The following is a 144179-nucleotide window of genomic DNA, read 5'->3' as shown; positions in this document are numbered from 1 at the left end:
TGTCTGGAGTGTGTTTGGAGAGGGGAGGATATTGATGTAGTGTTGTTTCAGATTTCATATATTGTTCTCATTGTATTAAAATTGCAAATTATTGTAATCCTGAAATCAATTAATCAGCTTCATACATAAGACACCAGGCTAAAAACCAGGAGACTGAGAGTTCTAGCCTCTTGGGTGACTTTGGGCCAATAACCAGGAGTCAGTGAGTTCTAGCCCCACCTTAGGCATGAAAGCCAGTTGGGTGACTTTGGGTCAATCACCAGCCCCACCTTAAGCATGAAAGCCAGTTGGGTGACTTTGGGCCAATCACCAGGAGACAGTGAATTCTAGCCCCACCTTAGGCATGAAAGCCAGTTGGGTGACTTTGGGCCAATCACCAGGAGAGATTGAGTTCTAACCCCACCTTAGGCATGGAAGCCAGTTGGGTGACTTTGGGCCAATCACCAGGAGACAGTGAGTTCTAGCCCCACCTTAGGCATGGAAGCCAGTTGGGTGACTTTGGGCCAATCACCAGGAGACAGTGAGTTCTAGTCCCACTTTAGGCATGGAAGCCAGTTGGGTGACTTTGGGTGAATCTCTCCCTTTTATTCCAATCCATCCCAGTGGTTACTATGGGTAAAACAGATGAAAGAAGAAGTATGAGGTACTTTCTCCACCTTGAGTTATCTAAATAACTAATCTAGTTTTTTAAAAAAATATTTGGTTCCAGTTACTCTTGAGGCTTAGTTTTTGATCAAAAGGGCTTTAGCTCAGGAAAATTCCTGCAACAATAAGTATACACGTTGATCAAGAGCCTCTAACTTTTTGCTGTGTTTGCTGCACCACAAATTTTCTGCCGTTCTGAAGATCCGACTTGGCATTTAATTGCTTAACAGCTGTCTCTCCCCAGGTTAAGTTGGCCAACAGAGACATTGTAAACAAAGCTTTCATGGACAACAAAACAGATCGGGTCAGCAAATTGGTGTTGGTTAGCTTTGTATTTTGGGGGTGGGGTGAGAGTAGGTAAGCATCCTATTGAACTTTGTAATTGTTTTGCAACAGCAAATGATGATTATAGTTTAATTCCATAGATGTTACACAGCAGGAAGTTTCTTAAGCTCTAATTAAAGGCAAATTAGCTTCCAGGAGCTTTAAATCCAGATTATTATCTCTCACTTCTTACAGGATGCGATCCTGCGGTAAGATTTGAATCTGGATGATTCTGTATTTGGTTTTGCTGCCAATGAATGTAGGGCAAAGAGCTTTTTAAACCTTCTGAACAAAGCAACATTGGAATAGCATTGTACGTTTGCTGGGACTTTGCAAAAAAAGATTCAGAACAATGAGTTCCATGCAGGGGTGGGTTCCTGCCAGTTTTAACCCCTTCTATAGTTCCACAAATCTACAGTGCTGTTTAGAACCGGTTCCAGCTCCCTCCCCCGCCCGTCCGCACATCATCAAGATGAAGAGCGAGATGAGGAATTCTGGGAGTTGAAGTCCACAAGTCTTAAAGCTGTCAAGTTTGAACACCCCTGGGTTTTTTTTCTAAAGGGTTAGGGGTGCAAGGGTCTTGTAACTTGACAGCTTTAAGACTTGCATGCTTCAAATGCCAGCGTTTCTGAGCCAACATTTTGGTTGCTAAGCAAGAGCGTTGTTAAGTGAGTTTCACCACATTTTACAAGTTGGCCACACCCACCCAGTCACATGGCTGGCAAGCCACTCCCACCCAGTCACATGGCTGGCAAGCCACTCCCACAAAGCAGGCCACACCTACAAAAGAGGTTCTAAAATTTTTTGAAACCCACCACTGGTTCCATGCCAGTAAATGCTTTTTGAGCTGTTGTAAAAAATGTCCATCTGGGTTGAAGTCCAAATGGGAAGAAAGACACTGGAAACAATGGTGGCTGTTTGGAAAGATGGTTTTAATGGTGGACAGGGTCACATGGTTTCAGGTCCTGGGCAAAAGGGAAGAGATGCTAAGAGTTCCTGAGTTTTGTGCCCTCTCTGGGCTTTTGAATTGTATTGTCAGACTCCCATGGGGCCATGCAGGGGCAACTCAGTAGGCTGTCCTGAGTCCCAGGCTTGGTTGAGCCTTGCTGGGTGATGTAATCTTCCCAGGTGCCATGTGGTGAGATGGGTAGAGGGCTAATCCTACCTTTGTTGGATCTTGGGTGAAGGCATTTGCCTACAAATAGACCTAGCTGTCTCTTTATCTCTTAAGTGCAGACATCTGCTGTGAGCTATTGAGGAGGGTGGGGACTATTAAGAGTGAGTCTTTTTCCTTCCTAAAAACACGTTTCTCTATTTCTCATCCAGGGAAATATAATATTCTGCCTTTTCAATATTTCACTGGATATTTCATTTTTCTAGGAGAGAGATGGGTGCTAATTTGAGAAGGAAGGAAGGAAGGAAGGAAGGAAGGAAGGAAGGAAGGAAGGAAGGAAGGAAGGAAGGAAGGAAGGAAGGAAGGAAGGAAGGAAGGAAGGAAGGAAGGGTTGGAAGAAATGTCCTTCTGGGTTCAGTTCCACATGGGGGGAAAAGACACTGGAAACATGGTGGCTGCTTGGAAAGATGGTTTTAATGGTGGACAGGATCACATGGCTTGAAGATGTTGGGGGAAGAAGAAAAGGGGAAGAGATGCTGGGAGTTCCTGAGTTTTATGCCCTCTCTGGGCTTTTGAATTTGAGCTTGTATTCTGATTGGTTGTCAGACTCCCATGGGGCCATGCAGGGGCAACTCAGTAGGCTGTCCTGACTCCCAGGCTTGGTTGACTCTTACTGGGTGATGATGTAATGAAAGGGCTTTGGGCAATTCCTCCTATGGCTCTGCCTGTAAGAGGTAGCTCTTTGTTATGTAGAATAGACTGGCTCAGGCCTTAATGGCCCATTAACAAAGGTGGGGGAGGGTTGAGTTTCTGCTTCCCTTTTAGGAGAAATATTCTGCCCTTTTAATATTTCCTAAAATATCTTATTTTCCTAGGAGAAATATGGGTGCTAATTTCCCACAGGGCAATATAAAGAGATGATAACATAATCTAGGTTTCAGTCTAGAAGAATTTCTGTTTTTATCTGGCATGGAGCAATAAATACGAAATAATGCATCCTCGATATGTTTAAATCATTTCAAGAATTCTCTGAGAGGCAATCCAATAATGCTTTTTTTGTATTTTAACTGATACAACTTTAGCATGCTGTAGAGTTAATTCTGGTGTTGGGTGTTTTTTTTTTTTCCACAATTAGTTTAGCTGAGCAAACTATTGATGACCAATGAAATGAAAAGATGACCAAATCCCTCAAATAAACTTTCTGCCTTTCTAGGACATCTCAACTCTTTAAAAAGTCGTTTTTGTCAACGAGGATGCTTTCATAGTTGTAAGTGTAACATGAGTCTCCCCTCAAGGCTCTGCTCCTCAGCAAACCGAAAGAGATAACAGAAAAAATAGAGTTGGAAGGGACCTTGGAGGTCTTCTAGTCCAACCCCTGCTTAGGCAGAAAACCCTATACCATTTAAGACAAATGCTTGTCCCATCTCTTCTTAAAAACTTCCAGTGTTGGGGCATTCACAACTTCTGGAAGCAAGTCGTTCCACTGATTAATTGTTGTCACTGTCAGGAAATTTCTCCTCAGTTCTAAGTTGCTTCTCTCCTTGATTAGTTTCCACCCATTGCTTCTTGTCCTGCCTTCAGGTGCCTTGGAGAATAGCTTGACTCCCTCTTCTTTGGGGCAACCCCCGAGATATTGGAACACTGCTATCATGTCTCCCCTAATCCTTCTTTTCATTAAACTAAAGATATCCAATTCCTGTAACAATTCTTACGTTTTAGCTTCCAGCCTCCTAATCACCTTTGTTACTCTTGTCTCCACTCTTTTTAAGATCTCACCACATGTTTTATATACCTACCTCCCTGCTCCTTACTGTCTTCCAAGTTCTCACTTTTTTTAAAAAAAATAATTTTTATTAATAATAATAATAAATTTGAATTTATTAGCCGCTCCCTTTCCAGGCAGGACTCGGGGCGGCGTACACTAGGACATATATAAACATACATATATACAAAGACATACATGCACGGAGGAGGTAATAGATTACAACATTTAGACAATTAAAACCATTAACATACCCCAATAATAAAAACCCAATATACAATAAAAATTTAAAATTTAAAAAAGACAGTCAGGAGGAATATGAAAAATTACGGTTGAGCCAGGCCAGATAATTTAAAGAGGTGGGTCTTCAACTGTACACGGAAGGAGCGGAGATCGGAAATAATCCTGATGTCACGGGGGAGGTCATTCCACAGGGCTGGGCCCATCACAGAGAAGGCTCTGCTCCTGGATGTCGCCCCCCGACACTGTTTGGCCTCAGGTGCCTTGGAGAATAGCTTGATTCCCTCTTCTTTGTGGCAACCCCTGAGATATTGGAACACTGCTATCATGTCTCCCCTAGTCCTTCTTTCTCTTAAGCTAGACATACCCAGTTCCTGCAACCGTTCTTCATATGTTTTAGACTCCAGTCCCCTAATCATCTTTGTTGCTCTTCTCTGCACTCTTTCAAGAGTCTTTTTATTATTATATTTTTACTTTACTGTGAGGAATGAATAAATAAAGTGCTTGGAGTTGGAGGTTCACTTTTTATTTTTTTTGCAATTGTTTCGGAGGGCCAAAAACAGCTATGCCGCAGTGGATCCATGCTTGAAAATTCACGATTAGCGCTTTTTTGCTTGCAGGGAACCTTTGCCACATTGCAAGAAGCTCGTTTTGGTGCACCAATGTGCTTTCTGCCTGAATAAATATTTCTCCGTCCCACCGTTCTGTCTTAATATTTCCTTATTAATGCTCTCCCCTCGAGTGGTTTTGCTGCACCAAGCAGGTCTGGGGTGTGCTGCATCGGCAGGCGGACGCCAGCAGAATAATCACACCAAGGCATTTCTTGTGGTTCGGATGTGAGAATCGCAGTTGTGCAGACACCCACATCCATTCAGTAAACAACTGAATTGCAACGGGAATTGCAGCATGGAAAGTGTTCTATAAATAAGTACCCAGGCAAGTAGATGCAAAATTAAGGGAGTGGTGGAAAATGGGTACAGATGAATATTAGCAGCAGGGAGCCCACAGGCTGCAATATATTTCGATCCCTGCCAAATTCGTTGCTTTTACTTGGCCTGTGGAAAGTAAAAAAAAAAAACTTAGCCTCCTAAGTAGTGGTGGGTTCCAGATCCTGTTGCAACTGGTATGCTGCAACAGAGCCGGACATCCATGAGGTGCATATGCTCTGTGGGCGCATGCTCACCCACTGCCCACGACGCTCCAGCTGCTCGGAGGAGCATCGCACAGGCGCTGTACGCTCTGTGCGTGTGCGCAAATGCCCCTGTTGGCTCAAATAGAGGAAGAAGAGTGGGCTGGCAGGTGGGCTCTCCAGAGAACTGTACCGGAACTTTACCTGGTGCTCCCAGCAGCACCGGTATGCCCGTACCAGGGTGTACTGCCTGCAACCCACCACTGCTCCTAAGCCATTCGTTTACAGCAATGCCCTCGGATCCTATTTGATAGGAGCAATTATCCAGAGAAGGCACAAGTTTCCCTCCTTTATATGTGTTCAAGTGTACAGGGGTGGGATCCAGCCGGTTCAGACCGGTTTGGGCAAATCAGATGTTCATTTCAATCTGGTTTGCCGAACCGGTAGTTGCAAGGACCGGCTGACCCTGCCCATCTCACGCCGCCCCTCCCAGGAGTCTCCACACAGCCCATTTTGGATGCCAGGTAACTGCAGGGCCTGCATGGAGGCTCTGGGAGGGCGAAAAATGGGCCTACCGGAAGTACTGGAAGTCCAGAAACAGGTCCATTTCCGGTCTCCAGAGGGCCTCCGGAGCCCAGGAGAGACCATTTTTGCCCTCCCGGAGGCTCGATAGAAGCCTCCAGAGCCTGAGGAGGGTGAAAACTCCCCCTCCCCCACCGCCGTGGTGTAGGAAGCTGACTAGGCCATGCCCTATGGCCACGCCCATTTAGCAACCGGGAAGAGGATTGGTTGCTCAAATGTTTCAATCCCACCCCTGTCAAGTATAGGCTAGATAACCCTCTGCCTAGGAAGTCTAAAATTGGATTCCTTATGTCTATGAAGATTCTCAGTCATCCAGGTCATGATTGTCCCCAAAGTGCTTTTTTCAAGAGGTTTTTCTTTAAAGGCATTTTGCTTCTCATCCAAGAAGCTTCTTCAAAGGACATAGATAAACCTCCGGGTGGCCTCAAGGACTCTCCAAAAGAAGGCAAATGACCAGCTGTCTGCCAGGAATACAAATCTTTCCATTCCCCACCAACCAGTCAGAGCTGAAGAAGCTTCTTGGATGAGAAGCCTGCACTCTTTCTAGAGTCTCAACCAGAGGTGGGATTCAGCAGGTTCTGACTAGTTCTGGAGAAGCGGAAATTTTGAGTAGCTCAGAGAACTGGTAAATACTACCTCTGGCTGGCCCTGCCCCCATCTATTTTCTGCCTCCTGAGTCCTAGCTGATTGGGTGGAAATGGAGATTTTACAGTATTCTTCTCCTGTCACACCCACAAAACCGGTAGTAAAAAAAATTTGAATCCCACCACTGGTCTCAACATCTTTTTTTTACAGCATAGTGACCAAAACTGGATGCCGTATTCCAAGTGTGGCCTTACCAAGGCATTATAAAGTGGTATTAACACTTCACGTGATCTTGATTCTATCCCTCTGTTAATGCAGCCTAGAACTGTGTTGGCTTTTTTGGCAGTTGGCTTCTCACAGTTACTACTATTGAGCCAGGTACCACCTATACTGTAAGATAAAGGTAAAGGTTTCCCTCGCACATATGTGCTAGTCTTTCCCGACTCTAGGGGGCAGTGCTCATCTTCGTTTCAAAGCCGAAGAGCCAGCGCTGTCCAAAGACGTCTCCGTGGTCATGTGACCAGCATGACTAAATGTCGAAGGCGCATGGAACACTGTTACCTTCCCACCAAAGGTGGTTCCTATTTTTCTACTTGCATTTTTTACCTGCTTTTGAACTGCTAGGTGGCAGAAGCTGGGACAAGTAACGGGAGCTCACTCCATTACGCGGCACTAGGGATTTGAACCCCTGAACTGCCGACCTTCTGATCAACAAGCTCAGCATCTTAGCCACTGAGCCATCCCGTCCCTTTTTGCATTTTTCTCACGTCTTTGGTTTCATTCCACAGTCCCTCTGGTTCTCCATCAATAAAGTTCAGGACTGATTGATTGATGTTCTCCTTGAAAACAGAATTGAGGGGACTTGGATTTGAATTCCAGGTGTTGGATTATTGTGAGCCCTCTTTATTCTTGCCTAGTTCTTGTTCTTCCTCTTCCCAGATGAACATCTTCTTCCATCGCAGACAGTGGTGTAGTGAGATTCACTGCAATAAATGGGAATTAGCCAAGCAACTTGAAACTGCCCATGACTCCTCGTTCAGGATGACAGTTATATCATTATATGCATGTCTCTGAATATAGATACATAATGTCTCGCTTGAGTGCTTCCCATAATTACTTGGTTGGTCATTATGGGAGATGGATTGCTGGGTCCAGTGGGTAGCTGGAGGAGCCGGAGCCCAAATATACTGGAAAATTTACAAGTGTGGGAAGACTGCAAGAGTATTTTGTGGCTCACACATTATCACACACAAAAAAGGAACAATGCAACAACCGAAAGACAGTGGCTGGTTCATGCATGTTAATCAACCATCTGTTTAACCACACTCATTTGAAGGAGCCACAGTTTGGCTGACTTTTGGACAGATAATCCTTGATTTACAACCATTTCATCAGTGATCGTTCGAAGCTACGACGGCATTGGAAAAGTGACTTATGACCGGTTTTCACATTTACGACTGTTGCAGCATCCCCATAGTCACATGATCAAAATTGGGAGGCTTGGCAACTGGCATCTATTCCTGACAACTGTCTTGCTTAGCAGTGGAAATTTTGGACTCAATCGTTGTAAGTTAAGGACTATCTTGTCAAGACAATGATGATTTAATAGCTGACCAGTTGGATGTACTGCTGTAATACTGAACTACCGTAATGATGTAATGATAATGCAATGGTAGTAATGAGTCAGTAGGGTTATTTGACTGTTACCACTTTAAGAGACTGTAATAAGAGAGGCCCTGTTGGGGCTTATTTCTCTCTCCATGTGCGCTTCTGTGCTATAGTTGATGATTGATTGCCTGATTTTGCTGAGTACATGTATGTATATATTCCTTGTAGATAAACCACTATTTGAAAGACAAACCTCTGATAACTGTATTTTGCTCCTGGGTTGTCTCACATAGTCACACTGTGTGCACTGACATACCTGTACAACAAGATTTGCAAATTACAGGAGTTGAGTCCACCTATGATGCTGTCACATGAATCACTTTCTGACTCGACTTAAACCACTGTTAACCACAGTTAACCACTGTTTCCAGGATTTGATGATATCACGTGGAATAGATTCTCTTTGAAAAGTAGGAACTGAATGAATGTATGGAGTCCTTGATGCTCTCCGGGCTTGTTTTCTTGCAGACATTTCATTACCTGACTAGATAACATTATCTGTTTGGAACAAACCACAAACGCCTGAGCTCTGATCATGTTACCTAGTTGGGTAATGAAACGTCTGCAAGAAAAGAACCAAGCTCAGAGAGCACCAAGGATCCCACAGTTGTCGTCATCGTTCTCCTCCTCCTCCTCCTCCTCCTCCTCCTCCTCCTCCTCCTCCTCCTCCTCCTCCTCCTCCTCCTCCTCCTCTCCCTTCTAGCACTGATGATGTTACCTAGTTGGGTAATGAAACATCTGCAAGAAAAATACCAAGCTCAGAGAGCACCAAGGACCCCACAGTCTTCCTCCTCCTCCTCCTCCCTGCCTCCTCCTTCTCTTTCATTCCATTCTACCACTGATGATATTCTCTAGTTTGGCAATAAAACTAGATCTGCAACAAAACCACCAAGCTCAGAAAGCTACAGATATTCTCTTCTCTTAGACATTTTCTTCTTTGCTCCCATTTGGGGATGAAACAAAGATGACTATTATCCAGTAAGCCATCTGCAAAACTACCAAAATAACGAACAAGTCTCGCATGTTCAGGCTTTGCAAACATCTGGCCTACTCAGAAGACCAATGCAAGAAACGTAAAATAAATGGAATTTAATGCCAAGCCAATGCTGGAAGAACACCAACTTGTGCATACATTGCTATGAGGGTTAGGCAGACACATAATTGCAATAGCCCTCTGGAGAACTCTTGCTGGTTGGAGGCAGCTGCACTCCTAAGCTGCTTTACCCAAATGGGGAATTAGCCAAGTGAATGGAGAAATATTGATGGCAAATAGTTTGGCAGCAACTCTTCTTGGGAGCGCAGTTGGCTCCAAAAACCAAGAAAAACATGTTGCGATTCTTCTAAGCAGGTTAAGTTATAGAATATGAATAGAATAACAGAGTTGGAAGGGACCTTGGAGGTCTTCTAGTCCAACCCGCTGCTTAGGAAGGAAACCCTATACCATTTCAGACAAGTGGTTATCCAACATCTCCTTAAAAACATCCAGTGTTGGAGCATTCACAATTTCTGGAGGCCGGTTGTCCAACGATTAATTGTTCTGTCAGGAAATTTCTCCTTAGTTCTAAGTTGCTTCTCTCCTTGATGAGTGTCCCCCCCCCCCCATTGCTTTGTTGAAAGAAATGTCCTTCTGGGTTCAGTTCCAAGTGGGGAAAAAGACACTGGAGACATGGAGGCTGCTTGGAAAGATGGTTTAATGGTGGACAGGACCACATGGCTTGAGTCCTGAACAGAAAAGGTGATCACATGCTTCAATGTTGGTGGAGAAGAAGAGAAGGAAAGATTGAGATGCTGAGTCCCTGGTTTTATGCTCTCTCTGGCCTTTGATCTTGAGCTTGTCTTCTAATTGGTGCATGACTCCCATGGAGCCATGCAGGGGCAACTCTCTAGGCTGCGTTTTGAATCCAGGTTTGGTTCTCAGATGCCATGTGGGGAGTTGGGTAAAGGGCCAATATTATCATGCCTTAATCCCATCCCCCTGGAGCTGAAGGGGAGAACTCTTTATTATGTAAAGGGACTGGCTTGGCCACCTTAATGGCCCATTGACAAAGTGGGTGGAGGAAGGAAGCTACAGGGAACTCTTCTCAATTCTTTCTTTTCACATCCAGAGAAATATAATATTCTGCCTTTTCAATATTCCCTAGGATATTTTATTTTTCTGGGAGAGGGCTGGGTGATAACTTTCCACAGTTTCTTATCCTACCCTCAGCAGCTTTGGAGAATAGCTCCAAATTATTAATTATTGTTCTTCACATAGAGTCATAGGGCTGAAAGGGACCTCAGAGGTCTTCTAGTCCAACCCTTAAGGCAGGAATCCATATATCACCCCAGACAAATGGTTATCCAATCTTTTCTTGAAAATCTTGATCCTGTACCTCACCGTTCTCCCCAGATGCGTTGGACTACAATGCCCCTTATCCTTGACCTTTAGCCACACTGGCCAAGGAGGATGGTAATTGGATTCCAGCAGCATCAAGCGGCATCCTATAATAACACTGGGGACCTAAACTTTCATACAAAGGGAAGTTTTCGTGCCATCAGAAACTGGAGTCTCCAATTAATTGAAAAGGTTTTCCTTGTGCTTTTGTGTGCCAGAAGGGAATTACAAAGGGAAAATGAGAGAAGGGGGCGGGGAGGAAATTACAATTTTGGGCAGTGATTAACAAAGAGTAATCAGTGGATGATCTATGAGATGTGACAAAGTCATGATGGAACATGGTGGCGGCCCGATCCCTCCCTCATTTATTAATTTGCAATAAATTATGCCCCGAAGATCTGACACCAATTGTCCCATTGCAGGCTATTTAGTCATTATTCACAAGGCGAAAAATGAATGTTTCAGTCGAGATGCTTTAATGCAATGCTTCACACTCCCTGGTAATACTTTTTTCTTCTACCCTTACGATCCGATTGTCATAATTAAAAGGTTTCCATAAATGATGAGGCATTAAAGAAACTGAAGTGCGCTGTTCTCTCCCGATCCCCTTCAAACCGGTTATTCAGAAAAGTTGGGCCGAATATAAAAACGTTGCAAGGTGCAAGCGTTTCGAGGTGGATTTGGATGACCAAACTGGGAATTGTACTATCAAGCAGTGGGATTAGCTTGGATGAAAGAATGGATCTTATTGAGAAATATAAGATTGTTGACATTGGACGGTCATGATTCGCAATTAGGTTGGCATGCTTTTTTGTGGTGTTGGAAGAAATGTCCTTCTGCGTTCGGCTCCAAGTGGGGAAAAAGACACTGGAGACATGGAGGCTGCTTGGAAAGATGGTTTTAATGGTGGACAGGACCGCATGGCTTGAGTCCTGAACAACAAAGGTGATCACATGCTTCAATGTTGGTGGAGAAGAAGAGAAGGGCAGAGAAGGGGCTTGCTAGGCTTTTTATAACCTGTTCAGTCCCACCTCTCTGTTTCCTGTTCCTGTGTAAGAAATGTATTCTGATTGGTTGTCAGACTCACATGGGCCCATGCAGGGGCAACCCTCAAACCTGAATTTGAATCCAGGTTTGATTGAGTTCAGATGCCATGTGGTCAGTTGAATAAAGGCTTATATTATCCTGCCTTATCCCATCACTCTGGAGTTGAAGAGGAGAACTCTTTATTATGTAAAGTGGACTAGCTTGGTCTTCTTAATGGCCCATTGACAAAGTGGGGATGGGCTGGAAGCTGTAGGAATTTACTTTGTGTTTAAAATGTGTTTCTCCCTTTTTTTCACATCCAGGAAAATATAATATTCTGCCTTTTCAATATTTCCTAGGATATTTCATTTTTCTGGGAGAGGGCTAGGTGATAACTTCCTACAGTGGTATGGTCAAAGTAAGGCGTATGGCTATTTTCAAAGACATTATATAAGGAATGGATTATTAACAAAATGGAAAATAATGAAAGGGAAACACGATTTAGAAATAACAATGTGGCTTTCAACAATGGAAGCGTTGACACATCCAAATATTAGTAGCACGAACAATATTATTAGATACAAAGATATCTTAACAGAAAGGGGGGAACTAAAACAAAAACAAGAATTAGAAAAACAAAGGATTGATACAGGAAGGTTTCCACAATTGCAAATACAATCAAGATATGAAAAAGATAAAAGGGAATACGGTTTTAACTTAGGAAGTTCGGAGTTGGATAAGATACTTAGGGGAATGGAAGAAAGAATAATTAAGCGACTAAATAGCTGGGATGGCGAACCTATGGCAAGCATGCCACAGGTGGCACGGGGACCCATTTGTCAGGGCACGTGAGGCGTTGCTCTGTCAGCTGGCCAGTGTGCATGTCTAAAACCCGATTTTACTGACTCATATTTATGACGGTGGCAGCATCCCAGGGCGGGGGGGCATACGATCCCCTTCTGGCAAGCAAAGTCAACTGGGGAAACCAGGTTTACTTAACAACCTATCTTAACAACTGCAGAGATTCACTTAGCAACGGTAGCAAGAAAGATCATAAAATGGGGCAAATCTCACTTAATGACTATCTCAATTTAGCCACAGAAAATTGGGGCTCAATTGTGATCGTAAGTGTTATGAAAATTTCCCTATATAAAAAACAAAGGAAATCCACAAGCAACCACAGGCAATAAATCTTACTTTAAGATCAGAAGTTTATTTCATGAACAATTTTTGAACATGAATAGCAAACATAGCATTATTTAAATTAGCGTCTTATTGTAATAAGGTCCACTTTCATAGCTGAATCCAGCAAGGATTAGCTACGGCCACTGGCCCTGAACTTTTCCCAAGACAATCTTTTTATACTTTTCTGCACGCATTTCACAACTTACTTCCTTGTTCTGTCTTACTGACCGTCACTCTCTGCAAACACCCGTGTACATTTGAAGTTCTCAGACACTTGTTACTTTCAGTTCCTCATTTCCCACCATCTCACTCTTCCTGCTCTAAATATATCCATATCAAGTTCAAACTTTGCAGAAAATGCAGCCCAAGTCAGCCCATTTGGAAATATTAGTCTGGTACATTTGGCAATTATGCTAGTTTAAAACTTTGGTACAGTGAGGTCTGCAAGCTCACTCCTAGGCCTATTACCTGCAACTTTCCAATAAAAAATTTCTCCCCTCACATAAGTCAAGGACTATCTGTTTTATTTTTCCTCCATACAACCATTGCAGGGGGGAGGAGGTGCTATCCAGAATATCACAAAATGGGGGGGGGGGATTGTGACAAGCGATATAGGCTACAAAGTGAACGAAAGAAAGATGGGATGCTCAAACGAACACAATTGTTGAGTCCTTTTGCCATCAGAAATCTTAGCAGAGGGCATGTATTACTCAAAGCAGGCGTGGCAGGAAAGATGTAAAGGAAAAATAAATCATCATAAGCTCTGGAGGGAAAAACAGACGGGCTCTGACTTCTTGAAAACCTTTATTGAATTCTTCCCACGGTCTACCAGGCTCTCTAAGAAGAAGTAAATAGAATTTACCCAGTGAAGTCCTGAGTAAATATAATACAGGTCCGTGTTACATCCTTGACTGAGCACAGATTCCTACAAGCCTGGCTGACTCTTTTTACCAAGCAAACCTCCCAAGGAATTTCCCACCCTGCAATCTTTGCTGTTCCTCACTAAATGTAGTGGTCAGCCGGAAAGCCGCTTCTGCAAACAACATGCCGAGGGAATGAGGTTTTGCTAAAAATTTGATAGGGAACGAACTGACAGGCTCTTTGGAGAATGTGTTCTGCGACTACCACCTTTCCCTCTGCCGCCCCTGAAGTGTTTCAAAATGCATGCAGCTTTTTGCAAAACAAGGTCCCAAAGTCTCTTCAAAAAAAGAGATAAGAGAAAAAAAAAGTTGCTTCTGAAATTCACTTTATCCCCTTTTGCCAGCGGTGGCCCTGAGAGACATCTGGCTTGGCTCAGAATCAGGCCCGGATTTAGAGGAAAAGAGGCCCTAGGCTATTCCACTTATGGGGCCCTTTCACCTCCCATTTTTAAGTTTGTAAATTACATGAGAGATAATAAAATACATCATCACTGTGATATATATCAATATATTAAATGAAACATGTTGTAATTGGTACTAACTCACCTTTATAAAAAAAATGTGGCACGGATAATAAATTTTTTAAAAAGCCGAGAACACTTATTTGGACATCTATTCTCAGCACCATATATAGTACTTGTAACAATAACTAATCAAACATAACGCACAACATTTACAAAGAAACAAAATTCAATTCTCCTTATTTTGGTTCAGTGTTTTAGTGTTCGCTGTTTTTAGAATAGTGTAATTTTAATTTTGCTAACAATTTGAATGTAGGCCCCTCTTGATCTTGAGGCCCTAGGCTGAAGCCTAGTTAGCCTGTAGGAAAATCCGGCCCTGCTCAGAATACTGTATGTAGTTTTGGTCGCCATGTTATGAAAAAGATGTGGGATTGAAAAGTTTTAGCAACCGATTCTCTGCCCGGTTGCTGGATGGGTGTGACCATGGTGGGCGTGGCCTAGTCAGCCTCCCGTACCACGGGGGGCTTAGACGCATTTTCACCAGAGGTTGGTTGCTGCCAGTTTGGCTTGGATCAGCCAAACCTGTAGTAGTGGCAGTGGGAGGCTCCATCTACCTGCCCGGATGCTTCAGCACATACGCAGAAACGTTACACATACAAGCGAGCGCACATGGAAGCACTCACAAACCGGTACTAAAGAAATTGGCAACCCACCTCTGGTTTTCACCCTCCCAGGCTCCGGAGGCTTTCTTTGAGCCTCCAGGAGGGCAAAAATGGCCTTCACCATGCTCTGGAGGCCAGAAATTGTTGTGGTCCAGCAGCGGCCGGCTGAGTTGTTGGTGGACTTGGACAGCTCAGATCATTATGGGACTGCTCTGGAGGATGAGGAAGACTCTGAAGGGTGTTTGGAGTCAGAGCAGGAACTAGAGAACCCTGTTGGCCACCAGGTGGCATCTGAGTCAGGGAGCAGTGAGGAGGAACAGAGGGAGGTTGTCCATGATGTGCGTTGGCGTTGAATTGATAGGAGACAGGAACAGCTGTGGAGAAGACATCATAGAAGGAAGTAAGGACAGTTGGCTAAGGGTGTGGCCCCTCCCAAAGAGTTTATAAGTGGAATGAAGGGAAGGGAATCTTTGCAGGAGACAACAGTCCATATTCAAGCCGTTGTGAAAGCCTTCTGTAAGTGTTATCTTGTGTTTGTGAAGAGAATTTTCTAGGCTCCCAGTCAAGGGGTGGCTTTATCTATGTAATTAGTCGTGGCAGACAGCCAAGCCTGGGTCTGCATATTCCTTGTAATCATGGGACAGAACAGAAATGGGCCCATTTCCGGACTTCTGGAACTTCCAGGAGGCCCATTTTTCGCCCTCCCAGAGTCTCCACACGGGCCCTGCACTTATCTGGCATCCAAAACAGGCCGTGTGGAGACTCCTGGAAGGGGCGGAGTGGGGTGGGCAGGGCCAGTCAGTCAGTGGTGAAATTCATTTTTTTTACTACCAGTTCTGTGGGCGTGGCTTGGTGGGCATGGTGTGAATTGGTGGGTGTGGCTTGGTGGGCGTGGCAGGGGAAGGATACTGCAAAATCTCCATTTCCACCCCACTCCTGGGGCCAGCCAGAGGTGGCATTTGCCGGTTCTCCGAACTACTTAAAATTTCCGCTACGGTTCTCCAGAACCTGTTGGATTTCACCCCTGCAGTCAGTCCTTGCAATGACCGGTTCGGCGAACCAGACGTAAAATTAGCATCCAGTTTGCCTGAACTGGTTCGAACCAGTTGAATCCCACCCCTGGTTGAGACTCTAGAAGGAGTGCAGAGAAGAGCAACAAAGAGGATTAGGGGACTGGAGGCTAAAACAAATGAAGAACGGTTGCAGGAACTGGGTATGTCTAGTTTAATGAAAAGAAGGACCAGGGGAGACACGATAGCAGTCTTCCAATATCTCAGGGGCTGCCACAAAGAAGAGGGAGACAAACTATTCTCCAAAGCACCTGAAGGCAAAACAAGGAGCAATGGGTGGAAACTAATCAAGGAGAGAAGCAACCTGGAATTAAGAAGAAATTTCCTCACAGAATAATTAATAAGTGGAACGGCTTGCCTTCCAAAGTTGTGGGTGCTGCAAAAGAGTGTTGTAAAATCTGATCTGTCATGTGGGTGGCCTGATTTATGACCATCATGACTTATGGCCATGATTGTCATAAATTGAGGACCACCTGTGCTCCAAATAGGTACCGATAGTAGTCAAGGACTACTTGCAGCATTACCTGTAGGCAGTGACGTGCGGTGAGGTTTATGGCTGGTGAGGCTGGTGACGTCATCAGGAAGGCGGGGAATGGGACCACGTGTGCTGGAGGCTCAGGCTGCCTCAGCCTCCAGCACACGTGATCCCATTCCCCGCCTTCCTGAGCGTGTTCCGCCGGCTCGCGCTCCGCAGTCCTTGAAAGCGACTAGGGAATGACGAGAACCTTCCTGCCTGTGCTGGACTTTGCGCGCTCACGAGGAGCATGCGAAATCCAGCAGAGGCAGGAAGGTTCTCGTCGTTCCCCAGTCGCTTTCGTGGCTTCATAATCTGGGAGCGCCGACAACATTTCTGCCTCCGCAGCTCCCAGGCGCGGACAGACGGAGGTAGCCAGAGTGGCGCCGAGACAGTCCGGCGGGCGAGCGACCGAGGATCAGGCTGCCTCGCTCACTCTTTCGTCCGCCCGGACCACCTCGGCGTCGCTCTGGCTACATCCGTCCGTCCGCGCCCGGGAGCTGCAGAGGCAGAAATGTTGTCAGCGCTCCCAGATGACGAAGCCACGAAAGCGACTGGGGAATGACGAGAACCTTTCCCCAGTCACTTTCGTGGCTTCGTCATCCGGGAGCGCCGACAAAATTTCTGCCTCCACAGCTCCCAGGCATGGACGGACGGAGGTAGCCAGAGTGGCGCCGAGGCAGTCTGGTGGGCGAGCGACCGAGGATCAGGCTGCCTCGCTCGCTCTTTCGTCCGCCCGGACCACCTCGGCGTCGCTCTGGCTACATCCGTCCATCCGCACCTGGGAGCTGCGGAGGCAGAAATGTTGTCAGCGCTCCTGGATGACGAAGCCACGAAAGTGACTGGGGAAAGGTTCTCGTCATTCCCCAGTCGCTTTCGTGGCTTCGTCATCCGGGAGCGCCGACAACATTTCTGCCTCCGCAGCTCCCGGGCGCAGCCGGACGGATGTATATAATATTATTATATATGTACGTCTTTGGTTGTTCGGGTTTTCTCCCGCGTAGAATTGGAAGTATCTTCACGACGTTTTGATGAAGTCTCATTCATCATCTTCAGGCTGGTGCTTCCGGCTTGGTGCTTCCAGGAGCAATGTGAGATCTCAGCCGGTTCCTCTTTTTAACTGCCAGTGGGGGTTTGAGCTGATTGGGTGGGAGCTTGGCTGCATTCTGATTGGGTGGAGGTGTATTCTGATTGGTAGGGGGCTTGGCTGTGCTCTGATTGGATGGGAGTTTGGCTGTGCTCTGATTGGATGGGGGCGTGTTCTGTTTGGGTGGGGGCCTGGTTGTGCTTGTGTTAGTCTGAGTTGCAGAGGGATTTGAGCTGGTGAGCTGCGTTACTGTTGTTTGGCTTCGCGTTTGTGGTCTTGCCACATCTCCGTGGTGGGCATCAGTTTGCTTCATGTATGGATTGGAGGGGTTTAAAGTGGCTAATAATGCAGCTGTGGTCTGGCTTCTGGTTTGTGGTCGGGCTTCTGGTTTGTGGTCATCATCGGTGTGGGTTTGGGCTTGCTTTTTGCGTCGATGTGTGATAGTGACATCCTGTGTGGTTTTCGTGAGTGTGGGTCTGGTATCATTCTTTGTGTTAGGGACTCGTTTGTCAGTGAGGGCGGGTTTCCAAATGGCTGGTAGGCGGTAGGTATCATCTCGTTTATTCATGCTGTGTGGTCGTTTTTCTATCTCAATAGCTTCTCTGATTATTCTGTTGTTAAAGTGTTCAATTTTGGCAATAGTTCTGGTCTTTTTAAAGTCTATATCATGTCCTGTGGCTTTGAGGTGTTGGACCAGGGAAGAAGTTGGTTCCTCCTTTCTGACTGAGTTTTTGTGTTCTTCAATGCGTGCCTTTATTCTTCTGTTGGTTTGTCCGATGTATGTGGTGGGGCAGGTGGTGCATGGGATTTCATATACTCCTTGATTTTCTAACTCTATTTTGTCTTTGGGGTTTCTTAGGATGGTGGATATTTTTCGGTTTGTGTAGAATGCTGTCTTGATGTTGTGTTTGTGGAGGATCTTGCTGATTCTGTCTGTGGTGCCTTTTATGTATGGGAGGAGGGCTTTGCCGTTTTCTTGTTCACTGTCTTGGATTTTTGTGGGGTTTTCTTTTCAGATTAGGTTAGTGATATTGTTTCTTTGGAATCCGTTGGATGTTAGTACGTTGGTGAGAGTGTGTAATTCGGTTTTGAGGTGTTGTTCGTCAGCTAAGCGTTTTGTTCTGGAGATGAGTGTCTTGGCTACAGAGTTGATCTGTGCTGGGTGTGGTGTGAGAGTGTGTGCAAATAGCGGTTTGTGTGTGTTTTCTTCTGGTAGATGGTGTGTCCTAGGGATCCATTGGATTTCTTATAGACTAAGACATCCAGGAAGGGGAGTTGGTTATTGGCTTCTGTTTCCATGGTGAACTGTATTTTGGGTTGTAGGCTGTTAAGGTGTGTGAGGAAGTTGTCCAGTTTATCTTTCCCATGTGGCCAAATTATGAAGGTGTCGTCTATGTATCTGAGCCAGAGTTTGGGTTTGTGATCGGATTTTTCTAGAGCTTGGGTTTCAAAGTGTTCCATGTAGAGGTTAGCAATGACAGGTGAGAGGGGTGATCCCATGGGTGCTCCTTCAATTTTTTGTATTTTTGTCCGTTATAGATGAAGTATGTGTTGGATAGGCAGTGGTTTGTCAGATCTAGGATAGGTTTGGGGGGGTTGTATTTGTTTTGGATAGCTGTCAAGGCTTCTTTGATAGGTACTTGGGTGAAGAGGGATATGACATCGAAGCTCACGAGTAGGTCCCTGGGCTGTAAGTTTTGTTTCTTTATGATCTCTATGAACTGGAATGAGTTTTTTACGTGTGAGGTGATGGATTCTGCATAGGGCTGTAGTTGTTTGGCGAGGAATTTGGCAAGGTTCTGTAGAGGTGAGCCTATGGAGCTGACTATGGGTCTGAGTGGTGTTCCTTCTTTGTGTATCTTGGGGAGACCATAGAGCTTAGGGCATCTGGATGATTTTTCTCTGGGAATGATTCTTTGCTGGATCTCTTCGCTGATGGGGGAGGCTTTTATTTTGGATCTGGTGTTTTTTTCTAAGTAGGTGGTGGGGTCCGTGCTTAGGGGTTTGTAAGTGGAGTCTTGGAGTAGGTTGGTTAATTTGGTTTGGTAGTCAGATGTGTTCATATTATTATATATATATATATATATATATATATATATATATATATATATATATATATATATATATATATATATATATATATATATATATATATATATATATATATATATATATATATATATATATATATATATATATATATATATATATATATATATATAATATTATATTATATTATATTATATTATATTATATTATATTATATTATATTATATTATATTATATTATATTATATTATATTATATTATATTATATTATATTATATACTATTATTTCATGAAGAGAGGTGAGGCTCTGCCTCCCCTGCCTCCCCTGACCGCACGTCCCTGCCTGTAGGTCCCTCCCCTCCCCATGTAAGTTGGAAAACTGTATTAGATATCACAGTCTTCCTCAACTTTTCAGTAAAGTTCCTTTTTAGGTTTCTCAGCTCCCTCAAATAAATCCGTAGTGTTTAGGGGTGGGTGATGAAACATGTTTTAGGTTAATGACGTTTTGATCAGCCTGCATTTGTCTTGGCACATACGTTAGGCCAGAGTGCTCATATAATCAGCTAAAGTGGCATGAAATATTGCCTTCTTCTTATTTTCAATAAGCCCTGGACCTTGGTTGAGTCAAACCACTGACATTCATCCTTGGCAATGTGAAGGAATAAAATTCAGGGTAATCGTGTTACACCGGACTTAATACAGCTGATTTACTGGTCTGTTTTATTGATTGGGGAGGAAACTTGCTGATCATTAGGGAAACTGTCATTTTTCACTCTAAATGTTTTAGTATATATTTTTTTCTGTTGACAACCTGGCTTAGTGGAGGCCAGAGTTTATGCTGTGTCTATTGTACCTAAGCTACGAGGAGACAAAGTCTCGGCTTTCCTCCTGAATTAGTTACCCAAATATTTGTACAAGCTGTATTATGATAAGGTGTTAGAAGAATAATTTGGGGCTCCATGAACCCGGGTGGCCCAAGAATGAATGAAAAACAAAATCCAGACACACTGTGAGAAAGGAGTTTTATTTTATTGCCAAGAACAAAGAGATTTGCAAAAGTGGCAAATATTTGTAGGTCGGGTGTAGGATGGAGGGTAATTTTTTGTTCTCCAAGCTTGTGGGATGGTTTCTGAATGTTTCATTACCAGGCTGGGTAACATCTTTAGTGGAGTTGAGGGGATTCCCAGTGTTCTTCTGTGTATAAGGGCTTTAGGTGTGGGCCCTGAAGTTTTGTGATGATGGGTCAGCTGTGAGTCATCAATGAGTCCTGTCATGGGTCTTGTGATAAGGAGATTACCTCAGGTCCTGTCATGGGTCTTGTGATAAGGAGATTACCTCAGGTCAGGGTCCTTGGGAAGTGAACTGATGACAGCCAAAAACCTCCCTAGGAGTAACAATAGCCCACAAACCCACAGCCACACTCCGCCAGGAGTTATCCAGAACCCAAGACAAAATACAGAAGGATGAAAGAAACAATGTCCTCTACAAAATCAACTGCAACCAATTCCACATGGGACAAACATCACGTCAATTAAAAACCTGGATCCGCGAACACCGCTTGGCAGTCGGATGCCACAATCCCAAATCCTTCATCTCTACCCGCACCAAAACAGCACCAGTTTGATGGGAGCAACACAAAAGTCATTGGCCACGCTACCACCCACCACGCTTGCGAGTTCATCAAAGCCTGCCACTCCACAAGCGATTCCATCAATAGACACTTTGACCCACAACCAGCCTACGGACCCCTCAGAATCCAAATCAACTGCACAATCAACCAGAGATGGCAATGACCCACAACCAACCCACCAAATTCAGGCGTGGGTGTGGGTCAAGTGAGGGTCTTGTGATGAGTCTTGTGATAAGAAGATTACCTCAGATCAGGGTCATTGGGAGGTGAACTGCTGGTGGTGCTGGTGAATTTGGTAGGTTGGTTGTGGGTTGCAGGGAGAGCAGGCGGCGAGTGGGTGGCTGCTCCAGGGCAAGGCCGGAGCTGGGGAATGGTGCATTCCCCAACCCAGCCAAGGTGGGTGGTGAGCAGGTGACAGCTCTGGGGCAAGACCAGAGCCTGGAAATGGTGCGTTCCCCGACCTGCCCGAGGCAAGTAGCGGCTCCGGCGCCTTGGGGAATGGTGTATTCCTGGGGCCCCGGTCCCCAACCAAACATGAAGGGTGAATGGGTGACATGTTTACTTACCTTTAGTGAGCTGAGCAGAGTGGGCGATGCGCGGGGGCAACTGGCAAGTGAGTAGCTGGGCCACGTGGTGAAGCAAAGGCAACATATATAGAACTGGGATGGGCAGGACAAGCGTCAAGCGGGTAGGCGAGGTGAGCACGTGAGTGTCAAGCGGGTGGGGCGAGCAACCGTCGAGCAGGTGACCGGGTGAGGCAAGCAAGCAGTGACTGAGAGGGCAGAGCAAGCAAACAGCGACAGGGTGACTTTGGGGGGGGGGCAGGGCCAGCCAGGTCGCTACCGGTTCAACGAACCAGGCCAAATTGCCCATAACGGTTCACACAAACCGATGCAAACCGGTTGAATATCATTATCTAGTTTGTGGGCCATGGTTATTCCTAGGGCTTGGAGGATTTGGGCTGTCATAATTTCAACTCCCAAGGACCCTGACCTGAGGTAATCTCCTTATCATAAGACCCATGACTCACAGCTGACCCATCACAATGCTTGACACACTCCCACCTGAAGCTCTTATAAACAGAAGAACACTGACATTCCCTAAACTGCGCTGAAGATGTTACCTAGCCTGGTAATGAAATATTCGGAGACCAGCCCACAAGCTCAGAGAACGAACCTTCACCCTCACAAAGAGCTCTGTTTTTGAGGTGAAATCCAGAGGAAATGGGGATCGGAGACTTAGTTTTCTAGGAGGACCAGTACTTGGTGTGAGCTCAGGGGTGTGGTTTGGGTGTGTAACGGTTTTAACATGTCTTCTTCCTGTACAGATGTGCAGTGTGGGATGTTCCTAATTTGGGCTTTGATCCTGAGGTGTGTGTGAAATCCGGAAAGGAAGATCAGATACATAGATTACACCTCTGGTGTTTCCCTTTCTCCTGAGGGGATTTGTTGTGGCCCACCAGCAGCCAGTGGAGCTGGCAGCCGATTCGGTCAGTGAGGAGGTTGGGGAGGAATGTGGGCCAGTCCTGGAGTCTGGGGAAGGCTCTGATGAGGGCTCTGTGCCAGAGGCAGAGATGGGGCCAGGGCCTTATCACAGTTATCAGCTGCCTTCGGAGTCAGACATCAGTGAGGCAGAAGAACAGCTGGAGCCTGTTCCCAGTCTGCGCATGCGCAGAGTTGCCAGATGAAGGGAACAGCTAAGGAACAAGGGCCGACTTGGGAATAAGGCCACAGGTGGATGGTGAATGGCCCCTCCCATAGGGAATAAAAGAGGAGCGAAAGGGGAATGGAGTTTGCAGGAGACAATTAGTTCATTCCTGCTTTCTTGCCAAGTGTTGCGGCGTCTGAAAGATATCGGCCTGACTGCTCTCCAAGCCTGATAAAGGCAAGTAATTGTGAACTTTCTTGAAAGATTGTGGGAGAGGAAAGACTGCTGGAGAGGAATTCACTGTAAAGTAAATAAAAGGTGTTTATCGGGACGGGGACTCGGCTTCGTGCTACTGGGGAAGCCTAGGTAAGAACAGGATCCCTGTTTTTTGATGGGGCCATTGAGATGTTAGTCCAAATTTAGGATTGTATGTTTATTTAAGGCTGATTGGCAGCTGGGCTGTTAAGCAGGACAAGTCTGGTCAGAGGTCTTTTAACTTCCAACAAAAGAAGTAACAATTATTAATAATGAGCGTCTGATTCTAACACTTTGGGTGATGGCGTTTTCATCCCTATCTTCATCTTTCCATTGTGCTTTTATCAGTGTTTCTCAACCATGCCAACTTTAAGATGAGTGGACTTCAACTCCCAGAATTCCAAAGCTTTTCAAAGCTTTGCTGGCTGGGGAATTCTGGGAGTTAAAGTCCACCCATCTTAAAGTTGCCATGGTTTAAAAACGCTGCTTTAAGCTATGTCCTTAATGTCTACTTTGAGTTAAATTTAGCCTAAAGAGATATCATCCCATATATATTTATCTGATTGGACATGACTTCTCCAATTCCTTCAACTTCATAAAGTTTTCAAAACTTTTTTAAGTACGGGGGGGGGGGGTTTCCAGTGGACTATATCTTTCCCCTTCCAAATGTGGACCGTAAACAATTCTGGTGATCACTGAAGCAAGAAGATTCATTCGTTTAAAAGTTTCCCAGCCCACTCCAATCTGTAGACTTTGGACAGCATGCAACTGAGCGAAGTTATATCAAAACAAAATAAAATTAGAGATGGTATATATACCAGTTATAATGTAATGCTTTCATGTGGCTCTCAGAAATTGGCAGTTGTTTTAAATTGACCTTTAAAAAATGGATTTATTTTGCAAGAGAATGAATTACGTCTTTAGTTGCATTCCTGCAAATTCCTTAACTCACTGAATATACAGGTGGTCCTCGACTTACAGCAGTTCGCATTGGAAGTTACAACGGCACTGAAAAAAGCGACTTATGACCGGTTTTCACACTTATGGCTATTGCAGCATCCCCATGGCCACATGATTTACATTCGAAGGCTGGACAAATGATTCACATTAATGACATTGCATTGTCCCGGGGTCATGTGATTCCCCCTTTGCGACCTTCTGACAAGCAAAATCAATGAGGAAACCAGATTCACTTAACAACCGTGTTACTAAATTAACAACTGCAGTGATTCACTTCCCAAATGTGGCAAGAAAAGTCATAGTGTCAGGCCTGCAGAGGTTCCTTTAAGAATCTTTGGCCTGCCACACTTTCTTATAATTTCCTATGATGTTTCATTAGAGTAGTAGTTGGGAGGGGGGGAATAGAAAGGAGTAGAATTGTAGACTGTGTTGTCAAAATAAAACATTCCTTTCTAGAAGCCAAGGTCATCTTTTGTCTCTGCATCTCGACATTTGACCAGAAGAAGCTGGGTGGAGATGCCAGCATGGACGAAGAAGATTGGTCCATGTGATGGATTTATGGGTGTGGGGATAGATCATGAACTTTCAACTGGGTGGAATTCCAGGATGCAAATCAGAGTTGGAATTCCACAGATGTGTCAACATACCTGTAAAATTAAATTGAAACTTTAAGGATGATTCTGCCTTGGACTTTGATTTATTCATGCATGGTATTTGGAAAGCTGACACATAGAATGGGACAGGAACGGGTCACTTAACAAATTTCCCACTTAACAGCATAAAGGAGATCAGAGATCTTCTAGTCCAACCCCCTGTTCGAGATCCTATACTATTTCAGACAAATGTCTGTCCAGTCTCTTCCTAGAAACTTCCTGTGAAAGAGCATTTGCAACTTCTGAAGGCCAGCCGTCCCACTGGTTAATTTTTCCCACTGTCAGGAAATTTCTCCTCCTTTCTAGGTTGCTTCTCTCCATGATTAGTTTCCATCAGTGGTGAGTTCCTACCGGTTCAGACTAATTTGGCCAAACCGGTAGTGGTTTGGCGGCCTGGGCCGCTGGAGCCAGCAGGGACCCAGGCCTGCCACGCCTCTGAACTGGTTCTCCGGGCCACCATCTTGTTTTTCAGTTCTGCGCATGCGCAGAAATATTTTAATTGTGTGCAGTGCGTGCACGAGCAAACCGGCAGTGGTCCTTGTGGGAACCCATTCCTGGTTTTCATACATTGCTGCTTGTCCTGCCTTCAGGTGTTTTTGGAGAATAGATTGACCCCCTCTTCTTTGTGGCAACCCCTGAGATATTGGAACACTGCTATCATGTCACTCCTAGTCCTCCTAGAGCAGGGGTGTCCAAACTTGGCAACTTTAAGACTTGTGGACTTCAACTCCCAGAATTCCCCAGCCAGCTCTGGGGAATTCTGGGAGTTGAAGTCCACAAGTCTTAAAGTTGCCAAGTTTGGACACCCCTGTCCTAGAGAGCCAATTTCTGCAAGATTTTCACCTTCATATGTTCACATGCCCCCTACCTCCATCCTTCTCTTTAAATCAGGGGTGTTGAATTCAAAGCCTGAGGGCCGCATCTGGCCCACAGGGTGCTTAGATCTGGCCTGCAAGGCCGACCTGGAAACAGCGAAGGACCGGCCCTTGGTGCCACTGCCAGCAAAAATGGAACATGCGGCCCTTCCCGAGTTACGTTTTCGCTGGCAGAGGGCTGCAGGAGGCTGTCGCAGCTGAAAACGGAGCTCGGAAACCAGTTTTTGATGGCATAGTGCTTGGGCCATTGCAGGTGCCCCCGACACAAGTGATGTCGAGCTGGCTATGCCCCCCCTGCCCCCTCCCCCCGAGATCAAACACAATCCTGATGCGGCCCTCAATGAAATCAAGTTTGACACCCCTGGACTAGATGTACTCAGTTCCTTTATCTTCTTTCTCCCCTGCATTACTGGAGAAACTTAAGTGCTTTCAAAAGGGTGTATCTGAAGGCGAAAACCCACCGTGAATTCTAACCACTGAGTTGTTGTGCTGAAATTAGTCTTCAGTGTATATAGGGAATCCTTTGGGAGCGGTGATGCAGAAGAGACAAGGCGAAGTTATTTTGTAAGGTCATTTCAAGGTAAAAATCGCTGTTGTAAAATAGGTTCTTTCAGCCGCAGGTACTCACTCGGCTACTAGAGAATGCAAATGCTGTGGGTCGAGAGGGAAAAGCAAAGAGAGATTAAATCCATCTCTTCCACAAGTGACAAGCCCATGATGGAGATTTTTACGGAGGGGGGAGGAGGGGGCATCAATTTTTAAAATCAGAATTATTTATAGGATTAATGCCACTCAATCCTGGGAACTCAAGATTTATTAAGCATGAGGGGTGTGTGTGTGTGTGTGTGTGAGAGAGAGAGAGAGAGAGAGAGAGAGAGACTGTGTGTGTGTGTGAGAGAGAGAGAGAGAGACTGTGTGAGAGAGACTCTGTGTGCATATGTGTGTGTGAGAGAGACTGTGTGTGTATGTAAGAGAGAGAGAGACTGTGTGTGTGTGAATGAGAGAGACTGTGTGTGAGAGAGAGACTGTGTGTGTGTGAATGAGAGACTGTGAGAGAGAGAAAGAGAGAGACTCTGTGTGTATATGTGTGTGAGAGAGAGACTGTGTGTTTATGTAAGAGAGAGAGAGACTGTGTGTGTGTGAATGAGAGAGGCTATGTGTGAGAGAGAAAGAGAGAGACTGTGTGTGTGTGAGAGAGACTGTGTGTGTGAATGTGAGAGAGACTGAGAGAGAGAGAGACTCTTTATATGTGGGAGAGTGTGTGTGTGAAAGAGAGACTGTGTATGTGTGTGATAGAGACTGTGTGTGTGTGTGAATAAGAGAGAGAGACTGTATGAGAGAGAGAGACTCTGTGTGTGAGTGTGTGTGTGTGTGAGAGAGAGAGAGACTCTGGGTGTGTGAGAGAGAAAGAGAGAGAGACTGTGTGTGTGTGAGAGAGAGAAAGAGAGACTGTGTGTGTATGTGTGACTACCTGTTGTAGCTATTTACCATGGGATTATAAAAGTGTATTTTTTTGTAAATTAACCTCTGGGTTACTCTGCCCATGTATTTTTCCTCGTAGAAGTATGGAAGGCCTACTACGAATGTGTTCTGAGTATTATTTTGTTTTGGCTATTTATTTATTTGATTCTTTAAATGATTTATAGGGTTGCCTGCTATACAATAGTGACTCTGGGCAGAGAACAGAGATGAGAATCACCATAACAATAAATAACTCATGACATAGCATTAAAACAAAAACGCCTTCAAAAAAACCACACCACCTGTTCTCCTAGCCTTGTGAGGTGGTCCAAATCCTAAGTATGCCCAGATGAACTACCATACTTTTTGGAGTATAAGACACTCCAAAGTATAAGATGCAGCTAGCTTTTGAGGAGGAAAACAAGAAAAAAAAACCCTACCTCTGCCTCTGCCTCCCAGCAATTTGCCTCCTTGCAGCAAAAAGCAAACAGACTGTTTCAGTTTCAGTTTCAGTTTAGCCTGATTAGCACAAGGGGATAAAATCTGCCTCTGCCTCCCAGCAATTTGCCTCCCTGCAGCAAACAGCAACAGTGTTTCAGTTTCAATTTCAGCACAGCCTGATTAGTACAAGCAGCTGATTGTCAGTTGGATCCGCCTCCCAACTATCAGCTGTTTCAGGTTGCAGGGATTGCCACAGCCTATTGCCGCCTCCACGCACCTTGTTTTCAGCCTCCACACGCCCCATTTTTGGCCTCTGCCCGACCCATTGTCAGGCCTGTAGTTATGTTTCTTTAAGATCTTTGGCCTGCCACACTTTCTATTATTTTCCTATGCTGTTTCATTAGTGTAGTAGTTGGGAGGGGGGAATAGAAAGGAGTAGAATTGTGGAATGTTTTGTTGTCATTCTTTTATAGAAGCTCAAGGTCATCTTTTGTCTCCGCACCTCGACACCTGACCGGAAGCAGAGGGTTGTAGATGCCAGCGTGGAAGATGATGATTGGAACATGTGATGGATTTGTGGGTGTGGGGATAGGATCATGAACTTTCAACTGGGTGGAATTCCAGGAAGAGAATCCGAGTTGGAATTCCACAGGCGTGCCAACATGCCTGTATGATTAAATTAGAACTTTAAGGATGATTCTGCCTTGGTCTCTGATTGATTTCATGCATGGTATTTGGAACACTGACATCCATTTTCTGCCCATTCCGGGTGGCGGGCATCAGAATGGCTGAAAACGGGGCACGCAGAGGCAGCAATAGGCTATGGCAATCCCTGCAGACTGAAACAGCTGATGGCTGATCCAACTGACAATCAGCTGCTTGTGCTAATCAAGCTGTGCTGAAGCTGAAACTGAAACAGGCTGTTTGCTGCAGGGAGGCAAATTGCTGGGAGGCAAAGACCAAAAGGTGGGGGCCGGTGGGTGGGTGGAACTACATTCGGTGTATAAGATGCACCCAAATTTTCACCCTCTTTTAGTTTTATACTCCCAAAAAATATGGTCATTTTCTTTATTTAAGATTACAGTAACAGAGCCTTGCATTTCTTCCCAACTGAGTTGTTCATTAGCTCCATTTTTGCTGGCAGAATGCTTGGGCCGCCACTGGTTCCCCCGACATGAGTAATGTTGAGCTAGCCACACCCACCCTGGCTACACCCCTCCCCCCCAACCGCCCCCGAGGTCAAACACAAACCAGTATGAACGGATTTCCAGAGAAAAAGTGCAGATTACAGGAACCATTTCCACCACTCAGGTGACCCTGAGGACACAGATAAGCCTCCAAGCGGCCTCAAAGACTCTCTAAAAGGTTGCAAATGACCAACTGCCTGCAAGGAGTATAAAGCCTTCCATTCCCCCACCATCCTTCAGTCAGAGTTGAAGAAGCTTCCTGGATGAGAAGTGAAACGTCTTCAAAGAAAAAAACAAGAAAAGGACAGTTAACCTATGAGGAAAGAGATTCATTTTATTCCCAAGACAAAGAGCTTTGTTTCTGGGAGTAGTTACAGAGAAAACGGGGCCCAGAGACTTGGTTTTCTAGGGGGACTGGTCCTTGCTGTGAGCTCACAGGTGTGATTTTGTGTCCGGCGGTGTTTTAACACGTGTCCTTCCTGTGCGGATATGCAATTTGGGATGTTCCTGATTTGGGCTTTGATCCTGAGGTGTCTGTGAAATCCAGTTGTCCTCAGATATAGAGATTCCACCTCTGGCATCTTCCTTCATCCTAGGAGGAGGGGAGGAAATTCCTGCCTCCCCATGGAGGCAGTGAGCTGCTAAGAGGAGGGGAGGGAAGACCAGAGGCCTTTTAAGTGAGATCAATAAATCGATGTGACACTTGATAGGATGCTTTCATTTAAACAACACTGTCTGAATATTAAAGTGTGAGGAATAACATTATCAGGAAATTAACAAGTTACACCCCCTGCCCCCACCCCCGTGTGAACATCTCTTTTGTCCCTGAATCTAGTGAAGAGAAGGAACAGGGGGGACAGGATAGAAGTGTTCCAATATTTAGAATGGAATAACAGAGTTGGAAGGGATCTTGGAGGTCTTCTAGTCCAACCCCTGCTTAGGCAGGAATCCCTACACCAGTACAGACAAATGGTTATCCAACATTTTCTTAAAGACTTCCAGTGTTAGAGCAATCACAATTTCTGGAGGAAAGTTGTTCCACTGATTAATTGTTCTCACTGTCAGGAAATTTCTCCTTAGTTTTAAGTTGCTTCACTCTTTGATTAGTTTCCACCCATTGCTTCTTGTCCTGCCCTCAGGTGCTTTGGAGAATAGTTTGACTCCCTCTTCTTTGTGGCAACCTCTGAGATATTGGAAGACTGCTATCATGTCTCCCCTAGTCCTCCTTTTCATTAAACTAGACATACCCAGTTCCTGCAATCGTTCTTCATATGTTTTAGTCTCCAGTCCCCTAATCCTCTTTGTTGCTCTTCTCTGCACTCTTTCTAGAGTCTCCACATCTTTTCTACATCGTGGCGACCAGAACTGAATGCAGTATTCCAATTATGGCCTTACCAAGGCATTATAAAGTGGTATTAACACTTCACGTGATCTTGATTCTATCCCTCTGTTTATGCAGCCTAGAACTGTGTTGGCTTTTTTGGCAGCTGCTGCACATGGCTGGCTCCTATTTAAATGGTTGTCCTCTAGGACTCCAAGATCCCTTTCACAGTTACAGCTATTGAGCGAGGTACCACCTATACTGTACCTGTGCATTTTGTTTCTCTTGCCTAAATGTAGAACCTTCCTTTTTTCACCACTGTATTTCATTTTGTTAGATAGTGCCCAATGTTCAAGAGAAAGGGGTCCACCTATTTTCCAAAGCACCTGAAGGCCAGACAAGGAATAATGGATGGAATCTGAACAAGGAGAGAAGCAACCTAGAAATAAGGAGAAATTTTCTGACAGTGGGAACAATCAACCGATGGAACAGAAGTTGCCTTTGGAAGTTGTGGGAGTTTCATCACTGGAGGCTTTCAAGAAGAGACTGGACTGCCATTTGTCAGAAATGGTGTAGGGTCTCCTGTTTGGGTGGGGGAGGGTTGGACTAGATGACCTACAAGGTCCCTTCCAACTCGTTTAATCTGCAAATCTATTTCTACCACGGAGTATCCTGCTCCAGTATGGAGCACATACTATGTATTTAATTTCTTTTTAACTTTTGGGATGTGTGTTTTTTAATGTTGTACGCCGCCCTGAGTCCTTTGGGAGAAGGGAGGCATATAAATCCAATAAAAACACAATAATACAATACAATAGTAGTAGAGTTGGAAGGGACCTTGGAGGTCTTCTAGTCCAACCCCCTGCCTAGGCAGGAAACCCTATACCATTTCAGACAGATGGGTATCCAACATCTTCTTAAAGACTTCCAGTGTTGGGGCATTCACAACTTCTGGAGGCAAGCTGTTCCACTGATTAATTGTTCTGTCAGGAAGTTCCTCCTCAGTTCTAAGTTGCTTCTCCCCTTGATTAGTTTCCACCCATTACTTCTTGTTCTACCCTCAGGTGCCTTGGAGAATAGTTTGACTCCCTCTTCTTTGTGGCAACCCCTGAGATATTGGAACAATTCTATCATGTCTCCCCTAGTCCTTCTTTCTGTTAAGCTAAACATACCCAGTTCCTGCAACTGTTCTTTTTTAATTTAATTTCTTTTTCACTTTTGGGAGGTGTGTTTTTTAATGTTGTACGCCGCCCTGAGTCCTTTGGGAGAAGGGCGGCATATAAATCCAATAAAAACACAAAAACACAAAAACCACAAACATCCACACACAGAAAACAAGTTGTGACGTTTGTGACAATGAAGTGGCACCCACAGTGACAGGACTCCTTAAATCCAAACCAATGGACTCAAAGGTGTTTGTTGAAAAGAGAAGGTGATTGTTTTCTCCTTGAGGAGGAAGAAGAAGATATTTTGCTAATCAGAGTAACAGAGTTGGAAGGTCATCTAGTCCAAGAAGCTTCATCAGTTGTGACTGGGTGGACTTATTTTTTCATACTTACGACTGTTGCAGCATCCCCTTGTTCAAATGATCAAATTCAGATGTTTGGCAACTGACTCATATTTATGATGGTCACAGTGTCCCCGGGTCATGTGACCATCATTTTTTGCGACCCTCTGACAAGAAAAGTCAATGAGAGAAGCCGGATTTCCTTAACTGCTGTGCTACTACCTTAACAACTGCAGTGAGTCACTGAACAGCTGTGGCAAGGAAGGTTATAAAATCCACTTAACAACTGTCTCACTTAGCAACAGAAATTTTGGGGACCATTGTGGTCGTAAGTCGAGGACTTCATGTAAATAAATCCTGGGCAAAGATTTGGACCTGTCCTTTATATTACTCTATGGACTTTGAAGAACAAGCTCCTGAAAATAAGATTATAAATGTCTTCTACTCTGCCTAACAAAGGCAGAGTAGAAATGTAAGCTGGTTTTGGGGTGGGAAAAGGGTCTTTTTTGATCTGAGTGGCGATCCAGAGGCCAGAATACCAGAAACTCAAACAATATGTGGTTTGCCAATTTTTCCAGAGGGAATGTAACAAGAGATATTTGTCTGCTTTTAGAGTGATAGGAGATCCAGTAATGACAACAATAACTGATTCCATTTCTTCTTGAACTGCCAAAGGCACTTTGTTTTCCTTTTTTTTTTCATTGACAAAACATCAAATCTATCCCTGAAAAATAAGTTTACAATTAGCCTTATTGACTAAACAAAATCTGGAAGAAGGTTCCCTTACTACAGCAATTTTGAAGAATGCTATTTATATTTATTATATACATATATTCATTCTCTCTCTCTCTCTCTCTCTCTCTCTCTCTCTCTCTCTCTCTCTCTGTGTGTGTGTGTGTGTGTGTATTTGTGTTACAACCCCTGGTATGCCCAACTATACACACCTATTTCCCTGGCTCAGCTGATAAGGAGGAGAGCCTGTGGCTTAATGGCTAACAAATCTGCCTAATATGTAACACAGCCCAGCTTCAAATCCCAGTAAGGGTATGGCTAGCTGATGAGAGCTAAATAGCTTGAAATAGATCTATACTAGTCTCCCTTTATTTATTTATCAGCACAAATGTTCCAAACAATGCATTTCTGACCAAAATGGCAACCCTCATGTGAATACTGCAACACTGGAAATTTTTAAGAAGAGATGGACAAACATTTGTTTGAAATGGTATAGGGCAGGGCTGTCAAACTCAATTTAATTGACGGCCACATCAGGGTTGGATTTGACCTCGAGGGGTTAGGGTGGGTGTGGCCAGGTTGAGTGTGGCCAGGGCAGGCGTGGCCAGCTCGACGTCACTCATATCGTGGGCGCCTTTGGTGGCCCGAGAGCTCTGCCAGCAAAAATGGGCTCCCGAGCTCTGTTTCCGGTTGCAATGGCCTCCTGCCACCCTCTGCCATGGAAAATGGAGCCCGGGGCACTGCAGGCCGGCCCTGCTCTGTTTCTAGGAGGCTCCATGGGCCAGATCTAAGCACCTCACGGATCAGATCTGCCCCCCCGGACCTTGAGTTTGACACCAGTGGTTTACGGCTTCCTGTTTGAGCAGGGGGTTGGATTAGAAGACCTCCAAAGTCCCTTCTATTCTATTCTATTCTATTCTATTCTATTCTATTCTAGTCCTAGTCCTAGTCCTAGTCCTAGTCCTATTCTATTCTCTACTCTACTCTACTCTAGTCCTAGTCCTAGTCCTAGTCCTAGTCCTAGTCCTAGTCCTATTCTATTCTCAATTTAGACATTTGGACACTGAGGAAGGATACCTTTTACCATAGGAGAGGTCTATACTTTTGAAATACAGTCCTCTGAATTTAAACAGATGAGTCTTTGGCTGTCTTGTTTAATGTATGGATATTGGCATTTCAGCCTCAAAAAATCGTTACTCTTCGGTTGACATTTAAGTGGGTAGGACTACCTCACACAAAATCAGCAGCTGCTATAAGGCAGGCACAGGAAGCCCGGTGTGACGGCAGTGACTTTCAGTGAAGGTTAAAGCAGAGGTTTTCAAACTTGGCAACTTTAAGATGTGTGGATTTCAACTCCCAGGATGCCCCAGTTCGGCAGGCTGAGAGTTGAAGTCCACCCATCTCAAAGTTGCAAGTTTGAAAAACGTCCGTGTAAAGGAATGTTGGAAGAAATGTCCACCTGGGTTCAGTTCCAAGTAGGGAAAAACCGTATACAATGGCAGCTGTTTGGAAAAATGGTTTTAATGGTGGACAGGACCACATGGTTTGAGATCCTGGGGGGAAAAGGGGGATCACATGTGCCTTGAAGATCTTGAAGAAAAAAGGACAGAGATGCTGAGAGAGTCTGAGTTTTATACCCTCTCTTGGGCCCTGCCTTGGAGCTTCCTGTTCCTGTGTAAGAAATGTATTCTGAATGGTGGTCAGAATCCCAGGGGGTGGGGTTCTTAGCTAACTTTGTAGGCTGTCTGTCTTTGGAGTCCCAAGCTTGGTTGACTCTTGCTGGGTGATGATGTAATGAAAGGACTTTGGGATTCCTATTATGGCTCTACCTGGAGGTGGTAGATCATAATCAAGGAGAGAAACAACTTAGAACTGAGGAAAAATTTCCTGACAGTTAGAACAATGAATCAGTGGAACAAAAGTTGCCTCCAGAAGTTGTGAATGCCCCAACACTGGAAGTCTTTAAGAAGATGCTGGATAGCCATTTGTCTGGTTTCCTGCCTAGGCAAGGGGTTGGACTAGAAGATCTCCAAGGTCCCTTCCAACTCTGTTATTCCATTCTAAATATTGGAACACTTCTATCCTGTCCCCCCTTGTATTGTATTGTTGTTATGTAGAATAGGTTGGCTCAGGTCTTAATGGCCCATTGACAAGGGGGGGGGGGGTTGAAGTTTCTGCCTCCCTTTTAGGGGGAAATATTCTGCCCTTCTAATATTTCCTAAAATATTTCTTTTTTCTAGGAGAGGGGTGGGTGCTAACTTCCTACAGGGACATGTGGAACTTTGGGGAAACTCTTTGATTTTCACGGAGTGAAAACAGTATTTAAGTCCTACATTCAAGTAGTCCTCCACTTACGACCGTTCAAAGATACAACACATCTCCCCGGGGATACTCAAGATCTGATTCTGAAATTCCAATGACAGTCCCCTCCCCGCAGTCATGTGACTGCATGACAGATACTTAGCAACCAGTCTACATTTAGGGCTGTTTGCGATCACATGACTTCATTTTACAAAGGGGTTTACTGAAAACTGGCATTTACTTTCAGTTGTTGTGGTTTTTTTTTTGGCAAAAGTGGCCCATAGAGGACCATTGGTTGACTTAATGGGACTTGAACCCATGATCTCTTCCTTTCTGGCCTGGAACCTCAACCACTAGACCAAATTGACTATTTAAAAGGACATGCTTGGCAGAATATAAAATGAAACAGCAAATGAGTGACATTGTGATTACTTTTGATACTTATCCTGGTTCTGTCAAGCCTCACATCTTATTTGTCATGTATAGGGTATATAGTAGGGCAGTCTATTTTTTTTATGGGCAGTAATAACACAAATACAGAGCTGGATAGGAGGAGTATTGATATTTTTGAACTTTGGTGCTGGAGAAGACTCCTACGAATGCCATGGACTGCCAAGAAAACAAGATTAGATTAAAGAGTTGGAAGGTGCCTTGTAGGTCATCTAGTCCAACCCCCTCACCCAAGCAGGAGACCCTACACCATTTTTGACAGACAGCAGTCTAAACTCTACTTGAAAGCCTCCAGTGATGAAGCTCCCACAACTTCTGAAGGGAACTTCTGTTCCATTGGTTGATTGTTCCCACTGTCAGAAAATTCCTCTAGGTTGAATCTCTCCTTGATCAGTTTCCATCCATTGTTACTTGTCTGGCCCTCAGGTGCTTTGGAATATAGATTGACCCCCTCCTCTCTGTGGCAGCCCCTCAAGTATTGGAAGACTGCTATCCTGTCTCCTCTGGTCCTTCTCTTCACTAGACTAGCCATGCCCAGTTCCAGCAACTGCTTTTCATATGTTTGAGCCTTCAGTCCCCTAATCCTCTTGGTTGCTCTTCTCTGCACTTTTTCTAGAGTCTCAACATCTTTTTTATAGTGTGGTGACCAAAACTGGATGCAGTACTCTAGGTCTGGTCTTACTAAGGCTTTATAGAGTGGCATTAGTACCGCACTTGATCTTGATTCCTCTGTTAATGCAGCTTAGGATCTCATTGCAGAGGTGGGTTGCTACTGGTTTCAGGTGAAATGGTAGTGGAAATTGAGACTGGGTCGCTGAACCAGTAGGGATGGCAGACTCGCCACGCCCCTGAACCAGTTCCCCAGTCACCCATACCATTGCTATCAAGTTTTTTAGTCATTTTATAATGTTCTGTGCATGCACAGAACTATTTATAGGCAACTGCGCATGCACAAACAACACGCAGTGGGCGTGCGGGCAAGCGAAGTGAGCATCATGTGCGCAAGGCACACGCAAAGTGAACCAGCAGTAATGCCGGTAGCAACCCACACCTGTCACATTGGCTTTTTTGGCTAGATGCTGTTGGCTCATATTCAGCTGGTTGTCCACTGGGACTCCGGAATCCCTCTCCCAGTTCCTGCCATTAAGCCTGTTTTCACCCAGTCTTTATGTGTACTTTTGGTTTTTCTTGCCTTCGTGTAGGACTTTACTTTCCTCTCCATTGAATTTCATTTTGTTGGATGTGCAAACCAATGGATCAAAAATAAAGCAATGGAGCATCAATGATCTAGAAAGAGTGCAGAGAAGAGCAACAAAGATGATTAGGGGACTGGAGACTAAAACATGTGAAGAACGATTGCAGGAACTGGGTATGTTTAGCTTAAGAGAAAGAAGGACTAGGGGAGATGTGATAGCATTGTTCCAATATCTCAGGGGTTGCCACAAAGAAGAGGGAGTCAAAACTATTCTCCAAGGCACCTGAGGGTAGAACAAGAAGCAATGGGTGGAAACTAATCAAAGAGAGAAGCAACTTAGAACTGAGGAGAAATTTCCTGACAGTTAGAACAATTAATCAGTGGAACAGAAGTTGCCTCCAGAAGTTGTGAATGCCCCAACACTGGAAGTCTTTAAGAAGATGTTGGATAGCCATTTGTCTGAAACGGTATAGGGTTTCCTGCCTAGGCAGGGGGTTGGACTAGAAGACCTCCAAGATCCCTTCCAACTCTGCTATTGTATTGTATTGTATTTACCCAGAGATTTCACTCAAGGCACAAATGACCAGCCTCAAATTCTCCTACTTCAGACATATTGAAAGAGTTATGACCATTGCAGCATCCCCATGGTCATATGATCAAAATTTAGTGCACGGCCACCGATTTATATTTACGATGGTTGCAGTGTCCTGGGGTTAAATGATCCTCCTTTGTGACCTTCTGACCAGCAAAATCAATGGGGAAGCCAGATTCATTTAACAACTGGTGCTAATTTAACAATGGCAGTGTTTCACTTCACAACTGGGGCGAGAAAGGTCATAAAATGGGGCAAAACCTGCTTAACACTTAGCAACCAACATTTTGGGCTCAACTGTGGTCGTAAGTCAAGGACTGCCTGCCTATGAGGTCATTAAGAGTTGAGGTTGACTTGGTGGCACATAATCAATGCATCACATCAATCAATAATACTCCTTCCACATCGGCACAGATATTTGTTCTTGGGGGAGTCCAAAGTGCAGTCAAAGTGCAAATTCATCTTTTTCTAACCCACTGTGATAAAGTCACAAAGTGGGGTAGGCAATCTAACACAATGTTAGAATAACTCTAGAAAGAGTGCAGAAAGAGCAACGAAGATGACCAGGGGACTGGAGGCGACAACATATCAAGAACTGTTGCTGGAATTGGGGATTTCTAGTTTTATGACAAGAAGGGCTACGGGTGACATGATAGGAGTCCTATAATATTTGAGGGGTTCCTACCAAAATGAGGGGGTCAGCCTATTCTCCAAAGTTCCTGAGGGCAGGACAAGAAGCAATGGGTGGAAGGAGAGAAGCAACTTAGAACTAAGAAGACATTTCCTGACAGTGAGAACAATTATTCAATGGAGCAACTTGCCTCCTGAGGTTGTGAATGCTCCAACATTGGAGGTTTTGAAGATGAGATTGGACAACCATTTGTCTGAAATGGTATAGGATATCCTGCTTGAACAGGGGGTTGGACTAGAAGACTGTAAGGTCTATTCTATTCTATTCTATTCTATTCTATTCTATTCTATTCTATTCTATTCTATTCTATTCCATTCCATTTTCTCTTCTCTGTTCTCTCTGCTACGCTACGCTACTCCATTCCATTCCACTCCACTCTCTTCTCTTCTTTTCTCTTCTCTTCTCTTCTCTTCTCTTCTCTTCTCTTCTCTTCTCTTCTCTTCTCCTCTCCTCTCCTCTCCTCTCCTCTGTTCTCCTCTCCTCTGCTCTGCTCTCCTATGCTTCTCAACCTTAGCAATTATAAGAAAAATGGACTTCAGCTCCCAGAGAAATGCTGGTGCTTTAGTTGAAGTCAACACTTCTTAAAGTTGCTAAGGTTGAGAAACACAGTGGTCCAATATCTAAGTGTGTGCCACAAAGAAGATTGTGAAATTGTGAGTTCTTAACACTGGATTGGACAACCATTTGTCTGAAATGGGCTAGGGCAGTGATGGCAAACCTTTTTCTTACGGCGTGCCAAAATTGCCTGCACGTACTGCCCACTCAATCCTCCCCGCCCACCCGCGCATGTGCGCATGACCGTCCTGTGAATGCGCATGCGACCTACCCACGCATGCACGCACAACCCCTCCCCAGGCTCCGGAGGCTTTCCTGAAGCCTGGGGAGGGTGGAAACAGCCTCCCCCAGCCCCTCGGAACCCCTCCGGAAGCCAGAAATGGATCGTTTCCGAACTTCCAGTTGGGTCGTTGGGGCCATTCCCCCGCCCCCCCCCCCCGGCTTCAGGAAAGCCTCCAAAGGTTCACCATCATGGATATAGGGTTTTCTGCCTGAGCAGGGGGTTGGATTAGAAGACCTCCAAGGTCCCTTCCAACTGTGTTATTCTGTTCTGATGCAAACCATCCTTACAATAGGGGCAAACCCTGTTAAGGATTTGTAGTTACTTATTAGTAACTTATGACTATCACGAAGTGTTGTATCTTATGATTCTTGATTAATGTAATTCTATTTTATTTTTCTTTATGTACACTGAGAGCATATGCATCAAAGACAAATTCATTGTGTGTCCAGACAAATTCATTGTGTGTCCAGACAAATTCATTGTGTGTCCAACCACACTTGCCCAATAAAGAATTCTATTCTATTCTATTCTATTCTATTCTATTCTATTCTATTCTATTCTATTCTCTATTGTTACTTGTGTCTTATAATTTACGTTGATTGCTTATTTAGTATCCTATGACTATCACTAGTGTATCTTATGATTCTTAATGAATGTATTTTATTTTTCTTTATGTACACTGAGACAACATGCACCAAAGACAAATTCCTTGTGTGTCCAATCACACTTGGCCAATAAAGACTTCTCTTCTCTTCTCTTCTCTTCTCTTCTCTTCTCTTCTCTTCTCTTCTCTTCTCTTCTCCTCTCCTCTCCTCTCCTCTCCTCTCCTCTCCTCTCCTCTTCCCTTCCCTTCCCTTCCCTTCCCTTCTCTTCTCTTCCCTTCCCTTCCCTTCCCATTCTATTCTAAACCCTGTTAAGGAAGGTCACAGAAATGAAAAGGAAACATGTTCAAATCTTCCTTCATCATGTTTGCAGCCAAAGAGAAACATCTCAGTTTGCATTCACAGGACATGTTAGCCTGAGATTGGACAACTATTTGTCTGAAATGGTGTAGGGTTGCCTGCTGGACCAGTGGGCTAGACTAGAAGACCTCCAAAGTCCCTTCCAACTCTGTTATTCTGATCTAACCCTCTGGGTGCCAATCATACTTAAACACTGACCATCCATCCTCTTGAAAAGTCTCCACCAAAAGAGAGAAGATTAGGTCTAATACGTCAATCATGCTTAAAGGTTGATCATCTTCAAAAGTCTCTTTCACAGCAGAGAAGCATTAAAAAAACCCTTGCATTTCAGGAGCATTGGTTGCTTGGTTGAAACATTATTTTTTTAAAAAAGGAAATTTATAAGGTCATCCTCAGCAAATAACTCCGGGCAGCTCACAAATGCAAAATAATAAAAACAGCTTAAGTACAAATACAGCAGTAGAATAAACAGAAAATGGAAAAATAATCATAATCTTCAAAATTCACTAAAGTTTGACTCCCCTAACAATCTGGATTGTGGAACAGACAGGTTTTGAAAGCCTTTCAGAAGGTCAACAGATCCAGGGCCATTGAGATCTGGGGGGGGGGGGAGGCTGTTCCACCAAGGGGAAGGCTGTTCTACCGAGAAGGCACCCCCTCCAACATCTGCAGAGATGTTTTCAAGGAGGACATTTGGAGCATGACTCATCTGCCACATCTGGTGGGATGAGCAGAAACCCCTGGAAACAGGAGCTCCCACAAGCAACTTGGCCTTGTACCAAGTAAAACAGAATAACAGAATTGGGAGGGACCTTGGAGATCTTCTAGACCAACCCCTGCTCAAGCAGGAGATCCTATGGCATTTGAGACAAGTGACTGTCCAGTCTCTTCTTAAAAAAAACTCCAGTGATGGAGTTTTTACAAGTTCTGAAGCAGAGATGGTGCTCAGCCAGTTCTGACAGGTTCTGGAGAACCAGTAGCGGGAATTTTGAGTAGTTCGGAGAACCTGCAAATACTATCTCTGGCTGGCCCTGCCCCCAATCTACTCACTGCCTCCTGAGTCCCAGCTGATTGGGTGGGTCTTCTTTTGTTGCCCCGCACAGGAGAACGGAGCTGGAAAGCAGATTGGTGGGGTGGGGAGGGAACGAGGATTTTGCAGTATCCTTCCCCCAGGAGTGGGGTGGAAATGGAGATTTTAAATTATCCTTCCCCTGCCATGCCCACCAAGCCACACCCGCAGAACCCGTAGTAAAAAAATTTTGAACCCCACCACTGTTCTGGAGGCAAGCTGTTCCACTGGTTAGTTGTCCTCACTATTAGGAAGTTTCTCGTTAATTCTAGGTTGCTTCTCTCCTTGCTCTAGTTTCCACCCATTGCTTCTTGTTCTGCCTTCAGGTGCTTTGGAGAATAAGTTCCCCTCCTAAAGCCAGAACCTTGATTTGAAGCTCATTGGGAGACAATTCAGGTAGTCCTTGTCTTACGACAAGATGCTTACCGACTGTTAAAGTGGAGCCTCCAAAAGCTGCTTAAGCTCAGGCCTTGAAATTATGACCACTACATTGCCCACGAGGTCATTTACCCTTATGACCAACTGCAAGAATGCTTCTGTGCCCATCCGACCTCTGCAAAACTCAGATTGGGGAAGGAGGACCCGCCTCTGCCCTTGCTGGGTTGCATGGCATGATTCTAGAAGCAGCTGCCATCTTCTGTGCAGCTGCATTGAAATGTGAGCTGCAGGTTTCTGGACCAGTTGAAGCTTCCAGATAGTCTTCAAGGGAAGCCCCATGCGAAGCACATTGCAGTAGTCCAGACCGGAGTGAAGTCAAGGCTCCTTTTCACATAATTTAAGTAACCAAAGGCAAATCCGTTGCATCGTTAAAGTGACAACCTTTGAAGCCTAGATAAAAATGGACTACTTAGGGTAGGAGGACTAAGAAAAATAAACACTCCTCTGAGTTTCTTCACAATTCGGACCAAAATCAACAGAGTACAGATGGTTTTCAACTTACAACCTTGTTTACCGACCGTTTGAAGTTACAGAGCCACTGAAAAAAGTCACACGTATGACCATTGCAGCATCTCCAGTGGCCACACAATCAAAATTCAGGTCCTTGGTAACTGGCCCAATGGCTTGATGTTTAGCAGTACAGGTAGTCCTCATTTGGTGGACCTTTCAAAGTTACAATGGCATGGAAAAAATGACTTATGTCCATTTTTCACTCTTACAACTGTAGCAGCATCTCCACAGGATTCAGATGCTTGGTAAGTGGCTCATACTTATGACGGTTGCAGTGTCCCGAGGTCAGGAATATAGAATAGAATAAGAGAGTTGGAAGAGACCTTGGAAGAGATCTTCTAGTCCAACCCCCTGCTCAAGCAGGAAACCCTCTACCGTTTCAGACAAATGGTTATCCAATATCTTCTTTAAAACTTCCAGTGTTGGAGCATTCACAACTTCTGGAGGAAAGTCCTTCCACTCATTAATTGAACCACAAGTTTCCTTCTTAGGCCCACTACTCTTCAACATCTTCATAAACGATTTAGAATAGAAGGGGAATTTACCAAATTTGAAGATGATACTAAGCTGGCAAGAATAGCTAACACCCTAGAAGATAGGCTCAAGATCCAGATAGATCTGGACAGACATGAACTCTGGGCTTTATCTAACAAAATGAAATTCAATGGAAAGTCCCTTTTTTGGGAGAGGGGGCGGTCTATAAGTGTGAATAAAGTAAATGCAAAGTCCTACACTTAGGCAAGAAAAACCAAAAGTACATGTATACATTCGGTGAAACCAGGTTTGATAGCAGTAACTGTGAGAGGAATCTTGGAGTGTTAGTGGACAACCAGCTAAATAAGAGCCAGCAGTGTGCAGCGGCAGCCAAAAAAGCCAATGCAATCCTAAATTGCATTAACAGAGGTATAGAATCAAGTTCAAGTGAGCTACTAATACCACTCTATAAAGCCTTAGTAAGACCAGACCTAGAGTGCTGAATCCAGTTTTGATCCCCACACTGTAAAAAAATGTTGTTGAGACTCTGGAAAAAGTGCAGGGAAGAGCAACCAGGATGATGAGGGGACTGGAGACTAAAACATATGAAGAACGGTTGCAGGAACTGGGCATGGCTTGTCTAGTGAAGAGAAGGACCAGGGGAGACATGATAGCAGTCTTCCAATACTTGAGGGGATGCCACAGAGAGGAGGGGGATCAAGCTATTTTCCAAATCATCTGAAGGCCAGACAAGGAATAATGGATGGAAACTGAGCAAGAAGAGATTCAACCTAGAAATAAGAAGGAACTTTCTGACAGTGAGAGCAATCAACCCATGGAACAGAAGTTGCCTTCAGAAGTTGTGGGAGCTGCATCACTTGAGACTCTCAAGAAGAGATTGGACTGCCATTTGTCAGAAATGGTGTAGGGTGTCTTGCTTGGGCGGGGTGGTGGTGGACTAGGTGACCTACAAGGTCCCTTCCAACTTGTTAATCTGCTCTCACTGTCAGGAAGTTTCTCCTTAGTTCCAGGTTGCTTCTCTCCTTGATGAGTTTTCATCCATTGCTTCTTGTCCTGTCTTCAGGTACGTTGGACAATAGGTGGATCCCCTCTTCTTCTTGGGAGGTGATCCCCTTTTGCAACCTTCTGACAATGGGGCAGCCAGATTCACTTAACAACCACGCCACTAACTTAACAATTGCAGTGACTCACTTAACAACCGTGGCGAAATGTGTAATATGAATTAATGGGAATTTTTTGATTTAATCCTTATTCTTATTTCTTAAAGATTGGTGATATCATAATTCTATAAAGACTTATTATTACCTAATAGATAATTACGGATGTAAGGAAATAAGGGCTGCCACAAATGAAAGAATACTAATGGCAATCTGAACACACAATGCTCAATGAAATATTTAGTTATGTTTAATGGATAACCAATGACTTTATTCTTAATTGTAAAAACCACTGCACAAAAACTTGTAACCAAACGACATGCTTGATGAAATTGTTTTTCTTTTTCTTTTTCTCCTTGCTCTTGTTCTGTATGTGTTGTTTTGTCCTTTTTAAAGAAAAATAAATTTAAAAAATTATATATAAAAAAAACAACCGTGGCGAGAAAGGTTGTAAAATGGGGCAAAACTCACTTAACAACTGAGGCTCTTAGCAAGAGAAATGTTGGGCTCTGTGGTGGTCGTAAGTAGAAGGACTGTCTGTAAACCCTTAAGGAGACACCCATATACAAATACAAATATAAATACAATAGCAGAGTTGAAAGGGACCTTGGAGGTCTTCTAGTCCAACCCCCTGCCTAGGCAGGAAACCCTACCCCACTTCAGACAAGTGGCTATCCAGCATCTTCTTAAAGACTTCCAGTGTTGGGGCATTCACAACTTCTGGAGGCAATTTCTGTTCCACTGATTATTTGTTGTCACTGTCAGGAAATTTCTCCTCAGTTCTAAGTTGCTTCTCTCCTTGATTAGTTTCCACCCATTGCTTCTTGCCATCTTCCAATTCCTTTCCCTTGTAGAGCCTCGTAAGGTTTGTCCTGTTGTTGCAGCATTCTTCCAATTAATGGCGCAGAGCAACCCATTTGGATGAAAGGAAGAGCTTCTCAATTAACCCGGAGGTTAGGCTTAATAGTGTTAGTAATAAACTGTGTTGAGCTATTCTTAAGGCGGATGCTATGTACAGATTTGCTCGTAGTTCTGGGGCTACTGAGTGAAATTAATAGACAAACTATTCATTTCATTTTGACTGGAGATCTCTCCCCCTCCCCCTCCCCCCTCCCTATATATAATCAGAGGTGGATTACTCCTGATTCAGCCCGGATCAGGTGAACCGGTAGTAGTGGTGGCGGGAGGCTCCACCTATCTGCCCGGACGCTTCTCTGCATCTGCGCATGCAAAGAAGTGCCCCATACACCCGAACCGGTAGTAAAAAGAATTGACAACCCACCTCTATATACAGTATAATGTAGGGACTTGGTGGCTCAGTGGCTAAGACACTGAGCTTGTCGATGAGAAAGGTCAGCAGTTCAACGGTTCAAATCCCTTGCACCGCATAAAGGAGTGAGCTCCCGTGACTTGTCCCAGCTTCTTCCAACCAAGCAGTTTGAAAGCACGCCAAAAATGCAAGTAGAAAAATAGGGACCACCTTTGGTGGGAAGGTAACAGCATTCCGTGCGCCTTCAGCATTTAGTCATGATGGTCACATGACCACGGAGACATCTCCAGACAGCGCTGGTTCTTCAGCTTTGAAACAGAGATGAGCACCGCCCCCTAGAGTCGGGAACGACTAGCACATATGTGCGAGGGGAACCTTTACCTTTATTAACATAGCATAGCATAGCATAACATAACATAGCATAACATAACATAACATAACATAACATAACAACATAACATAACAACGTAACATAACATAACATAACACAACACAACACAACACACCCAATATAAATATATAAATATAAATATAAATATAAATATAAATATAAATATAAATATAAATATAAATATAAATATAAATATAAATATAAATATAAATATAAATATAAATATAAATATAAATATAAATATAAATATAAATATAAATATAAATATAAATATAAATATAAATATAAATATAAATATAAATATAAATATAAATATAAAACATACACATACACATACACATACACATACACATACACATACACATACATAAACATAAACATAAACAAGATAAAGATGATAAAGATAAAGATAAACAAACAAACAGATAGATAGATGATAGATAGATAGATAGATGATAGATAGATAGATAGATAGATAGATAGATAGATAGATAGATAGATAGATAGATAGATAGATAGATAGATAGATACATACATGAATGCGAAAGAATTTGGGGGATGGATGGAGCAAATGGAAATTATAGGAGGATTCTGGATGGAATTTGTGTGACGAGTAGATATAATAATACATTTGATGAATACAGCAATTATGACATTGTTCAATCCACCATCAAATTCTTCTGAGACCTGCATCCTGCTTTAGGCATGCGAAACTACTACAGATAATCCTCGACGTACGAGCAAAATGGAGCCCAAGATTTTTGTTGCTAAGTGAGACAGTTGTTAAGTGAGATTTGCCACAACTTTTACAACTTTCCCTGCCACAGTTGTTAAGTGAATCATTGCAGTTGTTAAGTTAGTACATCCATGGGAAGGGAGGGGAATACTTAAGTGTCCACTCAGTATTAGCATACTTGTTCAGGGTAACTGTGTAAACCCACAGGTCAAGTGTCATGTGAATGGGGCCACCGGCGCAGGGCCAAGGTTTCAAAGAAAAGAGAGAGAGACACATAAATATTATATTCAGGTTGAGCTTTACTCCTGGATGCATCCTTGTAGGTTTATTGTCCAAACAATGAAAGTGTTTGATTTGTCATTGCTCTGGGATTACCTCTTGGTCTCTCATCCAGATATGCACCAGCAATACTCAATTTAGCTAAGGTCACATAAATCCTGCCACCTTTTGTAGTGTGTGGTAAAATTGGGGTGGGGGGGAGGAGGAGCGTACCCCTTTCACACCTCTCCCCACCCCCTGCAGTTTTCCAAGCATCTTACCTCGATCCAGGGAATGTGGGACACCAAATCCCATCATTCTCACCCACCCAGATGGGGATGATGGGAGAGGTGCAGTTGCTTTTCCCCAAAGTTGCTTTGATAAAGCCTGCCATGATCAACTCCTTCTCCTTTTTTTCTCCTCCTCCTCTCCCTCTCTTCTCATCTTCTCCTCCTTTCTTCTTTTTCATCTTCCTCTCCTTCTTCTTCCCTTTCTCATTCTCCCCCTCTCCTCCTCCTTTTCTTCCTCTTTCTATTCCCTCTTGTCCTTCTTCTCTTCTTCTCCTTCTCTTCTTCCCCCTGTTCTCCTTCTTGCCCCCTTTCCTTCTCTCCCTTTCTCCTTCTTCTCTTTTTCTCCTCTCTCTTTTTCTCCTCTCCTCCTCCTCTTTCTCCTTCTGCTCCTTTTTCTCCTCTCCTCCGCTCCTCCTCCTCTTCTCTTTTTCTCCTTCTGCTCCTCTCCTCCTCCTCCTCCTCCTCTTCTCTTCTCCTCTTTCTCCTTTGCTCCACTTTTTCTCCTCTCCCCCTCTCCTTCTCCTCCTCTTCTCTTCTCCTCCTCTTTCTCCTTCTCTTCTCCTTGTTCCCCTTCTCCTCCTTTTTCTCCTCTCCTCCTCCTTCTCTCCTCCCATTCCTCTTTCTCCTTCTGCTCCTCTTTTTCTCCTCTCCTCCGCTCCTCCTCCTCTTCTCCTCTTTTTTCTCCTTCTGGTCCTCTCCTACTCCTTCTCTTCTTCTCTTCTCCTCTTTATCCTTCTGCTCCTCTTTTTCTCCTTTCCTCCTCTCCTTCTCCTCCTTCTCTTTCTCTTCTCCTCTTCTCCTCCTCTTTCTCCTTCTCCTCTTTTCTTCTCTTTCTCCTTCTGCTCCTCTTTTTCTCCTCTCCCTCCTTCTGCTCCTTTTTTTCTTCTGCTCCTGCTCTTCCTCCTCTTTCTCCTTCTGCTCTTCCTCCTCCTCCGTCTCTTTCCCTCTCCCTCCCCCGGGCTCTCTCTCCCTCCACCGCCCCCGCCCGGCAGAGGGTCGGTCCCGCCAGGCGAGATGCTCCGCCAGAGCCCCCTGTCCCGCTCCTCGCCCGCAGCTCCGGCCCGGCTTTTCCCTTCGCCCGGACGCACTTCCGAAGACTCCGGAGAGCCAGCCAGAAGCGCCGCAGAAACCCCCCGCAGCAGCCGGCAGCTCCCCACCGCTCTGCGCAGCCCCGCCGAAGCCGCCGCTCCTCTCCGGCTGGGCAAGTCGGAGCACGGCCCTCGGAAGAAGTCCCCGCCGGGCGCGCCCCTCCGCTCGCCCGCCCTCCGCTCGCAAGAGGCTTCGGCGGCGCAAGCGGACGAGCCCGGAATCGGAGCCCAGCTGCGGGTCGGTGGAGCCGGCGAGGATGCCCCGGGACAGCGACAAGAGGAGGGCGCGGCGAGCCACGCCGGCGCTCCGGGACCTGCTGCGTTGAGGCGGGCCGGGAGGCATGGCTCGGCGTCGGGGCCGCTCCCCGATGGGATTCCTCGCGTGTCAGGAGCCGCTCCTGCTCCTGCTCTGCGCAAACTTCTTCCCCGGTAAGGAGGGCGGTGGGGAGGGGAGGGGAAGGGGGAGATCCGGAGGACCCCTGACACCCCCCCCTCAAAAAACGACCCCTTGTTTTTCTTTCCTGCTTCTTCCCCACCTGTGTTTTAACATTCGTGTCGGACGCGTTCACACGACCCGCGAGGCAAATCCCCCTTGGCTGCGAATTCGGTGTGGGGGGGAGGGGAGTGTGGCGGGGGGAACTTGGTACCAAACCGAGTCCCGCCGGATGGACACTTTTTATCAAGGTTACAGTGTTTGGTAGGTTGTGTGCTTGCGAGGTGTTGCAAATGATCCGGGGAGAGCGCGCTGGGTGAAGATTAAAATGATAAAAAACGTGTTTGTTTGTTTTTTTTAAAAAAAACGGGATCTGGCGCTGTCCGTGGTCCTTGGGCACTAAAAACGATGCTTGGGCGCTTATTTCTCTCCTCCTCCTCTTCACCCAGCCTCCCCATCCCTGTGGCTCTTCCCAAAACGGGGGATGGTAACGACAGCCCTGCGAGGTGGGCTGGCTGGAGAGAGAAAAGACCGACCCAAGGTCACCCCCACAGCTGCCCATTGAGAGACCAGAACTAGGTCCTGTCTCCCTCTGGTGAAGATGAGTGGCGGGGAGTCTCACTTCATGCGTGCAGGACTTCTCCTGGAAGAAAACAGCTGTTCCCTGCAAGGGGAGGGGGGGAATCTCCCTTTTTTCCCCTCCTGACGGAGCCCCTTCAGAGGAAGATCCGGGGATCCAGTGGATCAGCTGCTAATGGCATCCAGTAGCGCCGTATCGTATCCCGGCAAGGCATTTAGGTGGGAAGATCCTTCTTCAGTCACACCGTTCAGCCTTGCTCTGTTCACCGTAACCAGAAGGTGTGTTTCAGGCCAAATTAAATAAATATTTTTTTTTAAAAAAAAAACCTCCTCAAACAATGAACTGGGAACCAGTTCCCTGTATTCACACAACCCTCTTATTTTTAAAGAGTGAGGGTATATTTTTGCAAACAGTGTACTAAACAATGATTCACATTAGCCTTGATTTGGTGTGTGTCCATGTGTGTGTGTGTGTGTGTGTGTGTCCGTGTCCGTCCGTCCCTGTTTTGACGAGCCAAACCTGGATTCCGGTGTGGGTGGGTGGCGGTTGCACACACTCAGGCCAATGGTTTAGTGTGCCGTGCGAATGCGACACGTTAACTTTTAGCCAGAGAATCCTGTTCTGAAGACCAGAACCAGAGTTTGGGTGGGGAGGGGGTGGTCATTGGTTCTAGGTGCCCCCCACCCCACCCCCACGAGGCCATTTATAGCAGCCTTCATTGGCAATCGAGACGGAGGCCACGGAGGTGAAACAAATTCCCATCAGTAGCTCTGATTCATTGCAATTCCAAGTCAATGCCGAGGAAGAAGTGATGAGACGGTGAGGTTGGAGAGCAATTTCAAATGTCCTCATTATTAGTTTACAAGTATATTACTCATGGAGGGTATTCAGGCAATTAGTAAGTTTGCCATAGTTTGTTGGTAAGAAAGCTTAGGGATGTTTGGACTCACTAGGTGGGTCAGGTTGCATCATTCTTTGCACACAGCCCAGTGATTGGCAAAAAATCTCCAGCAGCAGACGAGGGTGTGTAAAGTTCACATAGTGTGTAGGGGGAAGAGGGAATGGGCCTTGAAGGGGAGGGTCCCTCACCAAAGCAACAGATAGAGAAGAAGAGACCCAGCCCCAGAGCCAAGGAAGTAACTTGACAAAGCGTCTGAGATAAACCCCTCCCTGGTTTCTCATGGGGATAAAGGAAGAGAGGGAGGATACACATTCAAACTTATGAGATTCAATAGGAGAGGAGAAGAGAAAGAAAATAGAATAGAGGAGAGGAGAGAAGTGAAGAGAAAGAAAAAAGAAGAGAGGAGAGAAGAAAAGAGAAAATAGAGAAGAGAAAGAAAATAGAGTAGAGTAGGAGAGGAGAGGAGAGAGAAGAGAAGAGAAAGAAAATAGGAAAGGAGAGAAGAAGAGAGGAGAAAGAAAATAGAAGAGGAGAGGAGAGAACAGAACAGAAAATAGAGAAGAGAAAGAAAATAGAGTAGAGTAGAGTAGGAGAGGAGAGGAGAAGAGAGAAGGGAAAGAAAATAGAGAAGAGAAGAGAAAATAGAGGAGAAAGAAAATAGAGTAGAGTAGAGTAGAGTAGAGTAGAGTAGAGTAGGAGAGGAGAGGAGAGAAGAAGAGAGGAGAAGAGAAAAGAAAGAAAATAGGAGAGGAGAGGAGAGGAGAGGAGAGAAAATAGAGAAGAGAACGAAAATAGAGGAGAGGAGAGAAGAGAAAGAAAATAGAGTAGAGTAAGAGAGGAGAGAAGAAGAAAGAGAAGAGAAAGAAAATAGAAGAGGAGAGAAGAGAAAATAGAGAAGAGCAAGAAAATAGAGGAGAGGAGAGAAGAAGAGAGGAGAAGAGAAGAGAAAGAAAATAGAGGAGAGGAGAGAAGAGAAAGAAAATAGAGTAGAGTAGAGTAAGAGAGGAGAGAAGAAGAAAGAGAAGAGAAAGAAAATAGAAGAGAGGAGAGAAGAGAAAATAGAGAAGAGCAAGAAAATAGAGGAGAGGAGAGAAGAGAGGAGAAGAGAAGAGAAAGAAAAGAGGAGAGGAGAGAAAATAGAGAAGAGAAAGAAAATAGAGTAGAGTAGAGTAGGAAAGGAGAGGAGAAGCGAGAAGAGAAGAGAAAGAAAATAGAAGAGGAGAGGAGACGAAAAGAGAAAAAAGAGAAGAGAAAGAAAATAGAGAAGAGAAAGAAAATAGAGTAGAGTAGAGTAGAATAGAACAGAACAGAACAGAACAGAACAACAGAGCTGGAAAGGACCTTGGACGTCTTCTAGTCCAGTCCCCGTGCTCAAGCAGTACAATCTATACACGAGATAGTGAACCTATGGCATGTGTGCCAGAGGTGGCACGCAGAGCCCTCTCTGTGTACGTGCGCACCGTCGCCAGCTGCTCTTCTGGTTTCTGGTGTGCCAGCTGGTCTTTGCGCATGCCAGAGTGCTGGAAACCTGAAGATCAGCTAGCCTTCGGGTTTCCAGTGCGCACATGCGCGCTGGCCAGGTAGTCTTCGGGTTTCCGGCACTCCGGTGCACGTTCCGGTTTGCACACTTGGTGCCGAAAAGATTTGCCATCACTGTCCTATACCATTCCAGACAAGTGGCTATCCAATCCCTTCTTAAAAGCTTCCCTCAACTTCTGGAGGCAAGTCTTTCCAGTGATTCATTGTTCCCACTGTCAGGAAATTTCTCCTAAGTTGCTTCTCTCCTTGATTAGTTTCCACCCATTTCTTCTTGTCCTACCTTCAGGTGCTTTGGAGAATAGTTTGACTCCCTCTTCTTTGTGGCAACCCCTGAGATATTGGAACAATGCTATCGTGTCTCCCCTAGTCCTTCTTTTCATTAAACTAGACATACCCAGTTCCTGCAACCGTTCCTCATATATTTTAGTCTCCGTCATCCTACAATACCTGTATATTTGGAATATTCAGGAAAATACATAGGACCGGTAGCCCTTTCGCATGATTCCTTATCTTCAAAACCAATTGCAGAATAGATATACGGAGGATGTATTTTTGTGTCATGGCTCAGGGTAACCCTTTGTTTTTACCCTCTCCGAGTTGTGTGCCCTCACTCAATCTGAGGGTTGAGCCCGTAGTAGCTTAGGAAGATTACAGCCCTTTTCTCTGCTTTCCCAGACGTTATTTATTTCTCTCCCCTCCTTCCATTAGTCTCTTAATGTAAACTGCCTGGGCTAAAGCTTTGCTGATGCGGCAATAACAGCTGTGGTGAAGGTGGTCTCTTGGGGCCTGGGGGCTGTTTGCTCTGGAGTAATCTCCTCAGCGTTAATGAGATGGCTTTTCAGAGGTAAACCCTGCCCTGTTGAGGGGCTTCCCTCCCCTCTGTAGGAGTTGACACACACACACACACACACCCATTGCTGGAGGGTAGGGACAACAACTAACACATTTTATTAGAAGGCGTAAGCTTTCTCTTATCAGACATATGCGTGTTGGAGAAAGATGCAACCACATTTCTCCTTAATTTCTCCCTTTGTGTTCAAGCCTTCTCCATAAGGAGAATCTGGGTTTGAACTTTGAAGGATGGGAGGGTTTGGGGGGTCTTTTGTTTTTTGTTTTCTTGGTGCTTTTCATTTTTTGCCTTCAGGCAGCCCAATGTGTCACCTTGGCAGTTTCTGAGCAAAGCAAGGCTGGGCTTTGAATATTTATTTACATTGTTTGTTCCCCCCCAAACACACACACAGACACACAACAAAAGGCTCTTCGGAGAGTTCCTTTATTAGCACGGCAGCTGACACCAACTTTTCCAGACATGACTTACTGAGAAAATGCCCTTGTTGAGAAGGAAGGAAGGGAGGGAGGGAGGGAGGGAGAAGATGATGGGAGGGAGATAGGGAAAAGGAGGGAAGGAGAAGATGGGAATGACATAGGAAGAAGGGAGGGAGAGAGGGAGGGAAGAAGGAAGGAAGGAAGGAAGGAAAGTGATGGGAAGGAGATAGGAAGGAGGAAGGGAGGAAGGAAGGAGGGAAGGAAGGAAGACAAAGATGGGAAGCAGATAGGAAGGAGGTACAGAAGGAAGGAGAAAGAAAGAGAGAGGCGGGGGAGAAGGGAAGAACAATGATGGAAGAAAGGAAGAAGAGGGGAAATGGAGAGAGGGGGGAGGAAGAAAGGAGAGGGAAGGAAGGAGAGAGATGAGAAGGGAGGGAGGGAGGAAGAAAAGAAAAGGAAGGAGATGAGAAGGAGATAAGAAGGAAGAAAGGAAGGATAGAGGGGAGAGAGAATGAAAGAAACAAAGAGAGAGAGAAGATGGAAAAAGGAAGGAGAGGGGAGAATGGAGAGAGAGGGGAGGAAGAAAGGAGAGAGAGGGGAAGGAAAGAAATAGGAAGGAGGTAGGAAGAAGGATGAAAGGAGAAGGGGAGAAAAAAGAAAAAAGAAAGAAACAGAAAAAAAGATGGGAAGAAGCAATGAGGGAAGAAAGGAAGAAGAGGGGAGAATGGAGAAAGGGGGGAGTAGAAAGGAGAGGGAAGGAAGAAGAGATAGGAAGGAAGGAAGGAAGACAGACTAAGAGTGAAGATTCCGTCAAAAAAAGCCTGCATGGGAAATCCTTCTTGGCTTCCCCAGATTGGCCAGCTGTTTTAGGGATCTTGTCACTTAGCTCACATTTCCCATTTGCAAAACCTTGTTCACTTTTCAATATATATCTACCGGGTGATTCTCCCTTTATTTTGCATGAGCTTTCCGGCATATTTGATGAGTCTTGAGAATGGCTTTTTGTAAGGAGCGGAGATATTTGGCTCCCAATTGAATGCTGCAGCTCGGAAACCTCACCAAAATGACCCAGGTCACCATTTCCTTTTGGGGTGGGTGAGTAAGGATGGATTAGGGGCCTAAAGCTAGGTGAACTCTGAGCCCTGTTGCACCAATCAAGCTTTTTGTAGGTTAGGAGTTGTTGCACCATTTCCCCCATTACAGCTTCACACTCTCTGAGCTGGCTGCCTGTGTGGGTAGCCACAACGGTGTTGTGCTGCAGAGAGTGACAAGCACTGAACGGGTCTTTCCAGAGCAAGACAAGCCACTGTTCTGGAGCTTTTCAGCTGCTACTTGAACAATTGAAATTGTGTTGCTTTTGTGGTTGGTTCCGATAACAGCACTTCGGATTGTTGGCTCTGAATGGAAGCTTGAGTCCCAGAGCTCTCTCTCTCCCCCCTCTCCCTCTCCCTCTCTCTCTCTCTCTCTGTGTGCGTATGTGTGTTTTATTTGCAGACCTGCCCCTTTTAACCATTTTATTTCACACTTGCAACCATAACCATTTTGCAAATCAAGGTAACAGGCCTGAAAAATTTATTCCACTTGCAACTTGGATTTTTCATTAATCTAGGAGCAGAACTAATGAAACGATAGCCCATTTTAACAGAGTTTTGGAGGTTTTGGACTACATATCCCATTCCTCAAAGCACCTTTTGAGAACTCTGGCTATCCTGTAGCTGCACCTATGCCAATGAATGATCAGTTTATAGAATTCTATAAGCATTGGACCTATCTAAGACTACTCCCAGAAGCTAACATATGATAGTTGGGCTAAGGCAAGATGATTATTTTAAACCATGGTTTGCTGAATAAGAGAAGGGGGCAAAGAACAGACATCACACTAAGCCAAAACAAAATAAGCCACTTTTATGGCTTACTAGTAGATCCCCCAATATTGAGTCCATCAAAATCTCACTTCCCTCTTTAAAAGGAGAGGTAGTTTGGTGTAGTGGTTAAGGCACTTGGCTAGAAACCAGGAGACTGTGAGTTCTAGTCCTACCTTAAGTGTGAAAGCTGACTGGATGACTTTGGGTCCATCACCAATTCTAGTCTTGTGTTAGGCATGAATATTGACTGGGTGATCTTGGGCCAATCATCAGCAAACTGTGAGTTGTAATCCCGCTTCAGGATGAAACAAGGTTGGGTGACCTTGGGCCAATTACCAGGAGACAGTGAGTTCTAGTTTTGCCTTAGGCAAGAAATCCATCTGGGTTACTTTGGGCCAATCACCAGGAGACAGTAACTTCTAGTCCTGCCTTAGACAGGAAAACTGTCAGGGTGACTTTGAGCCAATCACCAGGAGGCAGTGAGTTCTAGTCCTGCCTTAGACAGGAAAGCTGTCAAGGTGACTTTGAGCCAATCACCAGGAGACAGTGAGTTCTAGTCCCACTTTAGGCAGGAAAGCCAGTTGGGTGACTTTTGAGCCAGCGCCTCTGTTCCAGACCAACCCACCTCACAAGGGGAAAATAGGATGGGGGAAAGAGTATTAGGTGTTTTCGCTGCCTTAGGTTACTGATAAAGCAATAAAGGCAAGTTAAACGTCTACTAAATAAGTAAAAGAAATATGACTAGCCATGTTCACCATCATGGATAGCTTCCCCAAAGATTTCAAAATGTGTCCACTTGCCCCAAAGTTGTGTCTGAATCCAGCCTATTTTTCATCTTAAAGTTGGTGCTTCCTTTTGAATAACCAGAGTGTAGAATAGCTTCCAAAAGTAAAAACAAAAACAATAAATATGGAAAGGAGAAGCATTTGTGAATTAAATCAGTACCTACCACATAGCTTCAGTTGCAGCCATCGCTGTGGGGCTGCCACAAAGAAGAGGGTGTCTGTGTGTCAACCTATTCTCCAAAACACCCGAAGGCAAAACAAGAAGCAACAGGTAGAACTTCATCAAGGAGAGAAGCAACCTAGAACTAAGGAGGAATTTCCTGACAGTGAGAACTATTAATCAGTGGAACAGAAGTTGCCTTCAGAAGTTATGAATCCTCCAACACTGGAAGTTTTAAAGAAGAGATTAGACAACCATTTGTCTGAAATGGTACAGGATTTCCCGCCTGTGCAGAGGTTAGACTAGAATGCGTGTAAGCAACCTGTGGCTCTGGGGTCACATGCGGCTCTCTTGTCCCTCTGCTGCGGCTCCCTGTTGGGTGATCCCACCCCGTTTCCCACAGGAAAAAAAAACACCAGGAGCCACAAAACCTGGGTAGACATGACTGGGGTGTGTGTATCATGTGACTGGGCGAGCGTGAGTGACGTTGAATTGGCCACGCACACCCAGGTTTTGTGGCTCCCAGTGTTGCTGTTGTTTTCCTGTGGGAAACGGGTGCAAATGGCTCTTTGTGTGTTTAAGGTTGCAGAGCTCTGGACTAGAAGATCTCCAAGGTCCCTTCTGACTCCGTTATTCTGTTATTCTGCTAGTTACATTAAGATGTGTGATAATGTATAGATCCTACGGATTTCTGTTTTCTCTGCAGCTTTTGGCCATGTAGAAACCCGGGCGCATGCCGAGGAACGTCTGCTGAAGAAACTTTTCTCTGGATACAACAAATGGTCGAGGCCAGTGGCTAATATTTCCGATGTTGTCATCGTGCGTTTTGGATTGTCCATTGCTCAGCTTATAGATGTGGTAAGTACAGCTGGAATTATTCCATGAATCTGTTTGGGGAGGGTGGCTAGAGGTGACCTCTCTTCTCACAGGTTTGAATTTCCAAGTGGACCTTCACACACACACACACACACACACACACACACTCACTCACTCACTCACTCACTCACTCACTCACTCACACACACACAAACCAGGAATCCAAAACGGGAAGTGCCAAAGGAGGGTTAGAACATTACTTAGGGCAGTATTTCTCAACCATGGCCATGTGTAAACCTCCATTCCCAGAATTCCCCCATTGCTGGCTGAGGAATTCTGGGAGTTGAAGTCTACACATCCTCCAGAATGAGAAACATTCTGTTGCAATGTCAATGTAGAACCGTGATGGCGAACCTATGGCATGCGTGCCAGCCGATTTTCAGGTCTCTGTCTCACGCATGCGGGGGACAGGAGCACAAGTGCAGGGGAGGAGTGGGGGAGTGGCGGCCCCCGTGCCTTAGTTCCAGGAAGCTTCAGGGAGGCCCGCCAGGCCCAAAACGGGGCATGGAGGGTTCGCGCACATGCACAGGGGGAGCCCAGGAGGTCGTGTGCATGTGCGGGGGGAGGGCATGTGTGCATGCGCCAGGGGTGGGAAGCATTGCATTATGGGTGTGGGCACACACACAGCCCTGTCGCATGCATACGTGCGATTTTGGCACACGAGGGGAAAAAGCTTAGCCATCACTGATCTAGAATTTGGTACAACTCGGCATCTTGGTGAATACAACATCCACAACAAATATTTTCCCCAAAAGTATAGGCAGCCCTTGACTTACAACCGTTCGTTTAGGGACTGTTCAAAGTTACAATGGCACTGGATGAAGTGACTTATGACTGTTTTTCACAGTTACAACCTTTGCAGCGTGGTCACACGATCAAAATTCAGACGCTTGGCAACCGGTTCACATTTATGACCGTCGCTGTGTCCCCAAGGTCAGGCGATCCCCTTTTGCGACCTTCTGACAAGCAAAGTCAATGGGGAAGCCAGATTCGCTTAACAACTGGGTTACTAATTTATCAAATGCAATGTTTCACTAAACAACTATGTGCAAGAAAAGTCCAAAAATGGGGCAAAATTCACTTAACACATGTCCGGCTTAACAGCAGAAATGTTGAATTCCATTGTGGTCGTAAGTCGAGGACTACCTGTGTTATTGAAAAATAAAGATTGGGTCTGGTTGAATTGGGTTCTTGGTAGAACCCATACTGTGAGAAAATATATATTTGATATAGTTTCTATATATTTAAAAAAACGGTCAAGGAGACTATGATCAACAAAAACCATCTCCTTATTTACACTTGCGCAAGTGGATTCTCGGAAAAGAGAGAATACTTAACAGGGCGACAGGTGAGACTTAAATACACAAATTGTAGTCTCATTCAATTACATAAATGCACTTGGCGTAATCAATAACAATAGCTTGGCAATATTGACAATAGTTGGCAATAATTAAGCTTCAGCCCAAAAACAGATCTTCCATGTTCTTCCTTGTAAAGTTTCCCGTTCACATGCATGTCAAGAACGCATTATATTTTTAAACTATACAAAATTCCCCTTTATTTCCGCAGTTCCCATATTTTGACAATAACAAGTTAACTACCGAACTTTCTGAAAACATATCCTTAGCGAGGGGACTTCCAAATTCCCATCTGGGATATTCTTGACGAGGTCAGAGTGACCCAAGCTGATACTACCACACAATACAATACAATAGCAGGAAGGGACCTTGGAGGTCTTCTAGTCCAACCCCCTGCCTAGGCAGGAAACCCTATACTGTTTCAGACAAATGGCTATCCAACATCTTCTTAAAGACTTCCAGTGTTGGGGCATTCACAACTTCTGGAGGCAACTTCTGTTCCACTGATTGATTGTTCTAACTGTCAGAAAATTTCTCCATAGTTCTAAGTTGTTTCTCTCCTTGATTAGTTTCCACCCATTGCTTCTTGTTCTACCCTCAGTTGCCTTGGAAAATAGTTTGACTCCTTCTTCTTGGTGGTAACCCCTGAGATATTGGAACACTGCTATCATGTCTCCTCTAGTCCTTCTTTCTATTAAACTAGACATACCCAGTTCCTGCAACCATTCTTCATGTTTTAGTCTCCAGTCCCCTAATCCTCTTTGTTGCTCTTCTCTGCACTCTTTCTAGAGTCTCCACATCTTTTCTACATCGTGGTGACCAGAACTGAATGCAGTATTCCAAGTGTGGCCTTACCAAGGCATTACAAAGTGGTATTAACACTTCACGTGATCTTGATTCTATCCCTCTGTTGATGCAGCCTAGAACTGTGTCGGCTTTTTTGTCGGCTGCTGCACACTGCTGGCTCATATTTAAATGGTTGTCCACTAGGACTCCAAGATCCCTTTCACAATTACTACTGTTGAGCAAGGTACCACCTATACTGTACCTGTGCATTTCGTTTTTGTTGTCTAAATGTAGAACCTTATTCTTTTCACCATTGAATTTCATTTTATTAGATAGTGCCCAATGTTCGGGTTTGTCAAGATCCTTCTGTATCTTAAGCCTATCTTCTGGAGTGTTGGCTATTCCTGCCAGTTTGGTGTCATCTGCAAATTTGATGAGCTCCCCATTTATTCCCTCATCCAAATCATTGATGAAGATGTTGAAGAGTACTGGGCCTAAAACAGAGCCTTGGGGTACTCCACTGCATACCTCCCTCCATGTAGATGCAGTTCCATTCAGAACTACACGTTGAGTGCGGTTGGTCAGCCAGTTACGAATCCATCTGGTGGTGATGCTGTCCAACCTGTCCAATATGCGCCTAATGCTGTCCAATATGTGCCTAATGTCAGCATAACATGTTTGTTCCAGCTAGTACTTTTCCAGCTTCAGCAAGCTAAATAGATATGTATTGCAAGATCTCATTCAAAATGGAATCTGTTAGGGTCATTTCTTTTTAGACGAACAATTCAGATCCTATTTCTCTCACATACGGTTTTCTTGGCAGTGTTGTGGAAAAAATACTTGTCTCCTTCTAACATATTTTTTCCAGCTTTCCAATCGATTATTCCCAATCTGAGTACTGTCAGATCTGACCTTCCTTAACTTCCAAGATCAGAGAAGTTCACTTGCTACTCTAATCGCAGATTTTTTTTTAAATTTTGGGGCCTAGATTTCTTTGGGGCAAGAAAATGATCGGAAGTACCTTTACGCCTAAGAATAAACAGAATTCTTCTTGTAATTTAGTGTGTTTTTCTAAAAAGGAACAGACAAGTAGAATTATGGCTAGGTTGAAGTTTGAAACCTGACCCCTAGAAAGTGTGCAAAGAAAAGCGACAAAGATAATAAGAGGTCTGGAGGCTGAATTGTGTGATGAACGGTTGAGGTAGCTAAATATGTCCAGTCTATTGAAGAGAAGGATTAGAGATGACATGATAGCTGTCTTCCAGGACTTGAGGGACTGTCACAGAGAAAAGGGGATTGACTTATTCTCCAAAGCATCAGAGGGCAGGACAAGAAGTGATGAGTGTTCATCCCAAATTGTGTAGTTAAAACTCTGTAGAGGTTCTCAGTCATCCAAGTTATGGTTGTCCCAAAGATGCTTTTTTCAGGAGGCAACCGGACTTTATTGTCTTTTTTTTTCTTTTGAAGATGCTTCACTTCTCATCCAAGAAGCTTCTTCAGCTCTGGCTGGATGATGGGGAATGGAAGGATTCATACTCTTGGTCATTTTTCTCCTTTTGGAGGATCGTTTAGAGGGTTCCCCCTTGACTTTGCTAATCAGAAGGTCACCAAAAGGGATCACGTGACTTTGGGAGCACTGCAGCTGTCATAAATATGAGCCAGTGGTCAGGTGTCTGAATTTTGATTGCATGACCATGGGTATTGTGGCCCGCCAGTGGCCAGAAGAGCTGGCAACAGATATGGTCAGTGAGGGGGTTGGGGAGGAACATGGGTCAGTCCTGGAGTCTGGGGAAGGCTCTGTTGAGGGCTTGGCAGAGACAGGGCCAGGGCCATATGCCAGTTATCAGCTGCCTTCAGAGTCAGACATCAGTGAGGCAGAAGAACAGCTGGAGCCTGTTCCCAGTGTGCGCGGGCACAGAGTTGCCAGACGAAGGAAACAGCTAAAGAACAGGGGGTTGACATGGGAGTAAGGCCACAGGTAGATGATGAATGGCCCCTCCCAGAGGAAATAAAAGAGGAGCGAAAGGGGAATGGAATTTGCAGGAGACCATTAGTTCGCTTAATTGGTTCGTGACTCTCCAAGACTGCTTGCCAACTTATGTAGATATCGGCCTGGCAGCTCTCCAAGCCAGATAAGGTCTGTGACTGTAAATCCTCCCTTGACAGACTTTGCTGGACGTGAATGAGAAGAATTCATGGTAAATTCATAAATGGGGTTTTTGTCAGGACAAGGAGTTTGCTTCATGCTTTTGGGAAGCCTCGGTCAGAACAATGGGGATGCTGCAATGGTTGCAGTTGTGAAGAAAGATCCTAAGTCCATTTTTCAGTGCCGTTTTAACTTTGAACGGTCATTAAACAAACTGTTGCAAATCAAGGACTACCTGTATTCTGAGGTACTGTCATGAAATAAAGCTGTTGGTGGTTTGTTTTAGAAAGATTCCCATTCAGCCAGGAAAAAAGCGTGAAGTGTTCACTTTTGTCGTGATGGGGAACTAGAAGGACTCGAGGGGACGAACGTATCTGCTTTGATTTCTAGCAAGGGTCTGTTTCTATGCTCTTCAGGGCAGCCATTTTGTGAGAGAGCCCGTGACCTAGTTCTCAATCCTAAATGTGCCCAGTCACTCCTGAAAAAGTTTTGGAGGCTTGGCAGAATTGTTTTAATAATTGAGAATTGATGGAATTGATAGGCTTCCTAGTGAAGGCTGCAGATTAATCACGCAACAGAAATGGGACAGCATGCGTAATACATGAGGCTGGGAAGCTGGAAGCCAACAGTTTCGTTTTAGAACAGTTTGGGCTTCCTGGAATTTTTTTTTTTTTAAAAAGGGAGAATACAGAAATCTCCAGTGAAAATTTTAAGGCTTAGAATGGTGGTGTCAGCCGTGCAATTGCTGTGATTAAACTATTTCTGGGGGAAGCATGGAAAACTGGGTATCCCTGTGGAAATTTAGTGTAAATGAGAATTGTGGAGAGGAGGGAAGGGAAAGGAATAAGAAAGGAAGAGAAGAGATAGGAGGAGAGGAAGGGAGCGGAGGGGAGGAGAGGAAAGGAGAGGAGGAGAGGAGGAGAGGAGAAGGAAAAGGAAAGGAAAGGATAGGAAAGGAGGAGCGGAGGAGGGAGAGGGAGAAGAAGGAAAGGGAAGGGAAGGAGCAAAAAGGAAATGAGAAGGAAGGGAAAGGAAGGGAACAAAAAGAAAAGGAGGGGGGAGAAAGGAGAGGAGAGGAAAAGGAAAGGAATGAAAAGGAAAGGAGAGGGAAAGGAAAGGCAGAAATAATATGGGGTGCTTTTGGTACTCCACACAGACTGAGATTTATAGACACAATGTGTGTGTGTGTTCATACACGTGCATGAGTGCAATAGTGTGTGTGTTTAGTGGTGCACGCCAGGGGAGGAAAATCTTGAAATAGGCAAGTATTCCTTCTGAAGGACTGCTCCATTGATCTTTGCACAAAGTTGCTTTGTCATTTATTATGCATAAGAAGTTGAGTAACTGAAAAGTGACCTGGGAATGGTTTCAGAGTTTTTACATAAATGCGCGTGCAAGTCTTGTTTTCTGGGTTGAAAAAGAGAGAGAGAGAGAGAGAGAGAGAGAGAGAGAGGGAGGGAGGGAGGGAGGGAGGGAGGGAGGGAGGGAGGGAGGGAGGGAGAGAGAAAGTGTCTCTGTACAGAATTCCTGTAATCACTGCAAGGTGAAGCCCATTCCAAAAAGAGCCAAAGAACTCATGAGATTGAAATTGACTGATTTCCTTTTGGAAATTGACTTCCTCTCTTTTGTCAAGATATCCACAAGAATGTAAGATCCACGTTTTTCTTGTTTTGTTTATTTATTCAGTTCTAATAAACCAGTGTATTGTAGACCTATATAATTAGATTCGACTGTACACTTAATTTGGGGAATTAGCAGAGAGACCTTTCATGTTAATTCTTTTTGTAAACTTGATCTTTCCAGTGTAGCTCCCTGATTGTGTTTCTTCTACACTTAGTCCTTGACTTATGACAATTGAGCCCCAAATTTCTGTTGCTAAGTGAGTTTTGCCCCTTTTACGACCTTTCTTGCCACAGTTGTTAAATAAATCATTAAGGTTGTTAAGGTAGTAACACAGAATAGAGTAGAATAGAGCAAAATCAAATAGAATAGGACAGGACAGGACAGAACAGAACAGAATAGAATAACTTTATTGTCACTTTGATTGTACACGAATTGGCATAGTCAGGAATGGTATTCACATACGTTCCCTACTGGTTCGCAAATGTGAGCGTGCATGCATCCGTACATGAGCTCAGCCTTCCGCGCATACGCTTTGGCTAAAAAAAAGTGCTTAAATGGGATGACATAGAGCTGGGGGTGGGCGGGCGGGGCCAGCCGCAATTTCCACTACCGGTTCAGGCGAATCGGTCTGAATTGGCCGAATACCACTTCTGCACACATTAAAAATGAAATTTCATTGCATACAACTCTTAAAGGATCACCACCTCCAATTTTATACTCTATAAACATGACAAGATAAATAAATAAATAAACAAATGAAAAATTATGTATATAGCCACATATATTATATGACACTGAGAAGCAACACAGTCTAGTTTGGATGTATACATGTTTATGACGAGAAAAACGAACCTTGTAAGAGTAAGGTTCTACATTTAGGCAACCAAAACGGAATGCACAGGTACAGTATAGATGATACCTTGCTTAGTAGTAGTAACTGTGAAAGGAATCTTGGAGTCCTAGTGGACAACCATTTAAATATGAGCCAGCCGTGTGCAGCAGCTGCCAAAAAAACCAACACAGTTCTAGGCTGCATCAACAGAGGGATAGAATCAAGATCACGTGAAGTGTTAATACCACTTTATAATGCCTTGGTAAGGCCACACTTGGAATACAGCATCCAGTTTTGGTCTCCATGATGTAGAAAAAATGTAGAGACTCTAGAAAGAGTGCAGAGAAGAGCAACAAAGAGGATTAGGGGACTGGGGACTAAAACATATGAAGAACGGTTGCAGGAACTGGGTATGTTTAGCTTAAAAGAAAGAAGGACTAGGGGAGACATGATAGCAGTGTTCCAATATCTCAGGGGTTGCCACAAAGAAGAGGGAGTCAAACTATTCTCCAAGGCACCTGAGGGTAGAACAAGAAGCAATGGGTGGAAACTAATCAAGGAGAGAAGCAACTTAGAACTGAGGAGACATTTCCTGACAGTTAGAACAATTAATCAGTGGAACAGCTTGCCTCCAGAAGTTGTGAATGCCCCAACACTGGAAGTCTTTAAGAAGATGTTGGATAGCCATCTGTCTGAAACGGTATAGGGTTTCCTGCCTAGGCAGGGGGTTGGACTAGAAGACCTCCAAGGTCCCTTCCAACTCTACTATTGTATTATTGTATTGTAAATTTACCAGACCAATGGCCTGGGGAACAAGTACCAGACCAATGGCCTAGGATCCAGCTAGAAATACTTTGAAACCTCCTCCCAAGTTGTTCCACTAATTAATTGTTCTAACTGTCAGGAGCAACAGAAACAGACCATAAAATGGACTTGTGGGGTCTGTAGCAATGCTTTGAACTCTAAGCACGTAGCTCTTATAAGCAGCATCCTGAACAAAGGGAAGTGAGCTTCCTATAATCTTGTTGTTAAGTGAATCTGGTTTCCCCCATTAACTTTGGTGGTCACAAAAGGGGATGCCAGCCTGGACATTGCAACCGTCATAAATATGAGCCAGTTGCCAAGCTTCCAAATTTTGATCACGTAACCATGGGGATGCTACAACGGTCTTAAGTGTGAAAGGACCGTAAGTCACTTTTATTCAGTGCTGTTGTAACCTGGAAAAGTCACGAAATGAACTGTTGCAAGTTAAGGATTATCTATATCCTAATGTGTTGGTGTCTGAATAGATGGCAGCTCTGAGATTTTTTGTGAACGGAATAAGGACGCTAGTATAATATTCACGCTGAATCTGTTAGACTTCAGGATCTGTCAGTCTTCGGATATTATTCCCGCCAAGTGATTTAATAAAGTTGCACAATATTGTGTTGGAAGAAATGTCCATCTGGGTTCAGTTCCAAGTGGGGGGGCAGCAGGGACATGCGGTCGGGGGAGGCAGAGCCTCACCTCTCATCATGAAATAATAATATATAATAATAATATCCACGACGGAGTTTCATATATATAAGAGGAAGAGGAGGGAGGAGGAGGAGCGTGCTTCCTGCCTCCGCTGTACTTTGCGCGCTCCTTGCGACTGCAATAGACGTCCAGAAGTGGCAGGGGCTTGATGACGTCGCCGCAGCTGCCAATGCGCGGATGGACGGAGGTAGCCAGAGTGGCGCCAAGGCAGTCCGGCAGACGAGCAACCGAGGATCAGGCTGCCTGATCCTCCATCGCTCACTCGCTCGCTCTTTCGTCTGCCCAGACCCCTCGGCGCCACTTTGGTTACCTCCGTCCGGCAGCGCCCAGCAGCGACGTCGGCGACGTCCTCAAGACGAAGTGGCTTGGAGGCGAAGTGCTTTTCAGTGCTTTTCTGTGCGTCTGACGTTTAGGTAGAGAGCCGGATGTCCTAAACATCAGACGCACAGAAAAGCACTGAAAAGCAGCTGCTGTTGGGGATCGCAGAGCGTGAGCCGGCGGACCGTGCTCAGGAAGGCGGGAATGGGATCACGTGTGCTGGAGGCTGAGGCAGCCTCAGTCTCCAGCACATGTGGTCCCATTCCCCGCCTTCCTGATGACGTCGCCAGCCTCACCAGCCATAAACCTCACCACACGTCACTGGGGGGGGGGGGGAGACTGGATTCACGGAAGATGCTTGGAAAGAAGGTGTATTGATGGTGGACAGGACCACATGGTTTGAAGTCCGGGGGGAAAAGGGAAGAGATGTTGAGAGCGCCCTGGGTTTTATGCCCTCTGTGGGCTTTCGAATTTGAGCTTGCATTATGATTGGTTGTCAGACTCCCATAGGGCCATGCAGGGGCAATTCAGTAGGCTGTCCTGAGTCCCAAGCTTGGTTGAGCCTTGCTGGGTGATGATGTAATGAAAAGGCTTTGGGATTCCTATTGCAACTCTGCCTGAAGAAGGTAGATCTTTGTTGTGTTATATGTTAGAGACTGGCTCAGGTCTTAATGGCCCATTGACAAAGGTGGGGGAGGGGAGTTTCTGCCTCCCTTTTAGGGGATATTCCACTCTTTTTAAGATTTCCTAAAATATTACATTTTTTTAGGATTGGGGTGGGTGCTAACTTCCTACACTTTACTTTACTTTATTTCAAACTTTTATACCGCCCCCTCTCCCAAAAGGGACTCGGGGCAGTGTACAGTCAGATTAAAACACATAAATACATAGGAATAAATACAAACATAAATAAATACTAAATACTTAAAAGAGGAGGCTGTAAAAACTGTACCTAAAGTAAAGCAATTAAAACAATGTTTAAAATAACCCCTAAAAATACCCAATTAAAAATATCTGCCAGGAGGTAGAATAAGACTATGAATGGGCCAGGCCGGCTAAACGGAACAGGTGAGTCTTCAGTTTTTGTCGGAAGGAGCGGAAGTCGGTGGTGGTTCTGATATCGGGGGGGAGGTCATTCCAGAGGGTTGGGCCCATCACAGAGAAGGCTCTACTCCTAGGCGCTGCCCGTTGGCATTGCTTAGTGGACGGCACCAGAAGGAGTCCCTCCCCGTGAGAGCGAATTGGTCGCAGGGAAGTATGCAGTAGGATGCAGTAGGATGCAGTAGGATGCGGTAGGATGCGATCCCGCAAGTAGCTAGGTCTACAACTGTTAAAAGATATTATTACTACATTAAATACAATTATGTATGTCATGGACTTTGCTGGACAGTTACCAAATGAGCAATGTTAGGAAATTCCAGGGGTTGAGAATTTGAAGATTTTTCTGAGAAAGTCTGTGGGCTTTTGGAAAATAATCCTCATTTTCATCTTTTTTCCCCCTGCCGTAAATGTTTTATTCAGTTTCCTCATGAAATAAAAATGCAGGAAAAACAAAAGTTAGAGAACGGAGGGAAAGAAAACAGGCGGAGAGAGAGAGAAAAATATGGCAACTATTGACTTTTTTCAGTGCAGTAAAATACAAACATGATCAAACCTCAACTTTTCCCTCATACATTTCACAACATTTCCAGCTGCTTCCGTCATCACAAAATCATTCTAATCCTCATCACCTAAACCCAAAGTTTCCTTTCTTTTCAGTTTTTGAGGAAAAAGACCAGAAATAGTTGCCAAGTAGATTTCTTTTTTTTTAAAAAAAATAATTTATCAAAATATAAAATACAGACATACGAAGAAAAGTGAAAATAAGGCTAAAATAAGGGAGGAAATGGGGAAGAGAAAAATGTGCAGGGTAGTGTTAAATGGAAAAAGGTTTCCTCTGCGGGTTCGGATTTCCCGGCTGGGAGAATGAATTTAGGATGGAAGCACGCTGCGTTTGAAAGCAAGTTGACTTTATTATTTCAGGAAAGCAAGACCAACAGTGATGTGGATCAGCGTTCCTGGGTGAGCTGACCCTGACATACAGAAAGTGTACATTTTTTATACCATTTTCCTCTTTGAAGTCCTTTTGTTTTCTTTGTCCTATTGTTTTATCCCTTTTTGTGTGTGCCTTTGCTAATGGTTCTAATCCTGTCCTGAGTTTTGTTATTCCTCTGCCCTAAAGTGCTTCCCATGGGACAGGGATGAGCCCTAGTGTCTTCTACTGTATTTCCTATTTTTCCATCTTCGCCCCGGAGCTAATCAGTCTTTGTTGTCACTCTGACCTTTTCCTTCTCTTAAAGGTAGCTTCTTCCTGCACTTCCTAGGTCTTCTGTCTTATTTGTACTCTGCAGCTATTTCTAATTGTCCTGATATCCTGGTAATTATTCTCAGGATGTTTCTTTTAGAATGTATGCTGGCTTTGTTATTCTAGTGACTTCTAGTTTGGCTATGGGCTGTACTGGTCTTCCTAATACAACACTGTCTTGGTGAAGTTCCCTTCCCACAGTAGAGAAGAAAAAGAAAGAAAAAAACATTGACTTCTGACTCCTTTTGGTGCAATAGAATAAGGTAATAACATGAAACCTCAACTTTTTACTATTATATAACAATATAGTTGTGGAATTGTGCAGTGGCTGTCCAGATGAAATGGGACACGCAAACGCAAACTTGTAGTGTTTGATAAATAAAAATATATTTAACTTTAACCTTTATAGCGGTCTTTGTTAGCATCTAGAAAGAAACAATACAAGATAGTCAGGAAAACAGGGAAATCGTGAGGTAAATTTTGCAGTACACATAGAAGAAAAAGGGGGAATCTCCCTTCGGTGAACTGAAGAAGCTTCTTGGATGAGAAGCAAAATATCTTCAAGGGAAAACAAAGTCCCGTTGTAAAAAAAGCACCTTGGGGGACTAAGATTGAAAAAACCTAATACAGTGAATGAATAAATGGAAAATTATCCCTTGGATTGCATTTTTCAATCTTTGTTTAATGCTGGGGTTCCTAATTAACCTTCTACCATCACATCTCTGTGGAGTAGAATTTTAATGTACAGGTATTCCTCGATTTACAACAGTTCATGTAGTGACTGTTCAAAGTTACAACGGCACTGGATGAAGTGACTTAATGGCCAGTTTTCCTAGTTACAACCTTTGCAGCATCCCCATCTTATCAAAACTCAAGATGCTTGGCGACTGGTTCATATTTATGACGGATGCTGTGTCTCAAAGTCGTGAAATCAACTTTTCGGACCCTCTGATAGGCAAAGTGGATGGGGAAGCCAGATTCACTTAATAACCAAGTTACTAACTTAACAAGGTCGGTGATTCACCTAACAATGATCCAGGGATGGGCTTCAAAAATTTTAGCAAGGAGTTCTTTACCCGGTTGCTGGGTGGGCGTGACCAAAATGGGTGGGCGTGACCCTCCTGCACCACGGCGGGAGGGCAGGCGTTTATGCCCTCCCTAGGCTTTCCTCGAGCCTCCAGGAGGAATGAAAACAGTCTCCCCAGGTTCCGGAAGCCTTCTGGAGGCTGAACGTCTGGTAGACCCATTTTTTGCCCTCCTCGATCCTCCGCACGCACCCTGCACTTACCTGCATTCAAAACAGGCCGTGTAGGGACTTCTGAGAGGGGTGGGGCGGGGTGGGCAGGGCCAGCCAGGAGTGGGATTTAGGGGTTCTCTGAACTGCACAGAATCTTAGCTAGAGGTTCTTCCGATCCCCTGCAAACCCCCTGCAGCCCACCCCTGCAACTGTCTCAAGAAGTGTCGTCAAACTCACTTAACAAATGTCTCACTTAACAATGGAAATTTTTGGCTCAATTGTGATCATAAGTAACTATACACACCTTCCTTAAAAATCCAAACATCAAAATGAATCCTGAAAACAGGGCAACAAAACCTTGGCAAAGGTGGATTTTTACTGTAACGTTTCTTCATGCCTCTGGACTCTTGTCCAAGTGAGGCACACCTCACACTTTGGGAGATCCTCATTTAATGCAACCATTATTAAACATTTATGGTGTTATGGCATGTTTAGGAACATTCCAACTTGTGTGGTAGAAGTTGGCAGCAATTAGTCCTGTGTTTAGAGAGTGACTTCTATCCAACTTTGAAAACCAGTGGAGGTGTTTATGATTCATAGGCCCAAGCTTAAAGACATCATATAGGTGGGGGCAAGAAATAGCACCTTTTTTTTTGAGGTTGCTATGGAGATTTGGATTTTATTTTTTGCTTTTCAGAATGGCAAAAAATCAATGTTATTTCTTTTCAGAAGCCAATAAAAACAAAACTTCCTAAAATAAGATGATTAGGAGGCTAAAACATATGAAGAACGGTTGCAGGAACTGGGTATGTCTACTTTAATAGAAAGAAGGACTAGGGGAGACATGAAATCAGTGTTCCAATATCTCAGGGGTTGCCACAAAGAAGAGGGAGTCAAGCTATTCTCCAAAGCACCTGAGTGTAGAACAAGAAGCAATGAGTGGAAACTAATCAAGGAGAGAAGCAACTTAGAACTGAGGAGAAACTTCCTGACAGTGAGAACAATGAATCAGTGGAACAGAAGTTGCCTCCAGAAGTTCTGAATGCCCCAACACTGGAAGTCTTTTAAGAAAATATTGGATAGCCATTTGTCTGAAACGGTATAGGGTTTCTGTTAGATATTAGCATATATCGGGGCAAGTCTCCCCTCTGGTCCGCTGCTACAGCGGGAAACAGGTATCGTTCTGATTGGTCGAGGGGCGTACCCGATCCCTATAAAAGGGGAACCCTCCAACCACAGAGCAAGCTGGATCACTACTACTACTAATAAAGAGCTGTTAAGTCACTTCGTGTCCGCAGTCTGTCTCTCGTTGCCCAGATCTAACATTGGCGACGAAGGTGGGATTGAGAGACAGATAGGACGAAGAACGCTACCTTCAGAATCTCCGGATTTGATCCAGCCCAGGAATTCGGCAGAAATTCCGGCAGCCATCTCAGGTCACTGCAGCGCGGCAAATTCAAGCAAAGAAGATGGCGATGCACGCTTCCCCCGCTCCATTCGACCCAGCGAACGACGAATGGGAAGCCTTCATGATTCGTTTCGAGTGTTTCCTCGAAGCGAACGAATATACGGGAATCACCGACGCCAGGAAGAAAAACATCTTCCTCGGCTACTGCGGAAAAGAAGTTTTCAACACGGCAAGAGACCTCACCGCGCCTACTCCAATACAGGCAGTATCGTGGACGGCGTTGCAACAGGCCCTGCAAACTCATTACGCGCCAAAACCTTCCCGCCATGTCTGCCGCAAGGAATTCAACACGAGGAACCAGAAGGCGGGAGAATCCATCAATCAATATGTTGCAGCCCTACGAAAAGCAGCAACTCACTGCGAGTTCAGGGATCTGGACGAGCACATCTTAGCGCAGCTCATCTGTGGGTTAAGAGACATTTCACTACAAAAGAAGCTGTTGGCAAACCCGAATTTAACCTTACAGATAGCACTAAACGAAGCAAGAGCGTCAGAGTCAGCAGAGAAATCATCGGTGACCATACAACGAGGGGCCAACGTAAATCAGCCAGCACCAAGGCAAACCAGAGTACACTACGAGGACACAAGCCCCGACTACGAGAATCCCGAGTTCGAGGACAGTCACCTGATGCAGAGCAGTCACTTGAGGCCTGGGGGGAGACCCGGATTCCGTTTGCCGCCCTGCGCAAGCTGCGGAGGGAATCACCCCAGGTCTACTTGTAGGTTCAGGAACGTTGTTTGTTCGCACTGCAACAAACTTGGGCACATCGCACGAGTGTGCCGGAGCGGAGTCCCTGCCTCACGGCAGCCACCCATGTACCGCCAACAGAAGCCCAACCCAGGGGCTTGGCGAAATCAAAAAGGGCGCCCAGAGAGAAATCCACAAGTGTTTACCCAGAGAGAAAATTTCCAAAGAGCTAAACGAGCGTATCCCCAGAGAGATTACTCACAAGGAGCTGAGCGAGCGTATCCCCAGAGAGAATACACACAAAGAGCTGAAAGAGCGTTCTATCAAGACGCTCAACGAGAGTATTTTCAGGATGTAGACAATGAGATAGAGTTGACCCAGAGAGAGGAGTTGCGAACGTATCTCACCACAATACATCAGGTCCGCCCTAAGCGGCCAAAAAGGCTGAGAGTCACAGTCCTCTTGGAGGGCTCACCTTGCGAGCTAGAAGTTGATACAGGATCGATCCTGACGATTATTTCATGGGCATCCATGAAACAGGCTATCCCTAGCCTCAGAAAGAGCCAACTACGCGCTCCAGACGTCCTGCTACGAGACTACCAGGGGAACCAAGTCCCCATCGTGGGCCAAGGCACATTCCAAATCCGTTTCAAGGACATCGAAGCCCAGCTGCCCGTGACCATCGCCAGCGCGCCATTACAGAACCTTCTGGGGCTTGATTGGTTTGAAGCCCTGGGGTTAGAAGTCACCGGAATCAACGCCGTGAGAAACAGCAGCGCTGAACAGATTTTTAAGGAGTTCGAGGATGTGTTCAGCCCCGGTCTTGGTAAGTATGTGGGTAAACCAATATCATTCAATTTAGACCCCAAAGTGGCGCCAATCCGACTTAAACCGAGACGAGTGCCTTTTGCACTCCGCCCAAAAATAGATAAGGAAATAGATAAGTTAGTGGAGCAAGGAATCCTTGAGCCGGTGGATCACGCGCGCTGGGAAACACCCATCGTGACCCCAGTCAAACCAGACGGATCAGTCCGCATCTGCGCGGACTATAAATGCACAATTAATGTCGCGCTACAACAGAGCGCATATCCTGTGCCTGTAGTACAGCACTTATTGCACTCGTTGGGGCCAGGAAAGGTATTTGCTAAGTTAGACATGGCACAAGCTTACCAGCAACTGCCAGTTGATAGTGCCACAGCGGAGGCCCAAACTATAGTGACGCATAGAGGAGCATTCAGATGCAACCGGCTACAATTCGGTGTGAGTATTGCCCCAGGATTGTTCCAGAGCGTCATGGAACGACTTTTGCAAGGGATACCGGGAGTCGTCCCCTATTTTGACGACATCTTGGTGTCCGCTGCAAACGAGGAGCAATTAAATAAAAGAGTCAGAACTGTTTTGGCCAGAATCAGAGAAAAGGGTCTCCGCCTCAAAAAGGAAAAATGCCAAATTAACGTGCCTAGCGTAGAATTCCTGGGTTATAGAATCGATGGTCAGGGAATACACCCCACTTCAAAGAAAATTAAGGCGATCCAGGACGCCCCCACACCACGAAATCAGACCGAGTTGCAGGCCTTCCTCGGACTACTTAACTTCTACAGCGTTTTTCTGAGGCAGAAGGCGACCGTTGCTGAGCCACTACACCGTCTACTCCAGAGGAACGCACCATGGAAATGGGGACGATCCGAAGCTGCAGCTTTCGCCGGGGTAAAGCGCCTGCTCACCACTGACTCACTGCTTGTCCAATACAGCCAGACCCTACCGCTGGTATTGACCTGCGACGCATCACCCTTCGGAGTTGGAGCAGTCCTCAGCCACAGGATGCCCAACGGAAAAGAAGCGCCCATCGCTTTCTACTCCAGAACTCTTTCATCGGCCGAAAGAAATTACAGCCAAATGGACAGGGAAGCGCTGGCTGCTGTAGCTGGAGTAAAACGTTTCCACGAATACCTCTACGGCCGCGATTTTGAACTAATTACAGATCACAAACCACTGTTGGGACTTTTGGCGGGAAACCGCCCCACTCCGGTCTCCCTTTCTCCACGCATGACCAGGTGGACTGTTTTCCTGGCTGCGTACTCATACAAATTGATTCATCGACCGGGCTCCACTCTCGGACACGCAGACGCACTCAGCCGTTGCCCATTACCTGACATTCTGCCAGACCCCACTCCAGAAGTACCGGTATTGCTCATTGACTGTTTGGACTCTGGACCGGTTTCTTCATACGACGTTGCAAGGTTCTCCTCTAAAGACAATTTAATAAAGCAAGTTCAAACTTGGGTTTGGAGGGGGTGGCCGAAGGGAAACGTGGGCCCGGAATTCAAAGTGTTTTGGTCAAAACGGGACGAACTCTCAGTGTTGCAAGGTTGTTTATTGTGGGGGGATCGAGTTGTTATTCCGTATGTTTTACGTAGGAATGTATTAGATGCTTTACATGTGGGTCATCCGGGGATTGTTAGGATGAAGGCGTTAGCAAGAAGTTACGTTTGGTGGCCAAACATGGACAAAGAAATAGAGGAGTGGGTGGCCACTTGCGACCCATGCCAGGAATCGAGACCAGCACCCCCGGAAGCGCCCGCCACAGAATGGGAGAAACCTAAAGCACCCTGGTCGCGAATACACATCGACTTCGCAGGGCCATTCCAAGGTCAGACTTTCCTTATAGTTGTGGATGCATACTCAAAATGGCTAGATGTAGTCCTAATGACTTCAACCACGGCAGAGGCAGTCATTAAGGTTCTACGGCGACTTTTCGCCACCCATGGCCTGCCCGACCTCCTGGTCTCCGATAACGGGCCCCAGTTCACGGCCATGCAATTTGAGACATTTCTAGCAGGTCAGGGAATTCGGCACGCCCTCGTCGCGCCATTGCATCCGGCATCAAATGGACAGGTGGAGAGAATGGTACGATTCGCAAAAGAGGCCCTCGCTAGGATGGGTCCAGGTGATTGGCAAACACACATTGATCATTACCTTTTAATTCAGCATATCACCCCAAGTGCAACGACGGGTAGGAGCCCCGCTGAACTACTCATGGGCCGCCGTCTACGGTCTCACCTGGACCGTCTTCACCCAAATTACTCTGCCACAGCTCCCCCAGACTCCACAAGCAAAATTCGGTCTTTTAGCATAGGGGATTCAGTATACGCCCACAACTATGCAGGGGGAACATTGTGGATGCCGGCAAAGGTCATTGGCATCACGGGTCCACGATCGTATCTACTGGAACTGGAAGATGGGCGGAACTGGAAAAGGCACATCGATCAACTTCGGGGTCGCCTAGCACACTCAGATCTTCGAAACGAAGACGAGATTTTCCTGCCTACAGAAAGTCAGCCGCGCGAGAGCCCCATCATAGAAAACTACGACACCTGCGAACCAAGCTTGGAACAAGAAAACACGCACGAAGCAGAGCAACCCCCAGGCAACGAAACCGAGCAGACTCCGGAACGCCCTAGCAACGAGGGCACGAAACCTCCCGAACGTGGAACGGGAAAAGCATCCGATCCGGAAACCATTTCTGACCAACCAGAACCACGACGTTCCTCCCGAGTAAGGCAACCCCCCACATACCTAAAAGACTATGTTACCTACCGCAACGTTCCGTCTAGGAGGGGAGGGGTGTTAGATATTAGCATATATCGGGGCAAGTCTCCCCTCTGGTCCACTGCTACAGCGGGAAACAGGTATCGTTCTGATTGGTTGAGGGGCGTACCCGATCCCTATAAAAGGGGAACCCTCCGACCACAGAGCAAGCTGGATCACTACTACTACTAATAAAGAGCTGTTAAGTCACTTCGTGTCCGCAGTCTGTCTCTCGTTGCCCAGATCTAACAGTTTCCTGCCTAGGCAGTGGGTTGGACTAGAAGACCTCCAAGGTCCCTTCCAACTCTACTATTGTATTGTATTGTATAAAAGAATAGGGATAACTTTACTTGTTTTGATACTAATTGTGCTTAATTTTGAGAGTTGGGGAGTACTGGATGTACAACCTTTTGTTTAGTCATCATTCAGAGTTACAACAGCACTGAAAAAAACCCAGGATTATGACCATTTCTCACATATATGACCGTTGCAGCATCCCCCTGGTCTCAGGATGAAAATTTGGATGCTTGGCCACTTTGATTCATATTTATGACGGTCACAGTGTCCTGGGGTCTTATGGTCATCATTTGCAAACCTCTGACAAGAAAAATCAATGGGGAAGCCAGATTCACTTAACAGCCATGTTACTGTCTTAACAACTGCAGTGATTCACTTAACAACTGTGGCAAGAAAGCTGGTAAAATGGGGCAAAATTCACTTAACAAATGTCTCACTTAGCAACAGAAATTTCTGTGTGGTCATAGGTCGGGGACTATTTGTACCTCTTAATACAAGGTGAACCAAAAACGGCAAAAATGTTTAGTAATATGTCTTCCAAATGTTGAAAATGTAATCAGACCCCAGGTATTTATTATCATATGTGGTGGATTTGTATGAAAGTAAGAAAATATTGGAAGAAAATACATACTTGGTTGGAAGAGGTGATTAAGCAAGATATAGAATAGATCTGAAACCAGAAATATTTTTGGTGGGTATAATGCCGGAGGGTTATGATGAAAGGACTATATATATATTTAGTTTTGCATGTACTGACAGCAGTAAGGATTGTATTTGCACAATATTGGAAAAATGAGAACACTCCATCAGATGAGGATGTAATTCGAAAAATATTAGACTGTGCAGAGATGGATAGATTGACTTTTAAAATAAAAGACAAAGAAGGCACAGAATATTACTTGACATGGAATAGATTTTATGAGTGGTTAGAGATAAGATGTAGAAATTAGATGAAGGAAGATGATTGCTGTGTATGAATTAAATATAAGGATGGTTTATAATTATAAGTATGCCAGTATAATTAACAGAATTATGAATAAGCTAATATAAAGAGAAATTGAGCCAAAACTATTCTGTTATATTATTGCTGTTGTTACCAGTATAGGTGTTAATATTTTGTTTTGTTCTCTCTTTGTTTTTCTTTTGTAAATGATATAACCTGACAATACACTGTATTCAAAATGTTTATGAATTAAACAAAAACAAACAAACAAACAAAGTGGACCAGATACACACCTCTTGTCAATTACAATTGTCTCGCACAGTAACAGAAATTTTGGGCTCAATTGGAGTCGTCCTCTAAAGTACCACAGACCAGAACAAGAAGTAATGGATGGAAGCTAATCAAAGAGAGATCCAATCTAAAAATAAGGAGAAATTTTTGATAGTGAAAACTATTGATCTATATTGAATAACTTTCCTCCTGGAGTTGTGGGCGCTCCGTCATTGGAGGCTTTCAAAAATAGACTAGACAAGCACTTAACCAGGCTGGTCTATAGGTCTTTTGCCTTCAGCAAGGGGTTGGACTAGAAGACCTCCGAGGTCCCTTCCAGCCTCTGCTGGCGGGGGGAGATGGGGCAATACCAAGAAAGCTCAGATCACAAAAATGAATAAGAAAATCTTTTTGACATAAACTGATTGAAAGTACCAATGGAATTAGCATGTGGACTATATACTACTATGTATTAAATTGATTGAAAGTACCAACAGAATTAATATGCTGACTATATATGACTATGTATTAATGACTTTTACCCAGATGTATACTATGAGTTTGGAGGGAGGGGGCACCTACCACACTTTCCAACTGCCAAAATTTGTATATTTTTTCCACTACCTTTTCCCTTGTAAATTTTAAAAAAACCAATAAAACTTTGTTTAAAAAAAAATAGACTAGACAAGCACTTAACCAGGCTGGTCTATAGGTCTTTTGCCTTCAGCAAGGGGTTGGACTAGAAGACCTCCGAGGTCCCTTCCAGCCCTATGGTGCTATGTTCTAATCTGAAACGTTTTAGAAAACGTGGTGTCGATATTGTAGTCTGTGAACCTTTATCTCTAATTCATTCTCCAAAAAGTCATTAAGTAACATTGCTGCTTACTAAGTAAAAAATAATAATTTCCCCTTAAAGCTTGTGGAAACATCTTGTTTCCTAACTAAATGGACAATGCTGAATTGTTTTCTTTATGTTTCCCCCTCAGGCGATGTTTATCCAATATTCCCTGAATAATAACAATAATGTTATGTACATATCTCAAATGAATTCTAAAAACAGGCCTCTGCTGGGTTACAGCTTCATATAAGATAGCTGCCCTTGCTAATCTGCTTCCTTCAAATACAGTTACTGCTCACAGAGACTGTGCTGGCTGGGGATGATGAGATTTGAGCACAACTGCAGGGCAGCATGGGAGCTGTTGTAGCATCCTTCTACTTCCCTTGTTTTTAATAGAATTGCAGAATAACAAGAGTTTGAAGGAACCTTGGAGGTCGTCTAGTCCAACCCCCTGCTCAAGCAGGAGACCCCATACTATTCCAGACAAATGGCTTTCCAGACTCTTTTTAAAAGCCTCCAGTGGTGGAGCACAACTTCTGGAGGCAAGCTATTCCACCGATTAATTGCTGATTACTGGTTAATTGTTAATTACTTCTTAATTATTAATAGCATGGCACTCGCTCTCATGAAACTAAAGGGAGGGAAGTGTATTTAGACTTGCAAGATTCTATTATCGTAATTTTATAATAAAAGTAGAATTAACATTCATAACTGGCTTTCTAGTTGTGTATACCTTGAAGGGCTGACAGTCATCCCTCCCTTCCACTGCTTTATTGTTCTCACTGAAAGAAAAATTCTCCTTATTTCTAGGTTGCTCCTCTCCTTGCTCAGTTTCCACCCATTACTTCTTGTTCTGCCTGCAGGTGCTTTGGAGAATAGCTTGACCCCCTCTTCTTATGTGGCAGCCCCTGAGATATTGGAATGTTTTAGCCTCCAGCCCCTGTCAGCCTCTGCTTTGCTATTTGCTTTCGGCTGCCATTGAAATGGGGAGGGGGGCCCTGGTATTTGGGAGGGGAAGATTTGGTACAGGAGAGATTGTTAAAAGGGAGTTTTGTTCTCACCATCTACTGCGCATGCTGAATACCAACCTGATGATGCTCCTTGGAGATGAAACTCACATGACACCTGAGGGATTTGCAGATTGGTCAATGGGGTGCGGGTTACCGGGGGGAGGGGGTTGGACAAATATTGATATGTATGCTTTCGCGCGCTTTTGCCTCAGACTTTGCTTTGCTTAGCTGCTATCTTTTCATAACCAGAAAAAGTACTCTTAATTCTGCAAAATGGAGTTAAGTGGTTTCTTTCTTGGTTGCTGACGGAGGCCGGCTTGACAGCTCCCTTTTCAACTATATTGCTATTTTCTGCACTCTTTCCAGAGTCTCAACATCTTCTTTTACAATAGGGTGACCAAAACTGAATGCAGCATTCTAAGTGTGATCTTACCAAGGCTTTATAAAGTGGTACTAACACTTCACGTGATCTTGATTCTATGCGGTTAATGCAACCTAGAATAGCATTGGCTTTTTTTTTTTTTTGCTGTTACCACATGCTGCTGGCTCATATCTAAGTGATTGTCCACTAGGACTCCAGGATCCCTCTCGCAATTACTCTATTGAGCAAGGTTTCACCTAATCTGTATCTGTACGTTTGGTTTTTCTTGCTTTTGAAGTGTCCCAAATCCTACTCTACCTAAATCAAGAATCAAGATCACGTGAAGTGTTAATACCACTTTATAAGGCCTTGGTAAGGCCACACTTGGAATACTGCAGTCAGTTTTCGTCACTATGATGTAGAAAAGATGTGGAAACTCTAGAAAGAGTGCAGAGAAGAGCAACAAAGATGATTAGGGGACTGGAGGCTAAAACATACGAAGAACGGTTGCAGGAACTGGGTATGTCGAGTTTAATAGAAAGAAGAACTAGGGGAGACATGATAGCAGTCTTCCAATATCTCAGGGGTTGCCACAAAGAAGAGGGAGTCAAACTATTTTCCAAGGCACCTGAAGGCAGGACAAGAAGCAATGGGTGGAAACTAATCAAGGAGAGAAGCAACTTAGAACTGATGAGAAACTTCCTGACAGTTAGAACAATTAATCAGTGGAAGAGCTTGCCACCAGAAGTTGTGAATGCCCCAACACTGGAAGTCTTTAAGAAGATGTTTAATTGCCATTTGTCTGAAATGGTGTAGGGTTTCCTGCCTAGGCAGGGGGTTGGACTAGAAGACCTCCGAGGTCCCTTCCAACTCTGCTATTGTATTGTATTGTAACTGAGGGGTTGAAGTAATTGATTTTTGTCCTGTTGAAGTTCTTCTCTGCAACAATCAAACTGAGCCAAATTTTATTACAGGTAGTCCTCATCTTACAACCATTCATTTAGTGACTGTTCAAAGTTACAATGGCACTGATAAAAGTGACATGACCATTTTTCACACTTACAACTGTTGTAACATTCCCAAGGTGATGTGTGTTGTGGCCCTCCAGCTGCCAGCAGAACTAGTGGCAGACTTGGACGATGAGGAGGTTGGGGAGGAACCTGGGCCAGTTCTGGAATCTGGGGAAGGCTCTGATGTGTGCTCTGTGTCAGACACAGAGATAGGGTCAGGCCATCCGACATTTCCCAGCCACTTTGGAGGCTGAGATGAGTGGGGAGGAAGAACAGCTGGGGCCTGTTCCAGATGCATGTATGCACAGAGCTGTTAGGAGAGGTGAACAACGGAGGACAAGGAGTGGACTTAGGAAGCAAGGCAGACGTGGATGCTGAATGGCCCTATCCGTGGATGGGGAATAAATAGAAGCAAAGGGGAGTGGTTGTTGTAGGAGACAACAGTTCGTATTTCTGAAGATTTTGCTCGATGTGTTTTGTGCCACAAAGACTACTTGCCAGAACTTAATTTGCAGCCTTTCAGCTGGGAGCTGACGACCTTGCAATTATTGCAAGTAACTGATAAGGTCTTTTGCTGCATTTAATTCCTTGCAAGACTCTTCCTTGGACTTTCAGTGGGGAATGCAATTAATTCACAAGAGGTAAATAGAGAAGGTGTTTTTTTTTGTGACAAGGAGTTTCTAGCTTCTGCTAAGGCTGGTTCAGAACAACGCAATCAAAATTCAAATGCTTGACAACTGGCATAAATTTATGATGGTTGCAGGGTCCCAAGGTAAAGTGATCCCATTTTGTGACCTTCTGAACAGCAAAATCAATAGGGGAGCCAGATTCATTTAACAACCATGTTACTAACTTAATAATTGCAGTTATTCACGTAACAACTATGGCAAGAAAGGTCATGGGGAAAGCTCACTGAATAACTAACTGTCTTGTTTAGCAATGGAAATTTTGGGCTCAATTGTGATTGTAAGTCAAGGACTACCTGTAAACAGAGCAAACCTCACTCCTTTTTGGCATTGATGATGTTACCTAGTTGGGTAATGAAACGTCTTGTTCTGACAGTTAGAACAATTAATCAGTGGAACAGCTTGCCTCCAGAAGTTGTGAATGCCCCAAAACTGGAAGTCTTTAAGAAGATGTTGGACAGCCATTTGTCTGAAACAGTATAGGGTTTTTTGCCTCAGCAGAGGGTTGGACTAGAAGACCTCCAAGGTCCCTTCCAACTCTGCTATTGTATTGTATTGTAAGTCCTAGGCTTCCCCAGCAGCACGAAGCTGAGTCCTTGTCCCAATAAACCCCTTTTATTTAATTTACAGTGAATTCCTCTCCAGCAAAGTCTTTCCCCTCCCATAGTCTTTCAAGATAGTTCACAATTACCGACATTCATCAGGCTTGGAGAGCGGCCAGGCTGATATCTTTCAGACACTGCAATACTTGGCAAGAATGCAGGAATGAACTAATTGTCTCCTGCAAACTCCACTCCCCTTTTGCTCCTCTTTTATTTCCTCTGGGAGGGGCCATTCATCGTCCACCTGTGGCCTTACTCCCGAGTCAATTCTTGTTCCTTTGCTGTTCCTTTCATCTGGCAACTCTGCGCATGCGCAGACTGGGAACAGGCTCCAGCTGTTCTTCTGCCCCACTGATGTCTGACTCTGAAGGCAGCTGATAACTGTCATAAGGCCCTGGCCCCCACTCTGCCTCTGACACAAAGCCCTCATCAGAGCCTTCCCCAGACTCCAGGATTGGCCCATGTTCCTCCCCAACCTCCTCACTGTCCGAATCTGCTGCCAGCTCCGCTGGCCACTGGCAGGCCACAACAATGACTGCAAAAAACCCCAATAAGTTCAGAGAGCATCAAGAACCCCGCAAAATCTGGTGTTCTAAAAGAAGTTTTTTATCTTTGCATTTTATAAATCTTCTCCCGGTTCCCTATATAAAGAAACCCAGAATGCCAAGGAGAAAATTGCCGTAGGACTTAATCCCGTTTTTCTGTGAAAAGAGCTACTGTATGAATATCTAGTGCTTCCCGTCACTTCTTATTTAGCAATCCAGCAGAAACGATCCACTTGAACAGTGGATATGGAAATTTCATATCTCTGTGTTTTACCCTGCTATATATTGCTACATATTTAGCTAAGAAGAAAATCCTTTTATGATTTAACCTTGCTTTATTTATGGCCGACTTGGTGTTTTTTTTTTTTTTAAAGATGAATCTGTTTTCATATTTTTATTCTTCTTGTTGCTCTAACCTTGAATTTCCTTCCCCCAATTTTCTATTTTTATTCCAAAGCAAGCCCAACATTACTGGAAATTTCACCACCTATGAAGAGATTAAATCTCTCGGAAAGAAACCAAGATTGTTCTGATAACAGCCTCATTTTTTAATTTTTTTCTTCAAGATTTTTGTCAAATGCTCAGATCTTGATAATACTTTATCTAACCCTATCTTTGTCTTAAGGTGGCTCAATGGCTAAGACACTGAGTTTGTCCATCAAAAAGGTCGGCAGTTTGGTGGTTCAAATACCTAGCGCTGCGTAACAGAGTGAGCTCCCATTACTTGTCCCAGCTTCTGCCAACCTAGCAGTTCGAAAGCACGTAAAAATGCAAGTAGAAAAACTGGAACCACCTTTGCTGGGAAGGTAACAGTGTTCCATGCGCCTTCGGTGTTTAGTCATATCGGCCACATGACCATGGAGACGTCTTTGGACAGCGCTGGCTCTTTGGCTTTGAAATGGAGATGAGCACCGCCCCCCAGAGTCGGGAACGACTAGCACATATGTGCAAGGGGAAATTTTGCCTTTATTTTTGTCTTGTGTGAATAGCTGAACCTCTAAATGACCACTGAAGCTTACCAGGAAGTTCTCTTTGCTATTCTTTCTATAAATTGCTTTGTTTTCATTCTCCTATTGATTTAAAACTTCCTTATTGACAAAAAAATGCATAGTATGCTTTAGGGAAAGAAGGTTTAGTAAAGTAAAGAGAGAGAGAGAGATGCTACTTAGGCAGAAAAAAATAGCAATGCACAAATACAGGATTGTAATAACAATGCCCAAATACAGGGACCTGCTCCTTGACTTAAGACCCCAATTGATCTCAAAATTTCTGTTGCTAAACAAGACAGCTGTTATGTGAATTTTGCTCCATTTTACAACCTTTCTTGCCGCAGCTGTGAAGTGAATAACTACAGTTGTTTAGTTAGTAACAGATTAACAGAGTTGAATGGGACCTTGTAGGTCATCTAGCCCAACCCCCTGCCCAAGCAGAACCTACACCATTTCTTCTGACAGTTGGCAACCTGGTGTCTTCTTGAAAGCCTCCAGGGATGAAGTTCCCACAACTTCCAAAGGCAACTTCTGTTCCATCAGTTGATTGTTCTCAGTTTCAGAAAAATTCTCCTTATTTCTAGGCTGAATCTCTCCTTGATCAGTTTCCACCCATTGTTCCTTGTCTGTGCATCTGGACTCCCCGTTGACTTACCAAGCATCTGAATTTTGATCGCATGACCATTGGGATGCTGGAGTGGTTGTGTGAAAACCAGTTAAATCGCCTTTTTTCAGCGTCGCCGTAACTTTGAACAGTTGCTAAACAAATGGTTGTAAATTGAGGACTACCTGTTGTACTTGTGAGAAAGATTTGGGCATCTTGATAGACCATACATTAAGGATGAACCAGCAATGGGCTACAGCTGCTAAAAAAACAACAGTTTTGGGTTGCATCAGTAGAAGTAGAGTATCAAGGTTAAAAAAACACACCCCACTCTATATTGCACTGTTAGAGCTCATTTATGATACTGTATGTTACCACAATACAAAAAACGAGGCTGAGTGAACCCCCAAAAGAGTGCAAAGAAGGGGCTGGAAGGAAAATCCACCTGATTCAGTTCCAAACTGGGAGAAAGACGTTGGAAATAACATGGAGGGTGATTGGAAGGAAAGATTCTGTTATCACAGGTGGGATTGAAAAAACTTAGCAACCAGTTCTCTGCCTAGTTACTGGGTGGGTGTGGCCATGGTGGGCGGAGCATTCTCAGCCTTCAGAACCTTCAGCCTTCTTCTCAGGCTCCGGAGGCTTTCCTCTAGCCTCTGAGAGGGCAAAAATGGCCTCCCCCAGGCTCCAGAGGCTCTCCGGAGGCTGGAAACTGGCCTGTTTCCGGACTTCCAGAACTTCCGGGAGACCCATTTTTCACTCTCCCAGAGCCTCCGCGCAGGCCCTGCACTTACCTCGCATCCAAAACGGGCCGTGTGGAGACTCCTGGGAGGGGCGGAGCAAGGTGGGCAGGGCCAGCCTGTCTTTTCAACTACCGGTTCGGCGAACCAGATGTAAAAGCAGCACCTTGTTCACCCGAACCGGTCCGAATCGGCTGAATCCCACTCCTGCTCTGTATATTGGTGAACAGAATAGTTCTGTTTGTGGTTCTGGGGCAGCTGGCCCAATTAACTCAATGAGTGCCAGGATTCTTACACAGGTCCTGAAATACTGCTGTGTGTGTGTATGGGTAATGTCTGAAATGCACTTGGGAGATTGTGCATGTAGTGAGCTCTGTGTCTTCTGCTAAATGGTAGTAGATTAATCCTATTACGTCCTAAAAGGTCATGTCCTGTCCTTAGAATTTGGAGGCCAACCCTGGAGCCATCTTTGAGCATCTTCAGGGTTTCCCACAGCTTCAGCCAGCCTCGCTGGGGCAACCCTGAAAACACTCTGACATTGGATGGAGGAGAATGTACATTTGAATCCCATTCCTGGAGATGAAGGTCTTTTGCTTTATGAGTAAGCGATGGCTCAGTGGCTAAGACGGCGAGCTTGTCGATCAGAAAGGTTGGCAGTTTAGCAGTTCGAATCCCTAGCGCCACATAACAGAGTGAGCTCTCGTTACTTGTCCCAGCTTCTGCCAGCCTCGCAGTTCGAAAGCAGTAAAAATGCAAGTAGAAAAATAGGAACCACCTTTGGTGGGAAGGGAACAGCATTCTGTGCTCCTTTGGCGTTGAGTCATGCCGGCCACATGACCATGGAGACGTCTTCGGACAGCGTTGGCTCTTCAGCTTTGAAATGGAGATGAGCACTGCCCCCTAGAGTCAGGAACGACTAGCACGCAGGTGCGAGGGGAACCTTTATTTTTAATCTTTCTTAATGGGCACAAAATATCTGCTGGAGGCTATTAAGAGAGACTGAGTCTGCTTTCTGTCTTTAAGGGCATGTTTCTCCATCTTCTAGGATGGAGGGGAGCTTCAAATAAAGGGTAATGGGCTTGGAGGCTAAATCCTAAGAAGAACTGGGTTAAAGGAACTGGATATGTTTAGCTTAAAGACAAGAAGGCCAAGGGAAGACATGCTAATATTACGAAGTAATGTCATAGGGCAGAAGGTATGGATTTATTTTCTGCCGTCCCTGAGGATAAAAGACAAGAACCAACGAGTGGAAAATTCACAGAGACAGATAATGTAAAATTAGGAGGAATATCTTGACTACAGTATGAGAACTAAGACGCAATGGAACAGCCGGTTTGCTGAAGTCCTGGATACTTCATCTGGACTTTAACTGAATCTCTATTTGTCCAGAACAGTTTGGGTAGGGGTTTGAACTAGAAGACCTCTAAGGTCATTTTCTATGATCTATGATATCCAGGCTATCCGTCTCTCAATTCTGAAATTTAAAGTAAGTTTTCATTAGACTGGAATGGAATGGACTGGACTGGACAGGAATGGAATGGAATAGAATAATAACTTTATTGTCATTTTGAAGGTACACTAATCAGCATACATTAAAATGAAATTTCATTGCATTTTCAAAGGGTCATCACCTACAATATACACTACATAAACATGACAAAATAAGTAAATAAATGCAAATATATGTATATACTCACATATATTGTATGACACAGAAACAACACAGTCTAGTTCAGATAGTATATACATGTACATGGTGAAAAAAAATGATCTTGTGAGTTTATCAGACAGACTAGGAAACAAAGCTGTTACAGAATCTGGAAGTCCTGCTAAAAATACTTCAAAACCTCCTCCTAGAGGGGAGCAGCAGAAACAGAGGGGTGTGTGGGGTCTCTAACAATGCTTCAGGCTCTGACTAGTACATGGCGCTTATAAGCAGCATCCTAAATAACACGAACTTCCTATAATCTTCTCCACTGCCCTCACCACTCTCTATATGGACTTTCTATCTGAGGCACTGCTGCCACCAAACCAAATAGGGATGCAGTTTGTTAAAATGCTCTCAATTGTGCCTCTGTAAAAAGTGGCCAGGACAGAAGGAGAAAGATCCCTTTCAGTTTGTCTGCAAGTGCTGCAGATTTCCTTAACACCATACATATAGGAGTGGGCTGCTATGGGATTCGCCTGGGTTCGGGAGGCCGGTTTGTAGAACCTCCAAATCCCACCCCTGACTGTGAGATGGTGAGTTGTAGACCTGCCTTAGGCATGAAATCCAGCTGAGTGACTTCGAGCCAATCATTCTCTTTCACAGCCCAACCAACTTCACAGGGATCTTATTTGGTGAAAACAGCAAGAGAAAGGATTATTAGGTATCTTGAATTACTTGCAAAATAATAAAGACAGGATAAAAATACAATAAATAAACAAACATCTGGGGAAGCAATGGCAAACTGAAGATGGCTCTGTGGAGACTGGAGCCAGTAAATGGATTAGCTTGTCAGAATTCTCTCTGGATAAGGAAGAGGCCTCGGGATTGCCCATACATGCTCCGTATAGTTGGTACCTGTCAGGGTAATAGTGATCTCCCGAGGTTCCAAAGGTGCTTTTACAAGAGGCAACAGGGCTTGTTTTTCCTTGAAGATTTGTCACTTCTCATCCAAGAAGCTTCTTCAGTTCTACATGAACTGAACCAGAAAGTCCAGTTGCCTCTTGGAAAAGCACCTTTGGGACAACCATGACCTGGTTGGCTGAGAATCTCCACAGACATTGATCTCCAGAGGGTTTCTGGCACTAGCAATTGAGGGATCACCATCTTGCCCAAGCCAGAATTTGGAAACTTCAAATGGACATGGGTTTGAATACTGGTAGTCCTTCACTTACCATCATTCATCTAGTGACAGGCCTGCAGCCATCTTTCTTTTGGATCTTTGGCCTGTCACACTTTCTATTATTCTAGTATGTATTTTCTATTGTGGGAAAATGGGAGGGGTGATTGTGCCAAGTTAGATGCTATGTAGCCAAAACAAAAATTATTTCTAGAAAGACAAGGTCATCTTTTGTCTTTGCACCTCTGCACCTGACCGGAACTGGATGGGTGGAACTGCCAGCATGGCAGTGGAAGATTGGGCCATGTGATGGACTTGTGGGTGTGGGGCAAGATCTTGAACTTTCAACTAGGTGAGGAAAACCAGGAAGCTTTCAGATTCAGATTTTCCCAGATGTGCCAACATGGCTCTCTTCATCAATTGGAACTTTGAGCAATACTTTGCCTTGGAGTTTGATTTACTTTTGGATGTTATTTGGAACCATGGCTGACACCCAGACCATTTGTAACAATCCCAGCCAGCTTCTGACAAGCAAAGTCAATGGGGAAAGCCAGATTCGCTTAATGACTACATGATTCACTTAACAACTGTGGTGATTTGCTTAACAACTCTGGCAAAAGAGGTTGCAAAATAGACCAAAACTCTCTTATCAATTGCCTTGCTTAGCAACAGAAATTTTGGGCCCAATTATGCTCATATGTTGAGGACTATCTATTTCCTTTATTAATCACTTCTGGAGATTGTTTGTTAATGGGGTTTTTGGATATCAAGAATCACATCCGGCGAGACTCCTTCAATTGCTGCTGAAAAAAGTTTTATGCAAGTTTCAAAGACTTAAAAGACTCTTATTTCAGAGCAAACAGCAAAAAGTGATTAGGACATTGATTTTGGAAAGTTATAAGTGGATTAAGGGGCCAGATAGAGTTGAAATAAGACTTTGAAATAAGAAATTAATTCCTATGGTTTGTTTTGAATTTTGTAAAGAATAATGAAGAATTTAAAATTAATTATAAGAAAACTTCCTGTGGGAAAATGTTGTTGATTAGAGAAAAAACATGATAAGAGTGGGTTTTGAAGGTTGGACCCTAGAGGGAACCAGAAAGAATAAGGAATATAATTAAAGGAGAAGAGATCTATTAATAATGGGAACAAAATATTCTAACTGTGGAAGACTTCAAGTATACTTGGGAACAAGGCACTCAGAAGTTTCTCTCAAGTTTGTTGGATAAAAAAATAGGATGCAAAGATAGGAGTAGGAACATATAGGAGTGGTGCGGTGGCCTAGAAGTGGAGCTCTCACCTCACAATCAGGAGGCTGTGAGTTCAATCCTAGGTAGAGGCAGATGTTTCTCTCTCTGGGCACATTGAGAATATATCTGCTGAACAAAACTCTGAATTGGTGACAGGAAGGGCATCTAGCCATTAAAGCATTCAACAAGCTCCATTCAGTCGCCCAGACTCCACCTTGCAAGGGATTATGGGGGGGTCGTTAAATGAAGATGATGATGATAGAAGAGAAACAGATTTCCCTGGATAAAACTGACATTAAGGGTGATTTGTATGTGGATCAGAGGTGGGATTCAGCAGGTTCTGACCAGTTCTGGAGAACCGGTAGCGGAAATTTTGAGTAGTTCAGAGAACCGATAAATGCCACCTCTGACTGGCCCCGTCCCCAAGTATTCTCTGCCTCCCGAGTCCCAGCTGATCAGGAGGGAATGGGGATTTTGCAGTAACCTTCTCCTGCCATGCCCACCAAGCCACGCCCACCAAGGCATGCCACGCCCACCAAGGCATGCCACGCCCACCAAGGCATGCCACGCCCACCAAGGCATGCCACGCCCACCAAGGCATGCCCACAGAACTGGTAGTAAATAAAAACTGAATCCCACTACTGACGTGGATATAAAGGTGTCAAGAAAAAACAAGCTGTTGCATTTCATTTACAAATGAAACCAGCTTACGTATTAATAATTAAAAGTTTAAACTAAAAAGGTGGAAAACCTGCTTGTTTTAAACTTAGAGATGAGACATGCTAACATTTTGGAGTAGTATTTGAGAAGAACCAAAGAGGAAATGAAAAGAAATGAAGTGCTTGTACATTAATTCAACATTGCTTCAAGATTTGCTTTTAACAATCAACATTGTTCAAAGAAAAAAAGATATAGAGTTGGCTTATTTGATCCAACGTTAAAATATATACAGTGTGTTATTGTTTCTGGTAACTCTGAATGGATTTTTGCTGATCAAGACCAAATGATAAGGCTTTAAATAAATGTTTTGTTTTTGTATTGTTAGAGATAATTGTTAAAAGTAAAAGAAAGAAAAGTAAAATTATATATGTATACACTTGAACTAGACTGTGATGTTTCTCTATGTCATATGTGTGAGTGTGTGTGTGTGTGTATGGGCATATGCATAACTGTTATCTTTTGAGAGCTGAGTGCAACAAAATTTAATTTTAATATATGCGAGGGAGCATACTGCTTCCCTTTTCTGTCTTTCGGGTGCCGAAATACTTTAAATGGATTGGTTGGCTGTGTTGTCACATCTTGATTGGTTGATGGAATTGATGTTTGATGAGAGTGATTGGTGATGGTGTCCTGTGTTGAACATCAATTCCATCAGCCAATCAAGATGTGACAACACAGCCAACCAATCAGTTTAAAGCAACAAAGCCAACATTCCACACACACACACACACACAGACACACACACACCTATATTTATAGAAAAGCGGCAGCTCCGATCATGCTTTGCTCGCACAAGCATAAAGCCAAAGGCACCAGCCTGAAGATGACGAGTGGGACCTCGTCAAAACGTCACCAAGATACTGTCAATCTTACACAGGAAAAGACTCGAATACGCCAAGACCTGCATACCTACTGTATAATCGTGAAAACCTACGAAAACAAATATACATATATACGTGCATACATACATACACACACACGTTAATCATTGTCCATTTTGAATACGTAGCGGAAAGAGGAAACTTGAGAGTTCACAAGGTTGATACTATATGGAACAAACTTGTGACTGAATCTGGATGCTCTGCTTTGGATATGTTTGGGCTTCAACTCCCAGAATTCCCCATGCTGGCCAGGGAATTTTGGGAGTTGGTCCACACATCTTCAGACTGGCCAAGACTAAGTAACCGTAGCGTAAAATAATGACCACTCTTAAATGGAGAAAGGAAAAGAGAAAGGATAAATGGAGAAAGGAAAGATGCTGGCAAATACAGCTGTATTGTTCAGCCATGCAATTCCCTGCATTAGAACAGAAGGGCATTGTTTAGAAAGCTGGTAGGACTCCTTTCATTGCTACTGACTGGCCCCCAATAGCACGCTGGATTTATTAGAGGGCTTTGCCATCTAAAGCCTCTGGCTCAACATATGTTCCCTCTTTCACTTAAGACTGTCTGATCCTAATGTTTGTGGTGTCTCATTAGTTGAAACATAACAAAAGCGTTTGGCATTTGAGGGCAGGATTTTTTCTCACTTATCGCTCAGAAATCCCTTAACCTGCAGGTTGTGAAAAGAGACAGATTATACTCTGGTTTCCTCTGAATACATGAATGAGATCCCCTCCCGTGAACCCCTATAGAAATGTACTAAATGGGTTAGTTGGAGGAGGAGGAGGAGGATGAAAGAAGAAGAGGAGGAGAAGAAGGAGGAAGAAGAAAAGGAGGAAGAGGAAGAGGGGACCATGTATGCCATCGCCAGCTACTTTTCTGGTTTCTGGCATACCCGCCAGCTGGTCTTTGCAGGCACCGGAGCACCTGAAAATGGGCCCCCAAATGACCCCCAAACAGCCAAAAACCAGGCCATTTTTCAGGCTGTTTTGGGGGGGCTTTTCAGGCCATTTGTGGGGCCATTTCCAGGCTGCTTTGGGGGGCGTTTTGGGGCAGTTTTCTGGGCCAAAACCTGCCAGAAAGTGGCCTAAAAACGGCCCCAAAAACGGCCTGAATATGCCCCCATACTGCCCTGAAAACTGCCCCAAAATGCCCAAAAAACAGGCATGTGTGTGCCAGCCAGCTGGTCTTCGGGTTTCTGGCACTCCAGCCTATGCACAAGCACACATGTTCTGGTTTGGACACTCAGTGCCGAAAAGTTTTGCCATCCCTGGTGTAGGATCTCCTGCTTGAGTAAGGGGTTGGACTAGAAGACCTCCAAGGTCCCTTCCAACTCTATCATCCTAAGTTTTATATTCTGCCCATTAGCAGAATCAAAGTGGTGGATCTTCACTCTTCTCTCAGCAGCGGCAAAAGGACCTTCTCTTTTGCAGGGAAGGCGTTCCTCCTAAGAGACACTTTGCAAATAGTTTTGTTAGGTTAAAAAGAGCAGGAGATTTGCGGTTGCTTTCTGCATAACCCTGAAAAGTTTCAAGGAAGCTCGTACGTGCTGAGAAAGGAAGGGAGATGAGATGAGATCAAACCACCGCATTCTCGGGCGGGTGGAAAAAAGCAAGAGTAAGGAGCTTGCGAATAGATATCATTTGGGCCCTGGAAGACCACCGTAGAGAGATAAAGAGATCATCGTTTACAATTAAATCAGAGATGGTGGGAAATGGTCATCTCTCATTTCCTCCTGTGTGGGAAATGAAGTCAACGCATGCAACCTCAGACCACGCTGCATTTGTTAAGAGTTGACTTGCTCTGAATAATTAATGCAGATGTATGCTTCAATGCATTCCCCAAGATAGACGTCCTTACATTATGAAGAAATGTGTCGATCGATGCTTCTACGATGAGAGCATCTTAAGACGAAAGACGCACCAGAATCTATGACATAGTTCTTGCTTCCGGAGCGTCGAAGAAGATAAATGGTTCTAGAAATCATGTAGAGCAAGACGTCAGGTTAACAACCTAAATGTTGGGCTCAATTGTGGCCGTAATGTGAGGACTACCTGCGATAGGCGCTTGTAAACCGGGATAGCTCCTCATTTGCTTTCAAAAGGCCCTGTCAGCTCAGCTCAACTTCAGAAGTATCAAGGCCGTTATCTGTGGCTTATCAATTTATTTATTTATTTTTTTATATGCCCAGCCTGAGCTGTACATTCAAAGCAATTTACTGAAACAATTGAATTAGCTCGTCCAGTGTATAATTTATTATTGAGAGCCGGAATGCTCTCTGAATATTAATAGCTCACAGATTACATTTCTGCATTGTTAGCCCATATTAAAAAAAAGAAAAAAAACGGAGAGCTAACCCCTAAGAAACGTAGATTATCTCCTTCAGAAGAGGAAATGATAAGGAAGATACTAGTCTGGGTGGAAATGGACAGACTAATGCTAAAAATGAAAGATAAAGGAGATACAGAATACTATTTTACGTGGGATAGATCAGGGATGGACAACCATTTTGCCATGGAACCTGATTTTTGAGCTGTTCTTTTCTTCTGGAAGCTCTGCGCATGCGCACACTGGGAACAGGCTCCAGCTGTTCCTCTGCCTCACTGATGTCTGACTCTGAAGGCAGCTGAGAACTGCCAGACGGCCTTGGCCCCATCTCTGCCTCCGACACAGAGCCCTCGTCTGGGCCTTCCCCAGACTCCAGGACTGGCCCATGTTCCTCCCCAACCTCCTCACTGTCTAAATCTGCTCCCCCCCCCACGCTCCCCACACTTTGGGCACACGATGGCACGGTGGACCAGTTTTTTGCCCTCCCCAGGCTCCAGACCCTTTCTAGGAGCCTGGGGAGAGCGAAAACGGACTTCCTCACCCCCAGAGGCTCTCTGTAGGCTGAAAATGTCCCATTTTCTGACTTCCAGTCATACCAGAAGGCCTGTTTTTCCCTCTCCACAGGCTCCAGAGCCTTTCTAGGAGCCTGGGGAGGGCGAAAACGGCCTTCCCCACCCCACCAGAGGCCGAAAACAGCCTGTTTCTCGACTTCTGGTGGGCCCAAAAGGCCCAAAAATCAGCTGGCTGGCACGCACATGCGCACTGGAGCAGAGCTCATGTGCCCACCGATACGGCTCATGTGCCACAGGTTCTCCATCACGGGGATGGATTGTACAAATGGTTAGAAACACAAGGTAGAAGTTGGAATGCGAACGAATCAGGGTAGGTCCATGATGGTGAACTTATGACACAAGTGCCGGAAGTGGCACGTGGAGCCATCTCTCCGGGCACACCAGCTATCACCCATTGCTTTTCCAGATTCCAGCGCTAATCTTCACATGCATGGCAGTGTCGGAAACCAGAAGACCAAATGACGGGTGTGCATGCGCATGCCCAAAATCAGAAACTCGCGCCAGGGAACTGCTCTTCCAGTTTCCAGCGCTCCCCTGCATGTCCGCGCACACTCAGTTTCAGCACCTGATGCTGAAAAGGTTTGCCAACACTGGTGTTAGGTGGACATGGAAAGAGATACTATGTATGTATTAGAATGTACCATATTTTTTGGAGTATAAGTCGCACCGGAGTATAAGATGCACCAAGGTTTTGAAGAGGCAAATTTTTTTAAAAGTAGGTAGGTAGATAAAGAGATAGAGAGGGAGAGGGAGAGAGAGAGAGAGAGAGAGAGAGAGAGAGAGAAGGTAGGTAGGGAGAGAGAGGGGGGTGTAGGTAGGGTAGGTAGAGGGGGAGAGAGAGAGAAATACAGTAGGTAGGTAGGGAGAGAGAGAGAGAGAGAGGGTGTAGGTAGGTAGGTAGAGGGACAGAGAAATAGAAAGAGAGAGAGAGAAATACGGTAGATAGGTAGGGAGAGAGAGGGAGAGAGTAGGTAGGTTGGTAGGTAGAGAGATAGAGAGAGAGAAATAGAGAGAGAGAAATACAGTAGATAGGTAGGAAGAGAGAGAGAGAGTAGGTAGGTACATAGGTAGATAGAAGGGGGAGAGAGAGATACAGTAGATAGGTGGGGGGGGGAGAGAAGGTAGGTAGGTAGATAGATAGAGGGAGAGAGAGGGAGGGAGAGAGAGAGAGAAATACAGTAGGTAGGTAGGGAGAGAGAGAGAGTAGGTAGGGAGGTAGATGTTTCCAAGTGTACTTATCCATGTGCTAGAGAAGGAAATTGCTGACAATCTGCAGCACCTAAGACTTCGTTTCTGCTGGCAAAGCACTTGATCAATCTAATTCTAATCAATCAGTTAAAGAGCTTTCCAAAAGGGGGGAAAAAGTTTTTGCACTCAGCAAACCTCCCCCAAATGCCCTGTTTTTGGGGAAAATGGGCCCTTTTTTTAAAAGGCATGAATAGCCGGGGGGGGGGGGGGGGGCTTGCAGAGTGCTCCTGGGGTAGGTTGGTGGGGGGAACCAGCAAAAAAGGTGCATTTTTCACGAAAACGGGCCTGTTTTTTGTCATAGCCTTATGGAGGCTTATAGAGTGCTGCTGGGGGCTGGGGGGCAAAAAAACAGCCTGTTTTTTGCTCATTTCTGCCCTCCCCACCCCCCAGGAGTTATCTGAAAGCCTCCATAAGGGTATGCACAGCCATTTAGGTGAAGAGGTGGGGCTTCGGGAGGCAAAAATACTGTATTCAATGTATAAGATGCAACCAGATTTTCGGCCTCTTTTTTGAGGAAAAAAGGTGCGTCTTATACTCTGAAAAATACGGTAGGTATTAGGATGATGCATAAGTTGACATTCTAGAATATGATGGTCAAAAATAAATGTACAACACTAGCACTGTTTAATATAGTATATATGTTATTTTATTTTTACCTTTGTTTTATGGCAAGTGGAATGCCAGGACAATTACACTGTATTCAATATATTTATATGTAAACAATATATATATGTTAGATCTGGGCAACGAGAGAACAGACTGCGGACACGAAGTGACTTAACAGCTCTTTATTAGTAGTAGTAGTGATCCAGCTTGCTCTGTGGTCAGAGGGTTCCCCTTTTATAGGAATCGGGTACGCCTCTCGACCAATCAGAACGATACCTGTTTCCCGCTGTAGCAGCGGACCAGAGAGGAGACTTGCTACGATATATGTTAATATCTAACACCCCTCCCCTCCTAGACGGAACGTTGCGGTTAGTAATATAGTCCTTAAGATACGTTGGTGTTTGCCTTACTCGGGTGGAGCGTTGCAGTTCAGGTTGGTCAGAAGTAGTTGCAGGATCGGTTGCTTTCTGTGTTTCGTTTTCAGGCGTTTGCAGGCTTTCGTTGCTTTGGCGTTCGGGGGTTTGTTCGCTTTCGTTGCTTGGGGGTTGTTCTGTTTCGCGCTCGATCCCTTGTTCTGTCCTTGGTTCGCAGGTGTCATAGTTCTCTGTGTTGGGGCTCTCGAGTGGCTGACTTTGCAATGGCAGGTAGCTCTCGTTTTCTGTTCGTAGATCTGAGTGTGCCAGGCGACCCCATAGTTGATCGATGTGCCTTTTCCAGTTCCGCCCATCTTCTAGTTCCAACAGATACGATCGTGGACCCGTGATTCCAATGACCTTTGCCGGCATCCACAATGTCCCCCCTGCATAGTTGTGGGCGTATACTGAATCCCCTATGCTAAAACTCCGAATTTTGCTTGTAGAGTCTGGGGGAGCTGTGGCAGAGTAATTTGGGTGCAGACGGTCCAGGTGAGACCGTAGACGGCGGCCCATGAGTAGTTCAGCGGGGCTCCTACCTGTCGTTGCGCTGGGGGTAATGTGTTGAATCAATAGGTAATGGTCAATGCGTGTTTGCCAATCACCTGGACCCATCCTAGCGAGGGCCTCTTTTGCGAATCGCACCATTCTCTCCGCCTGTCCATTTGATGCCGGATGGAATGGCGCGACGAGTGCGTGCCGAATTCCCTGACCTGCTAGATATGTTTCGAATTGCATGGCAGTGAACTGGGGCCCGTTATCGGAGACCAGGAGGTCGGGCAGACCATGAGTGGCGAAAAGTCGCCGGAGAACCTTAATGACTGCCTCTGCCGTGGTTGACGTCATTAGGACTACTTCTAGCCATTTCGAGTATGCATCCACAACTATAAGGAAAGTCTGACCTTGGACTGGCCCTGCGAAGTCGATGTGTATTCGCGACCAGGGTGCTTTAGGCTTCTCCCATTCTGTGGCGGGCGCTTCCGGGGGTGCTGGTCTCGATTCCTGACATGGGTCGCAAGTGGCCACCCATTCCTCTATCTCTTTGTCCATGTTTGGCCACCAAACGTAACTTCTTGCTAACGCCTTCATCCTAACAATCCCTGGATGACCAACATGTAAAGCATCTAATACATTCCTACGTAAAGCATACGGAATAACAACTCGATCCCCCCACAATAAACAACCTTGTAACACTGAGAGTTCATCCCGTTTCGACCAAAACACTTTGAATTCCGGGCCCACGTTTCCCTTCGGCCACCCCCTCCAAACCCAAGTTTGAACTTGTTTTATTAAATTGTCTTTAGAAGAAAACCTTGCAACATCGTAGGAAGAAACTGGTCCTGAGTCCAAACAGTCAATGAGCAGCACCGGTACTTCGGGGGTGGGGTCTGGCAAAAGGTCCGGTAGTGGGCAACGGCTGAGTGCGTCTGCGTGTCCTAGAGTGGAGCCCGGTCGATGAATTAACTTGTATGAGTACGCAGCCAGGAAAACAGTCCACCTGGTCATGCGTGGAGACAGGGAGACTGGAGTGGGGCGGTTTCCCGCCAAAAGTCCCAACAGCGGTTTGTGATCTGTAATCAGTTCAAAATCGCGGCCGTAGAGGTATTCGTGGAAACGTTTTACTCCAGCTACAGCAGCTAGCGCTTCCCTGTCCATCTGGCTGTAATTCCTCTCGGCCGATGAAAGAGTCCTGGAGTAGAAGGCGATGGGTGCTTCGTTCCCATTTGGCATCCTGTGGCTGAGGACTGTGCCAACTCCGAAAGGTGATGCGTCGCAGGTCAATACCAGCGGTAGCGTCTGGCTATATTGGACTAACAGCGAGTCAGTGGTGAGCAGGCGCTTTACTGCGGCGAAAGCTGCTGCTTCGGCTCGTCCCCATCTCCATGTTGCGTTCCTCTGGAGTAGTCGATGTAATGGCTCAGCAACGGTCGCCTTCTGTCTCAGAAAAACGCTGTAGAAGTTAAGCAGTCCGAGGAAGGCCTGCAACTCGGTCTGATTTCGTGGTGTGGGGGCGTCCTGGATCGCCTTAATTTTCTTAGAAGTGGGGTGTATGGCCTGACCATCGATTCTATATCCCAGGAATTCTACGCTAGGCACGTTAATTTGGCATTTCCCCTTTTTTAGGCGGAGGCCCTTTTCTCTGATTCTGGCCAAAACAGTCCTGACTCTTTTTAATAGTTGCTCCTCATTTGCAGCGGACACCAACATGTCGTCGAAATAGGGGACGACTCCCGGTATCCCTTGCAAAAGCCGTTCCATGACGCTCTGGAACAGACCTGGAGCAATACTCACACCGAATTGTAGCCGGTTGCATTTGAATGCTCCTCTATGCGTCACTATAGTTTGGCGCTATCCACGGGCAACTGCTGGTAAGCTTGTGCCATGTCTAACTTAGCAAATACCTTTCCTGGCCCCAACGAATGCAATAGGTGTTGTACTACAGGCACAGGATATGCGCTTTGTTGTAGCGCGACATTAATTGTGCATTTATAGTCTGCGCAGATGCGGACTGATCCGTCTGGCTTGACTGGGGTCACAATGGGAGTTTCCCAGCGCGCGTGATCCACTGGCTCAAGGACTCCTTGCGCCACTAACTTATCTATCTCCTTATCTATTTTTGGGCGGAGTGCAAAAGGCACTCGTCTCGGTTTAAGTCGGATTGGCGCCACTTTGGGGTCTAAATTGAATGAGATTGGTTTACCCACATACTTACCAAGACCGGGGCTGAACACATCCTCGAACTCCTTAAAAATCTGCTCGGCGCTGCTGTTCTCCACGGCGTTGATTCCGGTGACTTCTAGCCCCAAGGATTCAAACCAATCCAGTCCTAGGAGGTTCTGTAATGGTGCGCTGGCGATGGTCACGGGCAGCTGGGCTACGATGTCCTTGAAACGGATCTGGAACGTGCCTTGGCCCACGATGGGGACTCGGTTCCCCTGGTAGTCTCGTAGCAGGACGTCTGGAACGCGTAGTTGGCTCTTTTTGAGGCTAGGTATAGCCTGTTTCATGGATGCCCATGAAATGATCATCAGGGACGATCCTGTGTCAACTTCCAGCTCGCAAGGTGAGCCCTCCAAGAGGACTGTGACTTTCAGCTTTTTAGGCCGCTTGGTGCGGACCTGCCTTATTGTGGTGAGATACGTTCGCAATTCCTCTCTCTGGGTCAACTCTATCTCAGCATCTGTATCCTGAAAATACTCTCGTTGAGCGTCTTGGTAGAACGCTCTCTCAGCTCTTTGTGCGTAATCTCTCTGGGAATACGCTTGCTCAGCTCCTTGTGTGTAATCTCTCTGGGAATACGCTTGCTCAGCTCTTTGGGGATTTTCTCTCTGGGCAAACACTTGTGGATTTCTCTCTGGGCGCCCTTTTTGATTTCGCCAAGCCCTTGGGTTGGGCTTCTGTTGGCGGTACGTAGGTGGCTGCCGTGAGGCAGGGACTTCGCTCCGGCACACTCGTGCGATGTGCCCAAGTTTGTTGCAGTGCGAACAAACAACGTTCCTGAACCTACAGGTAGACCGGGGGTGATTCCCTCCGCAGCTTGCGCAGGGCGGCAAACGGAATGCGGGTCTCCCCCCAGGCCTCATGTGACTGCTCCGCATCAGGTGACTGTCCTCGAACTCGGGATCCTCGTAGTCGGGGTTTGTGTCCTCGTAGTGAACTCTGGTTTGCCTGGGTGCTGGCTGGCTTCCGGTGAAACCGCATTGTATGGTTACCGATGATTTCTCTGCTGACTCTGATGCCCTTGCTTTGTTCAGTGCTATCTGTAGGGTTAAATTTGGGTTTGCCAACAGCTTCTTTTGTAGTGAAATGTTTCTTAACCCACAGACAAATTGTGCCAGGATGTGCTCGTCCAGGTCCCTGAACTCGCAGTGAGTTGCTGCTTTACGCAGGGCTGCAACATATTGGTTGATTGACTCTCCCGCCTTCTGGTTCCGCGTGTTGAATTCCTGGCGGCAAACGTGGCGGGAAGGTTTTGGCGCGTAATGAGTCTGTAGAGCCTGTTGCAACGCCGTCCATGATACCGCTTGTATTGGAGTAGGCGCGGTGAGGTCTCTGGCCGTGTTGAAGACTTCCTTTCCACAGTAGCCGAGGAAGATGTCTTTCTTTCGGGCGTCGGTTATCCCCGTGTATTCGTTCGCTTCGAGGAAACACTCGAAACGAATCATGAAGGCTTCCCATTCGTCGTTCGCTGGGTCGAATGGAGCGGGGGGAGTGTGCATCGCCATCTTCTCTTGTTTGAATTTGCCGCGCTGCGGTGTCCTGAGATGGCTGCCGGAATTTCTGCCGAATTCCTGGGCTAGATCAAATCCGGAGATTCTGTAGTAGCGTTCTTCGTCCTATCTGTCTCTCGATCCCACCTTCGTCGCCAATGTTAGATCTGGGCAACAAGAGAACAGACTGCGGACACGAAGTGACTTAACAGCTCTTTATCAATAGTAGTAGTGATCCAGCTTGCTCTGTGGTCGGAGGGTTCCCCTTTTATAGGAATCGGGTACGCCTCTCGACCAATCAGAACGATACCTGTTTCCCGCTGTAGCAGTGGACCAGAGAGGAGACTTGCTACGATATATGTTAATATCTAACAATATATATATTTTAAAAAGAAAGAAAAAAGGGAAAGAAAGAAAGAAATGTAGATTATCTCCGAGGGAGAGAATGCATGGAAAGGGGACCATTCACTCATGCCTCAGCAAACCAGAAGAGGGGAAAGAAGGCGGAGCAGCATAAGATATGCATGGTGTTAAATGAATTGTATAAACACAGGTTCAGAAATAATTTTTCTCTTCAGCGTCTCACTCAGTCCAACAAAGGTGAATCTGCATTAGAAAGTTCTTTTGAAGGAGAAGTGGATTTCTGTGAATTTTGGAGAACGGTGTTTGTTTTATCAGCTTAGTGACAAGGTGACCAAGGGACTTTGGGTGAGAAAAATGCCCAGTTTTTCATTGGACCATGTGTCTTCATGGATCTTTCTTTTCTTCTTCTTCTTCTTCTTCTTCTTCTTCTTCTTCTTCTTCTTCTTCTTCTTCTTCTTCTTCTTCTTCTTCTTCTTCTTCTTCTTCTTCTTCTCCTCCTCCTCCTCCTCCTCCTCCTCCTCCTCCTCCTTCTCCCCCTCCTCCCCCTCCTCTTCTTCTACTCCTCCTCCTCCTCTTCCTATTCTTTCTAATTCTTTCTAATTCTTCTCCTTCTCCTCCCCTCCCCCTCCTGCTCCTCCCTCTCCTCCTTTCTTCTCCTCCTTCTCCTTCTTCTATTCTTTCTAATTCATTCTAATTCTTCTCCTTCTCCCCCCTCCTCTTCTATTCTTTCTAATTCATTCTAATAAATTCTAGTACTTCCCCTTCTCCTCCCCTTCCCCTTTCTCCTCCTCCCTCCTCCTCCAGACCCTATACTGTACTACTCTAGACAAATTTTGATAGATGAATGCTTCAGTGAGCCATTCTCCACTGCATCATTGTACTGCAATTCCCATCATTCCTAGCTATTTAAAATGTTGTCTGGGAGTGATGGGGCTTATAATCCAGTGTACCTGAAAGACCATCTTGTTGGAGAAGACAGGCTGCACCAATGAGAGTTGCACCCAGATCTAGAGATGGAGTTACACAAGCAGCTAAGAAACTGTATAAGATCAAGATGTTGGGTTGGACCATTGAATATAGGTTCTGCTAAGCATTGGTAACGTCTGCATTTTTGGCTGATTTTTTAAATATATTTATTAGTACCAATAGAAGAGAATATTTGTACCTTGGGATTGAACTGTGGGATACGTGATGCTCTCTGAACTTGGTGGTTTTCTTGCAGACATTTTATTACCCAACTAGGCAACATTATCAGTATTAGAAGGGAGTGGGGTTTGCTCAGCGTTTATGTACAAGTGGTTTGCCCTGTCAGTGTTGGTGGGAATGTCCTTGATAGTTCCTTGATTGGGTTGTTATTCACAGCTTGGTTTTTGCTCTAATGTTAACTCAGCCCCACTCCCTTCTAACACTGATGACGTTATCTAGTTGGGTAATGAAATGTCTGCAAGAAAACCACCAAGCTCAGTGACCACCAAAGACCCCATATTTACATATGTGAAGATATTGATGAGATTACAGCATCAACAAAAGCTTATACAGCTTTGAGGAATATTGGTGGGTTTTTTTAACATCTGTGTTCTGTTTTTTTCTCATTTTTCAGGATGAAAAGAACCAAATGATGACCACAAATGTTTGGGTGAAACAAGTGAGTCAGCCGAGATTTCCTCCCCCCCCCCCCATGTTCCAGAGATCGAACTTGGATTTAGCTCAGAAAAAAAGGAAGCAGAAATGTGGGTGGAGGGAGGGATGGCGAAGAATTTTCCTGTAGAAATATCATGCTTTTTTCATGAAACGTTGGGAAGTTTTTTTTCCTTTAGGTAAATGGGTGTTAAAGGACTTGGCCCATACAATCTGGCTGTTGTTTTTGAAAGCCGTCCCATAAAGTTTTTTACATTTCCAAATAAATCCAGTCTTTCCCCAGCCATGACAATTTCCAGGTGTGTGAACTACAACTCCCAGAATTCCAACAACCACCATGGCCAGTGGGGAATTCTGAGAGTTGAAGTGCACACAGCTTCTTCTTCTCCTCTTTCTCTTTCTTTCTCTTTCTCCAGAGGTCCTCAAACTTTTTAAACAGGGGGCCGATTCACAGTCCCTCAGACTGTTTTGGGGGGGGCGGGGGGCAGATTGGCTGGGTGGGCGTGGCTATGTGGTCATGTGACTGGGTGGGTGTGACCAATTTAGCTAGCCATTTTGCCTTTATCCTTGCTGTACGTGCCCCTCCCCTACTCATCTACTGGCCCTGGGTCACATGGCTGTGAAAAACATCCCGAAAGGCTGTTTTTAAAGACTTTTAAAGCACTACTTTACAAGCTGGTAGCTGGTTTTCAAGCCAGCAGTTCCCCCTCCCCTACTCCCCCTTTTCTTCCTCCTCCTCGTCTTCTTCTTCCTCGTTGTCTCCGTCTTCTTTCCCTAGTCTCCTTCTCCTTCTTCCCCATGTCTCCTCCACCTCCTCCTCCTCCTCTTCCTCCCAAGCATCAGATGGTAAGAAAAGAACACTGTAGATTTCTTTTATCAGAAGCCCGATCCAATATTTTGCAGCAAGCATTAAATTTAACTTCAAGACTGAGGTCGCCATATCCCTGCTTTAAAGAATTATCCATGAGTGTGTTTTATTCTCCAGTTTTTGAAATAAAAATTGATTTGGAAGTTACTTGTGCAACCCCCAACAGGGGAAACAATACAATATTGACTCTATCCAGGAAAAAAAACAACCTAGAGAAATCCCAAATTTGCTCCTTTCATTTCTGCAGGGATCAAAAATATATTTTCAAATCATTATTTGCAATAGAATATTAATAGAGGGGCAAAGTTATTTTGTGGGGGAATTCCCAGGGGAAGGGCATGGTTTATTTTAAAATTTTATTTTAATGCAAACTATCTTCCATTAAACAGTGTGTCATCTGGGTACAAATGTTTTGTGCAATAACAATTAAAATTTACAATCATGTTCATTATTTAATCTATTCTTAGCTTAATACCAATTCCTTAAGTGTCTAATACTACAACAATCTTTCACACTTTAACAAAGAGCATGTTAAAGAGTAAAGTCGACTTCAGCTTGGGAAATTTGGTTATTAGTCATTTTAAGATGTGTGGACTTCAATTCCCAGAATACCCCTATACAGTTCAGGGCAGTACAGTAGTCCTCAACTTATAACCATCCTTTTAGAGACTGAAGTTACAATGGCATTTTAAAAAAGTAACTTATGATCGTTTTTTCACACTTTCAAGTTTTGCTGGTCAAGGGATCAAAATTTGAATGCTTGACAACTGGTTCACATTTATGATGGTTGCAACATCTGGGGTCACATGATCCCTTTTTGCGACCTTCCAACAAGCGAAGTCAATGGAGAAGCCAGATTCACTTAACAACCGTGTTACTAACTTAACAACCGCAGCGATTTATCTAACAAGGGTGGCAAGGAAGGTCGTGAATTTGTGCAAAACTCACTTAGCAGCAGAAATTTGGGGCTCAACTGTGGTCATAAGTCGAGGACTACTTGTAAAATATAGATCTCTGTTTCTCATGCTGCCTGGGGAATTCTGGGAGTTGAAGTCCACCTGTCTTAAAGTTGCCAAGTATGACAAACTCTGAGGCAATCGTTTTTCTTGCTCCTGTGTGCCTGACATAAAATGTGTTTAAAATTTGATGTCTATGGAGATTCTCAATCATCCAGATCCTAGTTGTCCTAAAGATGCTTTCTCTCAAGAGGCAACTGGAGTTTCTTGTTTTTCTTTGAAGAGGTTTCGCTTCTCATCCAAGAAGCTTCTTCAGTTCTGACTTCAGAATTTGGTGATTCATATTGCTTTCTCTTTTTGGGTCTAATCATTTATCTGGTATTTCCTGCCTTTTAGGAGTGGCATGATTATAAGTTACGTTGGGATCCTGATGAATACGAGAATGTAACGTCGATACGAATCCCATCCGAGCTTATTTGGAGACCGGACATAGTTCTTTACAACAAGTAAGAGCCTATTTTGAGCATCTTTCCTTTAAAGTGGTGGATTTATCTTGTCTTCCTGAAAACACAGGGCATTTTTGTAATAGTCGGGCTCCAGTGACCAAGAAGGATACACTGATATTCTCTAAGCAGTTTCCTTTATAGGCAGAAATCTTGCCAAACTAAAGCAAACCATGTAGAAAATCCAGCAAGTGCAAATAGAAAGCTAAAGCCAGCTGGGTGATTTTGGGTGAGTTACCAGGAGACTGTGAGTTCTAGTTCTACTTTAGGCATGAAAGCCAGTTGGAGGACTTTGGGCCAGGAACTCTCTCTCAACCCAATCTACCTCACAGTGTTGTTATGTGGAAAATAGAAGGGGGGAGATGTATTGGATATGTTCATTGTCTTGAGTTATTTATTTAAAAAAAATTACAACATAATCAGAGATCGATAGATTGAAGAGAGAGAGAGATGATGATGATGATAAATAGATAGATAGATAGATAGATAGATAGATAGATAGATAGATAGATAGATGATAGATAGATGATAGATACCATATTCCCCCGAAAATAAGACAGGGTCTTATTTTCTTTTGACACCCGAAATAAGCACTTGGCCATATTTTTGGGGCGGTCTTATTATTTTTGAGGTTCAGGAGGTGGCGAGCATGGTCACCTCATGGCTGCTGCTATGTTGCAATATTTTGGGGGAGGGCTTATTTTTGGGGAAAGAGTAGATAGATAGATAGATAGATAGAGATAGATAATGATAGATAGATAGATAATGATAGATAGATAGATAATGATAGATAGATAGAGATAGATAGATAATGATAGATAGAGGGCGAGGGAGAGGGCGCGGTTTATAAATTAAATAAAAGTAAAGTAAAGTAAAGATAGATAGATAATGATAGATAGATAGAGATAGATAGATAATGATAGATAGATAGATAATGATAGATAGATAATGATAGATAGATAGAGATAGATAGATAATGATAGATAGATAGATAGATAGATAGATAGATAGATAGATAGATAGATAGATAGATAGATAGATGATAGATACCATATTCCCCCGAAAATAAGACAGGGTCTTATTTTCTTTTGACACCCGAAATAAGCACTTGGCCATATTTTTGGGGCGGTCTTATTATTTTTGAGGTTCAGGAGGTGGCGAGCATGGTCACCTCACGGCTGCTGCTATGTTGCAATATTTTGGGGGAGGGCTTATTTTTGGGGAAAGAGTAGATGATAGATGATAGATAGATAGATAGATAGATAGATAGATAGATAGATGATAGATAGATAGATAGCGATAGATAATGATAGATAGATAGATAATGATAGATAGATAGATAATGATAGATAGATAGAGATAGATAGATAATGATAGATAGAGGGCGAGGGAGAGGGCGCGGTTTATAAATTAAATAAAAGTAAAGTAAAGTAAAGATAGATAGATAATGATAGATAGATAGAGATAGATAGATAATGATAGATAGATAGATAATGATAGATAGATAGATAATGATAGATAGATAGAGATAGATAGATAATGATAGATAGATAGATAATGATAGATAGATAGATAGATAGATAGATAGATAGATAGATAGATAGATAGATAGATAGATGATAGATAGATAGATAGATATAAATTCGGGAGGAACGCTTGAAGGAAAATTTGCTAAAGACCATGGACTGGCAGACCTCTTCAACTAATTAGAGATAAGGAGTTTAAAGCATAATGGAGATTTTCCAATACATCATTAGTTAATTATGAGTAACTGAATGGTATGCTTTTTAAAAGGCTGAACATTTACCACCCGTGCCAATATTTTGAGTGTTTGAGATGCAGGAAATAACCTTGCTATGAGGTGAGCTCAAAACAAATTCATGGGAGCCAAAATTTCATTTTGAAGTTGGAGCAAAATACGTCTGCTCTTTTGAATTTTGCTGTGAGGAAACACAGCCTGTGTTTCGTTAAATGCTGCAGGGAGATCTTGGGGACTCGGCCTGCTTCGTTCTGACTTTGAAAGAAAACACCTTTGTCATTTCATTCACCCGCCTCGAATCCTGCATGGACTTCTAGAGCTGGACAGTGAAAAGGTTGAAGAGGAACATGGGCCAGTCCTGGAGTCTGGGGAAGGCTCAGACGAGGGCTCTGCATCGGAGGAAGAGATGGGGGCCAAGGCCATCTGGCAGTTCTCAGCTGCCTTCGGAGCTAGACAGCAATGAGGCAGAGGAACAGCTGGAGCCTGTTCCCGATGAACAGCTCAGAAATCAGGCTCAACTTGGGAGTAAGGCCACAGGTGGACAGTGAATGGCCCCTCCCATAGGAAATAAAAGAGGAGTGAAAGGGGAGTGGGCTTTTGCAGGAAACAATTCATTCGTTCGTTGATTCGTTTCAGGAGTGTGAAAATCTGTCTGGGAATCTCAGAGACTCTGTGCCAAGTCTTTCCCTTCACAGCACTGCGTTCGTAAAATAATTACATGGCAGCTTTCCAAGCTAGATAAGGGGTTTTGTTGGGACCAGGAATCTGCTTCGTGCTTTTTGGGGAAGCCTAGGTCAGAACAACATGTACACAACAGTGAAAAACAGAATTTACTTTATACCGACATTTCTCAATTTTTGGCAACTTTAAGACACATGGACTTCAACTCCTGGTGGAGAATTCTAGGAGCTGAAGCTTATATGTCTTACAATTAGTCCTTGAATTATGACCACCATTGAGCCCCTCTAGGGTTGCCAGGTGTCCACTATTTGAGCGGACAGTCCGCTTTTTTCACATTATGTTCACTATTTTTTTTCACAAAATAGTGGACTTTTTTTTATTCAAAAGCTTTATGATGAAATGGTACATAATCTAAAGCTGTACAGTCTAAGAGAATAAGGGTAGGAGAATCGCATTTTGTCTTTTTTTTTCATAAGTTAGAATGAGACAAAGATCGAATATCCATTGAACTCGATTCTCCAAAAAAAATATTAATCATACTCAATTGTTTCACAAGACATTTAAGAAAAGTATATAAAATTATTTGCATACTATTTTTCTTAACTCGCATTTACCTATTATTTTTATATTATACTTTTTTCTTAGTTGGATAGGTATGTTTTGGAACACTCAATAACGTATCATCATTTGAGGTCAATGAGGACTAGCCTCAATATGTAGAGCGCGAATTTGTCAAACCAAAGATTCCGTTGAAGCATTATAAACATAAAAGTTAATCATTGTTTTTATGTAAATACTATTTTGCTGTGTTCTAATTATAATATATTTGATGTTTTGAATTTTAAGTAAAGTTTTGAAGTGATTATTTTAATACGTGTTAAAATGTTTGTAAGAAAATATATAATTTAATTGTATTTTTTTTATTTTTTTTATTACTTAAACCCCCCCCCCCCCACTTGTCTGCTATTTTTTGGAAGCAGACCTGGCAACCTCAATTTCTGTTGCTAAGCAGGACACTTGTTCAGTGAGTTTGGCTCCATTTTCTGATCTTTTGTGCTTTCCGGATGCTGCTGAACTACATCTCCCAGCACCCTCTGCTATTGCTAGGATTGCTAAGAGTGATTGATCCAAAGGCCACAAGCTCCTTTGGCTCCAAATATTTGCTTTCTAAGCCTTTAGAAACTCACCATTGCCAAATCACAGTGGAAAACTAGCCACCCCTAACTCAGCATAGAATCGTTAAAGAGAGGACGCAAATGGAAGGACAAAAATGAAATGTGAATAACCCCAAATTAAAATAGTTTTTAAATTATTTTTGGAATAGAATAGAGTAACAGAGTTGGAAGGGAGGTCTTCTAGTCCAACCCCCTGCCTAGGCAGGAAACCCTATACCATTTCAGACAAATGGCTATCCAACATCTTCTTAAAGACTTCCAGTGTTGGGGCATTCACAACTTCTGGAGGCAATTTCTGTTCCACTGATTCATTGTTCTCACTGTCAGGAAATTTCTCTTAGTTCTAAGTTGCTTCTCTCCTGGATTAGTTTCCACCCATTGCTTCTTGTCCTGCCCTCAGGTGCTTTGGAGAATAGTTTGGCTCCCTCTTCTTCGTGGCAACCCCTGAGATATTGGATGATATTGGATGAAATGATTACATTGAACTGTTGAATTGTCCCACGCCGAGTTGTCTTGTAGCGAGTCGGCTGTGGTCAGTTGGCCATGGTGGATCGGCCACAACACGTTGTCCCATTCTGTTTAGAGCTGGGGGTCTCCAATCATCATCACTTCTCTAAAACATTCGCCATGCTGCCTGGGGGAATTCTGGGCGTTGAAGTCTATGTCTTAAAGTTGCCAAGTTTCGAGACACTTGCTTTTACAGAGGCATCCCCCCCACCCCCCAGACATACCTGGTCTTCCTCCAAATGATTGTCCTCCCTGGTAGAGTACTTACTTTTAATTGTTCCATCTGCAGCCTGCTTCGGTGAGGTTTCTTGGCAAAGTAGCATTAATCTGCAGTAAATCGTTTGGATGAAGCGCCAGCCAAGTTTCTTACCCCTTTGAACCAATAGAATGACCTTAGTAAACCAAAACGTAACTTTTTGTGGGTATCTGCTGGTGCTGCAGTGGTCTGGCAGAAATCTCTGGCTGGAGATTCTTCAACAAAAAATAAGGATACAGGTAGTCCTTGACATACAACCATTTGTGGTACCGTCGTAACTGTCCCCGGGGTCACCATTGGTAGCCTTTACAAGCAAAGTCAATGAAGGAAGTCGGGTTCACTTAACGTGAATATCCCAATACTGGAAGTCTTTAAGAAGATGTTGGATAGCCATTTGTCTGAAATGGTATAGGGTTTCCTGCCTAGGCAGGGGGTTGGACTAGAAGACCTCCAAGGTCCCTTCCAACTCTGCTACTGTATTGTATTGTAACGTCTCCAGTTCCTTAATGTCGCCTAACTTGGGACAGTACAACCGTCACAAATACAGGTAATCTTCAACTTACGACCACAATGGACCCAACATTTCTGCTAAGTGAGACGTTTGTTAAGTGAGTTTTGCCCCATTTCACGATATTTCATGCCACAGTTGTTAAGTGAATCACTGCAGTTCATAAGTTAGTAACACAGTTGTTAAGTGAATCTGGTTTCCCCCTTGACTTGGCTTTTCGGAAGGTCGCCAAAGGGGATCACATGATCCTGGGACACTGCAACCGTCATAAATGTGAGACAGTTGGCAAGCATCTGAATTTTGATCGCAGGATTGTGGGGATGCTGCAATGGTTATAACTGTGGAAAAATGGTAATAAGTCTCTTTTTTTAGTGCCATTATAACTTTAAACGGTCACTAAATGAATTGTTGTAAGTCGAGGACTACTTCTACATGCCAGTTTGCAATCCCCCAAATTTTGATGCCATGAGTATAGGGATGCTGCAAGGGCTGTCAGTATGGAAACCGGTCGTAAGTCGCTTTTTTAAAGTGCCGTTGTAACTTTGAACGGTCACTAAGCGAGGACTACTTGTACTGAACAAAAGACTTCCTAACTTCCACCAAACTTGTTGAAGTCCCTGCCTTCTTCTTCTCCACTCTGTTGGCTCCCAACTTTAATTATTTATTTATATTTATTTATTTATTACATTTATTACTGCCCATCTCACCAATAAGCTGATTCTATCAATTAGCCAGATTTAAATGTTCTAACACAAGAGGGTCCAATTTTGGCAGTTTTAAGACTTCCAAGAACTCCCAGAATTCCTCAATTATCATGGCCGGCTGAGGAATTCTGGGAGTTGAAGTCCACAGATTGGATACCCTTGTAAAACATAGACATTCCAGAGAAAAAAAAATAATTTCGTTCAGTTCATTTGCAATCCTGGGAGAAATTCCTTCAAAAGAGAAACAGAAATATATCCAGTTAGTGTTAACTGGCTCAGAAATCAGCATTCTGTATATATTCAGCCGCAGAATATTTTTCTGCCAACTTTTTAAAGCCGCTTCAAAATCCAGCTGCACCAAATATATCTTTTTCTTAATCGTGCTGAATATATATTTCCCTGAAACGTGGCTCTTTGGGGTAAATATCATAAATCTCACACAATTAGAAAGTAGATGGATTTGGCTGTTTTAAGAGCTGATAAACCAAATTGATCAATCCTTTTTTCCCCCCTCTTCCATAAATATTCGTGATCTTTTGATAGTGTGCTTACAAAAATAATTTTGCTTTTTGGGGAAGCCTTAATTTGCAATACAGGTAGTCCTCGACTTACGAAAACAATTCAGCTCAAACTTTCTGCTGCTAAGCGAAACATTTATTAAGTGAATCCTGCCCATTATACAATCTTTCGCAATCGTTAAAGGAATCACATTTAATTAGTAACGCAGTTGTTAAGTGAATCTGGCTTCCCCATTGACTTTGCTCGTCCCCAGGATCATGTGTTAAAAATTCAGCTGCTTGGCAACTAATGTGTGTCTATAAAAGTATTCGACGGCAGCCAAAAAAGCCAATGCAATCCTCAACTGCATTTACAGAGGGATACAATCAAGATTACGTGAGGTACTAATACTACTCTATAAAGCCTTAGTAAGGCCACACCTAGAATACTGTGTCCAGTTTGATCACCACACGATAAAAAAAGATGTTGAGACTCTGGAAAGAGTACAGAGAAGAGCAATTAGGGGACTGGAAGCTAAAACAGAATCAGAATAGAACTGGGAAGGGACCTTGGAGGTCTTCTAGTCCAGCCCCCTGTTCAAGCAGGAGACCCTATCCCATTTCAGACAAGTGACTGTCTGAAGTCTCTTCTTAAAAACATCCAATGACGAAGCACCCACAACTTCTGAAGGCAACTTCTGTTCCACTGGTTAATTGTCCTTACTGTTAGGAAGTTTCTCCTTAGTTCCAGGTTGCTTCTCTCCTGGATTAGTTTCCATCCATTGCTGCTTGCCCTTTGATGTTTTGGAAAATAAATTGCAACAAACATATGAAAAAATGGTTACAGGAACTGGGCGTGTCTAGTCTACTGCAGAGAAGGACCAGGGGAGACATGATAGCAGTCTTCTGATATTTGAGGGGCTGCCACAGAGAGGAGGGGGTCAAGCTATTTTCCAAAGTGCTTGAAGGAATAATGGATGGAAACTGATCAAGGAAAGAGATTCAACCTGGAAATAAGGAGAAATTTTCTGACAGAGATAACAATCAACCCATGGAACAGAAGTTGCCTTCAGAAGTTGTGGAAGCTTCATCCCTGGAGGCTTTCAAGAAGAGATTGGACTGCCATTTGTCAGAAATGGTGTAGGGTCTCCTGCTTGGGATGGGGTTGGACTAGATGACCTACAAGGTCCCTTCCAACTCAGTTAATCTATAACAGTTGCAATGCCCCCGATCATGTGGTCCCCTTTTGTGATCTTCTGACGAGGGCAGTGGGGAAGCCAGATTCACTTAACAACCATGTTACCAACCGAACAGCTGCAGTGATTGGCTTAACAACTGCAGCAAGAAAAGTCGTAAAATGAGGCAAAGCTCCCCTAACAGCTGTCTTGTTTAGCAATGGAAATGTATGCCTCTGTTTGTGGTCGTAAATCCAGGACTACCTCAATTGTGGTCGTGTGAGTCACGTTTTCTGATCCATCTATTTCTCAGTCTTTCTACCATTTAAAAAGGACAGTTGTGGGTCGGTTTCAGAAACCAGTCTGGAAAAATGGTTCTCCTCGCACGATGTTCTGACCGAGGCTTCCCAAGAGCATGAAGTAAACTCTTTGTCCCGACAAAGCCCCCTTTTATTAATTAGCTGTGAATTCTGCTCCTTCACATCCAGCAAAGTCTTTCCAGGGAGGATTTACAGTCACAGACCTTATCTGGCTTGAAGTGCTGCCAGGCCGATGTCTACAAAACTTGGCAAGGAGTCTCGGAGAGTCACGAACCAATTAAGTGAAGTAATGGTCTCCTGCAAACTCCACTCCCCTTTTGCTCCTCTTTTATTTTCTCTGGGAGGGGCCATTCATCGTCCACCTGTGGTCTTACTCCCAAGTTGACCCCTGTTCTTTAGCTATTCTCTTCGTCTGGCAACTCACTCTGGGAACAGGCTCCAGCTGTTCTTCTGCCTTCCTGATTCTGACTCTGAAGGCAGCTGATAACTGGCATATGGCCCTGGCCCCGTCTCTGCATCGGACACAGAGCCTTCATCCGAGCCTTCCCCAGACTCCAGGACTGTCCCATGTTCCTCCCCAACCTCCTCACTGTCCGTATCTGCTGCCGGCACCGCTGGTGGGCCACACCACATGGTGACTAGGATTTAATGTTCTCCTAAGCGAGTGACTAGACAGGCATTTCATTTACTTATAAACAGGCTGAATAATTAACTTGCCCAGGTTCAGGAACCACATGTGGCATTTGGAAGTGGAGAAAATGAACACCATTTGTCAATCAATAAATTTGGTGTGACATAAACTAATAAGCTGGCCGATCTGGAGTTTTCTCAAAGCGTGTCAGGGTGATGATGGGCGGGAGGGAACAGGGACGGGGAAGAAGGGGGAGGGGGGGAGAATTTAATTATCAGGAAGAGCTTAATCTAAATTTTACCCTTTGCAGTCATTTACAAATGGGTTTCAAAACAGCTGCTGCCGTCGAATCCCCATAGGTAAAGAAGACGGGAGGTTGGCCTTCCTAGAAGGTCAACGGTAGAAGAAGCCTGGCGCCATTTTGTGAAACGCTTTCAGGAATATGTGATTGCTTTGGTGCACCATAAAGATATTGAAATGCTTTGTTGTTGTGCTTTAATTGGGGGGGGGGTGCAGTTTGCAAGGTGATGCCCTCCCCATCTCTGGGAAGGCTTTCCCTGTGTGTTTGTTTTTCATCTCAAAGGGAAGAGAGCACTGACTCTTTGTGAGGAAATGAATAATAATAATAATAATAACAATGATAAAAAAACCCACAGGTCTAGAAACATGTTACGTCTGTCACCTGCAGTAGAAATCCGCCTGCTTTTGCCACGGGTGGGTAATTAGACCAGCACTTGTGCTTCTGGGAGGGTTGTGGGTCAGTTGGCAGAGATTTCCCCATTGTGGAGGGGGAATAAATTATGAAGCTTTGTGTGTCCCAGCATCGCACAAAGCAGAAGCGAAAATGGTCTGAAGAGGTAACTGTGAAATAGGACTGCACGAAGCTTTGTGGCTTTGTGTTTGTGTGTATTTGTGCTTTACTTTGGCAAGGATTTCCCACTCTGTGTGTGTGTTTATGTGTGTGTGCATGTTTTGTTTTCACAGAGCTTTCCAATTGTAGATGGGAATAAATTATGAAAATTTGCCCCGGTATCACACATAGCCCAAACAAACAAATTTGGAGCCAGGGCTTTACGGAACTTGAAGTGCGTGTTTGTGTTTGTGTGTGTGCGTGTGTGTTTGTTAGTTTGGGTTTGTGCTTTGCTTTGGCACTTTCATTTCCCACTGTGGATGGGGATAAATTAAGAAACTTTGCGTCCCACCAGCATCCCACAAAGCAAAAGTGAAAAAGGCCAGAAATAGCAACTGCGAAGTAGCACTGCACCAAGCTTCAAGTGTTTGTGTTTGTGTGTATTTGTGATTTGCTTTGGCGGGGATTTCCCACACTGTGTGTGTTTGTGTGCATGCGTTTTGCTCTTGTCCTTTGCTTTGGCAGTGACTTCCCACCATGGATGGGAATAAGTTAGGAAAAATTTGACCCAGTGTTATAGTATTTTCGACCCAGAGGGGGTGGGGTGGGGGCAATCTACCTGTTGTGGATTGGTTGTGGGTTGGCAATAGATTTGGAAGTGAGGAGGTTGGGGAGGAACATGGGCCAGTCCTGGAGTCTGGAGAAGGCCCTGACGAGGGCTCTGCGTTGGAAGCAGAGAGAGGCCCAGGGCCGTCCGACAGTTATCAGCTGCCTTCGGAGCTAGACAGCAGTGAGGCAGAGGAACAGCTGGAGCCTGTTCCGAGTGTGTGCATGTGCAGAGTTACCAGATAAAGGAAACAGCTAAGGAACAAGAGTTGACTTGGGAGTAAGGCCACAGGTGGACGATGAATGGCCCCTCCCAGAGGAAATAAAAAAGGAGCGAAAGGGGAGTGGAGTTTGCAGGAGGCAATTAGTTCACTCCTGCATTCTTGCCAAGTATTGTGGCATCTGAAAGATATCGGCCCGGCCACACTCCAAGTCTGATAAATGTCGGTAATTATGAACTCTCTTGGGAGAGACTGTGGGAGAGGAAAGACTTGGCTGGAGAGGAATTCAGTGTAAATTAAATAAAAGGGTTTTCTCGGGACCAGGACTCGGCTTCATGCTGCTGGGGAAGCCTAGGTCAGACCAGTACTTGATGATAACCACTGATTTGGTGGCATCCCTAACTATTAGCTTACTCAGCGTTTTGAGCTCTCTTGTTTTCAGCTGGCCAATATCTCTCCCCTTAAGGAAAGACGCGGCCAGGGCTTTAACTCACTGGAAACACAAAAGAGCTGAAAGCGAGGGTGGGGATAATTCAGGATCGTTATGGCTTGGATGAATATTTCAGTAAAGAATGTTGATTGGAGCGAGACTCACTCTGCAGCTTGAAGGTAGCAAGGCAAATGTAAACAACGAGCCAGCCATCTGTAGCCAATTTCTTCCAGCCTGTCTGCCTGTTTATTTGCTGAGTCAGCCATAAGTGATTGAGAAGCCCTCTTTCAGATGATCCAGTCAGTCAGAATAGAACTGGGAGGGACCTTGGAGGTCTTCTAGTCCAGCCCACTGCTCAAGCAGGAGACCCGATACCATTTGAGAGAAATGACTGTCCAGTCTCTTCTTTAAAAACCCCAGGGATGAAGCACCCACAATGTCTGGAGGGGAGCTGTCTAATTGTTCTCATTGTTAGAGAGTTCCTCCTTCGTTCTAGGTTGGATCTTTCCTTGATTAATTTCCATCCATTATTGCTTGTCCTGCCCTCAGAGTGGTGCGGTGGCCTAGAGGTGAAGCTCTCGCCTCACAATCAGGAGGTTGTGAGTTTGACCCTAGGTAGAGGCAGATATTTCTCTCTCTAGGCACAATGAGACTATGTCTGCTGAACAAAACTCCACATTGGCAACAGGAAGGGCATCCGGCCAGTAAACACTTGGCTCCATTCAGTTGCCCATTATTCCATTATTATGAGGTCGTTCCCCCTTTAACATTCCCACCAAAAGACATAATTTGTTTTACATTACATTTCCATTGTTTCCAATTTTAGCCGTATTACTTTTCTTCTCCTATTTTCCAACTTCTAACTTTTAACATGTGCGAACAAAATAATTCTTCCTTCGCTTTAAAAATTAGACAACGTTATCGTTTCTTTTCCGTCTATTTTCCATTAGCAATAGGCATCTTCAAATTTTATATAATCAACATAACATCATTATTTTACAGCTTTAAGGTTCTTAATATGATTCCCATACATTCTAGCCGAAAACATATTTTTACCTTGTTTACAATATTTCCACCCTGTGTTTTCTCCTCCTTCCCTCCCACAGCGCCGACGGGGATTTCGCGGTCACCCACCTGACCAAAGCCCACCTCTTCTATGACGGTCGGATCAAATGGATGCCCCCCGCCATCTACAAAAGTTCGTGCAGCATCGACGTCACCTTCTTTCCCTTCGACCAACAGAACTGCACGATGAAGTTCGGTTCGTGGACTTACGACAAGGCCAAGATCGACCTAGAAAGCATGCACCGCCATGTGGATCAACTGGATTACTGGGAGAGCGGCGAATGGGTGATCATCAATGCTGTGGGCAACTACAACATCAAGAAGTACGAGTGCTGCTCGGAGATCTATCCAGACATCACCTATTCCTTCATCATCCGGCGTCTCCCTCTGTTCTACACCATCAACTTGATTATTCCTTGCCTTCTGATCTCGTGTTTGACCGTCTTGGTCTTCTACTTGCCTTCTGAGTGTGGGGAGAAGATCACCCTATGCATCTCCGTCCTGCTGTCCTTGACTGTCTTCCTTCTTCTCATCACCGAGATCATCCCCTCCACGTCCTTGGTCATCCCCTTGATCGGCGAGTACCTCCTCTTCACCATGATCTTCGTCACCTTGTCCATCATCATCACCGTCTTCGTGCTCAACGTCCACCACCGTTCCCCCAGGACCCACACCATGCCCGATTGGGTGCGGCGGGTTTTCCTGGATGTCGTCCCGCGCCTCCTCTTCATGAAGCGCCCTTCGACGGTCAAGGACAACTGCAAGAAGCTCATCGAGTCCATGCACAAAATAGCCAACTCGCAACGGTTTTGGTCAGAGACAGAAGTGGAGCCAAATTTTATCACCTCGTCATCCAACAGCCCGCCGAGCAATGAACAGTCCCCGACGTCATCCTTTGCGACCCAACGTGAGGACCAAAAAAGTCCACAGCCGGTGTGTAAGTCACCCTCTGGCCAGTATTCAATGCTGCCTAACCCAGAACCCATCCGAGGTAGCTGCACCTCACTCCAGCCTCCCAGTCACCCTCTTGGAGACCTTCAGCCTAGCTCAATGGGCAAAGGCCGATCCTTAAGTGTCCAGCAGATGTACAGCAGCCCAGGAAAAGCGGAAGAAGGGACCATACGTTACCGATCCAAGAGCATCCAATATTGCTACTTGCAAGAAGAGGCTTCCCAGACCAACGGCCAGTCCAGTGGGTCACCAGTGTCCCCGCCGGGCCACCTGAATGTGGACCAGCCTAAACCCAAAGCCACCCACTGTAAATGTAAATGTAAAAAGAAGGAATCCTCCAGCACGTCGGGGCAAGGGAACAAAACCCATAAGGAGCAGCAGTTTTTGCTCATGTCACCTGCCTTGAAGTTAGCCGTGGAAGGCGTGCATTATATCGCAGACCACTTGAGAGCAGAAGACGCTGATTTCTCAGTAAGTAAAAAAAAAATTTGAACCCTTTTTCCTTGTCGCTTGCTCCTGGCAAGCCAAAAGCTGAACAGATGGGACTTTTGATAGAGCTTCGGTGGCGCAGTGGTTAGAGTGCAGTACTGCAGGTTACTTCTGCTGCCTGCCGGCTGCCTGCAATTTGGCAGTTCAAATCTCACCAGGCTCAAGGTTGACTCAGCCTTCCATCCTTCCGAGGTGGGTCAAATGAGGACCCCAGATTGTTGGGGTCAAGAGGCTGACTCTGTAAACCACTTAGAGAGGGCTGTAAAAGCACTATGAAGCGATATATAAGTCTAAGTGCTATTGCTATTGAGTAGGGCTTGTAGAATTCATGTATTGGGTGGAATGCAAAACATAAAATTGAGTTATGTTCTGGAGGGGGCCCAAATGAGTTTTTCTAACTCTGGTGAATTGCAGCAGGTTCTGAGTTGGAACGATGCGTTTCGGGAAGTGAATTTTGAGGACGGGACTGTTGTGCACAATCCGATCGGAGGGGTGTGTCCTCTGTGCTCAGATTTGATCCCCAAAGAAGTTATGGCAATGTGGGGGTGTGGACATGAGAGCCCCCCACAGCGTGGAAAATTATAGATAAATAATGAAACCATCAAAGTTATATAAGAGTCCTGTGATAGTGAAATGGGCAGCATATAAATTTGAGAAGGAAGGAAGGATGGAAGGAAGGAAGGAAAAGAAAAAGGAAGGAAGGAGGGAGAAAGAAAGAAAAGAAAGAAAGAAAGAAAGAAAGAAAGAAAGAAAGAAAGAAAGAAAGAAAGAAAAAAGAAAGAAGGAAGGAAGGAAAGAAAGGTCACTGGAAGAAGAAATGAGGGAGGGAGCAAGGAAGAAAGGAAGAAGACAGCTGAGGGAAGGAAGGTAGGTAGGTAGGAAGATAGAGCCAAGTAAAGTAATTAAGTAAGTAGGTAAGTAAATAAGGAAGGAAGGAACGGAGGGAGGGAAGGGCGGATGGAGACAGGAAGGAAGGAAGGAAGGAGCATAAATCATCATTTCTCAATTTTGGCAACTTTTAAGAGTCCAGAACTTCAACTCCCAGAATTCCCCAGCCATCATGGGAGATTCATTGTATTTCTGCATTAGCTTGCTTGGCACTTTCCTGCACATTTTGGTATGAGTCTGTCCATTTGTACTTTTTATAGCATAGGTTTAATACAGAAACGCTCAGTGTGCATGCAAAGCAAAAGAGAGAATCATCATCATCATAATGCCAATAGGAAGAGGACAATAGAGAAGGTAATAAGAAGGATAAGTGATAATAGCACAGCCCTACTCCATGGGTAAATATATATATAGATGTTAGACAGATCTGCAACAATTAGATATTCATCAGAGTGATGGCACAAGGGAAGAACCTGTATCTAGTTGGTTTCGCCTGCAATGCCCTGTAGCGCCATCTCAAGGAGTTGAAATAGTTTATTTATTTATTTATTTATTTCTTAGATTTTTAGACCGCCCCCTCTCCCAAAAAGGGACTCGGGGCGGTGTACAGTCAATGCAAATAAAATACAGTCATAACAATAAAATACATTTAAAATACATTTAGAGGGGGAGATAGACTGTACAAGAAATAAATACCTAAAAACATCCCAATTAAAACCCCAAACCCAATTAAAATAAATCCCCGGGAGGTAAAACTAAGAAAGTGCCAGGCCAGCTGATTGAAATAGGTGAGTCTTTAACTTTTGACGGAAGGAACGGAGGTTGGTGGTAGTTCGAATGTCAGGGGGGAGGTCGTTCCAGAGGGTTGGGCCCATCACAGAGAAGGATCTACTCCTAGGTGTCGCCCGCTGGCATTGCCTAGCAGACGGCACCAGGAGGAGCCCCTCCCTGTGTGAGCGGATAGGTCGCAGGGACGAATGTGGTAGGATGCGATCCTGCAGATAACTAGGTCCTGTGCCATGGAGCGCTTTAAAGATGGTGATCAATACCTTGAAACGCACCCGAAAGGCCACAGGTAGCCAGTGCAGCTCGCGCAGGAGAGGTGTTACGTGGGAGTAACGTGTACTCCCCATAATAACCCGCGCGGCTGCGTTCTGAACTAGCTGCAGTCTCCGGATGCGTCCCAAGGGAAGCCCCATGTAGAGAGCATTGCAGTAGTCCAGGCGAGACGTCACCAGCGCATGAGTGACCGTGCGCAGGGCACTCCGGTCCAGTAGGGGGCGCAATTGGCGCACCAGGCGAACCTGGTGGAACGCCCCCCTTGCCACGGCTGCCACATGGTCCTCCATTGACAGCCGGGCATCAAGGAGGACGCCCAAATTGCGCGCCTGCTCCACAGGGGACAGTTGTTCGCCCCCTATGGCCAGCGATGGGGTCAGCTGGCTGAACTGAGGTGCCGGTACCCACAGCCACTCTGTCTTGGAGGGGTTGAGTTTGAGTCTGTTGTCCCCCATCCAGACCCCGACGGCTTCCAAACACCGGGACATCACTTCGACAGCCTCGTTGGGGTGGTTTGGGGTTTACGTCCAGGATGTGAAGGGTATACAGATGTCTTCTCAGCCCTCCTTCTGACCCGCACAATACAGCTAGTCCTCAACTTATGACCACAATTGAGCCCAAAAATTCATGTCGTTAAGTGAGAAATTTATTAAGTGAGTTTTGTTCCGTTTTACAACTTTTCTTTCCATGCTTGAAAAACGGTCGTAAGTCACATTTTTCAGTGCTGTTGTAACTTTGAATGGTCACGAAATGAACTTTTGTAAGTTGAGGACTACCTTTACGCAGGCCTTCTGTGCAAGATTTCTTAGGAACCAGAGGGATGTTTGAAACACAAAGGCAGCAGGTGAGACAAAGATTGTGAGGTAGCATCTGCTTATCCTATCAAATGCCTTTTGGCCTCTTGGCTGGAAATAAATCCATGGGCATCTATCGTAACCTTCTCACCCAGCTTCCTTCCTGATGTTCGCCTCCTGGCCCAAGGACCTCTTGGCCTCCTTCTTCTAATTTATTTTTTTCTAGCTTGGCGTCCTTCTCCGTTTTCTTGGTGAGCCTCTCCATCTTTCCAGCTGCTGAAACTGACGCCTGCAATGCCTTGGGCTTTAGGTATTTTTTTTTCTGGCTGTATACCTAACACGCTCCACTGTGCCGTGACATTTTCAGCAGGAGGGAAATACCAGAAGAGAGGCTAGAGAAAATCATTATAACACTTTGGAAGTTAAAGAAACAGGTAGTCCTTGGCTTATGACCACAGTGGAGGGCAACATTTTCTTTGTTACTAAGTAGGGCAGTTGTTAAGTGAGTTTTGCCCCATTTTATGAGCTTTCTTACACGGTTCTTATACTTTGAATGGTCTCTAGAGGTGGCATTCAGCCACTTCTGACTGGTTCTAGTGAACCGGTAGCAGAAATTTTGAATAATTCACAGAACTGGCAAATACTACCTCTGGCTGCCTCCAACCCCATCTATTTGCTGCCTCCCGAGTCCCAGCAGATCAGAGTCCCAGCTGATCGGCTGGGTCTTCTGTTGCCCTGCACCGGAGAATGGAGCTGGAAAGCAGGTTAGTGGGGTGGGGAGGGAATGGGGATTTTACAGTATCTTTGTCCTGGAATGAGGTGGGAATGGAGATCTCACAGTATCCTTCCCCTGGAGTGGGGAGGGAATGGGGATCTTACAGTATCCTTCCCCTGGAGTGGGGAGGGAATGGGGATTTTATAGTATCCTTCCCCTGGAGTGGGGAGGGAATGGAGATTTCACAGTATCCTTCCCCTGGAGTGGGGAGGGAATGGGGATTTTATAGTATCCTTCCCCTGGAGTGGGGAGGGAATAGGGATTTCACAGTATCCTTCTCCTGGAGTGGGGAGGGAATAGGGATTTCACAGTATCCTTCCCCGGAGTGGGGAGGGAATGTGGATTTTATAGTATCCTTCTCCTGGAGTGGGGAGGGAATAGGGATTTCACAGTATCCTTCCCCTGGAGTGGGGTGGAAATGGAGATTTTGTACTATCCTTCCCCTGCCACGCCCACCAAGTCACGTCCAACAAGCCACACCACGCCCAGAGAACCGGTAGTAAAAAAATTTTTGAATCCCACCACAGAAAATGTACTGTTGTAAGTCGAGGACTATCTGTAGATGGATAATGTCTATAGACTCCCCTGGGATTAGCATGAGAATTGAACATCACAGCGGTTGGGGACTGTGTGCAGAGTAAGCCAGGGCGTTTTAACGGTCCCTGTCAGGGATGGTACATCCCCTCTCGAGAGTGAGTATCAAACACTTCTGGGTCTAATAACCTTTCCATAAAACTGTTATCTCCAAGCAGAGGGAAGTGTCCCTTGCAAGAGGCCTATAAAAAAAAACCCGAGAAGGGATCGAAAATGGCACTCATTTTTCTAAAGAGTTTAATTGGATTTGTCTTTCTAGATAAGCCGAGGACAAGGCCAGCCTGCATGATCCCTTGTGTCTACAATTTACAAAAATGACTCTAGACTTTGAAAAAAAGAGTGATTCAGCAATGGAAAATGCCAGGGATGGAGGGGAGAGCAGCCTTTCGGGGTTTTCTGGCAGGTGGAGACGAGGAGGAGGAGGAGGCGATATAAAAGGCATTTCAAAATTCAGGAAAACCGAGCGAGTGACGTGCAAGGGGAGTCAGACCGAGCCCCTGATCGTGAGCTGGAGAGAGTTGTTCAAAACCCCTTTCATTTAACTGAGGTGGAACAGATGCTGATTTTTCTTTTGATTTTGAGCTTCAACAAACCCTCTGTTTCTGTGGTGTGCTATCATCCTGTGAAGTCTTGGCAAAAAAGAAAAAAGAGAGAGCAAGAGAGGAAAGAAGGAAGGAAGGACATGGGAAGAAGAAATGAGGGAGGATGGGAGGAGAGAGAAAGAAGGAAAAGAGTATGGAAGGAGAAATATGAGTGAAGGAAGGATGGATGGAAGGAGAAAGATAATGGAAGGAAGGATGGATGGAAGGAAGGAGAAAGATGAGGGAAGGAAGAAAAGAGAAGGATGAGGGAAGGAAGGAGAAGGATGAGGAAAGGAAGGAGAAAGATGAGGGGAGGGGAGGGAGGGAGGGAGGAAGGACACGGGAAGAAGAAATGAGGGAGAATGGGAGGAGAGAGAAAGAAGGAAAAAAGTATGGAAGGAGAAATATGAGTGAAGGAAGGATGGATGGATGGAGAAAGATAATGGAAGGAAGGATGGATGGAAGGAAGGAGAAAGATGAGGGAAGGAAGAAAGGAGAAGGATGAGGGAAGGAAGGAGAAAGATGAGGGGAGGGGAGGGAGGAAGGACATGGGAAGAAGAAATGAGGGAGGATGGGAGGAGAGAGAAAGAAGGAAAAAAGTATGGAAGGAGAAATATGAGTGAAGGAAGGATGGATGGAAGGAGAAAGATAATGGAAGGAAGGATGGAAGGAAGGAGAAAGATGAGGGAAGGAAGAAAGGAGAAGGATGAGGGAAGGAAGGAGAAAGATGAGGGGAGGGGAGGGAGAAAGGAAGGACATGGGAAGAAGAAATGACGGAGGGAGGGAGGTTGGGAGAAGAGAGAGGAAGGAAAGAAGTATGGAAGGAAAAAGATGAGGGAAGGAAGGATGGATGAAAGGAGAAAGATAAGGGAAAGGAAGGAAGGAAAGGCACAGGAAGAAGAAATGATGGAGGGAGGGAGGTTGGGAGGAGAGAGAAGGAAGGAAAGAAGAATAGAAGGAAAAAGATGAGGGAAGGAAGGATGGATAGGAGGAGAAGTATGAGGGAAGGAAAAGAAGGAAGGAGAGATAAGAGAATAAAAGAAGGAAGGAAGGAAAGAATTTGTATAAACCACTATTTCTCAACCTTGGCTATTTTATGATATCTGGACTTCCAACTCCTAGAATTCCACAGCCAGCATGGAATATAATTGTATTTCTCTGTTACTTTCATTCGCATTGAGGTGTGACTCTGTTTGTAGTTTTTATACACAGGTTTAATACAGACTCTTCTTTAAGTTGGAGCAACTTCGAGGAGAGCTATTTATCTGGCTAGTCAGTGCATTGTGGGTTGGGAACCCCAAAAAGGTGGCACAACTTGCCTTCGGGAGTTGTAAGAGTGCACCAACACTGGAAGGAAGGTCTCTGCTTGAGTTGGACTAGAAGACCTCCCGAGGTCCCTTCCAACTCTTCTGTTATTCTGACATCAAGGAAAATGCCAGGTTGCTTACAATGAATACAGATTTATTTTAAAGCTCCAACCTCTCTGTCCTCAGACAACTAGAGTAAATGTCATTCCTTCTTTGCAGATGACTCACAAAGGGATTGCTTTTGTTGGGCAATCTTTATAGCTCTTCAGCCAGTCTCTCTCTCTCTCTCTCTCTCTCTCTCTCTCTCTCTCTCTCTCTCTCTCTCTCTCTCTCTCTCTCTCTCTCTCTCTCTCTCTCTCTCTCTCTCTCTCTCTCTCCTCCCTCCCTCCCTCCCTCCCTCCCTCCCCCCCCTCTCTCAACTTGCTTAATATAGCCATCAGCAAGGGAAGGTTACATATTTAGTGAGGAAGAACTATACCGTTATGTGTCTGGCATGCATAGGGGCTGTGTGGGAAAGAATGATCTAACTGGAGTTAGAGCGGGAGGTTTGTCACCTCACAACTTGTGTGAATAAGCAGGAAGGGCTACCTTGATAATGCAGATTCTCTTCCTAGGGTTAATGAAAACTGTTGGGTCAATCAGAATGACAAAATAACAGAGTAATACAGTTGGAAGGGAACTTGGAGGTCTTCTAGTCCAACCCCCTGCTTAGGCAGGAAACCCTACACCACTTCAGACAAATGGTTATCCGACATCTTCTTAAAAATGTCCAGTGTTGGAGCATTCACAATTTCTGGAGGCAAGTTATTCCACTGATTCATTGTTCTCACTATCAGGAAATTTATCCTTAGTTCTAAGTTGTTTCTCTCCTTGATTAGTTTCCACCCATTGCTTCTTGCCTTAAGGTGCTTTGGAGAAGAGCTTGACTCCCTCTTCTTTGTGGCAGCCCCTGAGATATTGGAAGACTGCTATCATGTCTCTCCTAGTCCTTCTTTCTATTAAACTAGACATACCCAGTTCCAGCAACCGTTCTTCATATGTTTTAGTCTCCAGTCCCCTAATCGTCTTTGTTGCTCTTCTCTGCACGCTTTCTTAGAGTCTCCACTCTTCATTGCTGGCTGTCAGGTTCAAGTCAGGAGTCAGGATGGAGTTCAAAAATACTGCAAGTTTATTTCATGCTTACCAGAGGTTGGTCTAGGTCCGTGATGGCGAACCTATGGCACGCGTGCCACAAGTGGCACGCGGAGCCATTTGTCAGGGCACGTGAGGCGCTGCCCTGTTAGCTGGCCAGCGCGCATGCACGTGCTGGCCAGCTGAGTTCACCTTTTTAAAAGCTATTTTTCGCCTTCCCCGGGCTCCAGAGGCTTTATAGGAGCCTGGGGAGGGCGAAAAGAGCCTCCCCCGCCCCCCCGGGAGGCTTCAGGGACTGTCCCTGAAGCTTTCGGTATGCTTTAAACCACCCTCCAAGCAAACCGGAAGTGACTTCCGGTTTGCTCGGAGGGTGGTTTTAAGCGTTCCGAAGGCTTCAGGGAAGCCTCCGGACAGTCCCTGAATCCTCCGGAGAGCCTCCGGGGGGTCGGGGGAGGCTCTTTTCGCCCTCCCCAGGCTCCTATAAAGCCCCTGGAGCCTGGGGAGGGCAAAAAAACATGTAAAAATTGGGGGGGGTCGCGCGTTGTGCGTGCATGCGCACTGGGGGGGTCGCGCGTTGCATTATGGGTGCGGCACGCCCGCACTCGACCCCCCTGCGCTCCCCCCACTTGTGGCACGCGAGCCAAAAAAGGTTCGCCATCACTGGTCTAGGTCCTAGGAGGAGGTTGGACTAGAAGACCTCCAAGGTCCCTTCCAATCTGTTATTCTATTCTATTCTAAATTGCACATTATAGATACACAATCTCTTGCCTAACTAGCACGTTATTCACTAGCAGAATTGTCAGTGCCAACTGTGGTTGCTAAGTAAAGGATACCTTCAACGTCTGTCAGGCAATGAACAAACTTCTACATGAAGTGATGAGTCCTCCTTCATTATAGGTCTTCAAACAGACACTGAATGTTGTTGTGCAGAGGCAGTTTTGGTGTTTTTTTCCAGGAGTGTGTTAATTTAAAAAATAGCTACATATGAGTCAGTTGACAAAGCATCCGGATTTTGATCCTATGACCACAGGCATGCTGCAATGGTCGTTAAGTGTGGAAAAAATGGTTCTAAGTCCCTTTTTTTTCAGGGCCGCCGTAACTTCAAATGTTCCCTAAATGAACTGTTGTAAATCAAGGACTAGCTTAGTTCCCTTGTCTTTTAATTTCAGATGTTGATTACTTTCTGGGTGATTGGTGTAAGTAAGTGGATAGCCGTGTTTTATATTTTAGATCTTGATTGTCGTGGTGGCGTTTTATTCTGCTTGATTTTATAGAACCCCGGGACTCTATAATAAAAGAAGAATATATTGTTGCTGTGTTTTTAATAGGCCTCTGTAGGTGGCTTAGCTTCACCATGGCAAGAGAGCCTTGCAGTCAAAGGCTCCACTATTCTCTTTGCTGGAATAATTCTCTCTAATCCCGCCTAGGCTTTTAATAGCCTTCAAATAAGCCCCTCTTTGCAGACCCTCTCTCCGTCTTTTGCAAAATCCAGGAAAAGCTTCTGTAGAACTACATTATCTGCACAAAATCCCCTTCTGGAAATCACAAGTAGACCGTGAAGTGAGACTGGAGAATCCCATTGGAACTTAAATAGGAGATAAACATATACAGGTTAAGTCAGGGGTGGGATGGAAAAAATTTAGAAACCGGTTCTCTGCCCGGTTGCTGGGTGGGCGTGGCTATGGGGACGTGGCCTACTCAGCCTCCTCACAGTGGGGAGGGGGGTGTTTCACCCTCCCCAGGCTCCGGAAGCTTTTCTCGATCCTCCAGGAGGGTGAAAACGGCCTGCTGTGTTACTCCCCAAGAAGTAACGTGGGAGGTAAGTTTTGGTAAAACTGCGCACGCATATGCAGTGGGTGCGAGACACACAATCAGGCAGGATCCACTGACCATAGCAGGCAATTTCATCAGTAGTAGAAGGGATTGGGGTTTGCAGGGGGGAGGAGGAGGAGAGCATCGTGATGGTGGTGGAGATGGGAGGACTGTGGGCTCCTGGATGCTCTCTAAGCTTGGTTGTTTTCTTGCAGACATTTCATTACCCAAGTAGGTAACATCATCAGTGTTGGAAGAGGGTGGAATTTGCTCTCTGGTTATATACCATAGTTTGCCCTGTTAATGTGGGTGGGTGTATTGTTTTCTCCTGGTGGTTCCCTGATTAAGATACAATACAATAATACAATAATACAATAGTAGAGTTGGAAGGGACCTTGGAGGTCTTCTAGTCCAACCCCCTGCCTAGGCAGGAAACCCTATACCGTTTCAGACAAATGGCTAACCAACATCTTCTTAAAGACTTCCAGTGTTGGGGCATTCACGACTTCTGGAGGCAAGCTTTTCCACTGATTAATTGTTCTAACTGTCAGGAAATTTCTCCTCAGTTCTAAATTGCTTCTCTCTTTGATTAGTTTCCACCCATTGCTTCTTGTTCTACCCTCAGGTGCCTTGGAGAATAGTTTGACTCCCTCTTCTTTGTGGCAACTCCTGAGATATTGGAACACTGCTATCATGTCTCCCCTAGTCCTTCTTTCTATTAAACTAGACACACCCAGTTCCTGCAACCGTTCTTCATATGTTTTAGTCTCCAGTCCCCTAATCATCTTTGTTGCTCTTCTCTGCACTCTTTCTAGAGTCTCCACATCTTTTTTACATCATGGCGACCAGAACTGAATGCAGTATTCCAAGTGTGGCCTTACCAAGGCATTATAAAGTGGTATTAACACTTCACGTGATCTTGTTTACTGTTTGATTGTTTGTCTGAGTTGCTAAATCCTTGATTGTTGGTCTGGTATTAATCCCAGTGTTAATCTCTGTTTATCTGGGTGTCGATGGCTGGGGAGGAGAGCTAGAGAATTCCTGGAACTCTGGCACTGAGACAAATGAGCCATCAACGGGCCTAGAGAGATACACATTGACATACCATTAAAAAAAAAAAGACAATAAAAAACTAAAAAGAAAACAAAAGAACAAAATGCCTCTTTGCCAGCAACCAGCCAACACCAACAGAGAAAGTCACTGGTATATAGGCAGAGAGCAAACCCTGTTTCCTTCGAACACTGATGACGTTACAAATTGGGCAATGAAACGTATGCAAGAAAACACCTAAGTTCAGAGAGCATCACCCCTGAGCTACAAATAATCCCTTCTAAATGCAGGTAGTTCTTGAATTACGACCACAATTGAGCCCCACATTTCTGTTGTCAAGCGAGAGGTTTGTTCAGCGAGCTCTGCCCCATTTCACGACCTTTCTTGCCTCAGTCATTAAGCGAATCAGTGTAAGTTGATGTTAGTAACCTGGTTATTAAGTGAATCTGGCTTCCCTGTTGATTTTCTCCATCAGAAGGGTCGCAAAAGGGGATCGCATGACTCCGGGACCCAGCGATGGTCATAAGTATGAAGCAGTTGCCAAGCATCTGAATTTTGATCGCATGAATTAAATGAGGATGCTGGAAAGGTCGTAACTGTGAAAAGCGGACATAAGTCAATTATTCCAGTGCCGTTGTAATGAACACTAAACAAATTGTTGTAAGTCGAGGACTTCCTGTAACAAGTCCTTGGGCAGCATTAATTATGGTGAGAAAAAAAACTGTGGGTCGCTTCCTTTAAGTCTTGAGTTGAATTAATGGAGGAGGAAAATTCACTCTTTCTTTATAACTTTCTACCCATCATCTTCTGCCCATAGACTTTATTTTTCTAACTTGCTCTAATATCTTAGGGCAGTGATGGCGAACCTTTATTGGCTCGTGTGCCAAAAGCGGGGGGAGCGCAGGGGGATCGTGCGTGGGCGTGCCACACCAATAACGCTGCGCGCAAGACCCCAGCGTGCATGCACGCCCTATCAGCGCTCCCCCCATTTCTGGTGTGCTTTTTTCACCCTCCCCAGGCTCCAGAGGCTTTATAGGAGTCTGGGGAGGGCAAAAACAGCCTCCCCCGCCCCCCCTGGAGGCCCTCCGGAGCCCCAAAAACTGTCCCTATGGGCAAATCGGATGTTTGGGAATGGACTTCCGGTTTGCTCATATGGCCGGTTTTAGCCCTCTAGAGCCTTCAGGAGGGTTGTTTTTTTGCCCTCCGGAGCCTTCAGGGAAACCTCCTGAAGGCTCCTTAACGCTCTGGATGGCTAAAACCACCCCTATGAGCAAACCGGAAGTACGTTCCCGAACTTCCTGTTTGCCCATAAGGCCGTTTTTTCGCGCTCCGGAGGCTTCAAGGAAGCCTCCGGAGGGCGAAAAATGACCTCAAAAGAAGGCCGAAGGTGCCACCTGTGGCACGCATGCCATAGGTTCGCCATCACGGTCTTAGGGGCTCAAATAAACTTCTGCCCCTTTCTCTGCACATCCTATTTAGATATTTAGGAATTTGCCCTTTTCCTGTCATCCCATCGGCCTCAGCCCTGTTTCTCCATCAATTTTTGCAAAATGGACTTTGCAAATAAAAAGGCATTAAAAACATTGATCTGGAAACCATTTATGTTTTTAACAAACTATCCCTTCATGCTCCCATTCAATAGACCACTGAAATATGGCTGTGACAGGAAAAAGTTGTGCATATTAAAGGCTCCTTCAAGTGAAAATTGATTTTTTTTTTTGCCTTAACAATAAAGCTGGAATGCAAGTAGTAAGTAGTTTTGCTCCAAAAAGTTCTCATGCAAATTAAATTTCCCGGGTACCAATGAAGCTACAGATTTTTACCTTTCCCATTTCTAGGTTTCTAGATTTAGACTCCAGGTAGTCCTCGACTTACGGCCACAATTGAGCCCCAAATTTCTGTTGCTAAGTGAGTTATTCGTTCAGCGAATTTTGCCTCATTTGACGACCTTTCTTGCTACAGTTGTTAAGTGCATCAGCTGCGGTTGTTAAGTGAGCGACATGGTTTTTAGGTGAATCTGGCTTCCCCATTGACTTTGTTCATTGGAAGGTCGCAAAAGGGGCTCCCTGGCCCCTGGGACACGGCAATGGTCATAAATGTGAGTCAGTTGCCAAGCATCTGAATTTTGATCACAATACAATACAGTACAATAGTAGAGTTGGAAGGGACCTTGGAGGTCTTCTAGTCCAACCCCCTGCCTAGGCAGGAAACCCTATACCGTTTCAGACAAATGGCTATCCAACATCTTCTTAAAGACTTCCAGTGTTGGGGCATTCACAACTTCTGGAGGCAGCTTCTGTTCCACTGATTAATAAATGTTGTAACTGTCAGGAAGTTTCTCCTCAGTTCTAAGTTGCTTCTCTCCTTGATTAGTTTCCACCCATTGCTTCTTGTTCTACCCTCAGGTGCCTTGGAGAATAGTTTGACTCCCTCTTCTTTGTGGCAACCCCTGAGATATTGGAACACTGCTATCATGTCTCCCCTAGTCTTTCTTTCTCTTAAGCTAGACATACCCAGTTCCTGCAACCATTCTTCATATGTTTTAGTCTCCATCACGTTGACCACAGTTTGAAAAATGGTCATAAGTGACTTTTTTTCAGTGCCCTTGTAAGTTTGGACGGTCACCATATGAACTGTTGTAAGATGAGGTCTACGAGTAGTCTTATTTGGCTATTAGTATCGGGCTAGTATCTACTAGTATCTGAGTCAGTTGAGCAGCCAGGAAGAGTTGGGAAATCATATTCAGATAGTGTGATATGTGTATATAGGCAATCCTCAACTTAACAAGAGTTCGTTTAGTGACAATTCAAAATGATGATGGCACTGAAAAAAGTGACTTACGGCTGGTCCTCGCACAACCGTCATGTTCTGACCCAGCTCCCCAAACATAACAAACCCTCTAATCAATCAACGATTCCTTTATTAGGAGTGCCAGCAGCCACGGCAAAAAGTCTCTCACCGCAAGCTAACAAGTCCGGCTGGCCGGGAGATGAATAGTTGTTTGCCACATCTATTCATCTCCACTCCCTGCCTTTTAGCCTCAGAGCTAGGATGGGGCCATGCTAGCAGCGGTGACTCTTCCATCCCAAGGATCGGCCCATAGATTTCCACTGCTCTCCTCTCCTCAGATCGATTTCTGATAAATATTCATGGTTACGCAATATTGATTTGCCTGGGGGGGAGAAACACCATAGAAAATTAGCAGTGTAGGCACAGTACTCACTATTTAATGAAGGAATTTGGAGGTGATTTGGGGGGAAATAGGAAAGCGAGTCTCTGATTGGTTGCTGGGTGGGCGTGGCCTATTCGGCCTCCTGCACCACAGTGGGGTGGGGGGTTTGCCCTCCCCGTGCTCCGGAGGATTTCTTTGAGCCCCTAAGGAGAGCAAAAATGGCCTCCCATGAGCTCCGGAGGCTCTCTGGAGGCTGGAAATGGGTCCGTTTCCCGCCCTCCTGAACTTCCAGTAGGCCTGTTTTTTGCCCTCCCTGAGCCTCCGTGCGCACCCTCCACTTACCTGCATCCAAAACAGGCCTGGGAGGCAGAGGTGGGTTCCTATCGGTTCGGCCGAGTAGGTAGTACCTCCGCCAACCACGCCCACGGAACCGGTTTTATCGGCGGTGCCGTAGGCACTGCCATCTTGTTTTTTGCTTCTGCGCATGCGGGGTGGGCAGGGCCAGCCAGGAGTAGGATTTGGGGGTCCTCCGAACTGCACAGAATCTTAGCTAGAAGTTCTCCCGAATTTCTGCGAACGCCCAGCAGCCCACCCCTGCAAATTGATCTGTATCCCGAATTTAATTTGAAGCTGTCTTCACGAACATAAAGCAGCTCTTTCTTTGTTCTCATCTGACTTTTCTCATCCCTTCAAATACAGTGTGACTTTAATTGCTCTCCAGAGATCATTTGATATTAATTTCATATGACTCTGGGGAAACAATATAGAGATTGATAAAGCCAAGTAAGTTGGAGAGAAACTGGAGAAATAAATTTCTGCCCACCAATGAGGCAGAGTTTTTTGGGATTTAGACAGCTGAATAGGAGGTCTCTGGCCTCCAGCAAATGCTGAATTGGCTTGTGGGGGGAAAAGGTCCCTCTTCATGTGAGTAGACGCTCCACAATTGTTCAATCATTTGACATTTTAAAAAAGCAGAGTTGTGTGGGTTTTAAGTACCATACTCCCAGTTTTTGTTTCTTTTTTTACAAGAAAGAGAGAAGTAGTTAACGAAGGAATTTTGCCCCTTGGACATGCACACAATTCACAAGCACTTCATGGAATGTCCATGGGATATTGCAAGAAATGTCCTTCTGGGTTTAGTTCCAAGTGGGGGGAAAAGACACTGGAAACATGGAGGCTGTTTGGAAAGATGGTTTTAATGGTGGACAGGACCACATGCAGAGGTGGGTTTCTCCCGGTTTGGGAGAACCGATAGTGGTAATTGGGCGTGGGTCGGCAAACTGGTAGTGATGGCTGGCTGGCCACGCCCCTGAACTGGTACCCTCGGATGCTCGCCCTGCCTCGTCTTTGACACGTGCATCCACACAACTGCCTCCTAGTGCCTACTTACAGGTAAACAGCATGGGTTACTCAAGGAGCCCTGAGGCTTCGCAACCACCACCTCCTAAGAGGGATCGAACCTCCCCACCTCCTCAATACACGGAGGCAGGAGGCAGCAGTTTCGTTTTCTGCCTGTGAGCTGGACGGGGGGGGGGGGAGGCAAGCAGCAGAGCGAGCATCCCAGGATCTGCCAGCTTCCTCTAATCTGCAGTTTTCTCATGAGCAAGTTTACTCATGAGCAGGGTGCTCAGCAGCTGGCAAATTGCTGGCTTGCTCACTCAGCTACTTCCCTCTCCCCCCGCCCCAGAACTCATAGGCAGTGAACAAATGGACCCTCCAGCTCTCCTGCGTTCAGCTCGGCGCAGCTCAGGTTGCTGCTTTCTTTGGCCTTTAAAAAAAAAGTTTTACAGCATATTTTATTTTCCATCTCCAATCTGAAACATAAATTTGCCAAGCCACGCCCACACAAAAAGCCACGCCCACAGAACCGGTAGTAAAAAAAATTGAAACCCACCCCTGATCACATCCCTGGAAGATGTTGGGTGAAGAAGAAAAAGGGGGAGAGATGCTGAGAGCACCTGAGTTTTATACCCTCTCTGGGCTTTTGAATTTGAGCTTGTATTCTGATTGGTTGTCAGGCTCCCATAGGGCCATGCAGGGGCAACTCTATAGGCTGTTCTGAGTCCCAGGCTTGGTTGACTCTTGCTGGGTGATGTAATCTTCCCAGGTGCCATGTTGTGAGATGGGTAGCATTCTAATCCTATCATGTCCTGAGGGCCATGTCTTAATCCCATCACCCTGGAGCTGAAGGGGAGGGCAGGGAGCTGCAGGGAGCGGCTTTGTTTGAGTTTGAGTTTTATTGGATTTATATGCCGCCCTTCTCCCAAAGGACTCAGGGCGGCGTACAACATTAAAAAGCATACATCACGAAAGTTAAAAAGAAATTAGATACATATCCAAAAAACAAACCCAATTAATAGGACAATAACATTTTTAAAAATGAGATAAAATTAACATTAACAGGCCAGGCCGGCTTGCTGGAAAAGCCAACTTTTTAGGGTGCGTTGGAAGGACCAGAGGTCGGGGATTATGCGAAGCTCCGGGGGCAGCTCATTCTAGAGGGAAGGCGCTCCCACAGAGAAGGCTCTCCCCCTGGAGGTCACCAGCCGACACTGTCTGGCCGACGGCACCCTGAGGAGGCCAACTGTCTTTAAAACATGTTTCTCCTTTTCTCGTCCAGGGAAATATAACATTCTGCCTTTTTAACATTTCCCAGAATATTTCATTCTTCTAGGAAATGGGGTGGGTGCTAACTTCCTACAAGAGGATAATGGATTTTATTATTCCATTATCATGACCACGTGGCCTTAGGATACTGCAGCCGTCATAAATATGGGTCAGTTGTCAAGCGACTCAATTTTGATCATGTGACCATGGGGATGCTGGCAATGGTCGTAAGTGTGAAAGAAGCTCATAAGTCACTGTTTGAGTCATTGTAACTAAATGTACTGATATAAATTGAGAATAACCTGTAATTTTAAAAAATGGATTTATTGCGGTCGTAATTTGAGGACTACCCATCCTGATGAAATTTGGGAGCCGGTAGCAAAAACTGTGAAATATATTGCCGTAAGTAATATATTAACAATAGCCACCACCAAATAGCCAGCCAGGTGCGACGAGCAGTTGCTTAATTTAACACATCGATGTTACTTAACTTTCCCAAAGTACCACCAGCCAATTAAACACGAGCTAATGTTTCCCTTGACTCCTAGAGTGATGTTACCACAGCTCTCCCATGTTCTCTGTGTCGTTTGGAGGCTGGGAAACTATTTTTTAAAAAAGGGGCCTCCAGCTGCCAAAACCTTAAGCTGATGAAATTCATTGTCTCCGGTTCTCCTGCCAGCCTTTTGTAAACCTGGAGTAGATTAAAGAGCAACTGGCATGTAAGCAGGATAATACAATACAATACAATAGCAGAGTTGGAAGGGACCTTGGAGGTCTTCTAGTCCAACCCCCTGCCTAGGCAAGAAACCCTATACCATTTCAGACAAATGGCTATCCAACATCTTCTTAAAGACTTCCAGTGTTTAAGAAGATGTTGGATAATGACTTATGTCAGGGGTGTAAAACTTGATTTCATTGAGGGGTGTGTTTGACCTGAGGTGTCAGGTTCTGAAGGGTTAATGAAAACAGCCAAACACAGAAACGGTTTGTAAATGCAGTTTGTATTCTTCCTCTCGCACGAACTGACCAACAAAGCACTAAGGCAGGGGTGTCCAAACTTGGGAACTTTAAGACTTGTGGACTTCAACTCCCAGAATTCCCCAGCCAGCTGGCTGGGGAATTCTGGGAGTTGAAGTCCACAAGTCTTAAAGTTCCCAGGTTTGGACACCCTTGCACTAAGGCAATGAATACATTGTCAGAGCTGCCACCCGGTGCTCTCCAGAGGCCTGGAGCTGCCATCAAGGGCTGGGGTGGGCATGGCCAGGGAACATGGCCAATTTGGCGTCACTCCTGTCGGGGGCGCCTATAGTATCCCAAGCACTCTGCCAGTGAAAATGGGCTCCCAAGCTCCCTTTTCATCTGCCATGTCCTCCTGCAACCTTCTGCAAGTGAAAACGGAGCTCGGGAGAGCTGGGTCCCAAAGGATTCCTAGATCCCTCTTACGGTTACTGTGGTTGATCCAGGTACCACCTACTCTGTACCTCTCCATTTGGTTTTTCTCGCCTAATTGTAAAACTTTACTTTTTTTTGCCACCGAATTTCATTTTATTGGATAGGGTCCGGTGATGAAGTCTATCCAGATCCTTTTGGATCTTGAGCCTATCTTCTATAAATGTTGACTCTGCCCCCAGCTTGGTGTCATCTGCAAATTTGAATGAGTTCCCCTTCTATCCCCTCATCTAAGTTGTTTATGAAGATATTGAAGAGGACTGAGCCAAAAAGAGGTACCTTGGGGTACCCCATCGCTTCCTTTTTTCCATATAGATGTAGTTCCATTGAGGACAAGATGTTGAGTGCAGTTCGTCACCCCGTTATGAATTCATCCTATAGCGATGGTGTCTATCTCACATTTTTCTATCTTACCAAGGTGTGGTCTACTTTGTCAAATGCTTTACTGGAATTCAATTATACTATGTCCGCAGCATTTTGCTCATCCACAATTTAGCCATTATTTGCTGCATTGCATTTGCTTTGTTTACAGTCACATCCCAGGGCTGGCTCGTGTTCAGTTAGCCATCTGTGGCAGACGTCTATTTACACGTTTTGAAAACACTTTCACAAGAAGCCGATGGATGATTTCTCCCATGTTATGAATGCCTTAGGGGGCGCGATGGCTCAGCGGTTAAAGACGCTGAGCTTGTCAGCAGGAAAGCTGACAGCCTGCGTTTGAGACCTGAGTGCTAACTGATGGGGGGAGCTCCCAATCCTTACTCTAGCGCTTGCCCACCTAGCAGTTTGGAAGCAGGCAAATGCGAGTAGGTAAATAGGTACCACTTTGGTGGGAAGGTAACAGCGTTCTGTGCACCTCGGCATATAGTCCTGCTGGCCACATGACCACAGAAACATCTTTGGACAACGCTAGCTCTTTGGCTAAGAAACAGAGTGAACGCCACCTCCTTGAGTCAGTCATGATTGGACAGGGGAAACTTTTACGCTTATCTATATACAGTATATAAATATAAGTGAAATACCACTCCCGCATCATCATGAAATCTCCAGAACCGTAAAGCCGACAAACATGAAATTTAGCATGTATGTTCCTCTTGGCTTCTAGGTGCTTGCTAAGAAAGGAGTTTTTGAAATGACCATCAGATCATTAGTATTTCTTATACAGTAATTAACACGCTCTGATGCTAAGGAGTTAGACGTTCTATTCCCCACCTGAAAAGAACTCTGTTCCAACTGCCATTTGGGCATGGGCGTGGCCAGTGCGTGACTCATCCGGCCTGTGGGCTGGGAGTTTAGACATTCTATTTGCCCTCCCCACCTGAAAAATGCTCTCACGCTATGGAGTTAGACTGAGGGAGAGAAGGGGATAAGATAGGAGAGGCCTCTGTGGGGCATGCCTGAGGGAGAGAAGGGGATAGGAGAGGATCAATGGGCCCAGCCTGAGGGAGAAAATGGGATAAGAGAGGCCTCTGTGAGGCAAGCCTGAGAGAGAGAAGAGGAAAGGAGAGGATCAATGGGGCCAGCCTGAGGGAGAAGAGAGGAGAAGAGAGGCTTCTGTGGGGCAAGCCTGAGGGAGAGAAGGGGATAGGAGAGGATCAATGGGGCCAGCCTGAGGGAGAAAATGGGATAAGAGAGGAGAGGCCTCTGTGAGGCAAGCCTGAGAGAGAGAAGAGGAAAGCAGAGGATCAATGGGGCCAGCCTGAGAGAGAGGAGAGGGAGAGGAGAAGAGAGGGTTCTGTGGGGCAAGCCTGAGGGAGAGAAGGGGAGTGGAGAGGCCAAACAATTAATTTTCAACCTGTAAGTGTCGATTTACCAAGCCCGATCACATAGTTTCGTACAGCTAGTCTTTTATGAATGTCTTGCTTCTGATTCTCCTTATCTCTTTCTCTCTGTCTCTGTAGGTGAAAGAAGACTGGAAATATGTGGCAATGGTCATTGACAGAATATTCCTCTGGGTGTTTATCTTAGTCTGCTTGCTGGGAACGGTGGGACTTTTCCTCCCACCTTGGCTGGCAGGGATGATCTAGGAACAGTCCGCCCTGGAAATGGATCAAGTTCAGCAGATCTAAGTCCACCCCGGAAAGCCCAAGCTTTCATCTCGGGCTGGCTGCTATTCATAATTTACCATCACATCAGCGCATGACTTTTTTTCCTAGAAGCTCCGGGATTGCCTTCCAAGGTTGCGTCATTTGCCTAAAAACCATGGTCATCCTCTATATCTCTTTGAGGGGGTTCGGGGTGGGAGGGAAAGGGCTGGTTCCAATTGCATGATGGCATTAGTTGTCCTATATAATCCTGAGAATCCAGTGAGGTTCCCTTAAGGAACGATCAACATAAAGGCACTCAAAAGTCCAGTAAGCCCAATGGTGGGATTCAGCCGGTTCGCCCCTGCCGATTCCAGGAGAACCGGTTGTTAACTTTCTAAGCAGTTCAGACAACCGGTTGTTGGAAGAAATCTCATTTTGTTTTTTTCACCACTTTACAGGACTAATCCTGAAAGGAAGGCAGGAAGGAAACATTCTAGTGTTTCTAGCCTAATATTTATTGCCCTGCTTACAGAAACTGCCTCTCTGGTTAACCCTTGTTACATTGTAACAGCTAAGGCGAAGCGCCCATTGACATGAGTGACGTTGAGTTGGCCATGCCCAACCAGCCACATGACCACCAAGCCACGTCTACCCAGCTGGTCATTAGGGCAGAGAAACGTTGTTAAATTATTTGAATCCCATCACTGAGTAAGCCCATGGAGAAGTACTGCCCTCGGCTTGATTTGAACCTCTACAGAACTAAACGAAAGGTCTCGGGTATGCATCCTTGCACTAAAAGCAAGGCATGCTGCCAATGAAGGCGATGCATTTTGATTATTGCAATTTTGTGGTGGAAAATGAAAAAAAGTCAAGGATTCAGGAGAAAAGTGTGTCCCAACCTTCTCGTAATAGAAGAAAGTAGAGAAAAGAAATTTTGTAGGTCGCTTCCCTGCTGGATTGTGTCCAGGGAATAGCTCATGTGTCCACTGAAGAGTTGAGCAGAATAGTCACGTTGCAGAGCCTTACCTCATGAGATTAGAAGGATGCGGTGGCTCAGTGGTTAAGATGCTGAGCTTGCCAATCAGAAAGGTTGGCAGTTCAGCAGTTCAAATCCCTAATGCCGCGTAACAGAGTGAGCTCCCGTTACTTGTCCCAGCTTCTGCCAACCTAACAGTTCGAAAGCACGTAAAAATGCAAGTAGAAAAATAGGAACCACCTTTGGTGGGAAGGGAACAGCGTTCCATGCGCCTTTGGCATTTAGTCATCCGCGCAACATGACCACAGAGACGTTTTCGGACAGCGCTGGCTCTTCGGCTTTGAAACGGAGATGAGCACCGCCCCCTAGATTCGGGAATGACCAGCACATATGTGCAAGGGGAACCTTTACCTTTACCTCATGAGATTATAGGTAGGGACGAAGTTGTACATAGACAGAATGCATCAGGAAGAAAGATAGGTGAGGATGCTTTTAGCAGACCTGTTCACTCTGAATCTGCAGGAAGATTTTAAATTGCAGGAAATCTTCCAACCAAAGGAAGCTTTATTTGTAGCTTGAAAGGGACAGTCCAGCTAATGTATCTCTGAAACAAAGGCAAGGGACATCCAGCTGAAGAGAGAGTTGCAGGCAGCTGCTCATAAATAGAAGATGGCATCCGATGAAGTTCTGAAAATTTGAAAAGCATTTTTACGGTGAGAGCCAATTTGATGTTGTAGCTAAAGGCACTGGACTAGAATCCAGAAGACCATGAGTTTTAATCCTGCCTTAGATCCAAAGCCAACTGGGTGATGTTAGGCCTGTCATTCTCTCTCAGTCCCAGGAAGAAGAACCCAACGTCAAACGACTTCTAAAGAAAGTTGCCACAAAACCTACATAGAGTCATCCAGGCTGTTGCCAGAAGTCAGGACTAACTGGAAGACACCAAACCACAACTTGAGTCTACCAATAACAAGAGAATGCTTCAACAGAGCAGGCTAAAGGCATTGGTCAGGTTGGTTCAACAGCAAGCAGAGATGAGAAGTGATCCCAGAAATAACAGGTTAACAAGAGTTGGAAGGGATCTTATAGGTCATCTAGTCCAACACCCCCACCCCCGCTGAAGCAGGAGATCCTACACCATTTCTGACAAATGGCAGTCCAATCTCTTCTTGAAAGTCTCAAGTGATGAAGCCCCCACAACTTCCGAAGGCAACTTCTGTTCCATGGGTTGATTCTCACTGTCAGAAAGTTCCTCCTTATTTCCAGGTTGAATCTCTCCTTGGTCAGTTTCCATCCATTATTCCTTGTCTGTCCTTCAGGTGATTTGGAAAATAGCTTGACCTCTTCTTCTCTATGGCAGCCCCTCAAATATTGGAAGACTGCTATCCTGTCTCCCCTGGTCCTTCTCTTCACTAGACTAGCCATGGCCAGTTCCTGCAACCGTTCATTCGTATGCTTTAGCCTCCAGTCCCCTAATCATCCTGGTTGCTCTTCTCTGCACTGTTTCTAGAGTCTCAACATCTTTTTTATAGTGTGGTGACCAAAACTAAATGCAATACTCAAGGTGCGGTCTTTCCTTTGATTAGCAATGCAGTATAAGAACCAACTTGAAGAGTAGCAAGCTGCAGTAGATATCAGGCTATAACTTGGAACATGAGTTAAAGATTATTATTGCATTTGGGTCCAATTGGTGGGCTTTGAATAACAGAATAACAGATTTGGAAGGGACCTTGGAGGTCTTCTAGACCAACCCCCTGCTCAAAGAGGAAACCCTACACCATTTTAGATAAATGGTGGAGACTCTAGAAAGAGTGCAGAGAAGAGCAACAAAGATGATTAGGGGACTGGAGACTAAAACATATGAAGAACGGTTGCAGGAACTGGGTATGTTTAGCTTAAGAGAAAGAAGGACTAGGGGAGACATGATAGCATTGTTCCAATATCTCAGGGGTTGCCACAAAGAAGAGGGAGTCTTTGGGAGAACCATGAGCTGGATGATGGAGAATCTCCAGAGTTAAAATAAAAGAAAGAGTGCAGAGAAGAGCAACCAAGACAATTAGGGGACTGGAGACTAAAGCATAGGAAGAACGGTTGCAGGAACTGGGCATAGTTAGTCTAGGGAACAGAAGGACCAGGGGAGACGCAATAGCAATAGCACTTAGACTTATATACCACTTCACAGTGCTTTACAGCCCTCTCTAAGTGGTTTACAGAGTTGGCATCTTGCCCCCAACAATCTGGGTCCTCATTTTAGCCACCTCGGAAGGATGGAAAGGCTGAGTCAACCTTGAGCCTGGTGAGATTCGAACTGCCAAATTGCAGTCAGCCAGCAGTCAGCAAAAGTAGCTTGCAGTACGGCATTCTAACCACTGTGCCACCACAATACTGATAGCAGTGTTCCAATATTTGAGGGGCTGCCACAGAGAGGAGGGGGTCAACCTGTTTTCCAAAGCAGTCGAAGGCAAGACAAGGAGATATTCAACCTAGAAATAAGGAGGAATTTTCTGACAGTGAGTACGATCGACCAATGGAGCGGAAGTTGCCTCTGGAAGTTGTGGGAGCTTCATCACTGGAAGCTTTCAAGAAGAGACTGGACTGCCATCTGTCAGAAATGGTGTAGGGTCTCCTGCTTGGGTGGGGGGTTGGACTGGATGACCCACAAGGTCCCTTCCAACTCTGCCATTCTGTTATAAAAGGTATCAAATCCAGAATTTGGCATAGAATCCGGTTACATCCCGTTCCACGTATTCGTAGTATCCGGCCTAATTTGCATAATCTCTGACAGTTGTAGATGTCGCCTTTTTTTTCTAACCAGGCCATGTGTGTTGTTGTTGTTTTTGCAAACCGCCTAACCTTGCCCAATGCTAGTGAGTCATTTTTATCTATTCTCGTGATCCGTAGAGCTATACAAAGCTGCAGCTTCAGCTTTGCGACCAAGTCATATTGGAGAAGTAGGTCCCCAAAGGCGATGCATCACGATCTTTCTATTTAAAACAACCACATGGTTTTACTGGTGGGGGGGGAAAAGAAGAAGAAGAAAGCGAATGCTCTCATTTAGAGACGGACGCGACTCCATGTGGTTCCCATGCTCAGCTCTGGTTTTGCCAGATCAGCCTTGTTCCATAAAGCCTCGGGAGAACTTAGACATTTTTCTTTTTGTTGAATTTCGTTAGCCAAAGGGAAAGTAGATTCTTCAAACGGGGGACCGAAAAAGAGAAGATGACTCCCACCAATTTTTATTCCTCATGACTCTTGGCCAATCCTTTCTCAAGTTAAGAGAAGCTCCATAAACGATATTATATAATAAAGGATTTCTGAGAAATCTCAATCTCCTGTCGTTCTTTACTGCCTTTGTTGAACCTGAGGGTCCCCAACATATTTGCTTCATAGTAGTGTGAGTTTTTAGAAAAAAAAACGATTAAGGCAAATAGGGAAGATAGATGGGCGATAGACAGAAAAACAGAGGTGGGCTTCAATATGCAGTATATCTTGTCTATCTTGTCTAAGTTCCAGTTGTTGGAAGAAATGTCCTTCTGGGTTCAGTTCCAAGTGGGGAGAAAGACACTGGAGGCATGGAAGTTGCTGGGAAGGATGGTTTAATGGAGCAGAACCATTAAACATATGGCACTGCTGCAGCTGACCACATGGGTCTGAGAGTGAAGGGTTTTGATACCCTCTCTTGGGCTTTGAACTTGAGCTTCCTGTTCCTGTGCCAAGAGCATATATCCTATTGGCTGCTGTACGGGGTCATGCACAAATCCTAGGAGTTTGTCTGCGATAAGTTTGGTTGAACTGTGCTGGTTGTAAGAAGATGTGTGTTCTGAAAGGGTGTTGGGCAATATCTTATTGGCTGATGTAGGGGTCATGTGGAAATCCTAAGAGTTTGTCTGAGATAAGCTTGGTTGAACTGTGCTGGGTGATGTAATGGCTTGTGTTCTGAAAGGATGTTGGGCAATTCCTGTTGCGTGTTCATAGCTTTGTCCTGGTTTGGATCTTGAGTGAGGGCTAATCCCATCACCGTGAGGCTGAAGGTCTTTTGTCTTGTAGATAGGCTGGCCCAGTCTTTCTGGAGCTATTAACAAAGGTAGGGACTGCTTTTCAAGAGCATGTTTCTCCTTTTGGGAAATATAATATTCTGCCTTTTTAATATTTCCTAGAATATTTCATCGTTCTAGAAAAGGGGTGGGTGCTAACTTTCTTAAGAAGATTTATTGCTCATGCCTATACACAAGAGGTCTAGCCAACTATTGGTCAGTGTTAAATTGGCACTAGATAAAAGTTAAGGGAACTCAAGAAGGGTTGGAGTTAGCTTGTGGGGATGTAAGGACTCCAAGCTTATTCCTTGCTTGACTCCGTCTCCATGCTCTGCCTGTCTTACATCTGCAAAATTTTCCAAAACTTTTCTTTTAGACAAAAATAAATTTAAATCTCAGCAGATCTCCAGGTGACCTTAATGACCTGCTAAAAGAATGCAAATGACCAGCTGTCTGCAAGGAGTATAAATCCTTCCATGCCCCACCATCCAGTCAGAGCTGAAGAAGCTTCTTGGACGAGAAGCGAAACGTCTTCAAAGAAGAAACCAGAAAGCCCAGTTGCCTCCTGAAAAAAGCACGTTTGGGACAACCATGACCTGGATGACTGAGAAAGTCCACAAACACTCAGCAGATGCTTTTTTTTAATGCTTAGCAATTTTAAGGGATTATACATTTCAAATGCAGGGCGGTTGTCAGCATCTGTGGTAACTTTGATCAATTGCTAAGCCAGGGATTCCCTATACTTATTTCTATTATGGCCAGCTAGAGCTAGTCCTTGGCTTACAACCAATGGTTTAGTGACCATTTGAAGTTACAATGGCACTGAAAAAAGTGACTTATGACCCTTTTTTCGAAGTCCAGTTGGATTGTTGATGCTTTACATAGCAGTGTAGATACTGCTCTACCGTCTTGTTAGCTCTTTCGGCGGCTCCATTAGTAGCAGGGTGGAACGCTGAACTGAGGCCCTGGGAGAACCCTACCATGGTCAGAAACATATGCCAGAATTAGTGGTGAATTGCGCCCCTCGATTGGATACATTGTAGTATCCCCATGGTCATGTGACCATATTTATGATGGTCACAGTGTGCTGGGATCATGTGATCCCCTTCTGCGACCCTTTTGACAGGCAAAGTCAGCATGGAAGCCAGATCCACTAAACAACTGTGTTACTAACTCTACAACTGCAGAAATTCATTTAACAACTGTGGCAAGAAAGTTGGTAAAATGGGGCAAAGTGCACTTTTATGGTCGTAAGTCGAGGACTACCTATATTAGACTGCAATATCCCAGGACTCCTGATCACAGTTCAATTCATCCTTAAAAAGATAAAGTCAAGAAAAGCAGATAGTCTGACCAGTCAATCGCTTTTATTTGTGCTGTTTGGCCAAAACGATAAGACAATTGCACAGCAGATGTTTTAAGAGCTCCGGGGGGGGGGGGGGGGGGAATGAAAAGAATTGCTAAACAAATTGTATAATGTAATCCGCAACAGACTACAACATAATATAAATGGATATATTAGAGTCAAATTAAGGTACTTAAAAGCTGAATTTACTAAATTGCTGAACTACAGTGAATACATACGAGGATAATAAGATGCCGAACTATTAAGTTGCTAAGCCACGAAATGACTAAGATGCCAGGTTACAAAAATGCTGAGCTAAGGACGCTCAAAATATTAAAGTATTAGAATATTAACCTACTTTAAATATCACCCTGCTGGTTGGAAGATGGGTCTCTTTCTCGCAATCTCAGGTCAGAGTTGGATATTTAACATTTCGTAGAGTCTAAGCAAAATGCAGTGATGCTTATCTTGCTGCAGTGGCCTTTTTTTTTTTTTATAACATCATTCGATTTGGAACACTGTTGGATAAAATGTTCCAGTTGGTCCAAGATCTCAGCCTTTTGGCTAAGATGTATTTATTTTGATGTATTAAACCAATGTCTATGGCCATCCAATTCATTCATGGTGACTCCAGGCGGCTTTCAAGATTAAGTATGTAACACTGATCATCTCACGGGGACCTTTGAGGTTTTCTTTCTTTCTTTCTTTCTTTCTTTCATTTTTTAAAAATCCCGCCTTTTATTACTTGATAAGTAATTCCAGGCAGCGAATATATATAATACTCCTTCCTCTTATTTTCTCTATAACAATCTTGTGAGATGGGTTGGGCTGATAGAGTGTGACTGGACCAAGGTCATCCATCAGGCATTCATGCCTTAGGCGGGACTAGAATTCCCAGCCTCTTGGGGACTGGTCTAAAGTTATCCACCAGGCATTCATGTCTAACATGGGACTAGAACTCCCAGCCTCCTGGTAATTGGTCCAAAGTTATCCATCGGCATTCATGCCTAAGGTGGGACTAGAACTCCCAACATCCTGGTGACTGGTCCGAAGTTATCCATCGGGCATTCATGCCTAAGGCGGGACTAGAACTCAGTGTCCTGATTCCTAAGTCAGCACCTTAAAGACTATATCAAATTGACTGTCTGCTAGTGAACCCAGTATAAATAGGCATGTATACTTACAGACTGGGGTTGCTGTGGGTGTTGATAATTTAGGAAACCTCCAGCAGCAGATAGCACAAGTAGGACAGGGACTATAGGGCAGGTGAAACATGTCTACAAGTGGCTGCAGTTGTGATTGAAGGTCAGTTGTTTTATTGGCCATCCCTTCCTTCCCCACCCCAGGGATACCTCTGCTTCTCTCTTACATGTTTGTGACTATAAGAGATTATAAGAGTATAAAAAACCAGCTCTACAGGCAAACCAGAAGTTCGGGAATGGACTTCCAGTTTGCTCGTAGGGCAGGTTTAAGCCTTCCAAAGCCTTCAGGGGCCTTCCAGGGGCTTCCCTGAAGGCTCCAGAGGATGAAAAACGACCCTACGAGCAAATTGGAAGTCCTGTTTGTCCGTTGGGCCGTTTTTAGACTTCCAGAGCCTTCAGGGAAGCCTCCAAAAGGCCCCTGAAGGCTCCAGAGGGCTTTGAACAGTCGCTAAATCAGAACAGAATAACAGAGTTGGAACAGATCTTAGAGGTCTTCTAGTCCAACTCCCTGCTCAAGCAGGAAACTTTATACCATTTTAGACGTAAGTTGTAAGGAGGTTAAGCTGAGAATTTCCAGTATTTTCTACACGGGCACTTTATGCTGAACCAAGTCACCAAATGACCTGGTGTTCTGACAGAGGCTTCCCAAGAGCATGAAGCAAACTCCTGATCCCAACAAAAAACCCTTACAATACAATACAATACAATACAATAGCAGAATTGGAAGGGACCTTGGAGGCCTTCTAGTCCAACCCCCTGCCTAGGCAGGAAACCCTATACTGTTTCGGACAAATGGCTATCCAACATCTTCTTAAAGACTTCCAGTGTTGGGGCATTCACAACTTCTGGAGGCAAGCTGTTCCACTGATTAATTGTTCTGTCAGGAAGTTTCTCCTCAGTTCTAAGTTGCTTCTCCCCTTGATTAGTTTCCACCCATTACTTCTTGTTCTACCCTCAGGTGCCTTGGAGAATAGCTTGACTCCCTCTTCTTTGTGGCAAACCCTGAGATATTGGAAGACTGCTATCATGTCTCCCCTAGTCCTTCTTTCTATTAAACCAGACCTACCCAGTTCCTGCAACCGTTCTTCGTATGTTTTAACCTCCAGTCCCCTAATCCTCTTTGTTGCTCTTCTCTGCACTCTTTCTAGAGTCTCCACATGTTTTCTACATCGTGGTGACCAAAACTGAATGCAGGATTCCAAGTGTGGCCTTACCAAAGCCATACCTTTTATTAATTGACTGTGAATTCTGCTCATTCACCTCTAGCACAGTCTTAAAAGGGAGGATTTACAGTCACAGACCTTCTCTGGCTTATCAGCCAGGGCTGATATCTGCAAAACCTGGCAAGGAATCTTGGAGAGTCACACGAACTAATTGTCTCCTGCAAACTCCACTCCCCTTTCACTCCTCTTTTATTTCCTCTGGGAGGGGCCGCCGCCATTCATTGTCCACCTGTGGCCTTACCCACTGTTGTTTAGTGTTCCCTTTGTCTGGCAACTCTGTGCATGTGCATACTGGGGACAAGCTCCAGCTGTTCATCTGCCTCACTGATGTCTGACTGAAGGCAACTGATAACTGTCAGACGGCCCTGGCCCCCCTCTCTGCCTCCAACACAGAGCCCTCATCAGAGCCTTCCCCAGACTCCAGGACTGACCCATCTTCCTCCCCAACCTCCTCACTGCCCGAATCTGCTGCCAGCTCTGCTGGCAGGCCACAAGAACACCTGGCTTCAGATAGGATGCCAACCTCTCCCGCCTCCATTTAATATATCTCTGTGTGCCATTCAGTGCATTTTGGTGAAAATGGCATTCGGATTTATAGAGAGAGACAATTTAGTAGCACAGAGGTTGAAGACACTGAGCTAAAAACCAGGAGACTAAGCATTATAGTCCTGCCTTTAGGCACAAAGCCAGCTGGGTGACTTTAGGCCAGTCCTTAGGAAGAAGAAAGCAATGCCATTCCGTTCCAAAGAATATTGGAAAGAAAATTGCAGTAATCAGTCCACGAGCTGAACAGGAGCCAAGGCTGACTTGAAGACACTTTAAAAGAAATATGGCAAGCGAGTTAGTTTATTCAGAATCTTACAGGTAAAGTTGCCCATTGTTCTGTCCTAAGCCTAGCTACCCACTAATTGCATCCCACCAGGAGTAGTATCTAGGAGCAGCTACTCTGTGTGTGTAGGAATTTGGGAAAGAAAACAGAAGGAAGCCACTCAGAATCTGCTTAGAACAGGAGGTCTCCAAAACTTGGCAACTTTAAGTCTTGTGGACTTCAACTCCCAGAATTCCTCAGCTATCATGGCTGGCTGAGGAATTTTGAGAGTTGAAATCCACACGTCTTAAAGTGACCAAGTTTTGGAGACTCCTTGCTTAGACCAATGTTTCTCAACCTCAGTCACTTTAAGCAGTGTGGACTTCAACTCTCAGAATTCCCCAGCCACCCATGTTGGCAGACCAGTGGTGGGATTCAAATTTTTTTACTACCAGTTCTGTGGGCGTGGCTTAGTGGGCGGGGGATGGCTTGGTGGGTGTGGCTTGGTGGGTATGGCAGGAGAAGGATACTGTAAAATCTCCATTCCCTCCCCACTCCAGGGGAAGGATACTATAAAATCTCCATTCCCTCCCCACTCCAGGGGAAGGATACTATAAAATCTCCATTCCCTCCCCACTCCAAAAGAAGCAGAATGTTATATTTTCTCAAAGGAGAAGTGGAGAAACATGTCCTTAGAGGCAGAAAGCAGTCCCAGTCTTCCTGCCGTAGGAAAACAGCCTCAAGGAGGAGAAACTGGTTTTTTAGAATGGAGATTTTGTTTCCATTCAGAAAGTCTGGGCCAATCTATTCATAAACAAAACTCCTTCAGCCCCAGAAGGCTGGAGCTGACCGGATTAAGAATTTACATTCCCCCCACCCAAATTCTAAGGACAGGGCATGACCTTTAGGACACAATAGGATTAACCAACCACCATTGGGATAGTAAAAGACACAAGGCTCGCTACATTGCACAACCCCCCTGGAGCATCTCAATCCCCAAACCCCAGAACCCTATATAAAGCCACCCATTCACCCAGCCAATTGGTCATCCACCCCAGAAACATGCTGGTGTCACTGAAATTTCTGGCCCCCAAATAAACAGAGGCCTTTATTCCTTGTAGCCAGTCTCCATTTTA

General features: G+C 44.9%; 1 protein-coding gene across 1 annotated transcript; it reads left to right on the top strand.

Annotated features, from left to right (window-relative positions):
* Positions 1-47135: 47135 nt before the first annotated feature.
* Positions 47136-133455, top strand: CHRNA4 (cholinergic receptor nicotinic alpha 4 subunit; the record flags this gene model as incomplete). Its single annotated transcript, XM_081949706.1, has 6 exons — positions 47136-47225; positions 55032-55183; positions 99020-99064; positions 101278-101387; positions 112811-114191; positions 133330-133455. Exons 1-6 carry the CDS (start codon positions 47138-47140, stop codon positions 133453-133455), a joined length of 1902 nt encoding a protein of 633 aa, XP_081805832.1. The 5' UTR covers positions 47136-47137.
* Positions 133456-144179: the final 10724 nt, after the last annotated feature.

This window comes from Natrix helvetica (assembly GCF_964273705.1).
Source record: "Natrix helvetica genome assembly, chromosome: 3".
Lineage (NCBI taxonomy): Eukaryota > Metazoa > Chordata > Lepidosauria > Squamata > Natricidae > Natrix > Natrix helvetica.
The sequence above is the reverse complement of the archived record's forward strand: the minus strand, read 5'-3'. Positions and strand labels throughout refer to the sequence as shown.